General features: G+C 41.6%; 4 protein-coding genes and 1 pseudogene across 5 annotated transcripts; 1 reads left to right on the top strand and 4 right to left on the bottom strand.

Moving 5' to 3' along the window:
• Nucleotides 1-7,990: 7,990 nt before the first annotated feature.
• ERP29 (endoplasmic reticulum protein 29) lies at nt 7,991-15,888 on the bottom strand. Its single transcript, XM_075534394.1, has 3 exons — nt 15,637-15,888; nt 10,354-10,492; nt 7,991-8,817 (listed from the first exon to the last, which is right to left on the bottom strand). Exons 1-3 carry the CDS (start codon nt 15,781-15,783, stop codon nt 8,315-8,317), a joined length of 789 nt encoding a protein of 262 aa, XP_075390509.1. The 5' UTR covers nt 15,784-15,888; the 3' UTR covers nt 7,991-8,314.
• A 211-nt stretch (nt 15,889-16,099) lies between these two features.
• On the top strand, nt 16,100-106,768 carry TMEM116 (transmembrane protein 116). Of its 2 annotated transcripts, XM_075534377.1 has the most exons (12): nt 16,100-16,490; nt 19,079-19,261; nt 49,640-49,686; nt 50,745-50,808; nt 69,522-69,653; nt 88,510-88,614; nt 92,669-92,718; nt 94,174-94,257; nt 94,692-94,830; nt 96,994-97,138; nt 100,038-100,111; nt 101,166-106,768. In XM_075534377.1, the coding sequence occupies exons 3-12, from the start codon at nt 49,673-49,675 to the stop codon at nt 101,370-101,372; spliced, it is 1,014 nt and encodes a 337-aa protein (XP_075390492.1). In that variant the 5' UTR covers nt 16,100-16,490; nt 19,079-19,261; nt 49,640-49,672; the 3' UTR covers nt 101,373-106,768. The 2 variants fall into 2 exon arrangements, with proteins under 2 accessions (XP_075390492.1, XP_075390491.1); XM_075534376.1 differs by lacking the exon at nt 19,079-19,261.
• On the bottom strand, nt 59,560-60,739 carry LOC142428972 (starch-binding domain-containing protein 1 pseudogene; annotated as a pseudogene).
• On the bottom strand, nt 102,625-104,736 carry LOC142429623 (disintegrin and metalloproteinase domain-containing protein 1-like). The gene has a single exon (XM_075534658.1). It carries the CDS (start codon nt 104,734-104,736, stop codon nt 102,625-102,627), a length of 2,112 nt encoding a protein of 703 aa, XP_075390773.1.
• Nucleotides 106,769-118,741: 11,973 nt separating the features above from the next.
• Nucleotides 118,742-121,375, bottom strand: LOC142429624 (disintegrin and metalloproteinase domain-containing protein 1a-like). Its single transcript, XM_075534659.1, is given in 3 exon segments — nt 118,742-118,881; nt 118,884-118,965; nt 119,030-121,375. Coding segments are annotated over 3 exon segments (2,568 nt in total).
• Nucleotides 121,376-127,864: the final 6,489 nt, after the last annotated feature.

The following is a 127,864-nucleotide window of genomic DNA, read 5'->3' on the forward strand; positions in this document are numbered from 1 at the left end:
ATCTTCCATTTCCATTTTTCCATGAACTTTCTGAAGCCCCTTCATGTAGGTATATTCGTACATCTATGTATGTATATATACTTGAAAACAAAGACCTAGTACTTTAGTGTTTTTAAGTAAGCGGTCTGGGAAAGAAGGACCTTCCCATTGGCAAAAGAAATGTCAACCTATAGGTTAGAGGTTCAGTCTACTTTCCTTAAACTTGAGAAGAATACCAGGATGGCATTTACTGCGTTCACTTAGAGGTCGGTCGCCAAGACTTGTTTCAGAGGTTGTCTGAGCAGATACAAATTACGCTCGAAAATGTTACACAATTGTTTTCATGATTTTTATGTTTGAATCCTTCCTTCTGTTTTGTTATTCCCTTATCCCAATTTTAGTTACAGTGATTGTGTAGGAGCAAAGAAATGAATTTGGTGAGGAAACCCAAGCATCTGAGGGAGGGAGGACTGATCTTGAAGACTTAGGAGTCTTCTCCAAGCCCGGGGTCCAGTGAAATGCTGTTTTTCTTTTCACATCAGCTTAAGAGTGCTTGAAAATCTCTACGTAGAGCCATGGTGTTATGCGTTCTCATCTTGTCCGTACTGGAGTAGCAATTTGATATGGTGATTAGTAATTGTTTAATACCTCTAAGGCAATTTTCTCATTGTTCAAAATAAGACTTGTTGGACAGCCTAGTTCATCAAGTGATTTAAAAAGTTTTGTTGTTAACTGGTAGCCACAGCTGTCACATACCTCATTCCAAGGAGACAAACTGTCTGGAACAAGATGAATTGAAAATTCAAACGGATTTTGAATAGAATTCAATGGCGACATATCATTCTATTATACAACGGTGGCCTGTTTAGGTGGAGAGAGAGAGAGAGAGAGAGAGAGAGAGAGAGTTTGTGTGTGTGTGTGTGTGTGTGTGTGTGTGTGAGATTCTTAGACTATTAAAAAAAAAGTACTGTACATACAAGTCTTCTCTGAGACAAGTCTATCAGTTGGCCATGATCAACCGAGCATGTGTGTGCACCACTGGCTTTGGTCCCCAGTGGGCTGGCGAACCAGTCTCCGGCCTCGTGGCATCCGAGACGGACACATGATGCCACGTCCAGGTATGCTTCTTTGGTTACTTGCCGATTTCCCACTCAATGTAGCATTTCAGTTAGATCCAACTTCTTACACTTTGAGATGATTGTAAAACGAATGAAATTATGCAGAAATGGCCAATATCTTTTATTGATCTGTTCTTTTGGAAACTGTCATGCACTATAAATTGTGTACAGTTAAAAAAAAGTATATATATATATATATTCTTACTTGAGTAAAAAACACCCACTCCTAGCCATTGTATGTCATTGGTATTTGAAGATAATTCCCAAATAATCCATTGCTATTTGCTGCTGCTGGTTTGGTTTGGGGTTTTTTCGGGGGTGGGATTGGGGTGGGGTTTGTGTGTGGGTGAGTTTTTTGTTTCGTTTTGTTTTTGTATGATGAATTGATATTTAAAAAAATAGCAACGAGAAAAAACACAACTACTGTTTACAGATTGAAACATTACTGCTTTTTATACTACTGAGATCCTAAAGTTAAAGAGTCTCCAAAGCATATATTTGGTGTAGACCATCTAACTGATGTAGATAAAAGGCAGAGAAGTTCTCAGTGTTCTCCACATAACAGAAAATGTGTAAATGCCTAGCTATGTTGCCCATCAATTTTGTATATTTTCATAATTTTAAGTCTTCAAAATTGCATTATATTTTGCAATCACTGTGTTCAATCGGATTTGTCTTTCATTTTAACTTTTGACCTTGTTATTGAAACTCTTTAAGTATTTGGCGTGACTTATTAATATGGAAAGTAGAGTCTTCCTTTTTCAAAATTAAGTATAAACTGGATGGGTTAATTTATATAAACAGCTTTCACTTGAAGTTGGCATTTCTTCCTGGTTCATTTTTTGTTTAGATTTTTAGAAGCTACAGATTTCTAGTTTCCAAGGGGGTTTCAAAATTGCATGGAAAATGGGGAAAAATAATGGAATTTCCCCACAAATGTTTTAAAGCCACTCATCAATGGTAGTTCCCCCCATTTTGTAATGACCATACTATCCCCAGCAACTCTTTAGGATTTGTGGATTTACGTTTATCTCAAGGGCATTAGTTGGTTTTCATTTCAAAGTTGCCTCTTGCAGACAGCATTCGTTAATTCCTCGGGTAGGCATTGAGCATCCTGCAGATCTCTGCTGATAAACGGGGGAATGAACCTCAGCCGTGTGTGGTCTATGGGGGCAGATTATCAGGCCTTTCTGTACTAGGGCCACTGGGGTGCTTAGAGTTCCTGGGTAGGTTTGAACCGTGACCTTGTTAGTTGTGCCATTAACCATTGTGCCATCTGAGCTCCTTAAGAGTATCCTAGAAGGTCACTTTAAGCTAGGTAATAGGGTCACTCAGTGTTGAGATTTGACCTGCAGGATGTGAAGTTAGCTGTGGACAAAGGCAAGCAAGTACAAAGGCCCCAACAGAAGACTAGGGGTTGAGATAGGAGGTCTAGTGAGGATGGGACCCGTAGCCAAGGGGAAGGAATCGGATTGTACTCCACATTTCATGAGACGTTAATGGAGGATTTCAGGCAAGCTGATGAAGCAGAGGGTGGTTAAGCCCACAGGCTGAGATTCCAAACTTAGACTCCTTGGCAATACAGTGGAAAGAATAGCTGTTGGTCGTGTCTTCTAGTTGCTTTTCTCCTGTCCTATTAATTAGGCGGTTGCAGCATTTTCATCTGCCTGCCGTCAGGTGCTGCCACTGCCTTGATGCAGCTGTGTGCTCTGGAGTGATGAGTGGCGGATGTGTGTTCAAAGAGCACGCAACGTTTTAGTAAGCTCCAGCTTCCACTTAGGCCAGCCATGTGAGTTAGGACCCAGATCGTGTGCTGTCTTACTTCGGACAGGACAGTAGTTCTTGCCTATAGGATTACCTGAGTGTCGGCCCAGTTGGGTAAGAATTAGGATCCAAGCTCATGAGGCATTCATGGACCGAACAAAAACCCAGGTCCTTCTCACGTCAACCCATGACGTCTTGGTGGCCATATTCAGATTCCTAGATTCTATCGCGATTCCCTATCAGATAGTCAATCTTCCTGTGACTGGGCCAGTGCCAGCATTCTTTTTTATGGGACCATTGACCACGTGCGATTTATCAGTTCCACCACAGTTGTGGTGTTATGCTGGCTCGTGTTGTGCTGTGGTGCTAGAGCTGTGCCAGCAGACTCGCCCAGGGTGGGCAGGATACAGCAGAGCTCCCAGACTGCTGGCTAGGAGTAAGGTCCCAGCAATATGTTGCTGAGAGTTAGCCAGTGGATACTTAGTATCCAGTATGCTGGTGGAAGACCAGCCCCCAGATTGGATGATACTACACACCAGCTGGGACCCAGATTTAAAACAGGGCAGTGATCAGGAAGATGACACAGAGCCAGGCAACACTTCATTGGACACAGAGCCACCACCGGATGACAACTAACATGTGTACATCAAAATTTCTCTTGGCATCATTTGAGAAAACCTGCAAGTTCTTGGATCATGTCGGATCCAGAAATGCCTTTACAATGACATGTTCAGTTCTGGAAAGCCAGTCTGCAGTCTTTATGACAGTCTTAATAGCACATGAGCTACGATACTGGCTTTAGAAGTAGAAGGAAAAGGGATCTATCTGATCTAAGCGGTACAGGCTGAGTTGTATGTGGCGTATGCAGAGGAGGGTCCATCTTTAATGGGAAATAATAGATACAATGAGCCTCTGGCAAATGATGAGTTAGCCCTGTTTCTTCAGCTGAAGACCCTATTTAATGACACCCGTCTGGGCCCATTCAGTGACTTAAAATTATGGATGTACTGCCACTTTCTATGGTATCTCTCTTGATTGAGGGTCAAGAGTAGACCGTATTCAGAGACTGGCTGCGTTCAGTTTTAGAATCTGCTTCTGGATCACCATTCATCTTTCTTAATCTGATTTCTATAGAACAGGGACAGTTTGGAAAGAAAGCCAACCCTGTCTTTTTTTAAATTTTAATCATTTTATTGGGGGCTCTTACAGCTCTTACAACATTCCATACATCAGTTGGATCAAGCATATTTGTATATATGTTGCCATCATTATTTCCAAAACATTTAAAAAATCATTTTATTAGGGGCTCATACAACTCTTATCACCATACATACATACATCAATTGTGTAAAACACATTTGTACATTCATTGCCCTCATCATTCTCAAAACATTTGCTCTCTACTTAAGCCCCTGGCATCAGCTCATTTTTCCCTTCCCTCCCTACTCCCCCTCCCTCATGAACCCTTGATAATTTATAAATTATTATTTTGTCATATCTTGCCGGACATCTCCCTTCACCCACTTTTCTGTTGTCCATCTCCCAGGGAGGAGGTCACATGTAGATCCTTGTAATCGGTTCCCCCTTTCCAACCCTGGATTTCCTGTGTTTCCAGTTCCTATTTGTACCAGTGTTGGTCTAACCAGATTTGTAAGATAGAATTGGGATCATGATAGTGGGGGAGGAGGAAGCATTTAGGAACTAGAGGAATGTTGTATGTTTCATCATTGCTACATCGTACCCTGACAGGCTCATCTCCCTGTGACCTTTCTGTAAGGGGATGTTCAGTGGCCTACAAATGGGCTTTGGATCTCTCCTCAGCACTTCCCCTCTCATTCACTATGATGTGATTTTTTGTTCCGATGATGCCTGATAACCTGATAACCTGATCCCTCCAACACCTTGTGATCGCACAGGCTGGAGTGCTTCCATGTGGGCTTTGTTGCTTCTGAGCTAGATGGCTACTTGTTTACCTTCAAGCCTTTAAGACCCCAGATGCTCTATCTTTTGATTAATTTCATTAATTCCTCTTGGTTACATTACATTACCCTTGATCACGGCCTGCCAGGCCTCCTACACCCTCTTTCACCACCGATTTGGATCACTTGTTCCCTTGTCCCTGGGTTTGTTAACTCCACTACCTTTTTCCCCTCCTCTCTCTCTCACAAGTCCCCCTGGAACTGTCAGTCCCGTTGTTTTCTCGTCCAGATTGTTCATCCAGCCTGTTATTTAGACAGACCTACAGAGATAATAACATGCACAAAAACAAGACAGCAAAACTAAGCAACAATATACAACAAAACACAAGAAAGAAAAGCTTGTAGTTAGTTCAGGGACTGTTTATTGGCCTTTAGGAGTGTTTTCCAGTCCAGTCTGTTGGGGCACCACACCCTGGCCCCAAAGTCCACCTTCAGCATTCCCTGGAGACCTCACTGCTCCGTTCCCTTGCTGTTCTGTTGTACCCCCTTAGTGTTTTGCCTCAGTGTGGCGGGATCAGATCGGGCGCAATTCCCACACTGTGTCTCCAGTGTTGTCCCCTGTAGGGCTATGGGTCAGTGAGGGACGTCGTGTCTCATAGTGGGGCTGGCCATGTGGTCCTCTCTGGACTGGCTGCTCTAATTGGGAACATCGTCTTCAAGGTCTGGTAAGCCAGGATGTGCTCCACTCCTCCTCCTCCCTTTAATTTTTTCCTGTGTGCTCTGATAAGATTTGCCCCTCTCCCTGAGCTGCAGATTCAGTGCCATCCTTTGAAATAAATTCTTCTGGGGGAAGGGGCCGGCTCCTCAGACCTCTCCACTGCTGGTATTTTTATTCTTTTTAATTGGGAGCTCTTACAGCTTTTGACCCAATCCATACATATATCCATTGTGTCAAGCATATCCTTTTAAAAACATTTTCTACTTGAGCCCTTGGTATCAGCTCCTTGTTTTTCCCTCCCTCCTTCATGGACCCTTAATTTATAATTTTATTTTCATGTCTTACACTGAGCACTGTCTCCCTTCACCCACTTCTCTGTTGTCTGTCTCCCTGCAGGGGGCCATATATTGATCATTGTGATCGGATCCCCAACCCTCCTAGTTTTGCTACTTCTGGTATTGGTCCTGAGGTGTCCTGGATTCCCTGTGTTGTCAGTTCTTACCTGTACCACTGTACATGTTCTGGTCTAGCCAGATTTGTAAGGTAGAATTAGGATCATGATAGTGGGGCATAGGGGAGAAGCATTAAGGAACTAGAGGAAAGTTGTGTGCTTTATCGGTGCTACACTGAACCTTGACTGGCTGGTCTCTTCTGACAGGGGATGTCCAGTTGACTACTCATAGGCTCCACTCTACCCTCCCTGTCATTCACATGGATATGAACTGTTCCAAAACAGTTTCTGTTTGAGCCTTCCAACCCTGTCTTTAGATACGAAATGAGAAAAATAGAACAGCTCAAGCAAGTTTACCAAAGAGAAGCATCTAAAACGATCTTCCAAAAGTTCCACTTAAAGAGTTGAAAAGGGAAATACTGAAATTGTTGGACCAAGTATAATCAGTTTCATTGACAGAGGGAAAATACTGGTTCTGAGCAGGTGGGTGTTTGCAGGGAGCGTGCCTATCTCCCGCCTAGCTAGTCTGCACAGCTAGCCTAGAGAGGACAATTCCCCCACCCAAGTCGACACAGGTTTTCCTGCCTTTTTTGTTCCCAGTGATTCTAAATGTCAATCTGGCTGAAATTGAGTAAATGTAATACAGCGTTTTATTTACTCTTTGTGTGGGTATATGTGGACCCTTTTAAATTTTAATAAATCATCATATTGAGAGCTCTTCCAGGCATTCCTGTCCATAGGTCAAACACATTTGTACATGTTACCATCATTTTCAAAACCTTTTCTTTTTGCTTGAGCCCTTGGTATGGTTTTCCTTCCCTCCCACCCTCATATATTTTTCAAATTTTACACTGCCCACTGTCCCTTTGCCCACGCTTCTGTTGTTTGCCCCCCACCCCCACCCCCTAGGGTGGGTGCTGGGGCTATGTGAATCACTGTAGTTGTTTTCCCTTCTCCATCTTCCCCTATCCTCATGGTGTCACAACTCCCATGACTGTTCCTGAGAGGTGTATCTGCCCTGGATCCCGTGTGAGAGTGTACATGCTCTGGTGTAGGTGATTTTTAAGGCAGAATTGGGTCATGATAGTGGGGAGGAGGAAGCATTAAAGAACTGCAGGAATGTTGTGTGTTCCATCAGTGCTGTGCTGCACCCTGGCCGTCTTGTTCTTTCCTTGTGACCCTTCTGTGAGGGAATGTCCAGCTGTCTACAGATTGATTGGCTTTTTAAGAGCAGAAATTTGATGACGTTTCCAAAGAAACATGAAAGGTGGGTAATGTTATTGTGACGTTTCACAGGAAAGCCAAGTACTATGCAAAGTTGGTACTGATGGTAACAGAGTCACTGGTGGTGACAAAGAGACGTATATGAGAAACAGCCCTATTTTCAGCTGTCAAACTGACATCATTTGGCTGTGGAAATCCAACTTTTGAAAATTACCTCACCAGATGACCCTCAGGGAATATGGAAAAGTGACACATGGTTCATCCATGTGGCTTTTTAATTTTAAGGGCCAAAAAATTTACCCACAGTCCACCTACTGTGTTGGACCTCTAGTGGAAAATACTAAAGCCAAGTCCTAAACTGGGACGGCGTGAGACCACAAGTGTTGCACTCGGATGGCTAACCAGCCAACCAAGGCGCTGCTGTCCAGTGAATTCCAACTCACGAACCCTGCTGGGCAGCAGAACTGCCCCGTAGCGTTTAGCCTGCTCAAGTGGCATCCACTTCCGTTTAGATGGACAGACATTCAAGGGGGAAGCAGGCCACAATTTAAGGCAGGGGTCCTCAGACTCTTTAAACGGCGCCAGTTCACTGTCCCTCAGACTGCTGGAGGGCTGGACTATAGTTTACAAAAAACCATGAACAAATTCCATTGCACACTGCACAGATCCTATTTTGAAGTAAAAAAAACAGGGCGAAAACACCCGGCAGGCCAGATAGATGTCCTCAGCAGGCCGCATGTGGCCCACGGGCCGTAGTTTGAGGGTGCCTGACTTAAGGCATTATTTGAGAAAAGAAAACACAGTGGTTTCTGGTCCATTTAACCAAAAGTCTAAAGCTTTAATTGGATGAAAATTACACGGATTGGAGACCTGGGGGTGGGGTGGGGGTACACTTTATAGCACCAATCCCTTCTGGGGGTGGTGGTGAATTCACAAGTCAGCTGAGGTGGTAGTGCTCCAGTTACCCGCCAGGTTGGCTAGAGATGCCCGTGTGTGGCACATCCATGTCCAGGGACACCCAGGGCTCACCCAGCAGGTGAAGTGGCACTTCTCCCATTGGCTTTTTATGTCCCCCTCCAGGGTGCCCCAGCCAAGCAAGGAACTCTGCCCTCCCGCCCACCAAACCACCACGGGTGTCCTTTCACAGCTCCTCCTTCTCAGCCCCCTGCCTCTGGAAGGCAGCCAGGATGTTTAAGCTCTTCTGCAGTTCTTCTTTCTTCCCCTCACTCATCTTGTTCTTCTCAATCAGCTTGGTGATACGGGTTAGCTCCGTCGTGGGGAAGTCGTCCCCTTGATCTAAGACCTTGCCCATGATCTTCAGGTATTGCTCCGCCCACTTCTTCTTGGGCTCCTCCACATTCTCCAGGGTCTCCTGCCCCCGCTTCAGTAGGGCCTTGCGAGCCTCTGCACTAGAGGCCTTGATGAACTCCCCGGCCAGGGTATCATAGGCAGGCAGGCAACCAGGCATACCCAGGTAGACCCCCTGCCCCTTGAGCCAGCGCTGGATGGCTCCAACCTTCACCGACCCACTGTACACCACCGGGTTGTCAAAGTCCCCATCACGGAAGAGGTAGAAAAATGGATAGTTCTCTTTGTCCAGCTTGTATTTCTCACTCAGCTCCATGTTCAGCTTGTCACCGTAGTCTGTGAACGTAAACCAGAGATGAGGAAGGAGCTGGGCATTGGGGCGGGGGGACCTGGGGCAGAAAATTCCTACGGGGGTCTATCTGACCTGAAGGGAAGGAGCAAATCAGCTTGGCTGTGGAACCTTCAAAGCGAGGGCTGCCCACAGTTTGGGGCCTAAATCCCCTGCTGCTGCCACTTCCCCTGCCACAGTGGTTTACCTCACTGAGCTTCACTGTCCCACGGCAAACTGAGATTCTTCTGAATACTTACGTGCCAGATACTGTTCTAGGTGCTGCGGATCTATAGTTGTGCTAAGGACCAAGCTCCCAGCCCTCAAAGAGCTTGTGGTCTAAGGGTGAGAAAAGATGAACCTAAGGGGTTAGTGCCCTGATGAAAATGGAACAGGTTGTGTAGCAGTGATGGGATTAAGAAGGCCACTTGGTGGACATGGGCATCCTTGTGAGCTGAGGGGCCAGTCACACAAAGACCAGAAAAATGTCCTGGGCAGGAAGGACTTGCAAGTGCAGGAATCAGCTTGATGTACTGTGGGCTTAATGGCTCATCTGGCTGGAGATGACAGGGGAACAGGGTCTCTGTCTGGGAGGACTCAGTGAGGGAGCACAGGTCTCATGAGGCCTGGCACGGCTCAGCGCTTCAGCCATGGTGGCTGTTGATATTGGCAAGAGAGCAATCCCAAAGGATAAAGCTGTGAAGACTGGTTTCTTCCACCTTGTCAGGGAGAAATGGCCAAGATTATTAATTACTGGCCAGTACGTGGAATTCCAATCTTATTCTGCAATTTAGCAGCTCAGCCACCCTGAGCAAGCTACTCAAGTATCAGTTTCTTCATTAATTATTAAAAAAAAACATGTGGGTAATAGTACCATAGTTACTTCCCTCACAAGATAAAACAGATAATACAAACAAACAACAAACACTTAGCAGTGGCCTGCACACAGCAAGCATCTGACAAATGTTACAAATTATTACTATTTGCCTAAAACCTCCAAGGGCATTGACTCAACTTTTGGTCAAAATGGCCTGACCGCTCTGTCCTACGGAGGTAAGCACCCTGGGACCTGAAGCCTCCCAGCTTGGGGGGTGGGGGAAGCTCAGCTGGGTGCACACCCACCACACTCCACTTAAGTGGCGTTCCAACAGAGCTGCTCCTGCCTCATGGTGCGTGAGAAGGCATGAAAGCTGTGACATCTCTGGTGGGCCCCACGGGAAGACGTCAGGACTCCACCCACTACATAAAGGCCGGCAACTGAGTCGGAAAGTGGGCTGAGAGCTGCTCTGCGGTCAGTGGATCTGAACTAAGGCCCAAGCCCCAGTAACTGAAGAAACCGAAGGAAGCGCTCACTGTGAGGTCCTCCGAGAGGCATGTCAGTGCTCTGACCATGGTCCCCTCGAGGAGAGCTCAGAATTCTTGCTATCCATGTGTTTGGCTCAGGTCAGAGGGGCGGATGAGCTAAAGAGCAGCACAGGCTTCACACATTCCTACTGCCCTCCCACTACGACTCCCCCCCCCAGTCATGTTAGCCTTGTCCATACCTGAGATCCCCACCTCTGCCACCAAGAGGTCGTCGTTGGAAGCCGAGTTTTCAGCCAGACGCTTGAACTCATCTTGCTTCTCACCGTAGGGATACTGGGTGTCGAACTTCACCAAGACGAACTTGCTTTTGGGAATGACCTGAGAGCGCATAGAGCTGAGCAAGTGGGGGGTTTCAGGGACCTTTGGGGCTCATTCCCCTGCCCAAGGGATCCCTGCTTAGGAAACAGGAACCACGCCCATGAGGGAAGAGCAAGAGCAACTCACAGATGAATATTCATGTACTCGGCTACTGACTGAACAATTTTGTGAGTGCAGGCTGTGTGCTGGGAACCCCACACTAATCAGACACAACTGTGCCCAGGCTAGAGGCTGTAGTGGTACCTACCTAGGACGCCTACTGCAGCCACCCATGCAGTAAGACAGGGCAGACTCTCAGTACGCGTTGGTCCCTGTCATGCCCACCATCCCAGGAGACCTAACTTGGTAATCATTAACCCAGAAAGCTGCCAAGGGGATGTGGGTGGGGTGGGGGGAAGCCTACAAAGGAGCTGGCAACATGGAGAGAGCCAAGAGCATGGACTCAGGTTGCTGATACCAGGCTGGGGACAGCATCCTCACCTCTTCCTAGACTACGGTTCCCTGGGGCTAGATTTTTTTATTTGGGTCCTAAACTGTTAGATTAGGGGCACAGACTTACAATTTTTTCTTCCCTAATTGTAAAATTCACAAAACTTCACACTTTGAAGGGCACAGGTGTGGCGGCATTTAGTGCACTCAATGTTGTGAAACCACTGTCACTATGTAGTCCTGGAACATTTGCATTCTGCCCCTGGCCCCCATCAAGGCAGTGCCATGCCCGCTACGCTGCCACTCTCTCCTCTGCCCAGCCCCTGGACATCTACTTTATGTCTTCATGGATCTACTTATTCTGGAATTTCACATAAATGGAGTCATACAGCATGTGGCAATCTATGACCATGTTTTCAAGCTGCACCCATGTTGTAGCATGTATTCGTCAACAATTCCTTTTTATAGCTGAGTAAGAGTCCCTGTGTTGTGCAAATGCTTAATGCCTGCTAAGCACCCAAAAGGTTGTTGGCTCAAATCCACCCAGAAGATACTTCCAAGAAAAGAGCTCACCATCTACTTCTGAAAACCCAGCCTCTGCACACCCTGTGACACACAATTCTATTCTGACACACCCGGGGTCCGTCAGAATCAACCTGATGGCAGTTGGTAGTGGTACAGGGATATACCACATTTTGTTTTTCCACGCGTCAGCTGATGGACATCTGGGTTACTTCTACCTTTGACTACAGTGAATAGGAAGGTGCAAGTATTCTGGTACAAATATATGTTTGAAGATGTTTTCAATTTTAGGGGGTTGATACCTAAGTGGAATTGCTATGGCATGAGAACCCAGGGACTTCTTGATTGGACAGAGTCTACTCAATGCCTACATTTTATTTTTAAATCTACCTTATGTCAATAATGTTATCTCCCCCTCTTCCACAACTCTCTGTTGTAATCAGTACTTTATTTTACTGTGATCCCTGTTGATTTTTGGTTACAGGTAATCAAGCCTGCACAATTCCAGCAGGAAGCAAACTCGTGAACCTTGGGTCAATTCTGACTCTATGGCGACCCTAGAGGGCAGGGTAGAACTGTTCCCGTGGGTTTCCGAGACGGCAACTCTATGCAAGTGAAAAGCCTCATCTTTCTCCAGAGGCGCAGCTCTTGGTTTTGAACTGCTGACCTTGCAGTTAGCAGCCTAAGGTATCATAACCATTATGCCACCAGGGATCTGCAGGAAGCAAAGCAGCAACCTTTTCATTAGTCCTTGTTTGTGTTGACCTACACTTAATTCTAGGTTTGTAGAAATATCAACACTACCTAGGGACCCCAGCAGAGCCAAAGAGGAGCCATCGGACTAGATAATCTTTAAGTGGTCACTGACCCCATGAAGTCGGGGCTCTGGGGACCTAATGGCAGGAACAAAAATATAAATCAGTTCACATCCCTGAGGCCCAGTTGGCCTGATTTTAGTTCAACACACCACACCTGTTCCCACCTCTAGGCCTTCTCACTGGATGTCCCTGCAGGGGAGAGTGCACTTTTCCCGGGCCCTTCCACAGCTGCTGCTTTACATTGCTCAAACAGCCCTCCAACCACATCATCTAGTACGGCTCCATTCCCATCATGCTTTCTCACATGGCCTGCGGTCTTCCTTCATGATATGAACTCATTGCCGCAATTCCTATGTGCATATCTGTTGCCTGTCCCCTCCCCTCCACTGGAATGCACATTTATGAGAGAAGGACCTTCCCTGACCCGCTTTCTGCTGTGACTTTACTGCACAACAATGTCTGGCTTGTGGAAGGTTTTGGTGGCAGAGAGTACATATTCCTGAAAAGGGGGCGGGGCGGGTGTGAATCAAAAAGGAAAGAAAGAACACTGGATCCCTACCTTCAAGGGAGCCTAGATCCCCATCAGGCTAATATTAGTAATCTGACAGTGGTCTAATACTGAGATGGAACCGAGGCCGCCACCTTTTCTCTGTCACCATTCTTGATAATCCACATCAGGCCCAAATGGTTTGAGTGGCCACTCATTTGAATAATGTTTGTTTGTTTGCTCCTTGACACAGCCTGTATCTCTTTATCACTTTAGGAATCTTTCCTTCCCTCATCTTTCAGGAATCAGTCCCACCACTACCTGCAACTTGCTCCCTAAAAACAAACAAACCCTAAACCCCACTGCGCTCGAGTCCATCAAGACACACATAAACCCTATAGGATACAGAACAGCCCTACAGAGTTTCCAAGGCTGAAAATCTTTTTGGAACCAGACCATCATACCTTTTTCCCAAGGAGAAGCTGGTGGGTTGGAATCTCGGGCTTTCTGTTAGCAGTCAATCCCTCAACACCATGCTGCTAGGGTTCCTTATTTCATTACCAAGCCCCGCCCCCCCAATACACAAAAAACCTGAACTCCCTGCCATCTACGAATTCCAACTCACAGCGATCCCCATTTAGGACTTCCAAGGCTGTAAATGCTGGGGGCACACAGTCTCATCTTGCGGATGAATTCCTTATTTGTCCGGGAGAAAGTTACTGTGAGCCCGTTATTTGCCAGGGATTGTCCTACATGCTATCAACAAACACAGCAGTGAACAAAACAGACAGGACCCCTATCACAGGGCACTGCTCTTCTGATAACAGTGAAGGGGGAGAGGCAAAAGATACTGGAAATCACTAAAAACAAGAGTACAGAAAAGGCCTCTGGACAAGGTAACACTAAGAAACTCCTCTTTGGTTCAAAGGTCGCAGAAATTCACATGATTTTGAGAAAACATTTGTTCACTCAGCACATGTCTGGAGCACTTCCAATGAAACGGGCTGCTCAGATGACTGGTGAGACATAGTCAATGTACTTCTTTTTAAGGGTGGGAGGGCAGACACTAAAACAGATGAGGAGGGGGATCAGTAATAAGTGCGCTACTCGCTGCCATTGAGTCGAGTCCCACTCGCTGTGGCCCTACAGGACAGGGTAAAACTACCCCTGTGGATTTCTGAGACGAATCCTTTATGGGAGTAGGAAGTCCCATCTCTCTCCCCAGGAGTGGCTGATGGGTTTGAACTTCTGACCCTGCAGGTTAGCAGACCAACTCCTAACCACTATAGCAACTGGCTCTTAGAGCAGCTGTTCCCAATCTGGGAGTGGAAAGACCCTTTCACAGGGGTCGCCCGATGCGTAACAGTAGCAAAATGACAGTGAGGAAGTAGCAATGAAAATAATTTTATGGTTGGGAGGGGTAACCGCAACTTGAGGAACTGTATTAAAGGGTCCCGGCATTAGGAAGGTTGAGAACCACTGCTTTAGAGAAAGGGCAAGGAAGGGCTCTTAGGAGGTTAACATTTAATCTAAGTCTGCATGATGAGAAGTAACCAGCCTTGCCAAGAGTAGGGTAAAGAATGTTCTGGGCACAAGGAGCAACAGCTAGTGCAAAGGTCCTGAGGCAGAATGAGCTGGAACTATTAAAAGAGCAGAAAGACAGCTATATGGCTAGAGTAGAGGGGCCAAGGGAGAGAACTGGCAAGGAACAATAGCAAGGGGTCGGATCATGCAGGACTTAAGCTACTGTACATGGAGAATCGTCTAGAAAGCTCAAGACTGGTAGCAAAGAGTTGCAAGGGAGCAGGGTGACTGAGCTGGGGGGGCATAACACTGTTCACTTATGATGCAATGTTTCCCCGTTGAGGAACAGTGGTGTCAGGGTGTCACTTGGCCACAATAAAATCCTTAAAGCACAGGGTGCTGTGGGGCCGCCTGATACTCATACACTTTTAAACTCTTGAAATTCTGCATCAGCCGCAGGTGCCAAATCCACTGTAGGGCCTCCCTTTGAAAAGAGGTGGAGTTTAACAGGTGGGAGAGAGGTTAAGTGTTCGACTTCTTGGTTTCAGTTCCCCCATAAGGCATACAAAAGAAGAAATTAAAACCACGGGCTCTCTCAACACTTGGCTTGCCCATCTCTTGGGGGAAGTTAAAGCTATGATAAGGTGATGGCAAGGGCAGGGAGGATGGGTGGGTTGGAATTGGGGCAGCAGTGTTGCCAATTAGGCTTCAAAATTTCCTATTTCCATTTACCCAGGTCAGGCCTAAACATGGGGAGGGTGGTGGTGGTGCCTTGCCAGGTTCTCATTCATTTTTGCCCACAAACCCCAAAGCGGCGGCGGAACTGAAGCATGTTCTAAATGCTTGCACTTTTCCAAGGGGGCGCGGGATATTTGAACATGGTTTGCATATTGCAAAGCAGGCTGAGTCCACTCCAGGGGCAGGCAGGCGCCGAAAGGCTAGAGGCCATACGTCATACACTGAGTTTCCACCACGAGGCTTCCAGCTGGGATTTGAGGATTGGATCTGGCCAGGCACCGCCTATTCCCGCCCGACCGCCCCACCGTACTTGGAGGGAGCGAGCACCCGGTTCCCACCGCTACATCTTAGCAGCTTTTTGCAAAAAGAGAAATTAAGTATAAACGCTGCAAACACAAAGGGTCCGGGTGCCCCCTGTAGCGTGTTATGTATGTCCCATGACCATAGTACGCCCAGGGCCCGAGGTCCACCGTGAGCCTAAGAAGATGGGAAGCCGCGGGATGGTCAGCGCCGTACCGCCCGGCGCTCAGCTCACCTGCTTTTCCACCCTACTTCCCCTTCACCCCCATAGGTGGGAGCTTCCCGGGGCGCTGGCTGCACTTGGACCAGGTCCCCCGCCCCCTTACCTTGTAGAACGTGACAGTATCCAGGGGAAGGGCTCCCTTAGTATGCAGGCCGCTGCTGCCAAGCGGGGCGGAGAGAAGCAGAAGGCCCAGGAGAAGGGGAAGCAGCGAGGGGAGGGAAGCCGTGCGCGTGGGGCCGGCAGCAGCCATAACGACGGATCTCCGGGTTTTAAGCTACGACCTAAGCTTAGAAACCAAGTCGCGGCCCACGTGACAAGGAAGGCGTGCTCAGGCAGAGCCAGCGTTCAGAGGGAGGAGCCACGAGGGGAAGGGACTGGGGTAAAAAAATAAAACAACCCCCTGATGGGTAGCGCATGCGCACTCACCGAGGCTCCCGCCGGCCTCTAGGGGAAAGGGACCGCGCATGCGCCTACGATGAACGGAACCGGAAGAAGCTGGCGACTGCCGGGCTCGCGCACGCGCACTCCATGAGGCGCGCGCGCAGGGAGACGGGGGTGGGGGCAACCTTGCTCCCGTCATCCTCCGCGCGAACTGAGGCGCGAAGCCTGTGAGGCTGGAGCGGATGAAGCGTGCCGCCCTTTATTCGTGCCTTTGGCCCAGCAGGCAGTCGACCGGAAGCCACCGCCAGCCTCGGTTAGTCCGTCAGTCACGTCCAGCCACGACGCTTAGTCAGACCATGACCCTCAGTCAGTCAGAGTCCGTCAGCCATTGCACCGCTCCGCCGCTAGCTAACCCGAGTAGGCCCGCGGCACAGCGCGGGGCCAGGGCCGCGCCTGCTCTCTGCCTCCTGGGCCCTGCTAGGAGGTGGTGCCGCACATAAAAACAATTTCCCCGGCTTTATCGGAAGCTGCCGGAAACCTTGGGCGGAAAGGTTAAGCTTGACTGCTCCCCAGAAGGTGAGTGGTTCAAACTACCCAGAGGTGTGACGGGAGAAAGACCTGGCGATCTACTTCCGGGGCAGTTGTACAGTCACCTGGGCTCTCCGCCCGCTGAAAACACTTGCTGCGCGCATTCCCAGCCACCGCCAGACGCGGTTGCAGGAAGGCTTTTGTGTTGCTCTCACAGTTTTATGAACACCTCATCCACCCCGTCCTACAATTCAGTAAGTCATATCCAGAAGAGTTGTACAGTTAGCACCGCAGTCACTTCTAGAGTCTAGACCCTTTTCTTCTTCCTTGGACTCGCTGTTAGTCACGTAATTTTTTTTCCTTCCTTGGATTCATTGTTAGTCATATAATAATTTTTTCTAGTCGTGGCAGAAACACACACTACAAAACATTCTCCAAGCCACACCTTCTAATGTGTAATGCAGTGCCATTGAATTATGTTGTACAACCATTCCACCAACAATATAAACTCAGTGCCCCCCCCCCCAAAGCTACAGTTCTTTTTCCTTCACCCTGGTCAAGTTTGAGGTTTTTATTTTACTAGTTTTCTTGATATAGCATTCACATATCATATATTTCTTCTATGGTTAAATTGCTTTTAAGTAGTTGTATATACATCATCACAATCAGTTCCAGTTCTCCCTCCCCCCCTTCTGCAGTCATTGCTCCCCAAATCCCCTCACTCTCCTCACCGCAACTCCAAATCCCAATAAATCTTCATATCAGTTACTGTCTCTGTGATCCACTCCTGTGCTTCACAAACTGGGAAACCTAACAGAAACTTTTTTTTTAATGGCAAGGAAAAAAAATGGAAATAAAGGGTGAAAAAGAAAAGACTACCCTCAATGTTTTAAAATCTAGGGAAGAAATTTCTATAGTGAAACAAGCGAGAAATACTTGAGCAAATTAAGGTTGGGTCAAGAGGGAGGTCAACTGACCCAAGTTTATTATACCATAGTTTGATCCACCCAAATCAAGTTTACTATAATCGCTGTGTGATAATACAACTGTTGAGTTCCTTACCTGTGGCTAGAAGGAATCTTAATCTGACTATAGGTTTGGGCTCCCACTGTCCTCCATAGCCTTCTACAAATTGGGTGTTCACAATTTAAGCTCTGATACTTTTCCCTTCATCATGTTTAGGTTTTTTTCATATCATCTTTGTATCACACAGACCGGTGCGCTTCTGTGTGGATTTAGTTGATGCCTCACTTAGATGGCTGCTTGTTTGAATCAAGACTTTTAAGACACCGCCCCACATTATTCCCATTGATAACAGCACCATCTGCTTTTTTCACCATCCTTGCTGTCGCACCCTTATCTTCAGTGATCATTTCATGAAGACGAGTATTGAGCAGGACTCTTATGAGAACTAACTGTTCTTGTATTTGGGGCAATAGTTAAGTGGGAGCCCTGAATCCCATCTGCTTGTCCACAGGTTTTGAATGACTGGTTTACTTTAGCAGAAGTAGTATGACAAAAACAAGAATCCACAAGAGCAACAATAAAAACAAATGGACAAAAGGCAAAATTTTCTGGATCATAGGGGATTTCATTTCCCAGTTGCTTTAAGGATTACCATATTGTTTTCCTTAGTGGCTATATGTATTTACAAGTCCACCAGCAATGTATAGGAGTTCCAATTTCTCCATTATCCTCCACCATTTGTTGTTTTATTTTTTTTACTGACCATCTTTGCAGAGATGTGATTCACAGTGTAAATGGGAACTTGAGCATCTGCGATCCTCACCTCTCTCCACTTGTAGCTCTTCTGTTTTTGTTTTTTTTAAATCTGGGCTAGCATTGTAGGTGTAAAGTAGAATCTCATTGTGGGTTTAATTTGTATCTTCTTGATGGCTAGTGATTGTGAACATTTTTTTTTCATGAGTTTGTTGGCCATTTATACTTCATTTTTGGTGAGCGGTCTTGTCTGTTCATGTCTTTTTCCAACTTCTTTATTGGGTCATTTGTTATTTTCTTATTGAGCTGTTGTAGAGTTCTATGTACGAGGGGTACCAAAACAATGGACAAAAGCTCCACTGGGTAGAGTTTCATAGGATGCATTTTTCCCATTAGGCGAACATCAAGAACTCCTTCTGAGTTACCCAATGGTGTCACCTGGGAAGGTTCTCTCTGGTCACAGTGAATTTTTTCGTAAAAGCAATTTCGCTCAAACCTCACTTTTTTGTGGTTGCCGATTTCAGAGACTAGCATGTGGCTGTGAAATTTTGTCTCCTGCTTGGGAAAACTGTTGGAGAAACTGCTGTGATGTTGAACACAGCTTACGTGTCCAAGTGGTTTTCTCCTTTCAAAAAAGGTGAAATGTTGATTGATGATAAACCTCTTTCTGGATGTCCATCAACTTCCCTAACAGACGAAAATGCCAGCAAAATGTGTGCCCTTGTGCTCAAAGACCAATGACGGGCCATTGAAGAGATGGGGACGTTATCTGGACGATCGTGGAGCTCCAGTCAACAAATTTCCATGGAAGAGTTTGGAATGAGAAGGGCTGCTGCGAAATTTGTGCCTCGGGTTCTGATTTAACATGCTGTGTTTTGAAAAAACAGCTCCTAAGCAATCCAAACTTTCCCCCCAAGGTCGTTACTGGTGATGACACATGGCACTATTTTTAAGACCCTGAAACCAAATAATCAGGCAAGCCAGTGGAAGACATCAATATCACGTTGCCCAACAAATCTTCATCAAGTGAAATCAAAGATCACAACAATGCTCTTTTTTTAATGTGAGGAGGATAGTGCATTTGGCGTTCATTCCATGAGGTAAGACTGTTAATCAAGCTTTCTATTTAGAGTTTCTGAAACTGTTACATAACATTGTATGACAAATAAGGCCTGATTTGTGGCAGACAAGGGGATGGTTTTGCCACTATGACCATGCAGCCATCTCAGTGAACTGTATTTTTGTTGTTTTTTTGGGGGGGGGGGCAAAAACCCGCATACCTCTCCTAACCTCACACACATTACCTGACCTTGCTCCATACGATTTCTTTTTGTTTCCACAAATGAAGAGGGAACATGAAAGGATAGCAATTTGATAGCATAGAAGAGGTAAGGAAAAAAACAGGGAGCTACTGTCAGCCATCCAAACAGATGAGTTTGAAAAATGTTTCCAAGAATGGAATCACAGATTTGACAAATGTATTAAGTGTAATGGAGAGTACTTTGAAGGTGAGAAGGTTATTTTGAATTAAAATAAAGTTTAAATACATAGCTTTGGGGGGGAAATTCTGGGTTTTTTGAAGGGGGGACCCCTTTTATTTTGGTCTTCCATCTCTTCAACTTTGTTTCTCCTTTTATTGTACTGTGTAATTTTGCTATTGTAGTGTTTAACTTTTGTTTTTCTGCCTGTAAGGTAAGTAGTGAGGTTACTAGCGTTTCTACTTCACTTTTCCTCTTTCTATGAGTGCAGTTATCTTCTTTTAAATTCCTTTTCTGATAATTTCATAGTCTGTTCAATTTCAGGCACTTCATTTGGGTCTGGTTGGTCTTTGGCTGTTTCAGTTTCTTTTTTTTCCTGTGAACTAATATCTTCTGTTGTTTCTTGATTCCTTGGTGTAGCTTTTAGGGGCGTTAGGGAGGGATGCTTATGTGGGAGTAGTTAACTCCTTTAGGTGGTATAGTAGAGGTGTAGTGGGCAGTTTGTATTACGTATCCAGCGGAGAGTGTTAGAGGGTAGATAAAAAAGTAGAAAGGGAGTGTTAGAGAAGGGTGAAAGAAAGGAAAAGTAAGCAAAAAGGGTGGGATCAGTGGCTAGATCGATACCAGGCTGGTTTCTAGCACAAGTGACCTTGAATCTCCCCCACCCATGCAGAGCTGACCAGAGCTGGCTGAAACAACTAGCAGCAAGTGGCTTTGAATCTCCCACACACACCTGCGGAGCTGACCAGAGCTGGCTGTGTAACCTGTCAGCAGCTTTGCGAGTTTTTTTCTTTCTTTTACTCACGGCCCATTTTGTTCACGTCCCGCTTGGCTCAGTGCCCACTTTGTTCTCAACCCACCGCTCTGTACCCGGCACGAATACACCCAGAACCAGGAAGACACCTTACATTCCAGAAACCCAGACCTACCTGTATCTCCCAATCCCTGACTACTTTACCTTATATGGACTCAAGACAGCTCACTCACAAGTTTCCCAGCTATAAAAATACCACTCCTGTAGGCTGAAGTGTGACTCCCTCGGCCCGGACACTATAGACCGGGGGACTTTGCTCAGGCTGGGTTTTTCTCCCCAAGAAAACCTGTTTGCTCTAATTCAACTGATTTGGTCTCTGGCACCTCTTGACTACCTTACAATCAGGTAGTGTTATTTCGTAGGTTAAAAGAAAGGAAATTAGACCCTGTTTTGCAATGATGGAGGAATGAGTAATAATATGTGGTAGGAAAAAAATGGAAATAAATGTTAGAGTAATGTTAACTTTGGTTTTATAAGAATGAGAAAGAAAAGTTTTGATGAGAAGAGAAAATAAAAGGTTAAAAGCGCTGTAAAATAAAAGTTTAGATATTAAAGAAGGACAAGAGACTATTAAAAAATAAAAATGGAAAAAATCATACTAGAGTAAGAAGCCGGAGAGGTGTGAATGTAATGTTGATACTGTGCTAGCCTTGGGGAGGTAAGGCTGGGAAGGTATCAGACCAGAGCTCCCTGAATTTGGGCTGAGAGTCAAACCAATTTGTGTTTATATCAGTTCTAGGCTGGTCCCTTAGAGCTATGTCCCTGCAACTCCGATGCCCTAGGGAGCTCCTAGACAGGGAAAATTCGGTCTGTGCTCCATCAGCTAGTGCTGAGGGCTGATGACAAATCTTCCTGCCTGTCGGAAGGGATTTTTATTTTAAATCTGAGTAATTCTACCCAAGAAATCTTTGTTAAATGTCTACCCGTTGGTCAGGTGCCTTGCAGTAGGTTTCAACTTAGTGATAGTATGTACAAGGAAAACAATACCCAATCCTGGGCTATCCCCCAAATCGTTCCTGTAGTTGAGTCCATTCTGAGAGCCGCAGTGTCCATGCAGCTCATGAAAGGTCTTTCGTTTGTCAACTCTCTATCTTACCTCTATCTTTTGCCTCTGGAGATACAGAATTGAGAAATGAAAAGACCAAGCTCTGCCCTGAAGGAGTCATAATGTGAGGGAAGAGAAGACATGGGAGGAAAATAATAAACCAGTGCAGTGTAACTGGTATAAAATAAGCCTGTAGCAGGGCCTTGTGAAAACACACAGAGAAGCACAGTCTGGCTGAGGACTACCTGGGATAGTTATAGATAAGAGACAACTTTTACCTGGATCTTGAAGGAAGAGGAGGTGTTCATAAGAAAGAGCATTTCTAGCTGGGGAATGGGAGGGGAGGACATGCACATGCAGGTAGACAAACTGCTTGAGGGGGATCTTGGAAAGGTAATTTGGGAGAAGTGCTAAAGGCTCTCACCAAGCTGAAGAGTGTGGGTTTTTGGTGAAGCCTATGAGAACCACAGGACACTTTCACAAGGGGATTGAGGTCAGCTTTGTGTTTAAAAGTGTCACTAAGGAACGAGGGAATGCATTGGCAAGGAGTAAGATTGAATGCAGGGATCCCAACGAGGAGCCTATTGCTATAGTCTAGATGAGTAAGGCTAAGGTCCTGCAGCAGGAGTGAAGATGGAATTGAGAAACATTTGTAGGGCAGAATCCACCCCACAATACTTGAACAAGTCAATGTCATAGAGGTTAAATTAGGTAATTCATCATGAAGAATTTAGCACCCTAATTAGTATGTGTTCTATAAATTGCATGTGTGTATAAAATAGTGAGTTGTAAGAGATTTTGTTCTTGTTGTTAAGTGCTGTCGGACCCGACATTGCCCAGGCCTGTGCTGTCCTCACAGTTCTTCCTCTGTGTGAGCTCACTGTTGCAGCCCCTGTGGCAGTCCATCTTATTGAGGGCTTTCCTCTTTTTCGCTACCCCTCTACCAGACTCGATGTTCTTTTCCAGGGATACGCATCCAATCTTGGGACACCAGTTTGATTAGGTAGAGGTTTTAAGAGATAGGAAGACAAGTTCAATGCTTAATTGTGTGTATGTGTTGTGGGGGATAGATCCAAAAAAATCTTTCAATTTTTTTTTGCCCTGGGAAATTCTTAAGTTATATAGCCAAATGATAGGAGGTAGAGGACAGGAAATTTAACTCTGAGCTAGGGTGGGTAAGGTTTCATGTAGGAGATGGGAATGGAGTTAAGTCTTGGGAGAAAAAACATTTTTGGTGGAAAACAAATGAACAAGCAAAAATGGGAACAACAGTGTTGCTTTGGGGAATGTATGATTTGGCAGGAGGGAGTTCTCAAAACAGTTTTTCAGATTTCTACGCCCAAATGGGGAGGGTCTTGAAAGTCAAACTAAGAATATTATGTTCTGTAGTCAATAATGACCTAACAAGGGTTATGTCTCATTAGAGACTCGTAATGAGACTTTTAAACTGTTTTAAAATTACTCACTCTTGAGTGTATAGATGCATTGGATGTACCTAGTTAGTGTGATTAGTCAGGAGTCACATTCCAGTGTAGAAGGTTGTAAAGGAAGTGGATTGGTGACAGAGGGAAAGAAAATATTGGAGCTTTTTTCTATGAGTTTCAAAATGAGGAATTATCTTAATGCTTCCTTTGAATAATGGCATGTTCCCAGTGAGTTATGAAATAAACAACTTCTTAGCTTCAGAAGCCTGACAGCAGTCTACAAACTTAAGACAAGTATGTTCAAAAGGATCTCATAAGACCACACTGTGACATGATAAGTGGAATATCCGAAGACTCACTCTGGAGGGAGGAGAACACTTACATGAATGTCTACAAGGCTTAGTGTGACAGCTGGAGTGAGCAGGGGAAAGTGGCCTGGTCAGCTAACGCAGTTAACATGTAAACACTCCCATCTTTTTTCTAACCTCATCTAACTGGTGAGTCCCCCCCCCCCCGCCACACACACCCCACACTCACTGTTCACCTGGCTGTTTCTTGTATACACAAGGCATATTTTTGCTTCAGGGCCTTTGTACTAACTTCCTTCCTCCAGAACACTTTCAAAATACCCACCCAGCTAGTTCACTCACTCACTCTTAAATCTTGCTCTAAATGTCAATTTTCTGGTGATAATAGTTTTTGAAATTGTTCTTCCCTGATACTATGCTGCTTTTCCTCTCTTGTCCCTCTGTTATTTTTTCTTAAAAAGAACTTTTCAACATGTAACCCATTTGGCTTAATTTTGTTCCCCATGGGTTTGTGTCTATTGTGTTCACTGATAAATATCTTCAGCACCTTGAGTATTGTCCAGAATATGGTAAGTGTTCAATAAATGTTTGTTCATTGGATAAATGCATCAAGCTAATCAGGGTGGAACTATTCCATGACAGTTTTTTCAGATTCCTTTGGCCCTATCCACTTTCACATCTTAGATCACATATTATTATTTAGAGATAATTCTGTACCTTAGAACTACTTGATTTCCCCCGCAAGATGTTTATATTGTTATATTGATATCTTATATTAACACTTTAGGTTTTTATACAGAGAAGTCTTAGTGAACATCGAGAGCATGTTTTACCTGTTTAAAATTTGCTGTAAAGGGAAGATTTAACCCATAATTTTTATTTTCTTTGCTCTTCATACTTATCTAAGAATTCATTGTTGGCAAACATTTACAACATCTTTCATGTGCTGTACATTCTTTGGAGATAAGGGTGAATAAAATAGATATGCCTCCTTGCCATCCTTGCGGTTACAGCTTAAAGGGGGAGACCAATGTTAAATGATTACACAAAGAAATGTATCATTATGATCTGACACCATTTATAGAAAAGCTGTGGGTTTATGAAAGAATATGATGGGAGAATGTAATAATTGTATGTGGGCAGCACCTGACCTCTGATTTCACAAAGCAGGAAGAATCAAACTCAACATCAACTCAAGGCTGGTTCGTGTGATGTGGAGGCCACACATGCCTGCAGCCTCCTGTCCCACCCAAGGCACTCTTCACTTCTCTTCTGGGTTCAGTAATTCATTGCAATGGCCACACAGAACTCATAGACAATGTACTGGTTATGGGATTTATTAGAGAAGTAAACAGGTTACTATTTAGGAACTGTGATGTTTGGGATACAGTACTTTGGTCCGGAGTGCCTCTTCTCAGCCTTGACCACAGGCATGCCTCTCTATGGTCTTTGGTTTCTCAGCCACATGACCTATTGGCCTCTGTCTTTCTTGTGCAGTGTTACAAAGCTCTTTCAGTGTTCATGCCAAAAATGCATACCACTGTGCCATAAGCTTTATCCAAAAGTCCCTCAGCTTTCTCACTCTGGGCTGGACACCCGACTACCTTGTATCATGTTCTTAATGTTACTGCTACCACTTTGCTCGTGTTACAGTTCTGTTTCCTCTGTTGCTCTGGTGTCATTTGTCTCCTGGATGAAGGAGGTTCAGTCCACAGGGACCTAGGGTCCAAAGGATGCTCTCTACTCTCAAATCTGCTTTCGTGAAGGCAGTGAGAGCCATCATCCCTGTTTCTGAGATGGCTCATTTTTTTAATCCAGTGAGATTACAAACTGGTCAATCCCACATTTGCATTGTCTTGCCTAGTTATTTGGTAGAAGTTATGCACCAAACCAAAACCAAACTCACTGCCCTTTAGTTAATGCTGACTCATAGCAACCCTTTAGAACCAGGTAGAACTGTCCCTATGGGTTTCCAAGACCATAATTCTTTTTTTTTAATTGTCTTATTAGGGGCTCATACAACTCTTATCACAATCCATCCATACACCAATTGTGTAAAGCACATTTGTACATTCATTGCCCTCATCATTCTCAAAACACCCGCTCTCCACCTAAGTCCCTGGCATCAATCAGCTCCTCATAACCATGACTCTTTATAGGAGTAGCTAGTGCTGCTTTCTCCCATGGAGTGGCTGGTCAGTTCCAACTGCTGACCCGTGATTAGTAGCCCGATGTGTATCCACTACACCACCAGGCATCCTTATCTACCTTACCAATGGGGATTGATTTTGATTGAGGTACATGGAAAACCTCTACAAACAATATATGTATACTGAGGTAAGATTTGATAAAATTTAAAGGATAAATAGGACCTAGCTATCTACAAACTAAGACTCATGTGAAGAGACAGTCATTAAATAAATGCAAAATTACATATGGTGATAAGAATTATTAAACTGTTTTGGAAAAGAAAACAGCATGTGTAAGTTTTTGGGGTGAGAAAGCTTGAAATATTTGAGGAACTGAAAGAACAATCAGAGAAACTGCCCTTTAATAAAGTCAACTTAAAAGGAGGTTATAAGTATAGGGTATTTTATCACAGCATTGTGTGGATAAAAGAAAAACTATTCACCTTTATAAAAATTGTTAGATAAAGGAGCTTTTGTGAAATATTATACAGCTATAAAAATGAATTAGATATTTATATTAAGGCAAAAAGAGATCCTTGAAATAATAATTGTAGAAATCAACATGTACAGAAATATAGTATGACTGATTAAAAAACAACCTTCCACTACCATCACACCAACCCACATTTATGTTGTATTTATATTAATGATCTGAGAACATAAAGATGCAGAGAAAGATACCAGGCTTTTAACATTGGTTTGCTTGCATCTAGAAGAGTAGAGAGAAAGAAAATAAGAATAATACAAAAGGAAAAAAAATTGTGCCCTAACATTCAGGATAGGTATAGAATGTAAATTACTAGCTTAGAATTACTGAAAATATATTTAAAATTAATATAGCCATGGGCAGGGACTCAAAATATCATACTTATATACTCAAGTATAAGTTGACCTGAATATCAGTTGAGGTACCTAATTTTACCACAAAAACTGCATTACCAAGTGCTGAAAAACTCAGCTTATGTAAGTATACATGGTAGATAATTGAAATTTAGTTTTGCATGGGTGATGAAATTACAGTAAACTTTGTCAGGTTTCTATTATTTTGATATGCTTTTGCAATTAAAAAGCACACAAACTCCCCGATGTCAAATCAATTCTAACTCATAGCGATCCTATGCCAAGAAATACCAAACAATTGCCATGGAGTCAGTGCCGACTTACAGAAACCTTAGAGGACAAGGTAGAAATGCCCCTGTGGGTTCCTGAGACTGTAACTTTTTACTGGATAGAAAGCCCCATCTCTCTCTAGCAGAGCTGCTGGTGGTCTTGAACTGCTGACCTTACAGTTAGCAGCCCAACTCGTAACCACTACACCACCAGAGATACTATAGCAACTGTATGAGGCAGAGTAAAACCATTCCTTAGGGTTTCTGAGGCTGCAAATATTTATGGGAACAGAAAACTTCAACTTTCTGCTGTGGAGCAGCTGGCGGTTAGCAGCTGTGACGTTGTGGTTAGCCGACACTATGGCACCAGGGTCCATTGACAAAGAGTGACATGAAAAGTTTCTAGAGGTGAAAGGGTCAGATCATATCAACAAAATGCTTTTCCTTGACGTCCTCTGACTGAGAAGGCTCAGAGTTTCCCACAAGGCCTGCAGATTTTGAATCACCAGCAGTTTACAGGAAGGAGGAAGAAGTGCATGGTTTGTGAATGATTATTTCTGGGATGTCCTCATGAGAGATTGAAATTTGTGAACATCATTAGAGCTGATCCAGAGAAGACAGAGTATCCCAGTTGCCGGCAGTGTCCTAAGGACCAAAGAAAATGACCAACGCTCAGGAATCACTGACATTCAATGATGTGGCTGTAAAGTTCACCTGGGAGGAATGGCAGCTCCTGAACCCTGCTCAGAAGACCCTGTATCAGGGTGTGATGTTCGAGAACTATTGCAACCTGGTTTCCATTGTGATGGCATGGAGGAGAAGATCCCATTCCAGATTTTATCTAGTACCCAGTTGAAAAGCTCAGCAGATGAATGGAGCCTTTTCTTCAAAAATGACTTTATCTTCAGTCTGGCATGCTGCTCTGGCTGTAAGCTAGGAATGCATACAGGCTGAGGGCCAGGACCTTGTTCTAAACCTGGATCTCCTTTGGTCTGAGATTCCTCCCACTTGGTGCCTTAGTGTCTCCTGAAAGTCATGAGATAAAGAAAGTGAAAGTTATATTAAAAGTGATTGATTTTTATTTATATTTAAATTGTGAAATAAAAAATACTTTCTCTTGTCCCACTTTCAACTCATGTTGATTTGCTTTATTTTAATGTACTCATAAATAACAAAAACCAAGCCCATTCCGTTCAAGTCAGTTCCAACTCATCCCGCAAACCCAAACTCAGTGCCAGCGAGTCAATGGGTTTCTGAGGCCGCAAATATTAGGAACAGACAGCTTCATCCTTCTCCTGAGGCACATTTGGTGTGTTTGAGCTGCTGATCTTATGGTTAGTAACCCATTGCTTCTCCCGTAGCACCACCAGGGTTCCTGACATACTTTTTAAAGTCATCTGAAATATTTTTGCATCAAGGTAGGATATAATTAAATAAATAAAACTAACATAATGTAGCCAATCTCCTTTTGATCTGTTCTGCATACTGCCACCAAATTAATGCCACAAAATTATCACATAAAATGAAGATAGTAGTACATGCCTCATAGGGTTGTGAGTGGACTAAATTGATTATGCATAGAAAGTTTTTATAACAGTGCCTGCTGTACAGTTATAAGGTCTAGTTATATTATTGTACAGTTATAAGGACTAGTTTTATTATTTTTTAATTATTAGGGGCACCTACAACTCATCACAATCCATATATACTTCATTTGTGTAAAGCACATTTATACATTCATTGCCCTCATCATTCTCAAAACATTTGCTCTCCACTTAAGCCCCTGGCATCAGCTCCTCATTTTCCCCTCCCTCCCCACTCCCCCTCCCTCATGAACCCTTGATAACTTATAAATTATTATTTTGTCATATCTTACACTGTCTGACATCTCCCTTCACCCACTTTTCTGTTGTTTGTCCCCCAGGGAGGAGATTATATGTAGATCCTTGTAATTGGTTCCCCCTTTCCACCCACCCTTTCTCCACCCTCCTGGTATCGCCACTCTCACCACTGGTCCTGAAGGGATCATCCGTCCTGAATTCCCTGTGTTTCCAGTTCCTATCTGTACCAGTGTACATCCTCTGGTCTAGCCAGATTTGTAAGGTAGAATTGGGATCATTGGAGGAAGCATTTGAGAACTAAAGGAAAGTTGTATATTGCATCCTTGCTACACTGCACCCTGACTCGTCTCCTTCCCACGACCCTTCTGTAAGGGGATGTCAGTTGCCTACAGATGGACTTAGGGTCCCCCTCTGCACTCCCCCTCACTCAGTGATAAGATTTTTTGTTCTTTGATGCCTGACACCTGATCCCTTCTACACCTCATGATCACAGAGGCTGGTGTGCTTCTTCTATGTGGACTTTGTTGCTTCTCAGCTAGATGGCTGCTTGTTTACTATCAAGCCTTTAAGACCCCAGATGCTATATCTTTTGATAGCTGGGTACCATCAGTTTTCTTCACCACATTTGCTTATGCACCCACTTTGTCTTCAGCGATTATGTCAGGAAGGTGAGCATCATGGAATGCCAGTTTAAAAGTGTTCTTGCATTGAAGTAGTATTTGCATGGAGGCCCAATGTCCATCAGCTACCTTAATACTAACCTTATAAATATATGCACATAGATAATCTATTTCCCCATCATATATTTACATATGTACATTCTTGCACTTAGACCTCTAAAACTGCCCTTTACCTCCTAGTTCTTTCCTCTATTTCCTTTTACTTTCCTCGTGTCCCACTATCAGTTCAGCCTTCATTTGGGTTTCAGTAATTCCTCTCGGTTTCATTATCCTTGATCAAGCCCTACCAAGCCTCTTAATCCTTCTTGCCATTGATTTTGGATCACTTGTTCCCTTGTCCCTGGGTTAACACCACTTCCTCCCCCTCTCCCATGTCCCCCTAGAACTGTCAGTCCCATTGTTTTCTCTTCCACGTTGTTTATCCAGCCTTTGTATCCAGATAGACCTGCAGAGATAATAACGCACAAAAACAAGACAGAGCAAAACAAAGCAACAAAGGAAAACAAAACAACAACAAAACCCCAATGATTAAGAAAAGAAAGAAAAACCTGTAAATAGTTCAAGGTCTGTTTGTGGACCTTTAGGAGTGTTTTCCAGTTGAATCTGATGGAGTACCCTGCCCTGGCCTCAAAGTCTATTTTTGGTACTCCCTCAGGACTTGCTTGCTCTGCTCCCCTTGCTGTTCTGTTGAAGCCCTTAGTGTTTTGCCTCAGTGTGGTGGGGTCAGATTGGGTGCAGTTCCCACAATGTCTCCAGTGTTGTCCCCTGCAGGGCAATGGTTCAGTGAGGGATGTTGTGTCTCTTATTGGGGCCAGCCATATGGTTCTCTCTGTGCATTGCCTTCTCTGAGCAGAGATATTATCCTCAAGGCTTGGTGGGCCAGGATGTGTTCTACTTTCTCTTCCTCCCCCTTCATTTACTCCTGTGTGTTCTGATCAGACACATCCCTCTCCCTGAGCAGTAGCTTCAGTGCTGTCCCCTGCAGTAAATTCTTCTGAGGGAAGGCTATCCACCTAGTTGGGATTGGCGCCAGCCCCTCGTGATGTCATTTCTTTACTCAGAAAATTTTAGTAACATTTCTGTAGGATAAAATGTAAATGTAAATTCTTCTATAATGTAGCTGCAAATCAAAAAGTCTAAATGAAAATGTAATTAATAATATCATCTGCAGCTATTGAGCCCTTCAAATGGGGCTAATTCAAACGGAAATGTGTTGTAAGTGTAAAATACGCTGAATTCCAAAATATGAAATTAAAAATGTAAAATACTAGTGAAATATAAAAGACAAACTATACATCAATTTTTAAAATTCTTGTTAGGTTGTTACACCCTAGTGGTTTGTGTGTTGCTGAACGCTGTGTCACTGGTATTTTCACACACCAGCAGGTTTCAACAGAGCTTCCAGACCAGAATATACTACGAAGAGAGTAGGCTGTTCCCTTCAGAGAGATTAGCCACAGAAAACCCTATGGATTGCATCAAGACATTGTCAGTTACTGCAAACTAATGAACAGAGGCAGAACATTATCAGGGATAGTGCCAGAAAAGAGCCACTCAAGTCAGAAGGGACTCAAATTATGACTGAGGAAGAGTTTCCTTCTCAAAGTAGAGTCGACCATAATGGTGCAGATACAATAAAGCCTGTGAGAGTAAAGCCTTTGGGACCTTCATTTGCTGATGGGACACTACTCAAAAAGAGAAGAAATAATTGCAAACTATGGATTGTGATAAGAGTTGTATGCGCAAAAAAAAAGAGTTGTATGCGCCCCCAATAAGATGACTTAAAAGAAAAAATAAAAGGAAAATCTAATAATTTATTTAAAAAATAATTGCAAAAAACAGTTTTTTATGAAGAGATCATTTTATTAGGGGCTCTTGCAGCTCTTAACAATCCATACATCGATTGTATCAAGCATATATGTACATATGTTGCCATCATTATTTTCTAAACATTTACTTTCTATTGAGCCCTTGGACAAACATCAGTTAATATCTGGAACTTGGGGAATGTATAGAAGTATGAATCTAGCAAAATTAGGAGTTGTAAAAAAATGGAAACGAAAATGAAATACCGAAGGTGTTAACTGAGCTGAAATGAACTGGTATTGGGCATTTTGTATTAGAATATTATATGGTTTACACTGCCAGAAACGACACAATCAAGATGTCAAAAAGGGCATCCCAAGAGCTAGAAGTTTAATGCTGTCTGTGATAGGATAATATGTATCGATATACAAGGAAATCCAATCAGTGTAACTATTATTTAAATTTATGTGCCAACCACTAAAACTAGTGATGCAAAAACATAAGAATTCTGCTAATATCTTCAGTCTGAAATTTATGCAATCAAGATGAATGGATAATTATTGGTGATTGGAATGCAAAAGTTGGAAACAAAAATAAACAGTAGTTGGAAAATATTGTCTGGTGATAGAAACAAAGCTGGAAATCACATGATAGAATTTTGCAAAACCAACATTGCAAGTTTTTATTTTTCCTAGCAACATATAAGGCAACTATATACACAGGCTTCTCCAGATATAATACACAGAAATTAAATTGACTACATATGTGGGAAGAGAAGATAGAGAAGCTCAATATCAGCAGTTAAAACAAGGCCAGAAATAGTTTCTTGGCCTTTTGGCTAACATCAAGTGTAAAAAAAGGCCAGGGGCTGACAGTAGGACATCCATTAATTGCTCAAATTTAAGTTCAGGTTAAAGTGGAAGTTAATGAAGCTGAACCATAAGAGACAAAATACGACTGAGTATATCCCACCTAAATTGTGAGACCATCTCAACAACAGATTTGTTACACTGAACACTATTGACAGAAAACCTGATGAGCTATGGTATGACATCCAGAATATCAAACATGAAGAAAACATAAACTCATTAAAAAGACTATTTAAAAAGTCCAACTGGATGTCAGAAGAGACTTGCTCATAATCACCGAGAGACTATGGCAAATGGAATAAATGATAATGTCATTGAATTGAACAGAACATGTCAAAGGACATCTCAAGAAGACAAATGAAATGTGCAAAATTCTAGAGTTATAAAATCAAAAAGGGAGAACATGCCAAGCATATCTTAACCTGGAAGAACTAAAGAAAAAACTCAAGTCATGCAAGTAGTTGCAAGGATGGAAAAATTCCCCCCAATAAGATGATTAAAAAAAAAGAATGGAAAAATTCTGTGAGCAAATATTAAGTGATGCAAGATCAAAAGAAGACAGAAAGAATATAGTCACGTTACCAAAGAAAACTAGCCAATGTATGAGCAAAAGCCAATGGTACTGAAGGAAGAAGTCTAAGCTTCCCTGAAAGCATTAGCCCAAACAAGGATTTTTGATGGAAGATTCATGGAAATGTATCTACAAAGTGATTGACTATGCCAAAGCATCCAACTGTGTGCATAATAACAAACTATGGACAGCCTTAAGAAGAATGGGAATTCCAGAACACTTTAAGTGTGCTCTTGCAAAACCTGTACATAGATTAAGAAGCAGTTGTATGAATAGAATAAGAGAATACTGCATGGTTTAAAATCTGGAAAGACATGCATCAAGGTTGTATCCTCACCATATTTGTTCAATCTGTATGGTCAGGAAATAATCAGAGAAGCTGGATTTTATGAATACAGCATCAGGATTGCAGGAAGGCTAATAAACCACCTGTGACATGCAGGTGACACAACTTTGTGTGCTAACAGTGAGTACGATTTGAAATATTTGCTAATGAAGGCCAAGTATTGTAGACTTCAGTATAAGTTACAACTCATTCTAAAGAAGACCAAAATTCTTTCAATTGGACCAGTGGGTAACATCATGATAAACACAGAAAAGACTGAAGTTGTCAACAATTTTTTTCTTGCTTGAATCAACAATCAATGGTCATGGAAGCAGTAGTCAAGATCAAAGGACATATTGTATTAGGTAAATCTGCTGCACAAGATCTCTTTCAAATGTTGAAAAGCAAGGATGCTTCATTTAGGACTAAGGTGTGCCCGACTTAAACCATGGTATTTTCAATCACCTCATGTACATCTGAAAGTTGGACATTGAATAAGGAAGACCAAAGAAGGTTTGATATATTTGAATTATTGTGCTGGTGAGGAATATTGAAATTACCATGGACTTCCAAGAGAACAAACAAATCTGTTTTTGCGGAAGTGCAGCCAGAACGCTCCTTGAAGGTAAGAATGGTGAGACTTTGTCTTATTTACTTGGGACATGTTACAAGGGAAGACCAGTCCCTGGAAAAGCACATTAGTTGTAAAGAGGGGCAGTGAGAAAGGAAGGCCTTGGACAAAGCAGATTAACACAGTTGCTGCAACAATAGGCTCAAACATAAAAAAATAATTGTGAGGATGGTGCAGGACCCAGCAGTGCTTCAGTCTTGTTCATAGGGTCGCTATGAATCGGAACTGACTAGATGGTGCCTAACAACAATAACAATTTCTACATGTATAATTTGTGACATTGATTATATATTTGCCATCCTTTTAAAATTATTGTTTCAGAATCAACTAGATTCTGCCTGAACCAAAAACTTCTGCTTTCTGTTTCCCTCTTCCTCCCTCATCCTGTAACCCTAATAATTTCTTTTTCTACATATTGGCTGTATATTTTCAAAAAATTGACTCAAAGTAAGAAGAAATAGCTGCAAGCATCTATTAACAATTGGCATACGCAATGTACAGCTCCAGAGGTTACATGATGGAATTGTACTTACTCATTGTGAAAATCATTTTCAACAATTTAATCAATGACTATATATGTGTACCTCACCAGATGGAACATACAGGAAAACTGGAAGTAGTAAAAGATGAAATATAACCAAATAAATGAATAAAGATTTTTAAGTTAAAAAATAGAATGCATACAGATCAATACCTTTGAATTAGCTGAAATGGACTAGTGTTGGCCATTTTGAGTCAGATAAACATATGATCTATGCTGAGAATGACAAATTCAAAGTGAATGGAATAAAATTCACTGTCAAATAGCACATTTCAAGATCTGTCCTGAAGTACAACATTTAATATAATCATACACCTACAAGGAAGACCAGTTAAGACCACGATTATCCAAATTTCTGAACCACCAACTAATACCAAAGATAAGGAAATTGAATACTTTTATCAACTTCTTAAGCCTCCAATTGTTGAAACAAAGAAGCAGCAGCAGTTAGATAATATGACCTTGGTAACAGACATAGAGCTGGGAATCACATGATAGAATTTTGCCTGACCAACAACTTATGCTTGCAAATACCTTTTTTCCCCTCATTAATATAAATGATAGCTGTTGTGCTGGTAGTCTTCACCGTATGGATTGCACAGGAATTAAATTAACTACATCTGTTGAAAAGAGGCCTTAGAGAAGCTCAACATCACCAGTCAGAACAAAGCCTGAGGCCGGCTGAGCAATTGCATCAATTGCTCATATGCAAGTTTCTCCGTCATACACAAGACTACTTTTCTTGCTATGTCCCCCACAGTATCCTCTATTTTTCCATCTAGGCTCTATAATTCATCACAATGGCCAAACACAACTCCCAGACAATGCTCATGGTTATATGGTTTATTGTAGACATTAACAGGTTACAATTCACATGGAAATGCTCAGGATACAGTTGTGCAGTCAGTACATGCTACAAAGTTCTTTCAGAGCTGCTAATAAATGCCCAAAGGGTATGCTACTCCAGTTGTAAGCCTCAACCCAGAGGCACTCAGCTCCAGCTCCGTTGGTCAGTAAACCCAGTGCCCCTAATTAAGTATCCAGAGGCACACAAGTCCCCAAGCCTGTTGCCCAGAACTCTGCTTTACTTGCTCTGTGGACTCTGTCTCAGACTCTGGCTCCTGATCTTCTTCTGCCGCTACTCTTTTGTCACTCCTTTGATGGCAGAGCTATCTTCTGGATCCAGGAGAGTCACTGTGCAGTTATATCAGGGTCCAGAGGACACATTCCACTCCTGGCTCTTGCTGGTAGTGAACTACTCCCCTCCTGCTCCCCAGATGCCTAATATTATACCCAGCAGGATGGCAATTTAATGAATCCTGTTAGCATGCACTCACAACTGAAAGTTTTCAGTATCTTTCTCTACCTTCTCTTATTCAGATCCATCAGGGAAAGACAGTTTGGTGGGAGTTACAGAGACTGTGGCTAGAAATGTCACATTAAATAATCCACAAGTTCACATCAAATCTGAAGAAAATAAAAAGTTCACAAGAGTCAAAATATGATTTTGCATATATTGCATCTGAAGTTAGAGACCATCTGAATTTATATTTGTTGACAAGTTGTGGAATGACATAAAGGACAACACATATGAGGAAATCAAAAGGTTATTAAAAAGACAAGAAAGAGAAGACCAAAATGGATGTCAGGAGAGACTCAAACTTAACTCTTGAACATAGAGAGAAACTAAAGCTGATGGAAGAAATTATGGATTAAAATGGGTGAGCAGAAGGTTCTGAAGGGCAGTGCTCAAAGACCACATATTATAATGAAATGTTGAAAGACTTGAAGTGAGAAATCCCAAAGGGAAAAACACATTCAACATCTCAAGCTGACAAACCTGAAGAAAACATTCAAGCCTGGGGTTGAAGTATTGAAGGATTCTAATGGGCAAAATATTGAACAATGCAGTAAATGTCTAAAGAAAATGGAGTATCCTGAGACTTTGTGTCAAAAGAGGAGCCCTGGTGGCGTTGCACCAAAAATAATTGGTTAATATTCAACTATTTCAGGAGTTAGCATAGAATTAAGAACTGGCAGCATTGACGGAAGAAGTTCAAGCTTCACTGAAAAACAAGGCTTCACAAATTGACTGAATCCCAATTGGAGTGTTTCAACAAATTGATGCAGTCCTAGAGGTCCTTAGTCTTCTACGTCAAGAAGATTGGAAGGCAGCCAACCAATTGGAAGAGATCTGTATTTGTACCTATTTCAAAGGTGACTTAACAGAATGCAGAAATTGCCAAACAATATCATTAATATCACATACAAGCTTTCCCCCCCCTGATTCTCATTTCAAAATGATTGTAGCAGTACATGAACAGGGAGCTGACAGAAATTCTAGCCAGATGAAATTTTGATGACTGCCAGTTTTCCAAGACTCGTACTTTGTACAGCCCACATTCTGATTATTAATGAATGTTTGCAGCTCTTTCTTCTCATTTTGAATTGTGCTCCACCAGCTCCTGAAAGTTTTAAAAGCTTTGCTTCATTCACGTGACTATGGTTTGTTCCACTTTGAGGAGGCAGCTCTTCACCAGCCATATTCCGGGTGTCTGTCAAGCTGAGGAGTTCATATTTTGGCACCACATCAGTGTTCCACTGTTACTCATCATCTGGCTTGGTCTGGAAGCCCACAGCAACACAAAAGCCACCACAGTACAACAAGTAGGCAGCCTAACGGTGGTGGAGGCACTGTTTTAGGCACTGAGAGTATCATAATAAATTACCTGCTCTCAAGATGGTAACTGTCTGCTAGAGGAAAACAAACAATAAATACACAAATGAACAAGGTATTTTGGGGTTTAAGGAGTGTTACAATGTACATGAACAAGGTTAATTTGCTATAGACTGTAGAGTTACATGGGAATCAAGGAATTGGATTATTTTAAATACAGTGGATTTAGAAAGCTTTGCTGAGATTATATTTGAGCTGATACTCAAAGAAGCAGTTCTGTTCTGTCCTAGAGGGTCGCTGTAAGTTTAATTGACTTGATGGCAATGTTCTTGATTTTGTTTTTCACATTTTTCTATCAGTCTCTATTGCTTAATTGACAAACAGCCATGTTGTAGAGGCTCACATGGTGAATTACTAGTCCAGCCTCTGACTGACAGCTAGAAATTGATGTCCTCCACCAAACAGCCCTCAACCAATTGACTTTTACCAAAGACTACCTGAGATTGGAAGCAGATCCTTCTCCATTTAGGTTTCTTTCTTTCTTTTTTTTTTTTTTTTTTTTTTGGTGATCCAAATGGGTTTTTATTAAGGAGAGAAGGTGATAGAGAAGAGAAGAGAAAGAGAAGAGAGGAGAAGAGAAAAGAAAGAGGGGAGAGAGGGGGAAGGGGGAAAGAAAGGATTCTCCATTTAGGTTTCTAATGAAACCCCAGCCCGGGCTGATATTTTGATTATAGCCGTATGAGAGATTGAATCACAAAACACAATCAATGTCATTGGGATCAGGTGTCCGGCATCAAAGAACAAAAAATCATATCATTGTGAATGAGGGGGAGTGCAGAGTGGGGACCCAAAGCCCATCTGTAGGCAACTCGATATCCCTTTACAGAAGGGTCACAGGGAGGAGACAAACCAGTCAGGGTGCAGCGTAGCAACGATGAAACATACAACTTTAATGCTTCCTCCCCCCACTATCATGATCCCAATTTTATTTTACAAATCTGGCTAGACCAGATGATGTACACTGATACACATAAGAGTTGGAAACAGGGAGTCCAGGACAGATGAACCCTTTAAGACCAGTGGTGAGAGTGGCGATACTCGGAGGGTAGAAGGAAGGTGGGTTAGAAAGGGGGAACCAATTACAAGGATTTACATATAACCCCCTCCCTGGGGGGGCAGACAACAGAGAAGTGGGGTAAAGGGAGACGTTGGACAGTGTAAGACATGACAGAATAATAATAATTTATAAATTAAGGGTTCATAAGGCAGGGAGGGAAGGGAAAAATGAGGGGCTGATACCAAGGGCTCAAGTAAAAAGCAAATGTTTTGAGAATGATGATGGCAACAAATGTACGAATATGCTTGACACAATGGATGGATGTATGGATTGTGATAAAAGTTGTATGACCCCCCCCAATAAAATGATTTTAAAAAGAAGAAAGAAAACTTAGCCAAACAATATTTGGACTCCTAACCCAGAAAAACTGTGAGGAAAAAATTGTTTTAAGTCACTATGTTTGTGGTAATAGATAAATAATATACATACACATTTGATGAAGGGTTTTTTTTTAAATAATATACATACACATTTGATGAAGGGTTTTTTTTTAAACAAACAGTGTTCAGTCAGAATGTTGATTCACATCACTGGAAGTGATCCGTATTTTATTTTTAGATTATCGAATTTCTCACTAAATGATTGCCAAAAATCTTACATACACGTCATCTCATATGCTTCTATCCAAATAGAAAATAAGGTTTTCTGGCATGATTTTTAAAAATAATCTTAGGCTGATTTACATCCCTGGGTGGTGTAGACAGTTAAGGTCTAGACTAGTAACTGCAAGATACATGGTTTGAATTCCTCCCAAGAGCACTTCAGAAGAAAGTCCTGCCTGTCTGCTTCTGAACAACCACGTCCTTGAAAGCCCTACAGAGTGAAGTTCTACTCTACACATAAGTGGTCACCAGGGTTGGGATTAACTCGAAAGCAAATGTGTGTTAAGAAAATTCTGACTTAGTGTTTACTTTCCTTCTGACGCTAAATACACATCTTTTCTTTCTTTTTTTACATTTTATTAGGGGCTCATACAACTCTTTATCACAATCCATACATATATACATACAACAATTGTATAAAGCACATCCGTACATTCTTTGCCCTAATCATTTTCAAAGCATTTGCTCTCCACTTAAGCCCTTTGCATCAGGTCCTCTTTTTTTTCCCCTCTCTCGCTGCCACCCCCGCCCTCATGAGCCCTTGATAATTTATAGATTGTTATTTTGTCATATCTTTCCCTATCCGGAGTCTCCCTTCCCCCACTTCTCTGCCCTCCGTCTCCCAGGGAAGAGGTCACATGTGGATCCTTGTAATCAGTTCCACCTTTCCAACCCACTCACCCTCTACTCTCCCAGTATCGCCCCTCACACCCCTGGTCCTGAAGGTATCATCCACCCTGGATTCCCTGTGCCTCCAGCTCCCATATGCACCAGAATACACATCTTTTGAATGATTCAGTCTACCTCTTGCCTGGGAGCACTATGGATACCTATACTTATGATTAGCATGGTTTTCACATTCCACTGCCCTTTACGTAAAAAGTAACCAAGATTTTCATGATCACTTAACTTGTGCTTTCATCAATGATCAGCCAGCTCTCAGTGGTTTTTTCGACTTAAGCTGCAGGTTCTATCCAAGTCTTGGAGTGTGTTTTGTCCAAGCTTTGAGTGGTGGGTTCATTTAGAGCAGTCAGGTGCTCTCACAATCTCTTCAACTTCCTCCTATAATATTTGTTTACACTTTTTATTCTAAGCATTACTGTTTTCAGTAAGAAAGAAGCATGTTATCCATTAATCATTACCCCATGAATTCCAGTAGTGGAACATTTCCTTCTTCGTGCTTGGCCCAAACGTCTTTTTTAAAGTAACAGCTTTATGGAAATATGATTCACATATATGCAATTCCCCCTTTGCAACTTACAGTTCGGTGGTTTTAGTGCCAGTATGTGTCACCTAATGAGTCCCTTCTAACAATGTCAGCATGCACATATGCCTGTGATTTCATTGACTGTTCTGTGTTTAAAGGGAAAGAAGCTCTCCTTTTGTTTATTATTTCCTCTTAATGTTTTTAAGTACCTCAAACCCAGACTCTTTTGGCATGGGTCCACAGGTAGGACACAGGTGAGGCTGAGGATATGCCTCTGGGCATGGGCTCTTAGGCTCTGTCTGGTGAACAGGTGGCACCAGCAGTGAGCTGAGCTTGCTGCTTGGGCAGTTAGAACAGCAGTTGGGCAGAGCACACTCTACTTCCTAAAAGCTCATTTCCTCTTGTCTCACTCTAGCTGCCCTTGCCAGTTCCTCCAACATCCACCAGCGACTCTTTTTTTGCTCCCCAACCATTTTATTGGCACATAATTCGCCTATCGTACCACCCAGTAGTTCAATCACACAAGAAGAGTTGTACAATCACCACAATCAGTTTTAGCCCCACCAGTAACTCTTGGAGCAGCAGCAGCGATAGCAATGAAGACAACTGGAAGCAGGCTCCTATTAGGATTTATTTATTTTTAAATCATTTCATTGGGGGCTATTACATCTCTTCTCTCAATCCATCCATCCATCCATTCTGTCAAGCACATTTGTACATGTGTTGCCATCATCATTCTCAAAGCATTTTCTTTCTACTTGAGCCCTTGGTATCAGTTCCTCATTTCCCCCCCGCCCCCCCATTAGGATTTAATTCTTCATTTGCATAATGTCCAAATCACATAATGTCTTATTTCACAGAATGCATTATGAATAGTAAGCAATGCATACATGTATACTGAAAGAATTTTGCAACTATAACCACTGTCTAATTTTAGGGTTGTTTTATTTTGTCACCACACCAAGAAAACCTCAGCCCATCAGCAGTCATTCCACATTCTCCCTACACCTCTTCCAACACTAGAAAACCAGTAATCTGTTTTCTGTCTCTGTAGGTTTACTTACTTGGGACATTTCATTTGAATGGAGCCATAGTATATGTGGTATTTTGTGACTAGTTTCTTTCACTTAGCATAATATTTTTCAGGCTCATTCAATATGATTTCCTTTGTATTTCCAAATAATATTCCATCATATGGGTATAATATATTTTATCAACACATCAGTTAAGAGCATTTGTTTATACTTTTTTACTATTATTCATAATACGATGAATATAAGTTTTGTGTGGATGCACGCTTTCATTTTTCTTCAGTTGTCATGTTGGAGACTTCTACTGGTAAAATGTCGGATTAATAATGGGTGTTTGTAGCAGTTTATTCTCATTTTGAGTTGTACCTCATCAGCTCATGAAGGCCCAAGTAGCTTCGCTCCTTCCGTGCCATTAACGTTGACTCTACTTTGAGGAGGCAGGCCTTTCCCAGTCATATTTGCCTTCCCATCTGAGGTCATCGTCTGGCACTCTATCAGACAATGTTCCACTGCTATCCATAAGGTTTTCATTGGCCAAGCCCTAGATGTGGAACACCCATTTCTTTTTCCTCTTCTGTTCTTGGTTTACAAGCTCCACAGAAACCTGTGCACCATGAGTCTCCCCAGTGACATAGCTTGCAGCCGACAGCAACACGCAAGGCACCACAGTACAAGAAACAGACAGACAAGTGAGGGTAATAGAAGCAACTGAAAATGAAATTTTAGAAGTTCCTGAATCAGAATGTTCCTTTAGAATCAAGAATGGCTAGACTTTTTCTCATTTATTTGGGCCTGCTACCAGGCTTGATATCATGCTCGGTACAGGAGAGAGTCAGATGAAAAAGAAAAAGAACGTCAACAGGATGGATTGACACAATGGCGGCAATGTTGGGCCCAAACATAGCCAAAATTGTGTGCATTGTGCAGGACCACACAGCATTTCGTTCATTGTACATGAGGTTACTAAGAATTGGAAGTGACTCTACAAGAGTTTTCATGTTTTTTGTGCGTAAGAGGCATGGTTTACAAATATTTTCTCCCAGTCTGTAGACTGTCTTTTCACCTTTATAATATCCTTTCATATCCAAGTTTTAATTTAATTTTGGAGAAGTAAAAATGTTTTCTACCTTCAATGCCTCTATTTTGGGTGGCATAGTTAAGAAACTCTTCTTTAATGTCTCAAATATCTATACTATTCTGTTCAGCAGTCATTATGTATTCTTCAAAGAGCTCCCTTGATATTACATTAATTTTTAAATTTATTTTTCAATTCTTCCATTCACAAGCTTCCCATTAAAATATTATTGTGATTAGTAGTGAGAACCTGGGGTTCAGAATGACTGTGTTTGAATGTCATCAATGCCACTTGATTAGCTGATATCACGGGCTCAAGTAGAGAAATGTCTTGGAAATGTTGATGGCAACATATGTACGAGTGGGCTTAATACAATTGAATGATGGACTGTCATAAGATTTGTAAGAGTCCGCCAATGAGAGGATTAAAAAACCCAACAACAATAAACCACTTGATTGCTCTATAACCTTAGCGAAGTGACTTAATTATTTAAACTTTTATTTTTCTCACTTGTAAAATGTGAGTAATACTGATTCTTACCTCAAAGGCTGTATTGAGAGTTAAAGTGCTTAGCATAGAGCCTTATATATGAGAAAGGCCTTGATTGGGAACTATGACTACCAGAAACCTTCTTTTTGTTAAATATTGTTTATGTATTTTTTATTTAAAAAATCATTTTATTGGGAGCTCGTACAACTCATCACAATCCATGCATACATCATTGTGTCAAGCACATTTGTACATTTGTTGCCCTCATCATCCTCAAAACATTTGCTTTCTACTTGAGCCCTTAATATCAGCTCCTCATTTTTCCCCTCCCTCCCTGCACCCCTCCCTCATGAACCCTGGATAATTTATAAATTATTATTATGATGTCATGTCTTACACTGTCCAACAGCTCCCTTCATCCACTTTTCTGTTGTCCACCCCCCAGGGAGCAGATTATATGTAGATCCTTGTAATCTGTTCCCCCTTTCTACCCCACCCTCCCTCCACCCTCCCGGTATCACCACTCTCACCACTGGTCCTGAGGGGTTCATCTGTCTTAGATTCTCTGTGTTTCCAGCTCTTATCTGTACCAGTGTACATCCTCTGGTCTAGCCAGATAGAATTGGGTCTAAAGTAGAATTGGGATCATGATAGTGGGGGGAGGAAGCATTTAAGAACTAGAGGAAAGTTGTATGTTTTATCGTTGCTACACTGCAACCTGACTGGCTGGTCTCCTCCCCATGACCCTTCTGTAAGGGGATGTCCAGTTGCTTACAGATAGGCTTTGGGTCCGCATTCCATACTCCCCCCTCATTCACAATGATATGATTTTTTTGTTCTTTGATGCCTGGTACCTGATCCCTTTGACACCTCATGATCACAGAGGCTGGTGTGCTTCTTCCATGTGCTTCTTTGTTGCTTCTGAGCTAGATGGCTGCTTGTTTACCTTCAAGCCTTTAAGACCCCAGACACTATCTTTTGATAGTTGAGCACCATCAGCTTTCTTTACTACATTTGCTTATGTACCCTTTTGTCTTCAGCGATTATGTTGGGAAGGTAAGCATCACGCAATACCAGTTTAATAGAACAAAGTGTTCTTGCATTGAGGGATTAGTTGGATGGAAGCCCAATGTTCATCTGCTACCTTAATACTAAACCTATAAATATATGCACATAGATCTATTTCCCCATAATCATATATAAATATATTTACATATGTACATTCTTGTACTTAAGACCTCTATCAATTCCTTTTGCCTCCTAGTTCGTTTCTCTATTTCCTTTTACTTTCCTCTTGTCCCACTACCATGCTCAGCCTTCATTTGGGTTTCAGTAATTCCTCTCGGTTGCATTGCCCTTGATCAAGCCCTATACCCTCTTACCTCCTGCTTACCACTGATTTTGGATCACTTGTCGTTCCCTTGTCCCTGGGTTTGTTAACACCACTTCCTTTCCCTCATCTCTCCCATATCCCCCCGGAACTGTCAGTCCCTGTTTTCTCCTCCAAATTGTTAATCCACCCTATTTTATTTAGTTAGAACTGCAGAGATAATAATATGCACAAAAACAAGCAAAGCAAAACAAAGCAACAAAAGAAAACAAAACAACAATAGCAATAACAACAAAAAATAGAAAGCCTGCAATAGTTCAAGGTCTGTTTGTTGACCTTTAGTAGTGTTTCCCAGTCAAATCTGATGGGGTGTCACGCTCTGGCCCCCAAAGTCTATTTTTGGTACTCCCTCAGGACTTCTTTGTTCTGCTCCCCTTGCTGTTCTGTTGCATGCCCTTAGTGTTTTGCCTCGATTTGGTGGGGTCAGATCTGGTGCAATTCCCACACTGTGTCTCCAGAGTTGTCCCCTGTAGGGCTATGGGTCAGTGAGGGACGTTGTGACTCATAGTGGGGCTGGCCATATGGTCCTTTCTGTGCATTGGCTGCTCTGAGAGGGAATCTCGTCCTCAAGGCTTGGTGGGCCAGGATGTGCTCCACTCTCTCTTCCTCCCCGTTCATTTGCTTCCATGTTTTCTATCAGACATGTCTCTCCCTGAGCTGTAGCTTCAGTGTTGTCTTCTGAAGTAAATTCTACTCGGGGGAGGGGAGGCTGTCCACGTAGTTGGGATTGGGCCGGCCCCTCAGACCTCTCTACTGGTTCCCCGCTTCGTGTTGGTATGTTGCATTCACATCTGGGAGCACCGGGTTGAAGTCTGGTCCCTCTTTCCCTGTGGAGACAATACCATCCCATTGGGTGGGTTAGTGCCCTGTTCCCCTGCTACCCATTTATTTTCCCCCTCCTTTTTAGTTGGCTACCATGTGTATCCCTGGATTTGGTCTGGCCCCTGCCATACTACCTGGACCTTATCCCAGTAATGTTCCTATACAGTAGCTTTTTCCCTATCCCCCTTTTACATTTTTTTAAGCTTACCTCAGTGGACTCGTACTTGTCCTTTTGTGTTTGGCTTACTTCGCTTAGCATAATTTCCTCCAGTTCTTCCCATGCAGTGATGTGCTTCATGCATTCATCACTGCTTTTCAGGGATGTATAGTACTCCATTGTATGTATGTACCACAGTTTTTCAATCCATTCGTCTGTTGATGGAAATTTGGGTTGCTTTGAACTCCTTGCAATTGTAAACATTGGAGGACAGATGTCTGGTCGTGGTTTGTTTCTTTCCTCTTCTGGGTATGCCCAGCAGGGGATTGTTGAGTCGTATGGTAGCTCAATTTCTATATGTTTTAGATTTTGCCAAATCAATTTCCATAGTGGCTGTACATACCTACAGGCCCACCAGTAGTGAATGAGAGTTCCTATCTCACCACAGCCCCTCCAACACTGTTGCTTTCTGATTTTTTTAATTGGGCTATCTTTGAGTGTATTAGGTGATATCTCATTATTGTTTTAATTTGCATTTCTCTTCTGGCTAAAGATTGGGAGCATTTTCTCATGTTTATTGGCCATTCAGATTTCTTCTCTTGTGAAACTTCTGTTCAGGTCCTTTGCCCACCTCCTCAAGTGGGCAATTAATTTTTTTCTTTTTGGAAGCTAGCAGAGTATTGCAGAGTTAGCAATAAGGCCTTTGTCTGATGTGTCATTGCTAAAGATGTTTTCCCAGTCCGTGGACTCTCTTATTACTCTCTTGGTGAATTCTTTCAATGTACACAGGTATTTTTTTCTTCAGTATATCCCACTTGTCAATTTGTGACTCATCCGTATTTGTGTCCTTCCCTATTTCTGATAGCCTATGTATTCCCTGCGCCATAGTTCTCAGGTTGGTCCCAATTCCCTCATTGATGACCCTAATAGTGTGGGGTTTGGCCTTGAGGTATGTGATCCACCTTGAGTTTATTCATGTGCATGGAGTGAAATAAGGGTCTTGCTTCATTTTTCTGCAGGTAGATATCCATTTTTTCCTGCACTGCTTGTTAAAGAGAGCATCTACTTCCCATTTTATATTTTTGGGGCCCTTATCAAGATCAGTTGTATGTATGCTGATGATTTTATTTTTTGGGTTTTCGGTTCTTTTCCATTGGTCTGAGTATCTGTCATTATAACAATACCAAGCAGTTTTGACCACTCTGGCTGTATAATATGTGCTAAAGTCAGGTAAAGCAAGCCCTCACTGTGTCCTTCTTCTTGAGGAGTTCTATCCTAATTCTGGGCTTTTTCTCCTCTCCATATGAAGTTTGGTAATCAGTTTTTCCAATTCTTTGAAGAAGGATGATGGTAAGATGGTAGCCATTCTCCACTGTGGTAAGCCAAAAGCCCCCAGCTCAAAACCTAGTGGATCTGTGCCTACTTGTCTTTATGATGCTCCTCCTCTGACCCGGCAGTGTGGAATTTCCCTCTTAGTAACCCTCATGCGCTGATTTCTGCGGAGTCCCTCTGGTATGTGTTACTCAGTCACCGTCTCCTTGGAAGTCTGTATATATTTTTTCTTGTATAAAAATCTTTTAGTAGGTAGATGTCTCTCTTGACTTTATATCACTGCGCTGACTTGCTCATGGTAGAAGTTTAGATCTGTTAACTTGAATTCACCTATCTTATAGGAACCCATATAGGTACTGTTATAAAGTAATTCAAATTGACCTGCCATGTAGTAACTTACTGCACAAGATCTCTTTAGAGTATTGAAAAGCAAGGTAGGACTAGAGTTGCCTAATCCAAGCCAGGGTGTTTTCAGTTGGCTCATATGCATGTGAAAGTTGGACAGTCAATACAGACAATTGAAGAATTGATGCATTTGAATTGTGGTGTTGGAGAAGAATATTGACAGTACCATGGCCTGCTAAAAGGACAAACAAATCTGTCTTAGAAGAAGTAGGACCAAAGTGTTCCTTAGAGGCAAGGATGACAAGACTTTATCTGACATGCTTTGGACATGCTGTCAGGAGTGACCAATGCTGACACCATCATCATGATTGGTAAAGTAGAGGGGCAGCAAAAAAGAGAAAGGCCCTCTAGCAGATGGGCTGACAGGGTGGCTGCAAAAATGGGCTCAAGCATAGGTACAATTGGGAGGATGGTGAAAGACAGGACTGTGTTTCTTTCTGTTGCACACAGGGACGCTGTGGGTTGAAACCCACTCCATGGAACCTATCGACATAGTAACCCATAGGTAATATCATGATAAGCGGAGAAAAGATTGAAGGTGTCAATTATTTTGCCTTGCTTGAATCCATCAATTTTCATGGACACAGCAGTCAAAAGCTCAAACCATATATTGCATTGGGTAAATCTGCTGCACAAGACCTCTTTCAAGTGTTGAAAAGCAAGGATGTTACTTTGAGGACTAAGGTGTCCCTGACCCAAGCCATGGTATTTTCAATCATGTCATACACATGTGAAAGTTGGGCATGAAATAAGGAAGACTGAAGAAGAATTGATGCACTTGAAATTTAGTGCTAAGAAGACTGAAAGTACCATGACCTGACAAAAGAGCAGACATATCTGTCTTGGAAGAAATACAGCCAGGATGCTCCTTAGAGGCAAGGATGGTAAGACTTTGTCTCACATACTTTGATCATGTTGTCAGGAGAGACCGTCCCTGGAGAAGGACAGCGTACTTGGTAAAGTGAAGGAGCAGTGAAAAAGAGAAAGGCCCTGTGGGGGATGGATTGACACAGTGGCCACAAGTATTAGATCAAATATAAGAACGCTTGTGAGGATGGCGCAGGACTGGAAGGTGTGGGTCGGAACTAATTTGATGGCACTGAACAACAACAACAACATAGTGACCCATTACATTAATCAAGAGCTGATTATGTTTGAATTTGCCGAAGAACGAAGAAAATATAATGGAAAAGAAAACAAAGTAAATATCACATACTTTTATCATTTGGGTATGGGTTAGCTCTTGTAGAAAAGGATGAGGGAGAGACTGTGTTTCCCAAGGTATTTCAAAGGTGGTAAATGCAGAATATATAGGAGGCAGGCAATTAATTTAGAGAGAAAAATGGAAAATAAGCCCCTCAACTGTTAGTAGATGGCATAAGATGTTGTTGAAGAGATGTCACAAGGGAAAAGTTCTACAGAGTTGATTCTCCTGTCAAGAGCAGCAGACTGATTTGGCAAGACTCATCGCTAAACAATTTCAGGTTTGTTCTCGGCTGAGACAAGACTCCTTTGTTCAAAAGCATTCATTTATCACTCGATGAGACTGTCATCAATGCCCTCTGCCTTATTAAATATATGCCTACAAGTCTCAAAACAGCCTTTATGGTACAGATTGTTTTACCTAATAATTTGAGCAATGTGATTAAGACCTTCTTCCATTTAGCAATGTTTCATCTTCCATTCCAGACAACAATCTTAACCTGATGAGAGTAAATGAATCATGCACCTAAATTTTGCAGGGTATGCAAATTTATGTTGTTAGTATTTATAGAATAGATGGAGCGGATGGCTAGATAAAGATCATAATAGCTAATAAAAGATAGTCAATAAATGAACACTACCCTTCCTTACTCTTGTTTTTCCCCTCCCCGATTTTTTCCCACATTTTACCAGTTCTAAATCCTATCCAAATACCACTCCATAGAGTGCTGTTCCAGGCTGATTTTTTGAGCCATTTCCCTACTGTGTTACTCTGTTCAGGGTTGATATTTTAACACAAGTATGTTAAGTGAGTATTATAATTTAATAATATAATTATACTTCTGGTAGGAACTTTCAGAATATTTAAGAAGATGCTAATAAGTAGTGGGAGTAGCGATATCATGAGGGTAGGAGGATGGTGGAAGCAGGGGAGAAAGGAAGAAGCCATCACAAGGTTAGATACTCCACCCCAAGAGGAACAACAGATAACCAAAATGTGGGTGAAGGGAGTCCATGGCCAGTGTAAGACACGAACTAAGAACAATAACATATGATCGATTAAGGATTTACAAGGGCGGGAGGGAGGGGAATAAAGAGGAGCTGATATCAAGGGCTCAGGTAGAAAGAAAATGTTTTGTAAATGTTGATGACAACAGATATGCAAGTATACTTAATACAAGAGCCCCCCCCCAATAAAAGGGCTCTAAAATATGTTAATATTAAAAAGTCATGATAGACATTAATAACCTCTCCTCAGATTTTACTAGTATTATTAAAATAATTATCTGAGTGTATAGGTTGTCTCTTCCTTATTACTGTCTTCTATCTGTTCAAACTTTTAAGTAGACCTCTTTATGTTCCATTTCTCTCTTGCATCTCAATTTGTCCTTTTCACTATGATTCATTCTTTCTACTTTTCACCATTTCTGCCTCTTGCGCCTTCTTAAGATTCTTAATGCTTCTTAGAATGTTTCCTTATCACCTGCTCTTTCTAGTTGTGTGCTTTCTGTTTGGCTTTTTTCTCCTCTAGTCACCACCACCTTCCCTCACCCTTACGTTACAAGGCAGGATGGGGTGGGGAGGAGCCCAGCTGGGCTAGGGGTGGAGCCAGCTGTTTACTGCTCACGGCTCTGGGATTCAACTCTGGGACTCAACCTGGCAGGGAAGGAAGGGTCGGGCTGCTTAAAGAAGCTGGGACTAAGGTGCCTATGGCCCTCCCTTGGGAGGCTAGCATTCTAGAAGACAACTGGGACTTGGTGAGCCGATCAGAAGCTGTATCTCTCCTCTGTTTGTTTCTCGTTCCTTCTTTCCTGTTCTGTATTTTCCACTCTCAGTACCTTCCTCCAGACTATCAATCTTTCTTCTGGCCACTTCTCAGTAGTTTACTTCTCCCTCTCTTTCTCTCTGTGTTTTGTTTAGTTCTGTCTAGCTGCCAGTCAACTCTGTGTAGTATTTGTTTGCCTTATCTTTTACATTTTCTGATTCTTCCCCCTAAATCTGTCTATGCTGTTTCAAAATTCAATTTTTCCTACCTCTTCACTTTCTTCCTATTTTTCCTTAGTTTTCTCATCAAACTTTTATCTTTTTTGTGCAGTCATTTTCTATCTACTCTCTTACTATTTTTTATCTTTCTGTTTCCTAGAGACTTGAATCAAATGAGCAAAGGTGCCATGCTGCCTATTCAGGGGCTTATGCAGCCTTGACACTCATTTCCAGACTTACAACACCTGGTTACGCACCGGAGAATTTGTGCAGCTCAGATAGTTAATAAACAGTGAAATTGGGGTAAGGTTGAATGTTTAATATAAAAAGGCTAATTTTATTTTATCTTTTATTTAGGTTTTTTCAGTAACACAGTGGATACAATTTGTAATGGCTACTCTGAGGTATGTTTATTTAATCTGATAGAATATGACTGTCTAAACTAGTATAAGCAAAACTGGGGAATTTTGGAAGTCCCTACACGTTCCCCATCTGGGGATTTGTTTGTCCTCTTTCATTGGAGAGAAATACTATTTTCTTCCATGTTGGCATCTTGTGACTAATGTATATGGCAACATCAAAAGCAATAACAAAACAGAGTAACAGATTGAGGGATAATGTCTGAAAATCGAAAGGCAACCTGGTTAGCAAGGTTATTTCCAAAATAAACTGCGAAAATGAAATAGCCCTATTGTTTTGTTTTTAACATTATATTTTGAGATAATTGTAGATCATTGCATTGTTAGAACTAATACAAAGAGATCCCTGTATTCTTTACCCAATATCCCCTTATGGTAACATCTTTCAAAACTAGAGTACATTATCAGAACCAGGATATTGATCTTGATAAAGTCAAAATACACAATTTATCCATCTCTGCAAGAATCCCTCTAGTTGCCTTTATAATTACTCCCTTCCCTCCTTCTCCTTCCATCCATGACTCCTGACAACTATGAATTCTTGTTCCATTTCTACAATTTTGTCAGTGTTTTTCTAAAAGTTTTATAGTTTTACATGATACATTTTGAGTTTATTTTAGCATAAGCTAGGGGACAACTAAGAGTTCTTTCCCCCATTTCCCCCCCTTATGAATGTCCAATTACCTCAGGGCCACTTGTTGAAAAGTCGGTCTTAATTTCATTGTTTTTACATCTTTGTCAAAACCCCGACTATTTCTGGGTTTTGTATTAAGTTCCATTGATCAATGTGTCTGCCCTTCTACCAATACCACACAGTATTAATTACGATAGCGATGTAGTAAGTCTTGAAACCAGGTACTGGTTATTCTCACCTTATTCTTCATGTCCAAAATATATTTTATCTATCTCCGTTTCTTTGCCTTCCATTTACATTTTAGAATATATATACTGACTAAAGTTTTCATTGGCAGTACATTAAGATGATACATTCATTTAGAGAGAATGGATGTCCTGTTTTAATAATAGTTTCCTATCTCTGTCAGTGTTATAGGTTCAAGTTCACTGATTACCTATGCTGTATTCCAGAATATACAGAAATCTCCAGAGGTGAGCAGTGTCTTTTTGGGTTGTATTTGAAATTTAAGTCACTTAGCCTTTGAAATAAGTAATAAATTATGGAATAATTCTATTAATAATCATTAAGTTTATTCTAAGCAAACCTCCTCACTTTTCCCCTCTCTCCTGTCCTTGGTAACCACTAATGACTTTTGGTTCCTAAATAACTGCTAGTTTCATATAAGCAATAACATATACTATGTGTCCTTTTGTATCTGACTTAATTCATTCAGCATCATGCCTTCTAAGGTAATTGTGTTGTGATATGTATCAGGACTTCATTCATCTTTATGGCTGAATAATATTTCATTGTATGTTGCACCTTGTTTCCCCTGAAAATAAGACCTACTTACAGTTTTGTCTCTTGCTGAAATATAAGGCACCCCCCGAAAATAAGGACCCCCGAAGCTACCATAACTCTGGACTCTGAACTATAGTGGCAGGCGCCACATAGCTCACTGTTGGCCGCAGTGCAGCCAGAGCAGGCAGGAAGTACAAGGTCTCTTTTAATAAAACAATAAACAAACAATAAATGTGTACCATATTCTTCATAGAAAAATAAGACATCCTTGAAAATAAGACCTAGCGCATCTTTGGGAGCAAAAAATAATATAAGACATTGTCTTATTTTCGGAGAAACAGAGGGTACTATATTTTATTTAACTATTTATGAATTGATGGACATTTTGATTGTTTCCACATTTTGGCTCTGGTGAAAAGTGCTGCAATGCACGTGTGTATATGTCTCTATTCGCATCACTGCTTTCAGGTCTTTGGAGTATTTAGGTAATTATTTTAATGATAACATTGACATCTGAGAACCTAATGACTAAATATGGATTTCTTCGGTGTGTCTTAATTAAAGAAACAGTGTTTGTGGGGAGCAGAGAACGGAAAGGGCATATACGGATGATTCCTTTATTCTCATGTATGAAGAAGCCTAGAGAGCTGGGTTTCTGGGGTAGAGGGAGGCCTTTACCCTTGTGACTTGGAGGTAATTCTTATCACATTCTCATAATTGATATCATTCCCTACTTTATCCTCCCTTAATAGTGCTACCTTTAGGTTACCTATTAGAAGCACATGGCTAATTGCTATGTAACCAGCAGGGCAGCTTTAACTATAGAGTCAGACCTGTGTTATTGCTCTCTAGGCTCTGAAGACAGCCACTTCCCCTTACCTGCCCCAGGTACTGGTGTTAGGTTACTCCTCCAATATTCTCCAGGACCTTTAGGGTTGTTGCATATGTGGTTACCTGCAATTAAGGGAGTTTGCATGCCCTCCAAGTGTATATAAGCCTTGGTTGGAGATATATTCTCCCTCTGCTCGATCTGGCTCCTGAAGTCATAGTGGTCTCAGAGGTGAGCACTTGTATGCTGTATCTTGTCTGATGTCTCCTTAACTTTACCCCTCAGTTACACAACCACTCCTTGGACCTGTTAGTTGCGGGGTCTGATACCCCACAATTTGGCACCCAAACAGGGACCAAGGGAAGGTTTCCCCAGAGGAGAATTTCCCCATGTAGTGGCAACCCCATCAGAAGATAGAATGAATCAGGGAAATTAATTTGAAGTGGTAATCAGGCTGGGGGATTAGCAGATAAGTAGTAGTAGTAATAATAATATAAATATTTTAAAGAGGACAGTGGGTCAAGACGGAAGTAAACCTAAAATGTATGCTATTACTCTCACCCACTTACTAAAAAAAAACCAATGAAACAGTAACAAAAAGATGCAAGGTTTTTACAAGTAGTAAAAAATGTGTACTCCGGGGGAACTGATAAAAGGATCTACATATAACCCCCTTCCTGGGGAGTGGTCAACAGAAAAGTGGATGAGGGGAGACATCGGTCTGAGTAAGACATGGAAAAATAATGATTTATAAATTATCAGGGGAAAGATGAGCTGATATGAGAGGCTCAAGTTGAAAGCAAATGTTTTAAGAATGATTAGGGCAACAAATGTACAATGTGCTTGACACAATGGATGTATGTATGCATTGTGATAAGAATTGGATGAGGCCCCAATACAATGATTAAAAAAAATAAGTAAAATAAAAATGTGAAACAAAACAAAAAACGTATAATCCATAGTTCCCAGAGGAAGGAACTTTAGATCTAGGAACTTGGGAGGAATTAGGTACGAACTTACAGAAAGCACACAGAGAAGGGCAGAGTATCTCTCCTGGAGACCTAGTCTCTGTGGGCTCAAGTTAAGATGGTTTTAGAACCTCTGCAGACAGAGCAGGAGAGGAACATCAATGTAAAAAATAAAAAACCTGAAATAAACTACCCAATCCCCTTTCTACCTTCCCCCAATGCAGATATTAGGTTTCCACACCTGTGAGCTCAGGGACCTTAACGTAGCTACCACCACCTTGTGATGCATGTAACTACTGAATATGCATGTCTTAAGACTACCTATAAATGTCCCACTCATCCCAGTTCCTCATGGTCAATCAAGAGAAGCTGAGGTGAACATGCTACCATAAATGTGTCTGACTCCTTTATTTTTTCTCTTTCATAGCTTTATCTCCTATGACTTTCTTATAATCTTTATGTATTATCGCTGTAAATTTGCGCCTTCTGGCCCTTCGGTTGTTGGAGGCTTTTTTCCTCTGACATATGTCTGAAACATTTTAATTGACATTCCGTCAGTTTCTGGAGACTTGTTTATTACCAAAGCCTTTAGTGCCCCTCAGCGTAGACTTCTTCCTTCAGTACCACCACTTCTTGATCCTGGGCTATTTCCTGAAATGATTGAACATTGACTAATTCTTTTTATATAGTGGCTGTATATTCTTTCCATCTTATTTTGATATGTTTTTCATCATTCAATATTTTGCCCACAGAATCCTCTAATATTTCAACTTGAGACTTGAATTTTTCTTAAGTTCGTTCAGCTTAAGAAATGCTGAGCAGGGTCTTCCCTTTTTGGTTTTCTAATGTCAGGTCTTTGCACATGGCATTATGACACTGTCATCTTGACTGCTCTGTGAAACTGTCTACTCAGTTCTTCCACTTAATCATTTCATATGTTTATTTTAGTGACTCTCCATTCAATACCAATTTTCGGAGTCCCTTCTGACATCCATTGTAGTCTTTTCTTTCTTCCCTGTCTTTTTTTAAAGAATCATTTTATTGGGGGCTCGTACAACTCGTATCACACTCCATACATATATCCATTGTGTCAAGCACATTTGTACATTTGTTGCCATCATTATTCTCAGAATATTTTCTTTCTATTTGAGCCCTTGGTATCAACTCCTCATTTTACCCCCTCCCTCATGAACCCTTGATGATTGATATATTATTATTAATTTGTCACGTCTTACACTGTCCAATGTCTCCCTTCACCAACTTTTTTTGGTATATGTAGATCCTTGTAATCAGTTTCCCCTTTTTACCCCACCTTTGCTTCACCCTCCTGGCATCACCATTTTCACCACTGGTTCAGAGGAGTTCATATGTACTGGATTCCGTGTTTCCAGTTCCTATGTGTACCAGTGTACATCCTCAGGTCTAGCCAGATATGTAAGGTAGAATTGGGATCATGATAGTGGTGGGGAGGAAGCATTTAAGAACTATAGGAAAGTTGTATGTTTCATCATTGCTACACTGCATCCTGACTGGCTCGTCTCATCCCCTTGACCCTTCTGTAATGGGATGTCCAGTTGCCTACAGATGGGCTTTGGGTCCGCATTCCATACTCCCCCTCATTCACAATGATATGATTTTTTTGTTCTTTGATGCCTGGTACCTGATCCCTTTGACACCTCATGATCACAGAGGCTGGTGTGCTTCTTCCATGTGGGCTTTGTTGCTTCTCAGCTAGATGGTCACTTGTTTACCTTCAAGCCTTTAAGACCCCAGACACTATATCTTTTGATAGCTAGGCGCCATCAACTTTGTTCACCACATTTGCTTATGCACCCATTTGTCTTCAGCGGTTGTGTTGGGAAGGTGAGCATCACGGAATGCCAGTTTAATAGAACAAAGTGTTCTTGCATTGAGGGAGTATTTGCATGGAGGGCCAATGTCCATATGCTACCTTAATACTAAACCTATAAATATATGCACATAGATCTATTTCTCCATCATCATCTATAAATATATTTACATATGTACATGCCTGGATTTAGACTTCTAAAAATGCCCTTTGCCTCCTAGTTCTTTCCTCTGTATCCTTTTATTTTCCTCTTGTCCCACTACCATGCTCAGCCTTCATTTGGGTTTCAGTAATTCCTCTTCGTTACATTGTCTTGATCAAGCCCTACCAGACCTCTTACACACTCCTTGCCACTGATATTGGATCACTTGTTCTTCCCTTGTTCCTGAGTTTGTTAACATACTTCCTTTCCCCCATGTCTCCCTCTCCCATGTTTCCCCAAAATATCAGTCCCATTGTATTCTCCTCCAGATTGTTTATCCAGTCTATCTTATCTAGATAGACCTGCAGAGATAATAATATGCACAAAAACAAGACAGCAAAACAAGGCAACAAAGGAAAACAAAACAACAAAAATAGCAACAGTGACAAAAAACAATGACAAAAAAAAAGAAAAACATGTAATAGTTAAGGTTTGTTTGTTGATCTTTAGGAGTGTTTTCCAGTTGAGTCTGATGGGGTGCCAAACCCTGGCCCCCAAAGTCTATTTATGGTACTTCCTGGGGACTTCCTTGCTCTGCTCCCCTTGCTGTTCTGTTGCACGCCCATTAGTGTTTTGCCTCGGTGCAGTGAGGTCAGATCAGGCTCAATTCTCACACCGGGTCTCCAGGGTTGTCCCCTGAAGGGCTATGGGTCAGTGAGAGATGCCATGTCTCATAGTGGGGCTGGCTATAAGATCCTCCTTGTGCATTGGCTGCTCTGAGCAGGGATATTGTCCTCAGGGCTTGGTTGGCCAGGAAGTGCTCCACTCTCTCTTCCTCTCCCTTCATTTGCTCCCATGTGCTCTGATCAGACATGTCTCTCTCCCTGAGCTGTAGCTTTTGTGCTGTCCTCTGAAACAAATTCTTCTGGGGGTGAGGAGGCTGTGCAAATAGTTGGGATTGGGGCTGGCCCCTCAGACCTCTCTACTCGTTCTCTGCTTCATGCCAGTATGTTGCATTCACATCTTGGAGCACCGAGTTGAAGTCTGGTCCCTCTTTCGCTGTTGAGACATAAATAATACCCTCCTCTTGCGTGGGTTACTGCCCTGTTCCCCTGCTATCCATTTCTTTCTTTTTTTTCTTCTTTCTTTTACCCCTTCCTTTTTAGTTGCTTACCATATGAATCCCTGGATTTGATCAGGCCCCTGCCATACTACCTAGACCTCAACCCAGGAATGTTTGTATACAGTAGATTTTTCCCTACGCCCCCTTCGTATTTTTTCTTAAGCTTACCTCAGTGGACTCATGTTGTATTTGTCCTTTTGTACTTGGTTTACTTCGCTTAGCATAATTTCCTCCAGTTCTTCTCATGAGGTGATGTGCTTCATGAGTTCATCACGGCTTTTTAGAGATGTGTAGTATTCCATTATATGTATGTACCACAGTTTTTTAATCCATTCGTCTGTTGATGGAAATTTGTGTTGTTTCCAACTCTTTGCAATTGTCAACTGTGCCATGATGAACACTGGAGCACAGATGTCTGGCCATGGTTTGTTTCTTGCCTCTTCTGGGTATATACCCAGTAGGGGAATTGCTGGGTTGCATGGTAGCTCAAATCCCATCTGTTTTAGATATTGCCAAATCAATTTCCATAATGCCTGTACATACCTACAGGCCCACCAGCAGTGAATGAGAGTTCCTATCTCACCACAGCCCCTCCAACTCTTGTTACTTTCTGATTTTTTTAATTGATCTTTCTTTGAGGATGTTAGGTGGTATCTCATTGTTTTAATTTGCATTTCTCTCATGCCTAATGATAGGGAACATTTTCTCATATGTTTATTGGCCTTTCGGATTTCTTCCCTTGCGAAACTTCTGTTCAGGTCCTTGGCTCACCTCCTCAGTGGGCAGCTAATATTTTTTCTTTTTTGGAAGCTAGCAGAGTATTGTAGATTTTAGTAATAAGGCCTTTGTCTGATGTGTCATTGCTAAAGATGTTTTCCCAGTCCCTGGGCTCTGTTATGACTCTCTTGGTAAATTCTTTCGATGTACACAGGTATTTTTTCTTCAGTATATCCCACTTGTCAATTTGTGACTCATCTGTATTTGTGTCCCCTATTTCTGATAGCCTATGTATTCCCTGCGCCATAGTTCTCAGGTTGGTCCCAATTCCCTCATCAATGGCCCTAATAGTTTGGGGGTTTACCTTCAGGTCGCTGATCCACCTTGATTTTTTTCTTGTGCATGATGAGGATCTTGCTTCATTTTTCTGCAGGTAGATATCCATTTTTTTTCCAGCACCACTTGTTGAAGAAGGCATCTGCTTCCCATTTGATTTTTTTGGGGGCCCTTACCAAAGATCAGTTGTCTGTATGCTGATGATTTTTTTCTGGGTTTTCAGCTCTTTTCCAGTGGTCTGAGTATCTGTCATTATACCAATACCATGTGGTTTTGACACTATAGCTGTAGAGTATGTGCTAAAGTCAAGTAAAGCAAGCTCTCCCGCTGTGTTCTTCTTCTTGGGCTTCCCTCTCCAAATGAAGTTGGTAACCAGTTTTTCCATTTCTTCGAAGAAAGATAAGAGTGATTGGATCGGGATTGCATTAAAGTTTTATATTGGCTTGGGCAGAAATGACATCTTTACTATTTTGAGTTTTCCAATCCACGAGCATGGGATATTCTTCCATTTGTTGAGGTCATTCTTGGTTTCTTGTAATAGTGTTCTGTAGTTTTCCTCATATAAACCTTTTGTTCTTTTAGTCAGGTATATCCCTAGATATTTCCATTTGTGCTTGGCTATTGTGAAGGGTACCACCTTTTTGATCACTTCTGTGGTGTTATCTGATGTATATAGCAGTCTGATAAACTTCTGTTTGTTGATCTTGTATGCTGCCACTCTGCCATACTCCCCTATTGCTTCCAGTACTCCCCTTGTGGAGCTTTTGGGATTTTACATATATAAAATAGTATTATCTGAAAATAACGATATTTTCACCTCTTCTTTCCATAGGCGATTACCTTTGATGTCTCTTATTTGCCTTTTGCTGTTATTTAAAATCTCCAGAACAATGTTAAGTAAGAGTGGGTTCAGGGGCATCCTTGTCTGGTGGGATTGTGTTAGTCTTTTCAGTGGGATTGTGTTAGTCTTTTCTCCATTGACTAGCACATTGGCTGTTGGTTTTTCATGTATAATTGTAATATCTTGAGGAATTTTCCTTCCATTCCTATCTTCTTGAGTGCCTTAAACAGGAATTGGTGTTGGATGTTGTCCAATGCTTTTTCTGCATCCAGTGATATTATCATGTGGTTCTTAAAGTTTTTCATGTCAATGTGGCGAATGATACTAATGGTCTTTAGTATGTTGAACCATCCCTGCATACATGGTATGAATCCCACTTGGCCATAGTCAATTATTTTGTTTGATATATTTTTGTATTCTATTGGCCAGTATTTTTTAAAGGATTTTTTGCATTGATATTCATTAAGGATATTGGTCTGTAGTTCTCAATTCTTGTGGGATCCTTACCCGGTTTCAGTCTCAGGGTTATACTAACTTCATAGAAGAAGTTTGGGAGTTTGCCATCTTTTTCTATGTTCTGGAAGAGTTTGTGAAGTATTGGTGTCAGTTCTTTCCTGAATGCTTGGTAGAATTCTCCTGTGAAACTGTCTGGCTCAGGGGATTTTTTTTTGTTGGTAATCCCTTGATAACTTTGTCTATTTCTTCTATTGCTGTGGGTCTTGACATCCATCAGGGACAGTCTTAGGGAGGGATTGTTTTTCCAAGAATTTTCCCATGTCTTCGAAGTTGTTGAATTCATTGGAGTACAGTCCTTTGTAGTCCTATAATTATCCTTTTTATTTCATTAGGGTTCTTTGTAATGTCTCCTCTTTCATCCTTGCTATTGAAATTTGTTCCCTCCTTCTTTTAGTTAGGTTTGCTAGCAATCTGTCGAGTCTGTTTATCCTTTCAAAAAACCAACTTTTAGCAGCATTAATTTTTTCCATAATTTTCTTATTTTCCCTCTCCTGAATCTCAACCCTGACTTTTATTATTTATTTTCTATTGTTATTAGTAGGGTTGTCTTGTTGACTCTGCTCTAGTTGTTGTAAATTTTGTGCCAGCATTTCAATCATCAGGCTCTTTTCATGTGTGCATGTATTGCTATGAAACTTCCTTTGATAACTGTGTTTGCTCTGTCCCATAAGTTTTGGTGTGTCATGTTCTCATTTTTGTTGGTTTCTAGAAATTTCTTTATTTCATCTCTGATTTGGGATCGTATGCACTCCTTTTGCAATAGAGAGTTATTCAACTTCCACTTGTTTGCTCTTGTTTTCTTCATCTTCTGTTTGTTGATTGCCAGCCTCATGGCACAGTGGTCAGAGAGAGGTCTGTATGACACCAATGTGCTTAAGTTTATGTAGATTCGCCTTATGCCCTAGCACGTGATCTATCTTCAAATATGTGCCATGTGCTCATGAAGAGAATGTGAATTAATTTGTATTCGGATGAAAAGTTCTGTAAATATCTATCAGGTCAAATTGTGTGATTGTAGTTTTTAGACCTCTTGCCTCCTTGTTGAGTTTCTTTCCCTGCAAGCTATCTTTCTCAGAGAGCTGTGTATAGAAGTTACCCACTATAATTGTCGAGGCTGTGATTTCTTTTTTAATCTTTTTTTTTCTGGGCCACACCTCCTTTATTTTCAGTGACTGGGGTGCTCTGCAGCCTTAGTCTCTCTCCCAGCCAGCAACAGCTTCTCTGGTACCATGCAGCTAGGATCAGTGAAGCCCCCACCACTCCTGAAAGACTTTATCCTCATGGCCAGTCTCTAGCAATCTATTGCTGCATTCTTCCCAGAGGGTAACCTCCCCCTTCTCGACCACCACAATCTTCCACTGCACCACTGTGTCGGCCGGCAGGGCAATGGGACGAGACCAGAACCCATCCTTGCTCCCCTGGAGAGGGATGTAGGTGCTCCAGCCCCCAAGCCGCTCGTGGTCTCCGGTCACTGCAATGAACTGCTCCCCAGGGCCTGTGACATAGTGGACCTGGAACCTGACACTAACTTGTTGAGCCTCAGGAAACAACGCCACTGTTTTCACTTCCTGACCTTTCGCTTCTCCCAGAGCACTTTGGCCACAGTCCACTCCCTGACTTGCGCTTAACACCAGAGCCTCAAGGCCGCTGTTCAAGCCAGCATCTCCCCAGGATGAATGCCTGGACACCATCTCCCAGTCCTCCTGCTGCTCAGCCAGCTCTGAGCTGCCCGAGTGGGCAGGGCTCACTTCTTTGGGTCTGTCCCTCTGGAGGTTGCTCGGAGGCGCACTCTCCGCAAAGCATGGGGCCTCCTTGGAAGGTGTCTCCTGTCCTTTTTGTAATCCCCAGCCTCATACAGGACGATCAAGGTCTCCGTGTCTTGGAACTTCTGAGCAAGTGCTGGAACCTCCCAAGGCAGCTAGAGAAGCTGTGTCAGGAGACTGTCCGGAAGAAACCTGCCCTCTCAAACTGCCACAGGGACCGTCTCCGTCTGCTCCTGGAGGGCTGTGCAGCATCCACGCCGCTTCCTGCGGGGGATGCAGCTTACCCAGGCCCGTGGTCTCTGAAAGCAAACAGCCATTGTTTCCTTGAAGATGCGCTGGTTTGGGGACCTGCTCCCGCGGGGCAGGTTGCAGGCTCGGTCTCGCGCCGCCACCCAGCTCGCCCCCGGGAGGGCCGTCCCGCAGCAGCCACGTGAGGAGTGCCCCGGCCAGGCTGCCTCCGACGAGCAGGGCGGACCAGACGGCACCCATGGCAGAGAGGCCGCAGCTGCGGGAGACACCGGCGACGGAGCCAGCCGGGGCTCCTCTCAGGCGGACTCGGTTCTTTTTTAATCTTTTGGAGTGTTTGGTTGATATGTTCAGCGGGTCGCCTGTTTGGGGAATAAATCTTTAAAGTGCTTAGTGGTTCTTTGTCTACCCTTCCCTTGAGCATTATATTGTGTCCCTCCTTATCTCTTTTTATAGTTTTCAATTTGAGGTCAATTTTATCCGAGATTAAGATTGTAACCCCTGCTTTTTTTGAATTGCTCTTTCCTTGGTTTGCCTTTCTTGAGCCTTTGATTCTCAGCCTTTTTTTTGTCTGCGGTTTTGAGGTGTGTCTCCTGTAGGCAGCAGATTGCTGCGTTGTGTTTTCTAAGCCATTCTGCTAGCCTCAGTCTTTTAATGCCTGAGTTTAGGCCATTGATATTCAGGGTTATTATCTCCATCTGTGGACTCTATGATGTCATCTTATAACTTTTGTGTTGGGTGTTTTCCTATCTCCCTTTCTTATCAGTGTGTTGTGGATGTGTGTGTGTGTGTGTGTGTGTGTGTGTGTGTGTGTGTGTGTAATTCTTGACTTCTTTCCACCCTTAAGCCAATGCTATCTTGGGGACTGTTTTCTCTTTGTTGCCCTCTGGGTGAGGTTGTTCTATGTAGCAGTCTCTTATTTATGCTTGATGAGTGCTGTTCTTCTTCCTATACTGGATCAGCAAGGATTATTTTGTAGGGCTGGGTTTCTTCTAACATATTCTTTGAGTTTTTCCTTGTCTGGGAAGACACTTCTCCATCTGTCACGATAGATAATTTGGCTGGGTAAGAGTATTCTTGGGTTTGCATTATTTTCCTTCAATTTTTGGAATATGTTACTCCACTCTCCCCTCTTTTTCATAGTGTCCGCTGATAGGTCTGAGCATATTCTTATTTTGGAATCTTAATATGTGACTGCTTGTTTTCCCCTAGGTACTCTCATGATGTCTTCCTTTTCCTCAAAGTTGGATGGTTTAACTATTATGTGCCTTGGTGACTTCTTCTTGGGATTCAGTCTAGCTAGTGTTCTTTCAGCCACCTGAAAGGTTGCCTGGTTTTCATTCAATAAGCTGGGGAAGTTTTTCTCCAAGAATTCTCAATGTTGTAGATGACCTCTTTGTTGTGTCCTCCTCCAGTAATCCAATTATTCTGATGTTGTTCCTCTTCATAGCATCAGACATAGCTCTTAGGTTTTCTTCAGCTTCTCTGACTATTTTATTAGATTTTTGTTCGTGTTTGTTAAAGTCTGCTTGGCTGTCCTCTAGGTCACTAGCTCAGTTCTCTGCCTTCTCCAGTTGATTGGTGAAGTCCGTGAGTCTGTTCCTGGTTTTTGTAATCTCCTTCCTAAGCTCTTTATTTCCCTTTGGTGTATGGACTTTATCTCCTCTATCATTTCATCCTTTTTCTGTATTGTTTCCCTCGTATCCTATATGAATCCAAGCAGCATTGTCTCCTTCTTCTATGCACATCATTAAGTTCAGGATAACTTCTGCCATTACTTTTGTTTCTCCTGTTGTTGTTTTTTCCCATTGAGGTCGTTGAGAATGATTGCTGTTTATGTTATGTTGTTTTAGAGGAGCCAGGTGCCATTTTCCAGGGAGTCGAAGAGTCCAGGGCTCTCTTAGGAATGCTTCTTCGTACTGCCTGCAGCTAATTTCACTATGGAATTAGCCTACCACTTTATCCTCTTGTGGCTTCACTCTTTCCCTGGTCAACCAGTATTCTGTTATTTGAAAGGCAAATTGGATGGTCCTCTCAGGGGATGCTGGTTGGATTATTGCGGACCCTCTAGGATGGTGCTGTACTGGGTTATCTCACAAAAAGCCGCGATGGTGTGACCCATCGTAGCTTGGTGTGCTACAGAGGGCATGCAGGGGTGCCCGCTACAATGGGAGTGCCACAGAAGGCTGGTGGGTTGCCCGCTTTGGTGTAGAGCACCAAAAATGGTGGGTGGAATTGTGCTGGTCAGGTAGATTGCTGCAGAGTTTTGGCAGAGGTTCCCACAGCACCATAGAACATTGGTGAGTGTTGGCCAAGCTGCCTTAGACAGTGTGAGGCACTATGGCAGGTGTGAGGAAGTTCCCTCAGTCATGTGGGATCACAAAGAATGGATAGGAGCTCCCCCAGCCACCAGGCAAGATTTCCCTGGAAGAAGGTGGGTGGGATTTCCCCAGCTCAGTGTTAAGCACTGCAGAAGGCGTGTAGGCAGAATTTTCCCAGGAAGAGGTTGGGTGGGATATCCCCTGGTAGAGGGTGGGCTGGCTTTCCCCAGCCTTGGGTTATGCTGCAGAGGTTTGAATGCTCCCATCTGGGTGGAGGGCAGGTGTAAATGCCCTAGGCTAAGGGTAGTGGTCTGAAGGTCATCAGTGGCATGTGAGAGAAAAGGGAAGAGAAAAAAAGAAAAATCGGGGAAAAAAACAGCCCATTGAGACTCGGAGGATAGAGAGAAGTGAGGAAAACAAACGTAACAATATAGCTGAGCCCAGATCCCTGACCCTGGGACAGAAGGGTTTTAATCCCTGCCGCGAGCCAGCGGCAAGTTGTGGCTGTATTGAGATCAAGCCTCTGCACACACTCCAAATGGTCCCAGCTCCAGCCAAGACAGTGGCGGGGATAAGGTCAAACCCTAGCCGGGCTCCACTGTGGTAAGCCAACGATCCCCAGCCCTTAAAACCTAGTGGATCTGTGCCTACTTAGCTTTATGATGCTCCTCTGCAACCCAGCAGTGTGGAATTTCCCTCTTAGTAACTCTCCTGTGCTGATTTCTGTGGAGTCCCTCTGATATGTGTTACTCAGGCGCCATCTTCCCGGAAGTCCTTCCGTCTTTTTTAATGATCTTTCTTTCTTTCTTATATATAATGTCTGTAGTCGTTAGATGATTTTATGTCAACTTGAATTTGCTGGAAAATGTAGGTATAGAATTCACCCTATCAATCAGGTCACAGCCTGATGATGCCTTCTTGAGGATGTGGCCTTCTTAAAAGCTAGGGAACCTACGTACCTCCCTCTGTCTCTGCCTACTCACCTTCCTTATTGCTGAGACTGTCGCTGACCCTGAGAACTGTCAACATCCTGCCATGTTTCCAGTGACCTTGGATCCACATGAGTCTGTACCCACCGTCACCATTCTGCATCATCAGCATGAAGCTATGTGAGTCTAAAGAGGGACTTATGAACTAGCATTGGACCTAAGGCCTGAATTTGGGCTGGGCTGAAATGCCTTCTTTTGATGGAAGATTACTTGTTGATATAAAGGTTTTTCTTATACATATGTGAGTGTCACTGGATTTATTTCTCTAGACAACCTAGCCTAACACAATGTCCTTTATGTTATCCCACAACTCATCTGATCTTTGGTCTCCCTGTATGGACTTTTTCAAAGCAATGAGATGTACATCCTAAGAAAAAGATAATTTTTAGAGGCAAAAAGTGAATGTGTAAGTGAAATTAGAAAGTACATATCTCGGTACTGCACTACCGTTGCCTGCCAAAGTAATCTTAGGCCAAACATCTGTGATTTAGATTTCCTAATGTTTGTTCCTTTGCTGGAACTTGAATTCAGTTGTAATTAAGTTAACAAAGCGTGAATTAACAGTGAAGAGAATTAAGCTCATCTTGAAGTTAAGGGTTCTCAAGTTGCCAATCTTAACCTTTTAAGCTGGATAATTATTTGTTGTAGGAGACTGTCCTGTATTGTAGGGTATGTAGCAGCATATCTACACCTACTAGTTGCTAGTGGCAACAGTACCCTTGACCCCCAGTTGTGATTATTGAATACATCTTCATTTTGGTCAAATGTTCCCAGGGCAAAATTGCTACTGTTTTAGAATTATTACTCTAAGGTGCCCTTCTAGCCTGGCCATGAGTTGGGGCTCTTTAAAGGTGGAGGTTTCCTTATAGTTTTCTGGCTTTAATTCTCACACCTTCCATATAACCACTCCTAAAGGACCTTAGAATAACTTAGCTAAATACTTATCACATTTTCAGTTTTCTTGGCCTAGGAAAAGAATTCCTCTGCTGTTTTCCTTAGTTCATTCATAAAAATAAAAAAACATTTTTAACAAGAAAAATACATGGAATATATCATTTGAGAAAGGTAGTCTATTAAATTAAAAATAATCATAATAAGTTGGAAAAAATCTATGAGAAATTTTTTAGGTGAGTAACTGATGAGACAGTAACTCAGAGAGGCAACCTGAGAGAAAAAGAAAGTGGCCTAAGCCAATCATTGCTATGGAAGACAGATAAACTTGATTTCACTTAAGCAGAACTATCATGCAGCAGGACTTTAGAGGCAGTGTTTTTGGTTTTTCAACTCACCAGGAAATAGACCTGCGCCCAGAACCTTCCTAGGGAGAGCCTTTCCCACATTGTTTATCTTTTTTCCCTATCCTTACCTTGCTCTTCATTTAAGTTAAAGACAAGTACAAATATCAAATATATACATAAATTGTGTGTGTGGGGGCGGTCTATAAACTCAAAACTCACTGCCATTGAGTCAACGCTGACTCATAGTGACCCCTGTGGGTTTGAGAGACTAACTTTTTACACGAGTGGAAAGCCCAGTCTTTCTCCCATGGAACTGCTGGTGGTTTGGAACTGTTGACCATGCGAATCGCAGCTCAATTCATAACCACTGCACCACCAAGGTTCATATATATATATGTGTATGTATATATATACATATACGTATATATGTATATGTATGTGTATATGTATATGTATCTCTCTTTTTCTTCCCTCAGTCTTCCTGACTACCAAGCATTGAAATTATTATATTTTTCTTAAGGTATTCTCTGCAACATATTATCTCATTGTAGATAGTAGGAGTGAAATCCTTCTTGATTTCCATAATAGGTTCTTAGCTAGTTTTTGATAAATTGATTGACTTTTTCTCCTGCTGTTGGGAGTCACGGTTTTCCACAGAGTGAAAGCAAAAAGACCTTTTTTCTGCTGAAGTCTGTAGGTGTCTTTGAGTGAACAATAGCTCCTGTACATAAAGCTTATTTTTGAATCGGTGTCCAGAATAATGTTCTAGCTTGGCTCCTTTCTCCTCTAAAATTTATTTTGTATTCATTTTTAACTTTTTATGCATTAACAGTTATAAACTCGTAGCAAGTCAGTAGAGTCTGTGAATGTGCTATCTGACTGGGATTTTACCAAGATATTATTAATAATAATAATATCTCATGTTATTGAATATTTTATATCTTTCCATGTACTTAATATGCATTATTTCAGTTATTTATGTGTCTGCTTACCAAGACTAGCCTCACCATCCATTTTCCTCTTTAAATGTTGTAAGTTACATGGCTCTTCCAGATTTCAGTCTTTGTAAATCCCACTGAATAACTGAATGGGAGCATGCAAATAGTTGTGTATGGTCCTTGAATGTGGGGACTGGTCAGTTTTGCCATTCTGCTGGGTGTATGGTGAGCTGTCTCAGAAGCAGGAACAGAGGATCTCATGAGTATAAAGAGAGAAGAACCAGCAGTGAAGTGCATCCTGTGTTCCTTGAGATTCCTATTGAACTTCTTCCATCCAGGAGACAGAGCCTGTGACACAAGATGTACTTCCTTTCTATCCCCAAGACTATATTTCCCTTCAACTGCTCCTTCCTCTTTGTTTCTAATCCTTTAATTCCATTCACCAATAATTATCAATGCATCTTGATTGTATGTTTGATTAATTTCAGACCAAAAATGTTGGTAGAATTCTTCAATTTATGCATCACTAGCTTTAGTGATTGGTAAAAAATTTGAATAATAGTTGTATTGGTTGGATTTCCTTGTAGGAAGATAGATATAATCTGATCACAGAAAGCATTGTACTTCACAATAGATCTTGACTTGTCCTTTTTGATGATGAATGCATCTCCATTCCTTTTGAATCTGTAATTCCCAGCATAATAAACCACATGGTTTTCTGATTGAAAATGGCTAATACCAGTTCATTTCAGCTCACTAATGCCTAGAATGTTGATGATTTTTATGTGTCCCATTTAATTTTTTACAACTTCCAATTTTCCTAGATTCATAATTTATACATTTTAAGTTCCAATTTTTAATTGGTGTTTGCAGTTGTTTCTTCTCATTTTGAGTAAGACCCCATCAACAAGTGAAGTTCCTGAAGGTTTTTCTCCATCCATGTCATTTTGGTCAGCTATACTTTGAGAAGGCAGCTCTTCCTCAATCATATTTTGATTGCCTTCCGACCTGAGGGCTCATTTTCTGGCACTAACTCTGAACATTTTTTGCTTCCCTTCCTTAGTTTTTCAGTAACTGACAATATTTCAATACTCAGGGCTTTCAGTAGTTAATCCCTCTGAAGCAGATAGTCTATTCCTTTTTGTAGTCTGTTCTTATTCTGGAAGTTCTGCTTCCAGCATCACAGCAACACACAAGGCACCAGAGTATGTAAAAAAAAAATGACAATAAAAGAAAACTCTAGAGACAAGAAATTGAAGATTTCTGTGTCCCCAATACATTTCCTGTACCCTTTCCGATTACCGTTCTCCTTCTCATCTCTAAGTGACCACCAGTTTTTTGTGATAACAATTTTTTACTATTTCTGAGGGGTTTTTCTGTACATGCTTATATTTATACCTCTGTATAAAGTTTTTACCCCCTGGTTCTTTCTTCTATTTCCTTTTACTTTCCTCCTGATCCACTACAATGTTCATGTTTGACATTTCACAGTATGAATATGACAGTTTATTTATTCATGCTGCTATAAATATACTTGTACATGTCTCCTGTTGCTCACATGTACACATTTCTTCATGATATTTACTTAATGTTACAACTGCTGTATCATAGGATGTGCATGTTTTCTAGATAAAGCCAAATTATTTTCTAATGATTGGTTTCATTGTTTCAGATCCCTATTAATACTTGGTATTGTCAAACTTTGAAAATTTGGGGGATAGATATGTAATTCTTTATTATCATAGCTTTGATTTGCTTTTCCTTGAATACGAATGAGATCAGGCACATTTTCATGTGTTCATTGGTCATTTGGATTCCCTCTTTTGTTAAATACTTGTTCAAATAATTTGCTTTATTATTTAAATTTTTTTTTGCTTTGTATGAGTTTTGCTTCCCCTCTCTCCCACTCCTTTTTTTAAAGTATAGTTTGGATACTTGCCCTTTGTCAATAATATACGTTGTAAATATCTTCCCTTATTATGTTACTTATTTTTTTTTCACTCTCTGTGTGGTAGTTTGTTATTGTTATGGTGTCTTTGAAGTATATTTTTCATTTTCATGTGGTCAGTTTTAAAAAAATTATTTCGCTGTGAGCCTTTTGTGTTTTGTGGAAGAAACGTACCCTTCCCCAAATTTCTCTTATATTATCCCATAAATTTTGCCTTTCACCTTTAGGTCTTTAATCAACCCGAGTCTTATTTTTGAGTGTAGTGTGAAGTCTCAACCAGGAATCCAGCTTGATTAGTTTTTCACATGGATACCCAGTTGTTCCACCACCATAATTTTTAAAACCTATCCCTTCTTTATACCAAGGACTCCCTGGGTGATGCAAACAGTTAAACAGCAGCTGAGAGATGATCTGTTTGAATCCACATAGAAGCAGACACCTCAGAAGAAGGCTCTGGCACTCTAATTGTAAACAGTCACCAAAACTCCATGCCATCAAGTCGGTGCTGACTCATAGCCACCTTATAGGACAGCATAGAACTGTCCCAGTGGGTTCTCATAACGCCTGATGGGAGCAGAAAGCCTCATCTTTCTCCATGGAGCTGCTGGTGGTGTCAAACTGCTGACCTTTCTGTTAACCCAATGTGTACCCATGGAGTGGAGCTCTACTTGGAAGCACATGGTGTCACCATTAGTTAGAATCAATAGCAGCTGGTTGGTTTAGCATACATTAAAGGGATATATATATAAAGTTTGCTTTGAGCTGTTTATTTTGTTCCATTGTTCTGTTTGGTCTTTCAGTCTATTTTAACTCTGTCTATACCACAGTATCTATTTACTTTTATTTTATATTAATTTTGGATGTGTGGTGAGGCAAGTTCTCTTTTTTACAGAGTGGTTTGGGTATTTTGACATTTTTCATTTCTGTGCATTTTAGAGTCACTTTGTGTATAAGAAAATCATATTGAGATTTAACTTAGATTGTGTTTAACATGTAGATTAATTTGGGGAGAACTAACATTTCTATAAATTGGGTTTTACAATCGATCATGGTAATCTTTTCTCACATTACATCTTCTTTCAGGACTCTGAATAAATTTTCTAATATGTTCAGATAGGTCAGAGTGGGCAGATCAGAAGGAGAAGGATACTAGAAAGTAAAAGAGAAAAACTGCACAAAGGTGCTCAGCAATTGGAAAGAAAGACACACCATTCATACTGAAGTTCTCCCCGCTCAGACTTCATCAAAATGAAATTGTAAATGCATTGTAATTTTTCATTAAGTCCTCAAGCACATCCCTAGACATTCAATGGATGATCACCTTTCCTATCATTAGAAGATGTTGTCCGTACAGCTAGGTAGAACGTTCTCAGTTGTTTTTCCTCTCATCTACAAATTTTCTCTTCATCTCTCCATGTTTTCCTTGATTTCCTCTGAGGCAGAAATTACAAAGCTAACCCATCTATGAGTGCTCTGTGACTATAGACTCCTTACCTTACATTTCCCACATTCAACCAATGGCAGAGGGCTGGAAAAAATGATGCCCAGTTTTATGGTAGGAAGATAAGGCATAAAGGTATGATTGTTATATTTTTCTGGATGGATTACTCATGAAATGAGACTTCTGTTGCTTTGGCAGATGAAGCCGCTCTTCTACCTGAGTGTCTCTGACCTGCTCCTGGGAATATGCTGGCTCATTGAGGCACTTGTCTATGGAACTTCAGCCGCCAATAAGGACGTTGTCTGCTATAACCTGCAAGCAGTTGGACAGGTAAGTGCTACTGGACTGTCCCAGCAAACACTTTGCAAGGCAGGCACACTCACATCTCACTAGGTGATAAAAATCCATCCTGCGAAGTTCATCCTTTGTTATTATATTTTAAAACAATAGCTTTTATTGCTGTTTTTTTCTACTAAAAACACTACTCATTTATTATAGACCATTTGGAAAAGTCAGAGAACAAAAAAAATAATTAAAAATTCTCAGATATAATCTTAATATTCCTGAGTGACAAAAATGAAGCTGTTTCCTCCCCAAAAGATTCCTTGCTTGGACGATAAAACATACAACTTTCCTCTAGTTCTAAAATGCTTCCTCCCCCCGACTACCATGATCCCAATTCTACCTTACAAACCCAAATAGACCAGAGGATGTACTCTGGTACAGATAGGAACTGGAAACACAGGGAATCCAGGACAGATGAACCCCTCAGGACCATTGGTGAGAGTGGTAATACTTGGAGGGTGAAGGGAGGGTAGGGTGGAAAGAGGGAACCGATTACAAGGATCTACATATAACCACCTCCCTGGGGGATGGACAACAGAAAGGTGGGTGAAGGGAGACATCAGACAGTGTAAGATATGACAAAATAACAATAATTTATAAATTATCAAGGGTTCATGGTGGGGAACAGGGAGGGAGGGGCAAAATGAGGTGCTGATACCAAGGGCTCAAGTAGAAAGCAAATGTTTTGAGAATGATGAGGGCAACAAATGTACAAATGTGCGTGACACAATGTGATAAGAGTTGTACGAGCCCCTAACAAAATGATTACAAAAAACAGGAAAGATTCCTTGCTTGGAAACCCTATGGGACATTTTTAAACTGTCCTAAAGGGTCACAATGATGGAAGTTTGATATCCCCTTCCAATCTTTTTATCTGAGTATACTTTTAAAAAATCAGATAATATAATATTTTCTATAATTTTTATTACTCAAGATATTGTGATTATATTTCTATGTAATTATATATTCTCCTGAACATCATTTGAAATTATTACCTTTTTATAATAGGAATATGATTAATATTGATTTTTTAAAATACTGTAGATGATCATATATGAATTATATATCTTTCTTGGATTTTATCGATAGATTAATCCACACAATATTGTTAGAATAGGATGTCTCTTTTACATTTCCGGGACCTGCTATATGAATAAATAAGAATTAAATGACATCTGTACTCATTGAAAGGAGCCTTAGTGACATAGTGAATTAAGTTGTAATATTGACCCAAACCCACCCCCTACTCTCTAGGAAAAAGATAAGGCTGAGTGAGCTCCCACAAAGACTCACCAGTCTCAAAAAATGTATGTAGAGTAGCTATGAGTTGGAATCGACAGTGGATAGTGGTGAATTTGATTTGGTATTTATTGCTAGATAATTCTTTGGAGTTTGGGGCATATTTATTTCAACTTAATAGAAAAATAGTAATATATAATATATATAATCCCTGTGCTCATATTACTACCCGTCTCATGGATTTAAAATGTCTTAGAGATATACTTTGCTCAATAGTGCGAATAGCTTCATGCATTAAATAGAGTTCAGGCAGTATTGTTTTTTCTATAAGGAAATAAAAACACAGGAAAGATAGTCTTTTTATTAATTGTGATGAATACATTTATCAAATCATTCCATAGTTCATTCACATCTATCAGAACTGTACATTTGCTACCACAATCAGTTTCCAAACACTCCTTTTCTATATGGACCTCTTGACATCATCACGCTTTAATCCCACCACCTGCTTTGTGTCCACCCCCCAAAAAAAAAAACAAACCCTTGCTGACTATATAGGTTCATCAGTCCTGGTTTTCATACTCCCCAAAATGAAAGCACATATACTACAACTTCAAGAGGATAACCCACAATTACATAACACTCCTGAGATACCCCCTGATACGTACAATTAAAAACCCAACAAGACCATACAACCCAAAACACATAAGATTTTGAAATCCAGATCAGGTCTAGCATGCATCCAAGGGGAAATCTGACAAGTTTTAACTGTTCAAGTCAGGCTTCTGCCTTTGACCTTCCACACACAACTCACTAATGCACTCCGTTTAGTGACGACTTTTTGCCTGTCCCTCAATTGTGAATAGAGGGATAGGCAAAAAGTGGTCATTAAACGGAGTGCATTAGTGAGTTCCACCCATGTATAGTTCCACCCATGAATCTTGGGTTCCCACTGTCTTCCATGGCCTTTCTGCAAACCAGATTCTCAGAATTTAGGCTCTGATACTAATCCCTCCTTCACTTTGCATTATTAGATTTACAATCCTGCGGGGACTGATGACATTGTTCTTCCATGTGTCTTAGTTGACATCTCACTTAGATGGCTGCTTCCTTGGAGATAATACGCCATTTTATTTAATAGCTGGCACGATCTTACTTCTTCACGCATTTTGGTATAGCATCTGTATCTCTACAGAGCAGGGCCATAATGTAAGCACTAATTGTTCTTAAGTTGGAGCTAGGATTTAGTGCGAGCCCCAAAGCCATTCCTGGTCCTTGCTTGTTTGTTTGACCTTTCGATTTATTCTTACTTGGGAATTAACCCAAAAGCCATGTCGTTACATCACTCAGTCTCGTCAAGTAGAATTGTACCATTGCTTTAGGAAAGATAATCTTTGAAATAAAAAATCTGCATTAGAATCCTTTATCATTAACTCATTAAGCAAGCACTTAAATCTTTCTGAACTTCAGTTTCCTAATCTGTAAATTAAAACCAAAACACACTGGTATTGAGTGGATCCCTACTCATGGTGACCCTATAGATGAGTAGAACTGCCCTGTGGGTTTCCCAGACTGTACGGTTTTCTGGGAGTAGAATGCGTCATCTTTCTCCCTCAGAGGGGCTGGTCGTAGCCCACTGTGACACCAAGGCTCCTAATCAGCATCAAAGCATATTATTCACTTTGTGCTTGGCATGGATATGATTAACATTACTGTGTTAGTCCAGGTTGACTAGAGAAACAAGTCCAGAAACAGTCATGTGTGTAAGAGAGAGGTTAATATCAAGGAGAAATTGTATATTGAGAAAACACCCCAACCCAGTCCAGATGTCTGATATGAGCCTATATGTCCCATACTAGCCCATAATTTCCTCTCTAGACTCACGCAGCATATCGATGATGCTGAATGCAGGAAGATCACAGGACTGTGGGTAGAAGGTTGGGCATACAATGCCAGTGGAAGCATCTCAGCACTGGTTCCTTCCGCTCTGAGTATGGCTCTTCAACAGGAAGGTGAAGCAGAGAAGAGTGTGTGTGGCCTGCCTCTTCTGATGGCAGAATCAAGAGACAAAGTTCCCAGAATCCTCATGAGAAGGCCATGCCCACAAGAAGGAATTGATTAGGCTGTGTGTGACCTGATTCACAGGCTACACTCCACCCCTACAACCTATTTATCCAGTTAACAATTACTTTATTAATTTTTTACAAATCTGTTTAGATATAATATAGTAAACTGTATATATTTAAGCTGTACAATTTAATCAGTTTTTGACAAATGTGTACCCCCATGAAATTATCACCACAGTCAAGGTTTAAACATTTCTATTTCCATTACCACTAAAAGCTTTCTTCTGCCACTTTAATCTGTTTTCTGTCACTATCGATTGGTTTATAATTTCTACAATCTTATTATGAATCATCATTATTTATCTCTTTCCAAACAAATTAGGATTTCACTCAGCAAAATTCATTAAAAAACTTTTTCTTATGAATTGGGTGAAGGTTTAAAAATCATTAATTTTAAATTCAATAATTCATATGCATGTTGTTTCATTTAATTCATTGAAATCACTTCAATGCATCATCATTATCTCTGTTTCCTCCCTGAGTTTCCTGTTTCCATTCTTCCTTCTAAGTTAACCCTTATGAGCTTTATCTTTGGGCAAATACTGCCCTTTGGGTCTTCAATGGCAGATTCTTCTTTTTTTTTATTTTACAGTTTTAACAGATTTATTTACATTTTACAGCTTAACAGATTGATTTTCATTTATGTGAATCTCATAGCAAATGGTGGATTATTCTAAGATGAGCGTACCTCACTGACTGTTACTGTTCCCCTTACACCTGTCTCTTTGTGGGAGAAAGATGAGGCTATAAAGAGCTCCAGTCTGGGGAACTCACAGGGGCAGTTCTAGCCTGTCCTATAGGATCGCTGTGCGTTGGAAGCAGCTAGATGGCAGTGAGTGTAGTTTCATATTGTTGGGTTGAAAAGTTAGTCGTGGGAATGAGGGTCAATTCAGTTCCAGACCTAAAACTGACTAAGGGTCAGAGTCTTGGGAATTCCACCAATCTATATCTGACCACTAAACTTGGTCATCTTTACAATTTTGAGTTTTTTTCCCACATTTGTCTCCCATTTTATCTAGGACATTTGATAGTAGTGGCCAGGCATCATCTGGTTCTTCAGGTCTCAGGATTGTGGAGGCTGGTGTTTGTGTGGCTCATTAGTTTTTGATGGTCATTAGCTGGCACCTTCCATGGCTGTTCATGAGCAAATCCAGTTGCTACCCACCAAAGTAGGATGTAGAATATTGTCTTTGTGGACAGTGTTATTTCTGCTGACCTTGGTGTCCACCAAGACAATGGTCCTGAGCCCCTAAGCTAAGCAATTCATTCCTTCAAGGGTTTGTTTATATCAAAGAATTTTCATAAGTTTTATCCATGTACTCTACTCCATTTAAAGATACATTTGCAGCAACAGTAAATACCTAAGTTCATATATCCTTTGTTGAACCTACCCCACCCTCTCCTGCATTCAATCAGCCTATCTCTCTCTCCAAGCTCTCAGTTCAAAACTCACTCCATTGAGTTAATTCCAACACAGAACAACCCTTCAGGAGATAGTGAAACCTGTTCTGTAGGTTTCCAAGGCTATAAATCTTCACAGAAGCAGAAACCCTTATCTTTCTTCATTGACTGGTGTGTTTGAACCACTGGGTTTATGGTTAGCAGCCCAACAGGTAACCTATTATGCCACCAGAGTTCCATCTCATCTACTTGTAAATCACAGCTATTGCATGGTTGTGTGTACAACAGGGTTTACCTCTGTTGCCTCTAACTCTAACTGTTGCTTTCCTCCTAGTGTCTTCAGCTGCCTCCAGCCTTTTTTTTTTTTTGGCTAGGATTCCTCTTACTATATTGCCTTCCTCTTCATTCAAGTTAGCACTTGAGTTAGTTAAAGTTTATTGTGCCAACCTGGCCAATAAACACATGTGGGGTTAATTGAAGCAGAGAGATTAATGGGTCAGTGAGCCTCACCTTTCTAGTTCTTGGGTCTCTTGCTTTGTGATGGTCGGGCCAGGGTGCAGCTACCTTAGCCAGTTCTCTGCTTCAGCTGGCAAGGCTCACTTCCTACAAGACATCCCCAAGGAGAGCCGTATGGACCTACCCCGATGCAGCCCTGGGTGCTGGAGCAGCCACGTGGAGACTCCTGCCAGCACTGAAATGCTTACATATTCACTGATTGGACTTTCCTCCTGCAGTCAGCATCATTGCATGTGTTTTGTGAGTTGGAGGAAGACTTGGTGGATTGGTGTTGGACATATGGGTTAATGTTGGACTTGTGGGCTTGGGCAGCCCTGGGTGGGGATGTTTTCTTGATGTGCACTTACCATTTACATAAAACTCTCTCTTATACATGAGTTTCTGTGGATTTGTTTCTCTAATGTACCCAGACTAACACACATTTGTCTAATCTCTGGCTAGTGATTTCTCCTCTAACCCATGGGAACCATTAGAGAATGTTTCTGTTAGTGTCAAAACTATTTTTCTTTACTGTTTTACAATAGTGGTCTCACACAGTATTTTTCCTGTATAATTGGCTAATTTCAGCATAATCCCCTCCAGGTTCACCCACATTACAAGATTTTATACAGATCCATTGTTATTCTTTAATATTGCATAGTAGTATTCCACAGTATATCCTTAAAATCTGTTGTATTAGAAATTAGCATAACCATATCTGCTCTTTTTATTTAATAATTTTATTGGGGGTTGTACAACTCTTATCACAATCCATACATATATATATTGTGTCACACACATTTGTACATTTGTTGCCCTTATCATTCTCAAAACATTTGCTTTCTACTTGAGCCCTTGGTATCAGCTCCTCATTTTTCCCCTCCCTCATGAACCCTTGATAATTTCGTCTCTGTTCTTTTTATTCCCATTCACTTGATTATTTGTTTCTATCCTTTGATTTTCAGTCTATTTTTACATGAAAAGTATCCATTTTCTTTTAGGTTACTCTGTAATTTATTAATTTATCTTCACAAAAAGCAATTTGTTCTATCTTAAAATCTACTTTCTTTCCCCTCTTTGTGGAAGTTCTGTAACTACACTATTCCCACGACTATTAATTGTCTTCATTGTTGTTTCTGTTTGTTTCGTTCCTCTTCCTATTGACTCTGTGTGCAGCCAAAGGAAACTGCTCAGTCCTGTGCCAGACCCACATTGTTAGAGAGCCCATCGTTGAAACCATACTATCATCCCATCTTGTTGAAGGTCTCCCTCTTTTTCACTGACCCTCTACTTTACCAAGCACGATGTCCTTCTCCAGGGGCTGGTCTCTCCTGATCACATGTCTAAAGTACATGAGATGAAGTCTCACCATCGTTGCTTCTAATGAGCATTCTGGATGTACTTCTTCCAAGAAAGACTTGTTTGTTCTTCTGGCAGCCCATTTTTTTCCCCCAATATTCATCAGTAATCGAAATATATCAATTTTCTATGGTCCTCCTACTTCATTTCAAAATGCTATTTCTGATTCCCTAGTTTCAGCTTCAAAAGCATTGCTATGACTCAGAGTAGACTCGATGGCAATAAGTTTAAATCTTCATAGAGATTTTTAATACATTGAATAAGATGTCCGTGTGTTTAAAAAAAAATTGCTTGGCTGTATTTCAGTGGCAACTAACAATCACAACATTAAAAATACTATATGAATATTTTAGCTGCATTTTATTTTGTTTTTGTTTTATTTATTTTGAGCAAGGGAATCAAGATCAGGAAACTAAGTGCCCACCACCTGCCAGTTTGTTGTAATATTGTGGCTTACATATTGCTATGGTGCTGACTGACACAAGGGCTTCAACAATGGGTGTAAGCATAGGAGCAATTGTGAGGATGCCGTAGGAATGAGCAGTGTTCCATTTTGTTAGGCAGAGGGTTGCTATGTGTTGGAATCGACTCGGTGGCACCTAACAACAACACTGATGCCTAAAGCTATGCCACCCACATTTAAAATGCTCTCAGGGTCCACCATGGTGGACAGGTTGGTTGGTTTGTTTTCATGAAATGGAGCTTTCAGACTAACATTAGGAAGCAACTTTTCTTAATCTCACTAGAAACGCAAACTCACTGCCATTGAGCTGATGCCGACTCATCGTAACCACCCGTGGGTTTCTGAGACTGTAACTGTCTACAAGAATAGAAAACTCGCTCTTTCTCCCTCAGAGCAGCTGGTGGATTCAAACTGCCAACCATGAGGATTGCAACCCAACTTGTAACAACTCTGCACCACAGGGCTCCTGCACACCAACAAGGCTCCTACTCTGTTAATCTTTTACAAAATAGTTTATGCACGCCCTATAGATCACATCAGAATATTGTTTGATTTAGTGCTGGAAGATGACCTACCCCCCTAGATGGAAGATACTCAAAAGATACAGTAGCTGCAAATGGACTTGAGCAATCACGGTTATGAGGCTGGTGCGGGACCAGGCAACGTTTCATTCTGTTATGTGTGAGTTGGAGTCAACTAACAATAACAAACCAGGCACTGTACCGAGTGGTTACTTCTTTCCAGTCCTGAGAGCAGGTCCAGTTTATGCCCAATTTAGAAAGATATTAGAATCTTGTTGTGATCGTTTCCTATACAGAGGAATTTTTGAGGTAGAAGATTCTGTTTGACAAGGTCTGAGTTAGCTATGTTGATCTGTGTAGACATCAGAGCCTCGTTCTCCCAGCGTTGGTTTGGAAAGGGTCAGTATGTACTAGATGTGTTGGCTAAATAGAGGTAACCCAGATCTGATCAGGGAATTGGCATAGGAAAGCGGCAACACTGCTATGCGATTTCACTGAACTGGAACAGAAAAGATCAATCATTTACCATAAGCTCATAGGTTCAGGAGAGGCAGTACACAGACAAATATCTTCCAACTCTGTAAGCCATAAGAGAAATTGTGGGAAGGGCCCTAGACCACAAGTTAGGAAATCTAGTTCAGTCCCAAACAACAGCTGCATTTTTTTCCCAACAGTTTTATTGGCACATAATTTACATATCATAGAATTGAATAGGTCAATCATTCAACAACTGCATAATAAAGTCTCCAAAGAAACCACCATAATTCTAGTACTGTAGCTGAATTTCTCTTTAGACAAATTAGAATGAGAATGTTTAATAGACTTTTAGGGCCTAGCCTTCATCCTCCTTGACTTTATTAAGAATTATTTAAGAATGCTTCCTATTTTCTACCATTTTCCAAAAACTCCCTGCCATGTAGTCAATTCTGACTCATAGCTAGGAATTAGATATTCTATTAGATTATTATTCCATTAAAAAAGCAAACCCAAATTTGACTCTTTCCCCCTTCTGGCTATGTTGCTGGAACATCCTGACATTTATTTTAATCCTTTTTAAGAGACCTGGAGACTAAGAAACGCATGCCTTCCTTACAATGGAACGCCTTCAATTTTTCTGTATTAAATAAATTTGTATCTGCACTTTATAAAATGAAAACAATAAAGAGGGACATACAACTAAAAAGTAAGCATTTTCATCTTCTTCATGCCCCTTACTTCTAAAATCCAATCTGCTTAGATGAAATGTCTCCACTTTTCAAGATTCTCTTCTGTCCAGTTAAGAAAAACATGGGCCATTCCCTGTTTGCACAAGCAGATGAAGAGGTCCTAGACTCTAAGAGACATAGCAAAGACATGAGAACCAGTCAACCGATCTGAACTAACATTCACATTGTTCTGAACCCAAACTTCCAGTTTCATTCCTTGAGCAGGAGAGACCCTTTTGAAAATGTCTTTGTTCTTCTTAGAAACTGTTCCAGAGCTCTTTGGAACATGGTTAGCAGATATTATGTATTTCTAGTTAAGCTGCTTGAGAGAAAATATGCTTGCTTAAGCAGTAGCAAGAACTCGTTTCATTTGGGTGGAAACCTCAAGGATCGTTACTAAATCATCAGAGCCACTGTAGTGTGTTCCATGAATCTTATCTGTATGAAATGAGTTAGCCGATTTTGTCTGAAGACCAGGTGATAACACTGGATAAGAGATTCAGTTGTTCCTAGACTGTAGGATTTTGCAAATGAGAAAAACGGAAACCCATGAGAGTTGTGCTAGTGTTGCCAACTTTATATTTTGCTAAACTAAAAATATTTCAAAGCAATTACCATCTAACTTCATAAAAGCATTAAATCTAATAAAAACACTTGGCAGTGTGTTAGAATTAAGGCTGATCCTTTAAACTGCTGAATTTAGCCAGACAGAAACTCATTGCATTGCTTGTATGATTCTATTTATTTTAGACCAATGAGTATTTTGTTAGGGATCAGCTCTCATCCCTGAATTGTGTTTGAAAATTATTATACTAAATGGCCTTTCAAAGGCCTTTCCTCATGGTGGATGCTGAAGCTTTAGGACACATGCATGTTGGTCTGTTTCAAGCTTTTCCTCTTATGGGGAGGTGAGGGTATAAATGGGTACCATCCTTCATCACCACTTTCATTGTTTATATTGTATTGTTGTAATGCATTGTATTGTTGTATTACATTGCAATACAAATGCATTATGTCCGTGTACAATTGAGCTCCTCCCTCATACAAATCTTCTGCCTAATAAAAATCTTCTCAGGTAGTGAACAAGCAGCCATCTAGCTCAGAAGCAAAAAAGCCCACATGGAAGAAGCACACCAGCCAGTGCGATCACGAGGTGCCCAAGGGACCAGGTATAAGGCATCATGCAAAAAAAAAAAGAATATATGTACGTGTATATATATATGTGTTTTTATATATGTATATATATATACCATATTGAATGAAGGGGGAAGTGCAGAGTGGAGACCCAAGGCCCAAGTGTTGGCCACTGGAGATCCCCTCATAGAGGGGTTTAGGAGAGGAGATGGGTCAGTCAGGGTGCGAGGTAGTACCGATGAAGAACACAGCTTTCCCCAAGATCCTGGTTGCTTCCTCCCCCCAACTACCATGATCCGAATTCTACCTTGCAGGGCTGGATAGGGCAGAGGTTGTACACTGGTACATATGAGGGCTAGAGGCACAGGGAATCCAGGGTGGATGATACCTTCAGGACCAAGGGTGTGAGGGGCGATGCTGGGAGAGTGGAGGGTGAGTGGGTTGGAAAGGGGGAACTGATTACAAGGATCCACATGTGACTTCCTCCCTGGGAGAGGGACAGCAGAGAAGTGGGGGAAGGGAGACTCCGGATAGGGCAAGATATGACAAAATAACAATGTATAAATTACCAAGGGCACATGAGGAAGGGGGGAGTGGGGAGGGAGGGGGGAAAAAAGAGGACCTGATGCAAAGGGTTTAAGTGGAGAGCAAATGCTTTGAGAATGATTGGGGCAGGGAATGGATGGATGTGCTTTATACAATTGATGTATGTATATGTATGGATTGTGATAAGAGTTGTATGAGCCCCTAATAAAACATTTTTAAAAAATCTCAGGTAAAGTCCAGATTGTTTCTGGGTGAATTAGTGCTTTCTTCTGTTCCAGTTTAGTGAAGTGCCATCAGGGTGTGCTAGTTGTACTGAGTCAATCCTCCTAATTCACTGCTCTGTATTTCCTATAAAACCTTTTTTACTGTCAACGAAACAAAAATAAGCTGGAGAAAAAAACAGAAATAATTTCTGTCTTTGGTAAATAGAGGTATGGGATTTCCCCAGTTCTGACTTTTTGTGTATGTGTGTGTGGGTTACATGTTACGTTGCTAATGCCAGGTCAGTTTGACCCCACCCGCCAGTCTGAAGAAGAAAGAGGAGGTTGCTGCTCTCTTAAGTTTTACCGTCTCAGACACTATGTAGCATCGCACGAGTCGGAGTCAACTCAGTGGTAGTGGTTTGGGTACTTGGTTTTTGGCTTCTAGTGTTTATTTTTTACACAATTGAAGTTTGTCTAGCTGTCATCTGCCTTCACTCTCACCCACCCCCCCTTTTAACAAACAGAAGTTTGTTAGTCTAGACACTGGATCGCAGGTTAGTAATCTAGAAGTCTACAGTCACAGTGTCGCCTCTAGAGGAAGGCTTTCTTTCTCTGTTGCCTCTAGGCAGAGATGGCCTTGCAACATCGCTGGCCCACATTACTTGGGGATCTCCATTTTGTTGGCACCACTCTCACCCCGGTTCTAGGAGTTTTCCGGTGTAGGGACCCTAGGTCCAAAGGACATACTCCACGCCCAGCTCTTCTTTCTTGATGGTAGTGTTACTGAATGCAGTGGATTCACCGCTTGTCCTCTGGTTAAGAATAACTTCGAGCCATGTGGTTGGCATAGTTTATTACTCATGAAGAAACAGAGAGATCTTTCTAAAATAAATACTGCCTTTTTGAACAGAGCGCAAAAGGAGATACTTAAGCAGGAATGGAAAGAAAGGATATTATACATATTGAGAATATTTCTGGGAGACGTTTCCACATTATTCAGAAGAGGTGGGATTTAGTTTTGGACAGAGTAACTAATGAACACTTTTGAACTGTGAGTACCAAAAATCACATAGTTCCAGTGAATTTTGGTTTCTTGACACAAGTCTTAAAATTCCAGGGTTAAGCTGATGCTAGGGGCTTAAGTGGAGAGCAAATGTTTTGAGAAAGATGAGGTCAATGAATGTACAAATGTGCTTTACACAATTGATGTATGTATGGATTGTGATAAGAGTTGCATGAGTCCCTAATAAAATGATTTTTTTTAATTCCAGGGTTAGTCAGAGGGTAGAGTTAAGTCTCCTGCAAATGGGAATATTAGGTATGGGATGGGAATGGCAAGAAGTGAGAGTGTTATTCCTTAGGTCCACTGATTAGTGATGTGTTTATTATAGCTCATAGTTCAGACCAAGGTGCCCTTAAGTCTGGGTGGAAAATTCCTTAACCTAGCTGGGCTCAGCAGTAGGACCCTCTGATCTCTGCTCCCACCTCTCTCCTTTTATGTCTTGTGAGATAAACAGTGTTGCAGGCCACACAGTAGAGAAACTCCCTTTACAGCCTATCAGGGCTGTGATGGGAGGAAGCATGTTTCATCTCGCTCTCAATTCTTCTATCAAATCACAGCACATCACAGGGAGACATCGCAAAGCTCCAAACCACTGAGAACCGTGGCCCAGGCAAGTTGACACTTATTTTGGGAGATACAATTCAATCCATAAAATTCCATCTTTTGCCCCCACCCCCTACCACCGCCCCAAATTCATGTCTTTGCTCCCTCATATCATCCCCAAAGCTTTTCAAGTTCAGATTCCAACCTGGGACAGAATCCTTCTTTGTGATCTTGAATACAAGTTATCTGTTTCCAAAGTACAGCAGTGGTGGGCATCATCAAGTAGCACTTCTATTACCAATGTGAGCAATTGGACGAGAGAAAGGATAACGGGCACCAAGCAAGCAATAACCTAGAAAACTCATTTACATTAGCTCTTCTGTTATCTGAGGCCATCTAGGCAATGGGCCTGCCCTTCAGATTCTGGGTGCTGGCCATGTTTGCTGGATTCTTGGTGGAGGTCCCTGACAATGTGCTTCAGCTCTGTCTTCCCAGTCACGGAAACTGCAACTCTAGCCAGCATCGTTTCATAGTGCAAAAAGCCAATTTTGCTTCTCAGAAGACTGTGCTACTCAGATATTTTAAGGATTCAAAATTGAATGGCAAATGACATGAGGTTTGCGTTTTGGAGTTAAAGCTTGGCAGCGATACTAGATGTGTGGTCTCAAGCATGTTAACTTTTCTAAGTATTAGTTTTCTCATCTGTAAAGTAGGAATAATAATAGGATTCTCAGGGTTGTTGTGAAGATTAAATTATCAAAGTGCTTGCCTTCAGTTAGCATACACTATTTTTGTGCTGATTATTAGATCATTGTTTTTGGAGGATTTCTCTCTACATTGTCAATAACGTGATTCAACTGCGGACTTTTTATTTCCTCCACATACTTACTGATTCATTTTTACCTATACCGTGTGTTCTGTTGCCAAGTGGCATCAAGTTGGTTCCTACTCATAGTGGCTTTATTTACAACAGAACAAAACAATGCCCAGTCCTGCGTTCATTGTTGCAGCCAGTATGTCAATCCATCTCATTGAAGGTCTTCAATTTCACTGCCCTTCTACTTTACCAACCATGATGTCTTTTTCCAGGGTCTACCCTCTCCTAACATTTCCAAAGTACGTATGATGAAGTCTTGCCATCTTTGCTTCTTCTTTTTTTTGCTCCTGGCCCACCCTCTCGCCCTCCCCGACATCTTTGCTTCTAAGGAGCATTCTGACTGTACTTCTTCCAAGATAGAATTGTTTGTTCTTCTGGAAATCCATAAGACTTTCAATATTCTTTAGAAGCACCGTAATCCAAATACATTCATTCTTACTTGGTTTTCTGTATCCACTATCCAACGCCCGCCATGCATATGAGAAAATTGCAAACACTGTGGCTTAGATTACCTTCATTCTCAAAGTGACCCCATGGCTCTTCAACACTGTACCAAGGGGCTTGTGCTGCCGAGTTGCATAACATTCTCCAATGCCATCGATGTCATGAGGCATGTCATAGTTCTGTCATTATTTGTTAGTGATGCAACGTATCAACTGTGTGTAGTACCAAAATTTACTTATCCATTCCACCACTGGACATTAGTTTTTTTTCCCATCTTCTTAGTAATGTAAGCAGTACTGTAATGAACATGGAGTTGCATACATTTTAAGTGTTTTTTCCCCCTCGAAATTTTTTATTGAAGTGAAATTAGCATTAAATTACCATATATACTCCTGTATAAACTTGAGTTTTTCAGCACATTTTTTATGCCATTTTTGTGGTAAAATTAGGTACCTCGGCTGATATTTAGTTTGGCTTCTACTTGAGTCTGTACCTTTTAAAGGGGAACTGAAAATTTCAGTGGCATGTAGTGCCTTCACAACGTCTTATAACTGTTACCCTTGTCTGGTTCCAAAACATTTTCTTCATTCCTTTTAAGCAGTTCCTGTGCCCACATTCTGTTCCTGATCCCATCTTCATTCTATATAATGGGTCTACCTACTTTGGATATTTCATATAAATGGAGTCATACAATATATGACCCGTTGTATCTGTCTCTCTTTTTTTAAAGAACATACTGCCATGTAAAAATCAGTATTTCAGCCCTTTCATGATCAAATGACAATCCATTGTATGTGTACGTATATCAAAATTTGTTCACCTTTCTTCATTTCTGATTTTAGTTCTTTTGGATATACACCAAGGAGTGTAATTGCTGAGTTATATGGTGATTGTGTACTTAACTTTTTGAAGAAATGCCAAGCCTTACTCATTTTTGATTGGTTAACTCCTTTGTGTCACACACTCACTGCCATTGAGTCTCTTGTGATTCACAAGGACCCTGTAGGACAGGTCCTGTCAGCTCCAGCTCACTGGCTAGAGGTTTGTGTGTAGATCAAAATGTCTGTCCAGTATCATCTATTTTCTGCCTGAAGACTTCTTTTAATATTTCCTTTTGTGAAGATACCATGTGTCAGTGTAGGCTCGTAGGTTGTTGTGATACTGAATAGGTTTCAGCAGAGCTTCCAGATTAAAGTTAGACTACAAAGACAGGTTTGGCTATTTACTTTTGAAAAGCAGGTGGTGAGAATACTCTGGACAGCAATCTGATGGCTCAGGACCAGGCAGTGTTTTGTTCTGTGGTGGAAAGGGCAGCCACCAGTTGAGGAATGATATTCAGCAGCAACTAACTGCAACAGTAACGGCGTGTTTTAATGTATTCTCTCAGCCCTTGTCTGGAAATGTCTTTATGTTGCCTTTAAAAAAAACCCCAACAGTGTTTTTGCGGTGTAGGGAAATCTAGGTTTGCAATTTCTGTTGCTGTTCAGCACTGTAATGATGTTACTTCTTTGTCCTCTGCATTGCATTATTTCAGGTAAGAAGCCTCCTGTTGTTAGTTTCCCGCTTGCAGCAACCCAATGGACCACAGTGCAGAACTCTGGCTGGTCCTGGGCCATCCTCACCTTTGTTCCTATGCTTGAGCCCATCAGTGCAGCCACTGTGTCAGTCCCTCTGTCAAAGGTCTTCCTCTTTTGTGCTGCGCTGCTACATTGTCAAGCATGTCATACAGGGCCATTCTAGTCAGAATTGATTCATTAGCAGTAAGAAGTCTACTATCATTCTTGTATTTGTACCCATATACATAATGGTGCCTTTTACTGTGTCTGCTTTTGGAATTATTTATAAAGGATTTTCAGTAATTTGATTATGAGGTGTCTTTGTGTATTTTCTTCATATTTATTGCATTTGGGTTAAACTTCTTGTATATACGAGGACTTATAGTTTTCATCAAATCTGAAAAATGTTGGCCTTTATATATATATATATATATATATACATATATATATACACACACACACATATATATATACATATATATATTTCCCTCTGTACTTATCCTGGAACTTCAATTATATTTGCTTGATATTGTCTCTGATTTGCTCATAATTTTCTGACACTTTTTCTATATAGCCTTCATTTTAGGTAGTTTCAATTGCTATGCCTTTAATTTCATTCATCTTTTTCTCTGTAATATTTAATCCGTATTAGCTTTTTATTATTGTAAAACAAATCTACCATATTTGCCAATTCAATGTTTTTCAGGCATCCAATTGAGTGGTATCAGTTACATCAATCATCTGTGTAGCCACCACCCACAATGGTTGCCCACTTTCCCAGCATGATAAACATTCTCTCCACAAAAATGACCCCTTTCCTTCTCTCCCTCTCTTTGTGTTTCATGTAAGATCATACAATCTTTGTCCTTTTGTGATTGATCTGCTGTCATGTTCATTTCATACTTTCCATCTTCATCTCTGCAAGTTGAACGTAGTTGAAGCTTTTCTTCTCTAGACATTAAAAAAATAAAAGTCTTTTGTTTCTCTCCTCATCTTGCTCTTGCTTTCCTTGACATTTGGAACATATCGAGTATACCAAGGCGAGTAAAAAAAATATTACTGCAAACTCATAGAAACCTTTATTAAATAAAAATAAAAATTAAAACTATTGTTTCTTTTCCCCTCAACAGTTTTATTAGCATATAATTCACATATCATTAAAATTTAGAAGTTTAATCATATCAAGGAGAATTATACAGTCATCACCATAATCAGTTTTAGTACATTTTCTTCATTCTTGTATTCGCCATTATAAATAAAACTGTTTCTAGCATGTCTGCCACCTAGGTCTACACTGAAGGCAGTATTTCCATCTCTCACGCTTCCCTAAGGGTCTGTAGTCTTGGGGGTTCCACAAGTACTGCCCCACTCTAGCCAGGACTTTGGAATGTGAACTGCTTTTCAGAACTCTTTGTGGTGGTATCTGAGCCCCGTCCCGTCCTTCTGATCTCAGGGTGGTGGACACTGACGATTGCATGGCCATGGTGTCCGTACCTATGATTTACATCACTGTTCTTTCCTCCAGATAGCAAGAGACCAATAGTCGCAACTTAGATGGTTGACCGCGCATGAGCTTTTAAGACCCTAGTTGCTACCACTCACCAAAGTAAGATGTAGAACATTATCTTTGTGAACCGTTATGCCAATTGACCTTGGTGTCTCTGAGATCTAGTGATTCATTCCCTCAAGGTGTTTGGTTATATCTAAAGAGGTTTTTTTTTTATAACTTTGTCCCTTATATGCTCCACCTCATTTCATGGATTACCGAATCAATACCCCTCATATGATTCTACTTTATGCCCTAGGTTTTAGCAAGTGTTTTCACTCTGGCTAATGGGAACAGAAACAATTCCTGGCCTTGTGTGTGCTTTGGAAATCCTTTCACCTTGTCCTTTCTGTTGGTTCTTTTCTCTTTGTGGTGTTCTCCCCAGCACACATAGATCAGTGGTTAATGAAAGACTGGAGGGGGCCTCTTCTAGAGCACTCACTTTCTGCAGCGACCTTTTCTCTGATACTCTGCTTCACAGATTTGAGTTGCATCAAACCGACTCTCTGCCCTCGAGTCAGTTGTGATTCATAGCAACTCTATGTCAAGTTTCAGAGGCTGTAAATCTTTACAGAAACAGATAAACTCATCATTCTCTCTTAGAGCAGCTAGTGGATTTGAACCTCCCACCTTGCTGTTAGCAGTCCTGTGCTTACCTAAGAAGACTATCTTGACTTCTTCAGGCTCAGTATTGTCTCCTCAACTCACCAGAACAGTTGATCTTTGTTTGGATTCTACTTCACTGAAATTATTTTCTCCAACTTGTGAGCTGGAGCACTTGATGGGGTCACATAATGGCCCTATTGGATAACTGTTGGGCTTCTAACCACAAGGACACCAGTTCAAACCCACCAGCTACCCAGTGGGAGAAAAAAGAGGCTATATGCTCCCATAAGGATTTACAGTCTCTGAAACTAAATATAAGGCCACTGTGAGTTAGAATTTTCTTGAGGCAATGGGAGAGATATTACATGTGTTATCCGGTGTTTGAAAACCATTTATTTTCATGCATTTTATCCCATTTTTAGTTGCTTAAGGCTGAAAGTCTGGGAACTATTGGCTAAGCTTGGATTGCCCCAAAAGTTGACAGTTCAAACCCACCAGCCAATCATTAGGAGAAAGATAGGGCTTTCTGTTCCTGTTAATAATTACAGCCTTGGAAATCCTATACAAAGTTGCTATGAATTGGAATTGACTGGCAGTGGGTAGATTTTGGAAGTATAAAGGGTAGATTTTGTTCCTGTTATTTCATCAAGGATGGAAGCAGGAATGCCTTACTGTAGGTTTGGGCCTGCTAGTTCTTTGCTATCTTGTTATCCTTTGATGCTTTATAATTATTATTAATTATTCTTTTACCAAACCCACTGGCATAAATTCGATTCAGACTCATAGAGATCCAATATACTTCAAATCTCAACAAGAGCGGACAGCCTCTGCTCTCATCTTTTTCCCAAAGAGAGGCTGATTGGTTGGAACTTCTGACCTTGCAGTTAACGGTCCAGTGTCCACCCAACAGTACCACTAGAGATCCTCATTGATGCTTTTAAGGATATAAATAAGTATTTTATATACCTTATTTAATTTTTGTTTGTTTTTTTGGTCAATTATCACCATAAATCACTTCACCAATATTTATTGGCAATATTCTCCACCGGGTACCATTTTTACCATATGCTAGGTACCAGAGGTGTTTAGGGGTTTTTTTTGTTTGTTTTCATGAAGTTTGTTTCAAATAACTTGGACTATCATTACTAGAAATGGAAATCCTTATTCAATTAAAATCTAATTAAAAGTTCCTTTAAAATCTTCATTAAAGTGTAACAGTTAGATTAGAGTAGGTAGATAATACTGTGGTTTTTCAGAATAGTCACAAGAAAGCTGCTAGTGGATTTGAACCTCTTACCTTGAAGTTCACAGTCCTGCTCTCAACCACCAGAAACACCAGGGCTCCTTGGCTTCTCTAACCTGTGGGTGCTTGTTCCCTAGTGTGACACAGTATGTATACTAGTGTATACAGTATATTACTAACAATCCAGTAAGTAGGATTTTAATAGACAGAAATCATGGAATATGTTGAATATGTCAGTTAGTTATGATAAATTGTCTTGATTTTCCCCTAGATCTTCTACATTTCCTCATTTCTCTACACTGTCAATTACATCTGGTACCTGTACACAGAGCTGAGGGTGAAACACAACCAGAGTGGACAGAGCTCATCTCCACTGGTGAGTTTACAGCCAAGCTGCTAGTTAAGAATGGTATGCTAAACCAAGCCAGTAACCCCTGATTAACAATGTAAGCACTCAGCACTGGTGAGGTGAAGTGGGAGAAGCTCCCAAAGTTTCATCTTGTTGACATTACTTTCTCTTCTCTTTTGCTACCACCAAAAAACTAAGAACAGAATTGATTATAGGAAACATTAAAAGTACTATCATTTGTACTTGATTCCATTGTTCAGTGAGGAAAATTCTTTTGGCTCCCAGCTAGAGTAAAGAAAAGGGACAGGAGAAGAATCAGGGAATTGGGCTCTGGATGCTAACATTGCTGTTTGGACTGCAGGTATTGGAAAGGGAGAATGGGTGTTCTGTTTTCCTGTATTTTTTTCAGTAACTGTACATGACAAATACTGGTTTACAAAAGGACGGAGGAATTATTGTGTGGCAATCAGAAAAGAAGACAGATCTAGAGAGCCATTGTCTCTCTGTCTTAGGTTCACAAAGGCAATTTCCGACACAAACCAGCATTGGGGTTATAAAAGACAGGAGGAGATCATGAATTGAGGACACCTAGATTTTTAGTGGTGTGTAATATTTTCTTATGACATAATTTACTGATTTGAAATGAAGAGTTCAATGATTTAAAAAGTAAATTTATTGAATTTTGTGCCTGTTAACATAAATCAGTTTTAGAATATTTTCTTCAGCCCAGTGTATTTCCTTCATGCCCATATACTGTCAATCTCCTTCTCACTCTGCACCAAACAAGCACGACTGGAGTTTACATTCTACCATTGCCTTTTTTTTTCTTTTGATGTTTCATATAAATGGAATCATACATAGTATCTGGTATTTCTCCATAATTTTCTGAAATCATCCATTATACCATGTATCAGTATGTAATCCGTTTCTTTTTATTCCTGAATATATAATAGATAGCATCCCATTGCATACTAAATATGGATTATTTCTTTTAGTATTATACTAAGCGATCATGGCAGACAACATTTTTGTGATAGTAGTTTTTAATTTCTCTAAATATCTTTACAATTTTAATCTGATTATAGATCTCATTAAGTATTCCAGTGTTCTTATTTCTGAAGTATTAATTAAATGGAGGGGGAATTTTTGGTTTAGGGTACTGCGATAGTTTATTGTGCCAGCCTGGCCGATAAACACAAACAAGTAGGATTAATTGAAGGGCGGAGAGATAAATGGCTCGGTGAGCCTCGCCTTGCTAGTTCTGTGCCCCAATTTAGAGGGTACACTACCTGTGGGGCGCCTGTGTCGCTGTAAGTTAAGGTCCCTTTAAGCCCACATGATTGGAACATTCATCTCTGGAGCTGGGGACTGACAGTTGGTGACAGTTGGTGACCTGCCTTGCTGTTTGCTGCCTGGGTATATATAGCCCAGCTCTCTCTACAGAAAGGGAACTGGCGGCTCTCAAGCCTTAAAGGACTGCTAGTGTCTCACTGCTTTATAATTTACAATTAACTGTTAATTTCTTGTATTATCTATCTATCTATATATAATTTAACGGTTCATTTCTTATGTTATATATCTATCTTTATAAATATATATATATAAAATTACTAGCAATCTGGTTTTTTCTCTCTAGAGAACCCTGTCTAACACATTTTGGTAACAGGAGTGGGGTACCATGGAGTAAATGGGTCTAGAAAGCCTCCCAACCTATCTTTCCCTAGAGCCTATGGGTCACTTATATTACAAATGAAAATGACACGCTTATCAGACATATGATGAAGTTTAATAAGTATTTGTTAAATGATCAAATAATACTATAAATAAAAAAGAAAAGAAGCTATTTTCTTTTATTAACCCATTGCCATCATTGTTTTTCTACTAATAGCAGTCATATTAGACAAAGTAGAAGTTCTGTAAAGGCTTTAAAGTGTTACAGAAGCATCTGTCTTTTGCTGAGTGCCTACTGGGTTTGAACCACTGACCTTTTACTTAGCATTGAGTTAGTTAACCACTGTGCCACTAGGCTCCCTAAATGGGGCCATAACTCAAAAACTTGAGTTGCCGTCAAGTAATGAGACCCCCTTATTATAGATCAGTTGTCTGTATGCTGATGATTTTATTTCTGGGTTTTCAGCTCTTTTTGATTTGTCTGAATATCTGTCGTTACACCAGTACCACATTGTTTTGACCACTGTGGCTGTTTAATATGTGTAAAGTCAGGTAGAACAAGCCCTCACCCACTTTGTCCTTCTTCTTGGGAAGTTCTATGCTAATTCTAGGCTTCTTCCCTCTCCATATGAAGTTGGTAATCAGTTTTTCAAATTCTTTGAAGAAGGATGATGGTGTTTGTATAGGGATATCATTAAACTTATTTAGTGCCTTGGGCAGAACTGACATCTTTATTATATTGAGTCTTCCAATCCACGAGCATGGGATATTCTTCCATTTGTTGAGGTCACTCTTGGTTTCTTGTAATAGTGTTCTGTAGTATTTCTTATACAAATCTTTTGTTTTCAGTTAGGTATATCTCTAGATATTTCAATTTGTGCTTGGCTATTATAGAGGGTACTACCTTTTTAATCTCCTCTTCTGTGATCTTGTCTGATGTATAGAACAGTCTGATAGACTTATCTCTGTTGTTCTTGTATCTTGCCATGCTGCCATAGGACATGGATCTTTATGCATCCCATTTCATTTTAAGGACTCCAAGTTTTCCTCAATCCACACTTCAGACACTCCACGATCCTATAATTAATAGATGTTTGCAGCTGTTCCTTCTCATTTTTGAGTCATGCCCCAGAAGCAAATAAAGGTCCCCACAGCTGTCCTTCGTTCATGTCATTATTGTGGACTCCACTTGGAGAAAGTAGCTCTTTCTCAGTCATAGTTTGAGTTCCTTCCAACCTGAGAGGCTTGTGTTCTTGAACGATATCTGACAATATTCCACTACTATTAAGCAAGCTGCTTATTATGGCTTCTTTGACAATCAGGTAAGAAAAAAAATAAACAGGATAGCCACGTAATAGAGGATAAAATAAAAAACAAAAAGAGAAGAGTGGAAAGGTCACTAAAGACTAATTTTCTCTAAGTCCACACTGGATATTGTACTTGAGTTTGCTATTAATTTCTCATTGTGTATTGATTACTAGCAATGTCATTCCCTGATACATGACTAGCAACTTTATAAAGTTAAAAAAAGTGCTTGTCTTTGCTTCTATGATCTCCTTTATGTATTTTGGTTAAATCTTTCACCATAATCTCCTACAGGATAGAGATGATTTTTCCTCAAAGTTGTTTTAACAATGGTTATGTAATGTAATAGGGATTTTTTTTGAAATGTTATTTCTCCTACAGTCTAACAGATCTTATATTCAAAAAGTATTTGGCTGAGACCTACTATATTAATCGTGACATATTATACTTTCTGAAACCCTGGTGACATAGTGGGTTATGTATGGGACTACTAACTGCAAGGTCAGCAGTTTGAAACCACCAGCCTCTCTATGGGAGAAAGATGAGGCTTCCTACTACCACAAACACTTACAGTGTTAAAAACTCACAGGGGCAGATCTACTCTGCCCTACCAGGGTCACTATGAGTCAGCACTGACTTGATGGAAATGAGTTTGAGTTTTTTGAGTATCATATCTTCTGCTGGTTATCATAAAATAGGCACAGATTTTCATTCCAACCACAAGGTCTGAGAAAAACCATGCCTCTCCATATCCAAAAGAGAAGAAGACTGAATCCTAGATGGAGAGTTACTGTGTGATTTTTGTATTTGCCTTTTTCTTAAGATAATCTCTTCTGATACCCAAATCTTAAATTAAACAACTCCCTCCAGGCTCTCCTGTGACCTTTTTTCTGGTTGCACTTTTATTTAGAGTATTTTATATACAGATAAAATTCCGTTAACGCCAACCCTAAGGAACTATATCTCATTGAATTTTATAGCAAATATTTGTTGAAAGAAGCTAGTCTAGTCTTAGAAATCCTTTTGTTCTATAAAAAGATGAGTGATGCCGTGGTATGTTCTTGTCAATGTCCTAAAGCATTATTCCCATTTATACTTTTCCTAGGCAATAGATTATACTTCTCAAATTAGTCAGATGGCCATCATTATGTCAAGGTAAGTTTTGAGTTTTTTTCCTTCCTAGCAAGTTGTAGACACTCATTATTCTGGTGTTCAATGAGGAACAAAGAAGAGGCAATGCCTGTTATCTCCACTGCATCATTACTCCTAAGTCTTAGGAGATGTAAACCATCCTTCATAGGTGGTTATTGGTTTCATTTCCCCAGCTGGAACAGGAATGAGGTTTGATGTTACAAACGTGCACTTTAGTCCCCTTCTGCCCTCACCTCTATGTGACCTTGAATAAAATCCCTTTGTCTTTAGAGCTCTGGTTCCTTTTCCAAATAGTGAGAGTTAGATATAATAGAGGGCCTTATTTATAACACTGTTTGAATCCCTTACCATTATGATGCTCAAACAGGGACTGAATCATACCAGGATTAGTGGTCACATCAGATCAGAGTTGGCTTTAGAATGTATAACTTTCACTCCTGTATTTTTTCATCTTACAGAGAGATGCCTATATTATCTAGATTGAAAACTGGCTCTTTAAAAGTGGGGAGTCTTGGTGGTGCTATGGGTTTCCTGATGTGCTGCTAACTGCAAGGTCAGCAGTTCAAACCCACCAATTGCTTTCATAAAGATTTATAGCCTCAGAAACCCTAGGAAGCCATTCCACTGTTTCTTATAGAATAGTTATGGGTTAGAGTCAATGCAGTGCAATGGGTTTGGTTTGCTTTGGAAAAACTCCCAGGAAGGGGCTGATGATAAGGCTACCAGGGAAAATGAAACAGACTAAGCCCAAACTTCTTGATAGATTTTACTTCCACTTTGACCCTCTTAGATTTTGATCTGCCTGAATAACTAACTCCCAGACACTCCATGAAACTCTGTTTAAGGCTCATTGATCTAGATATAATCTGTGAGAACCCACAATAAAATTATTTTAAAACTGAAAATAAGCTATAGCTGCAAAAAATGTAGATATAAAATTCATTCTCTTTTCATTTCTCCAAGAATTGGAAATTGCAATCTTTCTCTTGATGAAATTAAATGTATGTATATTTGCAGAGATTGTGGGAGTGATGGAGCTGGGAGAAAAACGGGAAAATAGGAGAGCAAATGCTTTGAGAATGATTGGGGCAGGGAATGTATGGATGTGCTTTATACAATTGATGTATGTATATGTATGGATTGTGATAAGAGTTGTATGAGTCCCTAATAAAATGTAAAAAAAGAAAAGAGGAGAAAAAAATGATTAGGGCAAAGACTGTACAGATGTGCTTTATACAATTGATGTATGTATATGTATAAACTGTGATAAGAATTGTATGAGCCCCAATAAATTGTTAAAAAAAAGAAAAATATATATATCTTTATAAGTAACCTACTTGCTATCTATAAATTTACAAGATTTTCTAAAAAAAAAAACAAACGGGAAAATATTCTGCAGAGAGGAAAGGCTTGAAAAGGTCTGGACATTAGGGTGATTGGTTTGTTTTTCTTTCCCAGCCTGGTACCTCTGTTACTGATGATACCTGTATTTTGCCTGGGCAACACTAGTGAGTGTTTCCACAACTTTAGCCAGAACCATAGGTAAGAAAAAACAAATCCAATATTCCCCTGGTAGACGATGTGTGTTCTTGTCTAAAGGGTTGGAAAAAGACTTTCTGCATGCATTCTGGCCGAGATGTTTTTACTGTCATGATGCACTGGTGTAAGATAGTGCCAAAGCTGAAACACCTACTGTAGATACTCGTGTATAAGCTGACTTTTCCAACACATTTTAATGCACTTTTTTGTGGTAAAATTAGGTGCCTCGGCTGATACTCGAGTCGGCTTATACTCGAGTGTCTACGGTAGGTAGGAATATAATGCAAAGTGATTAGAGGATGACGTGACTTTAGAAGGAACAAGATTTTATGGGCAAAGGTAAGCAAAGTGGTAAGCAAACATGCATACTCCCCAAGTAGATATCTCCTCAGTCTTACATCTGTAGCCGCAATCCTGCCCATTCTTTCTCTTCCCAGGTGTGTTCTGATGCTTTCACCACCATCGACCATGGCTGAGCTCATGCCTTCTGCCAGCACATCTGTGTGTAGCATACTTTATATTTATGGGATCACCATTTTCCTGGCCAGTTTTCTCCTCAGCTTTCTCACCATCGTGGTATGACATTACCCTGCCCATCTTGGTAACAGGGAGGGGAGGGGGGGGGTTGTCCCAGGGCTTGGGATACTTGGAAGGATACTTAGTTCTTGGGATACTTAGTTCTTGGGTCCTAGGACCAAGAAATTTGCCAGGAAATCTTAACAACTTAATTAATACCTTAGTCTTTTGGACCTCCCAAATTCAAAGTAAGGTAGGAAAATAGGCTGTACTCATTATATGAGATGTGTATTCATTATGTAATTAATACATGTGGCTGTGGATCACTGTGAAATGCCAGACCAAGAAAATTTGTATATGTCTGTTATATACAGTGACAGCATTGGAGTATAGGATACGTGCTTTGATTTAAGTTTCAACTAATGATAAAGAGGAGCTTTCTTCAGTTCCTCACTTGACCACAAGTTTGCACTGATGGCCCATCCATCTAGGGTGCTAAGTGGCCCATGCAGTTATCAAACATTCATTTGGATCACCAGGATGATGTACAATGAAAATGACCAGGGGCACTGCCTAATATAAAAAATTAAGCAAATAAATATTTTATTATATCTACATTTTTCATTTCCTTCTCTCCGCATGTGCTAGTTTAAGGATTGCAAACTATCTGCCTATACAAACCAAATTCAGCCCACAAATCTGATTTCTTTTGCTAGCACAGCATTTCTTTTAAAAGTTCATTAATTTTTTTACATTAAATGTTTTTATTTAGTTCATATACTCTCTAGTTCTTCACAGTCTTATGCACGTACTATTATTATTTTATACTAAATTCAATTCACATTGTCACCTAAGTGTGCAATACCTTCCCTTCTATCCTACCACTTGAATCGTCAACAGATTTACCATGAACCAAATACAGTAAATCAGCCAAAGAACTATGAAAATGGGTTAAAATCCTTGTAAACCAAATATACGGGTGGAGAATTTTCTTTGACACATCAAAAATAAGACATGGCACTACCCCAGCACAAATCAGAGCGTACAATAGCTAATTTATTTATATGGCAATGGATTTGATGGCTCCTGTTTGGAGCAGATTAACAGGAGAAATGATATCCCCAAACCTGGCACCAAGATATTCCTGTTTACTTCAGAAGAGTCCACATTTCAACGGGCATTCAGAAATAAAAATCTATCTAAATTATTTTTAAAATCAGTAATTTGAACATATGGTGTTGGCTATGTAAATTCCTTTAAAAATCCATAGAGGCTGAGCTGATTATACTAGACATAAACATTCCGAAATGAGATCAAGCTTCCTTTTGATTCTTATGTCTCTGTGGGGAAAGGGAACTTCCATGGCTAAGCTTGATTAGATATGTAGCTAGTTATTCAGTTAGAGTGAATCTAAATTATTAGGGGAAATATTTCAGATTTGGGTAGATTTGTTACAGACTATCACACACGCATGCATACACACACAGAGAAACATCTGAACGGATTCATACATTTAGTTTGTGAGACTTTATTCAGGTGGACTGTGCAGGGAAGGGAAAACAATCCATTGGCCACTTAAGGGCAAAGAGCAAGAAGAGATTTTTATAACCTTATTTTTTTTGTTTGTTTGTTTTTATTATTTTATTGGGGGAACCTTATTTGTTTTGGTCAGAGCTGAGAATTTCAATTCAGTCATGGTGCTAAAGTTTGTTTTTTTTAATGGTGTTAAGCATAAAATACTTTTTAACACTAACACAGTGTCTTAAAAGAGGGTCTGGTTAGACCTTAGTTTGTACTTCCTTTGTGTAGAAGGTTTGGGTTTGGTTTGTTTTTGTACTTGGCCCCAGTGTCTTGTCATGGATTTGAGAAGGAAGCCTGAGGGTTGATGGAAGGTTCAAGTATTGGACACAGTGAACCAGAAGTTGGTTAATATCTGTCCATTTTCCTGGCCAACTGAAAATTATCTCTTCACATAATTTTCCCTCGGAAAAAAGCCTTATCTTAAGAGAGTGAAGACAGAAGAATGGTTCTTTGCGGCTGTGAGCTTATCTGAGAATAAATGCCCAACACCAAACCTACTGCCAGGGAGTCCAGCCTGATTCGTAACGACCCTTACATAGGGTTTCTGAGACTGTAACTCTTTATGGGAGATGAGGAAATAGAGCTCAGATATTTGATCAAATCCGAGGCAAACCTCTCTTTGCTGCCCCCATGTCTATCTAGGTTTTACTCATTCAAGCACAGACACTGTATAAGAGGTTCATGAAATCTACTGGCTTTCTGGGGAGTGAACAGTGGGCAGTGATTCACATTGTGGAACAGCGAGTGCGCTTCTACCCAGTGGCTTTCTTTTGCTGCTGGGGTCCAGGTGCGTATCTTAATGGGAAGAGCTGGGCAGAGAAAAGGGCAACTATAGAGCTTCACCAGGCAAAGTGACTTTTCCAAGAATGATGACTGCAAATGTTTGTTAAATTTGTAACCTTTACATTGACCTTGCCCAAGTTTTCCATTTTCTTCTTGCATTTTTTATTCGCTAGAGTAAGACAGCTTGATATATGAGAGACATGAGACACAACTTGATATATGAGAGAAAAAAAATCCTGAAAAAATTCAGAGAACTTAATGCCTACTACATTAGATTATAGTGAGGATCAGATCGTATGTTTATGAAGGAACTTGGTAAACTCCAAAATTTGGAGAAGTATACATTATTATCTTCCCACAGTATGTCTTGCCATCATGACCAGAGTAATAATCTGCAAAATTTAATCAAAATAAGGAAAAATGTTAATCCTTAATACACAGTAGTTATATACTGATTACTTTCATTGCTGGTGTTCATGGAATGAAAAGATAGATAATAGATCACAAGAACATCAGTCTCCGTGACCCTGAGACCAGAGGAATTAGAGGATCCTAGCTACCACTACTATTTTCAAAGGGGTCACATTCGAAGATGCTGGAGTGAGAGATAACTGTGTAACAAAACTCAAAACCAATAAAAACAGACTTGCTGGTCAAATAAAGATTGCTAGAACCCCCCAAGACTATAGCCCTTAGTCACCCCTTAATTTTCAGCCAAAAAAATAGGTCTGTATTGACTTAATTTTCCGTTAAGAAACAGACAGGTCTGTGTTGTTGTTAGGTGCCATCAAGTCAATTCCAACCCACAGCCCAACCGAACGAAACACCGCCCAGTCCTGCGCCCTCCTCACAACTGTCCCTGTGCCTGAGTCCATTGTGGCACCACTGCGTCAGCCCATCTCCTGGAGGGCCTGCCTCTTTTTTGCTGCACCTCTACTTTACCAAGCATGAGGTCCTTCTGTAAGGTCTCCTGACATATCCAAAGTATGTAAGACGGGTCCATAAAAGGGGAAAAAAATCAAGTCTCACGTTGAAATGTTGACAGATGCTATAGGCAAAATAGTGATTAATACTTGAAGCATCAAAATAAGAGAGAACGAATACATAGTCAATGTACCAAAAAGAATTAGTCGACATTCAATGGTTTCAAGAGGTAGCATATAATCAAGAACTTAGGATACTGAAGGAAGAAATCCAGGCTACACTGAAGGCATTTGCAAAAAAAACAACAACAAGGCTCCAAGAATAGATAGGATACCAATTGAAAGACCAGTTTCAACAAGAATGAGGAAGTACTAACTAGTCCATGCCAAGAAATTTGGAAGACCGCCACCTACCAACCGACTAGATCCATATTTGTACCCATTCCGAAGAAAAGTGGCCCAACAAAATGTGGAAATTACTAGACAAAATAATTCATATTGCATGCAAATAAAATTTTGTTGAAGATCATTCAACAACGGTTACAGCAGTATACTGATAAGGAGCTGAGAGAAAGTCATTCTAGATTTCAGAAGATGATGTGGAGCAAAGGATATCATGATTGGTGTCAGATGGTTCTTGGCAGAAAGCAGAGAATACCAGAAAGATGTTTCCTTGCTTTTTATTGGCTGTGCCAAGGAATTTGACTGTGTGGACCATAACAAGCTATAGATAGGTGTGAGAATAGGAATTCCAGAAGACTTGATTGTGCTCATGCCGAACCTACCTGTACAAGAGGCAGTTGTGCAAACAGAACAAGGGAATACTGCATGGCTCAAAATAAAGTGTTTGAAGGGTCCTCTCCTCTTGTCATACTTATTCAACCTGTATGCTGAGCAAATCATTGAAGAAGAACTTGGCATCGGGATGGGAGGAAGGCTTATTAACCTGCAATATGCAGATGATACAACCTTACTTGCTGAAAGTGAGGAGGACTTGAAGCATTCCGTTTTTAATGTGGATTACAAGTCAATGTAAAGAACACCGAAATCCTCACAACTGAATCAGTAGGTAACAGTATGATAAATGGAGAAAATCTTAAAGTCATCAAGGATTTCATCTTGCTTGGATCCACAGTCAGTGCTCATGGAAATAGCAGTCAATCCATCAAATGACACATTGCCTTGGGTAAATCTGTTGCACAAGACTTCTTCAAAGCATCGAAGAGCAAGGATGTCACTTTGAGAGCTGAGATGTGCCTGACACAAACCATGGCGTTTTCAATTGTCTCATATGCATGGAAATGTTGGGCATTGATTAAAGACTACCAAAGCAGAACCAATGCATGTGAATTATGGCACTAGTGAAGAATATTCGACATGTGATCAGGAGAGAGGGGTCTCTGGAAAAGGACATCACGCTTGGTAAAGAAGAATGGCAAGGAAAAACAGGAAGACCCTTGATGGGATCACACATGGCAGCAGCTGTGAGGATCGTGCAGTTCAGGGCAGGGCTTCACTCTGTTCTGCGTGGTCACAGTCAGCTGGAGCTGATTCAATTGCACCTAACAAAAGAGACAGGAAAAAATACAACCAGTCTGGTATACACTGTTAGAATAAGCTACCATTTAAGAACAAAAGGACAGCCTTTACCCAAAGACAAACTTCAGAGGGGCTAGAAAAGGAGGTGGGATGGACACAGGCAATGCAAGCAGTGAGCTAAGTGATTATCAGTGCATTGTGGGGACCTAAGCCAAATGGCATGAAACAAAATGTGTATGAATTGTTAAATGGAAACCCAAAATGCTCTATCAACCATCACTCGCTGATCAGTAAAAAAGATAATAGAATGCTTCCACAAACTTTTGGGAAAACCCTCCTCCCTCTATTTCCCTGTTATCCATGGTAGTACTTAGGCATGCGTACTGAGGAAGTATGTTGGGGCCACCAGGGCTGACAAGATTCATGCTTCTGTGTTCACAGCTGTCATCCTAATGATCATAAAGGTGACCAAACCTCAGGACACCAAGCTTCACATGGCTTTTTATGTTCTCCAGGTAACACCTTTGACATCAAACATCTCTGTTGTTATACCTCTTTATGCTACTCTCTTGTCTTTTTTTATTCAGCATGTACAATTCTTTTTCTCAAGGTATTTATTTCTGCATTGCAAAGGAGGAAATGTGTTATTTATACAGTTCTGGGAAAATGTGAAATGAAGATAGATAGGTGATTTTGTCAGAGTGCTTCGTGGATTCCAGGGCTTATGTATCTGGTCATTCATGTGTTTTTAAGCAAAAACAACAACAACCACCCAAGGACCTACTACGGCTTATTCATATGAAATACCAATAGCGACAAAATTCTCATCCAGAGTGAAATAAATGAGATGCTAGCTACAAAATGGGGGAAATGGAATGATTTTCTCTTTTCCTCTTTTATAAGAGCTATGGCTTTTTGGACTGACTATGCTGATAGGACCGTAATCTCAAACTTAACCTAGGTTGTTGGGTGGCAAGGATGGGACCACAGGGCCACTTTATGGTCCTTATCCATGCACACCTACTCCTCACTTTTGACTGTCATGTTATCTCACGTTTATGGCTGTAGTGAAAAATGTACTATCTTTTAATTATTTTTCACGTGAGCAGCATATGTCTGGCATTCATGAATGCCAGGGTGCAAGCAGAAAATGATCCTAGCTGTGATGGTGAAGGTTATATGTTAACTTGGTTGGTCCAGAGTTCTCAGGGGTTGGACAGTTATGTAATGATGTAATTTGGCAGTTATATAATGATATGGTCATGTTCCGTTTGTGACCTGAAGTGGTCATCCTCTATATTCATGTAATGACCTGGTCTTTGGAACCCAACCATGTTGATAAGAGAAGAGTAGGTGTACTAATAAATATGCCCAACTCTCAATTACACATAACAAGGTGGAAAGTGAGTTGTGGAAGAGCTAGACATGTGTTTTTTTTAAAAACCTGCCGCTTTATCTGGATGTTTGGGAGAGAGGAACTATGCTTTGCAAATAAGGGGGGATAAGGACTGTCCCTCAGGTCACTGAAAACCTGAGGAATAGGCTCCATCGCCCCTTCATCTCCTCCAGGCTCTAACAGCAGCATCCCAGGGTCTGCTCAACTGTGGAGTCTATGGCTGGACACAACACAAGTTCTACCAACTAAAGCAAGAGGCTCGGCGTGATGCAGACACCCAGACACCATTATTAAGCTCACAGAAGAGATTCTATAGCAGAGGGCTAGAACCATTGGATTCTACCCTTACTTGTGCTACCAGCACATCCACTATGCTTTAAAACTTTAATACTGGACATCGAAGACCCAGAGCTATTCCACACAAATCGATTGGAGAGAGTATTGGAAAAAGACATCTTAAGTCTTTTATAATCAGACCCTAAACGACGGGAGTAGTAGGGAATGTAGTGCTGTGGTGAGTAGCTGTTCTGGGTGAATTGAGTAGGAGCTTATATAAATGGGCTTCAAAAAGTTCCTGGGAAAATTCCATTATCTTTTAATTCCATTTTTTCACAGACTTTTGGAAGTCCCCCACATATGTTTGGTGGTCTGAGATTTTACCAATAGGGATCATCAGCATTAGAAAATTAAGGCTTACCTTTTGAAAAATGTCAGAAACCATAGGATTCAATAGCTCTCAACTGCAATTTATAAGCAAGAGTCAAAAATTGGCTTCATGTTGCCTGGCTATGGTTAATTTCCAGGTTGAACATTAAAAAATGGGTCCAGTTTTGTAGGTCTTAGATCAGTTTCACATGATTCAGCCAGTAGTAAGTGCTACATATATGGCTTTAGAATGAATGACTAATAGTTAGAATTTGAACCTTTGGGGAGAGAGGATTCCTAGACTATGGAGCCTTATTCAAAAGTGGGAATGTCTCTAATCAGTTTATTTTTCTGGAATCACCTAATAAATTATTGTTGTCTTTCCAGTTAAGTTTATAAACAACACTAACCTGAAGCCAGGGCAAACTCATATGATGATACCCAAATGAAGGGAAAACCAAATGGACGAGGTGACTAGAATGATAACCTGCACAGCTGAAGCTGCTTCTTATCTGATGACTTCCCTTGGTCTTACCAAAGCAGAATCCCTAAGGTTAGAGAAAATTGACAAGTGTATAACGGGGGAGGAGGGAAGGGTAAACAGGGTGATTTAGGAAGGAAATTTCAGAGATCTTTCCATAGTAACACTTTATATAAGTGCTGGGGAGCTAAAAGACAAAACTATTTCGGTTTTAGGTCAGAGACCTCAGACCTAGCATCAAGATGAACATGCCCCTTGCTTTATCAAGATCACGTCTTGAGGCCTTAAATTGACCCACAGTTCTGGTTTCCCTACAGTAAAGAACAACTATTATTAAAAACTAATAAGCATTCAACATATATAAAAACAGATGAGGACCAAAAAAACATTTGTCTCTGTAGTCTCTGTGGGGCACCAGATCTAAAGAGTTCAATTCTTAAAAGGTTCCTTCAGTTTCATTTCATAATTGGCTTTATTATCAGAAAGAAGATTATATTTAAATGTTGTCACATTTGTTCGTCTTGCTGCTCTGATGAATTTTTTGCATTGACACGGATCTTAGATCTTCTATACAAATAGACAAGCAAAAAGATAGCAGAAACGAGGACTAATAAAAAGATGGGACAGAGCCAGATTAGGATTTTCAGCACATTGCTGTACTGAGAGCCAGAGGAAATTCGTGGGGCTGGGCCACTGTTCAGACTGCCCCCATAACCCTCAAGTTCACACACTGGAGGAGCATACCCATAGGCACAGTGGCAGTTTTTAAAGTTGTTGCACACACCCCTTCCATGACACCTTTCCAGGTTGCAGTCATAGTGGAGTGCAGCGATGTCTAAGCAGGTTCGATTAATGCAGACCTTCTGTGGGCCACATGGGGTGCCGTCCTTCACCTCCCCTTCATCAGCCCCACTGATGGCTTCAAAATGCTCTGTGCCCCAACACCACGTGTCTTTCAGGGGAAACTGGATAAGTGTGTGACGTTTTCCAATATGTGGTAGCCTTTGGATGTTTTCACATAGCAGTCTCCCACATTTTACATCTCTGGCCCTGCACTTGCGGAAGACTTTAAATACCCCTTTAGACTCACTGCCACAGTTCCCAAACCTGTCCCCCTGCGTGTTCATGTAATGATAGCAGTTTTCCTGGGCCACCCTAGAGCCCTGCCCAAAGATTTTAACACACTCATTTTCCAGGCTTCTGCACTGGCCCAGGTAACAGTAACCTTGCTCTTGGCAAGGAGTACCATCTTGCTTGTAGGTATCTGTGTGGCACCACTGGGAGGTGCCATTGCAGTACTCTGGGAGATCACATTCATTCACACTGGGACGACAGAGCGTGGTTGCTTTTAGAAATTTGCAGCTTTTGCAGCAGGATCCAAATGCACAATCGGAGCCCCTTTTTAGGTGGCATGAAGGCAGACAACAGCGATCCTTTTGACAGTCCAGGGCACTTCCACAATCACATTCTTCTCCGTCATCTACTATCTTATTCCCACAATATGACTTTCCACTAGAGCTCTGGAGCTGAGGTTTATTAAACAGACAGTCCCCTCGGTGCCTCTGCAACAGCTGGTAGAAGTAGTGGAAGCTGCAGTTGCTGAAGCCTGTGTCCATAGTTATAAATTCATGCATAGTACAGAGGTGCTGCTGGCTCTTGCACTTGCAGGTCGCATGGTCGTGCTTCATTCCCAGGTTGTGGCCAAGCTCATGAGCCATGAGAGCTGCCAAATAGGGTATATCTTCATCAGAGAAAGATTCAACACTGGTTGCATATTTATCAGTGCAGATGCCACTGAGAAATGCATGGCCTTGATACTTTGCGGTATTTTGGCCGGTAATCATGTGAGCGACGTCATGCTTCACCCTCCTTAAAAGATGCCAATCTCTCCATTGGTTAAAATTCTGAAGTGTTTCCTGCAGATTCAGGGAGATTTGCACTAGGTTTTCCTCTGTCCAGATCTCCAATCCAGTAAGTACTACTTTCACATTTAGCTCCCTCATGTACCTGTTGACCAGCGCATGGACATCCATTACTGTCTGCGTGGTCTTGGTCACATTATTGTTCCACATTTGAAACCGCTTCTTGTCGACCACGATAAACATTTCTATATACTTGGGTTGTGACCACATAGGGACTGAGGAGGGCTCTAAACTGCTTTGAAGTTTGTTCGTTAAGAGCTCTTCTCGTTCATCCGCACGGACTGAACAGGACATGCCTGAATGTAGAGACATACTGTAGACCATATGTTCAAATTTGTTTGAGGCATACATGGGCTTGATGCCAAAGACAGTGCCATGTAAGTTCAGGATTCCCTGTAGTCCTGAGCAAGTGCTGACAGTCACAAGAGAATCACTGTCTCCCTCTAAGTGCCCATCATAGAAGCAATCATCCTGGATAAAAGGCATGTCCAAGCCTAGTTTCCCATTTTGATGTGTATAGACAGGGAAATTCTTGACAAACAATCCTCTCTTTTGCTTCAAGTTAATAACATGCCATTTCCCTCTTATCCGAAGGACATAAGATACCTTCTCTGCTCTTTCTTCCAGTCCTCTGAACATCATCAGGTTCTTAGGGATTATTATTTCATGATAAAGAGACTCCTGCTCACAATGCATCCCTTGCAGAAGAGACCCTGTCAGCAACATGACAACATGCATCCAGATAGATGAGGGGCACATTTTTAAATACCCCACCTGGCGATTCTTAAATGAGAAATCATTCCTAATCTTTCCCACAATCACTTGGTTTCATAAGAGAAATGGCCGAAGGGAGACAAAGTACTTAACTTGAGATCTCATTCTCATGACCCAAGTGAGATGGCTAGTGGTCCAGGACTTCTGTCTCTCGGTAGTTTGTCCTCGAACCCAACTCTTTGACAGTGACACAGTAGTTTGGGCAAAGCTCAAAGCTGTACCACCTGCTCCCATCCCTAGGGTTACATAACGACACCTGCCTTTGGATTATGTCACTTCCTACTTCTGTTGTGCCTTCTTCCTTCCGAAGTGGTTTTATTCCGTGACCTTTGTCAGACAACAGTTTCCGTGCCCCTGAGCTGGGCTGCTGCTGTCTTCACAGAGGAGTACACCAACGAGAGGAAGCTTCAGAGGCCTAGCCTGCTCTGTGATCCTGAATCAGGCAAAACAAAGAAAAGCTTATCCTTCTTCCCTTGGTCCCACTCCCTGTTGGAACACCCTTCCCCCACCCATCCTGGCATCCGTTATTCTTGTGAGTCGTTGAAACGAAAAGTTCCAGAGTAGGGGGTTGAATATCTCGTGTCAGGTCCAGGGCCCTGCTGCCCAACTCTATCTACTCCATACCACCCCACTCATTTCAGACCCCCAAACTTTTGTGCCTCAGACCCCAAACCTTTTATATCATTGACCTAACCAACCACTTTGTTGTCCTAAGAATCTCCTCTGGATGACCATTCCCCTCATATAAAGTGACCAATTCTGAGTCGTAATATAAAATTTCCTCTAAGGTGACCAGACGTCCCGCTTTTTAACAATTTTCCCCATGTCCCGTGGCATTTTTTAAAAGTCCCACTTTTTGGAAAGAATGCACAACAAGCTAGGGTATACGGTTTTTGGCTGCCATGTGGCTATTTTGCCAGGATATGAGTTTTAATGCTGGTGTCCCATTTTTCCAGTGTTAAAATCTGGTCATCTTAAATCTAAGACAGAAACACATCCCTATCTTATGTAGTGAATTATATTTATTTTTGAATGAGAGCTGTGGGCAGCAGTTAGGAGACCCCAAATATGAAAGACCAGAGATTAGTTTCCAAAGGAACAGCATATCCTAGAAATATTAGTGAGCCTTTTGTGGAATATACGAGATTTCATGATAGAAATTGTCAAGACCAATGACCCCCCCAAAAGATGGAATTAAAAAAATAATTTTATTGAGGGCTCTTAATGCTGTTATAACACTCCCTATATCACTTGTATCAATTATATTTGTGCAGATGTTGCCATCATTATTTTCTAAGCATTTTCTTTCTACTTGAGCCCTTGGTATCAGCTCCTCTTTTTTCCCTCCCTCCTCCATCCTCCTACCCTCATTAACCCTTGACAAATTATCAATAATTGTTATTTTCATATCTTCACCCGCTATCTCCCTTCACCCACTGCCCCCTCAGGGGGGAGGAAGGGTTATATATTGATCATTGTGATCAGTTACTTCTTTCTCCCCTTTCTCCCCCGACCTTTCCCCTATCCTCATGGTAGCACTACTCCCATTACTGTTCCTGAGGGGTTTAATCTCTCCTGGATTCCATGTGTCAAGAGCTCTTATCTGTACCAATGTACATGCTCCAGTCTTGCCAGCTTTAAGGTAGAACTTGGTCATGATAGTGGGGGTGAGGTGGAGAAGCAGTAAAGAACGAGTGGAATCTTTTGTGTGTGTGTGTGTGTGTGTGTGTGTGTGTTTCATCAGTGCTATACTGCACCCTGCCTGACTCATTCCTTCCTTGTGACCCTTCTGTGAGGTGATGTCCAGTTGTCTACAGATGGGCTTTGGGTCTCCACTCCTTGTTCGTATCAATATGATTATTTGTTTAGATCTTTTCATTTTTTTCCCCCAAAGCTATGTGTTTAATTTTTTTTTTACAAAGCAACCTTTATCACCTTCAAAATACTCTCCCTTACACTTACTACAGTTGTCAAATCTGTGATTCCATTCTTGGAAACATTTTTCAAACTCATCTGTTTGTATGGCTGATAGCACCTCCCTCATTGTTTCTCCACCTCTTCTATATCAAGGGTTCATGAGGGAGAGGGGAGTGGGGACGGAGGGGAAAAAATGAGGAGCTGATGCCAGGGGCTTAAGTGGAGAGCAAATGATGAGGTCAATGAATGTACAAATGTGCTTTACACAATTGATATATGTATGGATTGTGATAAGAGTTGTTTGAGCCCCTAATAAAATGATTTTTTTAAGCTCTAAAATTGATTGTGGCAATTAATGATTATACAACTCTTCTTGATGTGCTCAAACTATTGAATTGTATGATATGCAGATTATATATTAATAAAATGATATAAAGAAGGAAAAAAGAAAAATGCCAAGCCTCAAGTTGAAATTTTGAAGGATCCCAAGGACAAAATCTTGAGTGATGCCCAAAGCATCAAAAGATGATGGACGGAGCAGGGAGGGAGCGATCCTGCAAGGCCTTGTGGAGAGGGACCAGAGATGAAAGTGTCTACAAGTGCTGAGGAGAGCTTCACAAGTGAGGTATCACCCACCATCGATCCTGGGGTTTCTACATCTGCCCCAGCAGGGTCTGTGAGTGCCTACCCTATGTGTGTTGGACAGGGTTCTCTAGAGAGACAAACCAGATTGCTAGTAAATATATATAAATATATTTATAAAGATAGATATATAATACAAGAAATGAACCGTTAAATTATATACAGATAGATAATACAAGAAATTAACAGTTAAATTATAAAGCAGTGAGACACTAGCAGTCTTTTAAGTCTTGAGAGCCGCCAGTTGCCAGTCCCCTTCTGTAGAGAGAGCTGGGCTATATATACCCAGGCAGCAAACAGCAAGACAAGTCCCCAACTGTCATCAACTGTCAGTCCCCAGCTCCAGAGATAAACATTCCAATCGTGTGGATTTGAAGGGACCTCACCTTACAGTGACACAGTCCACGGGCTAGGCATCCTACAGGTAGTGTACCCCTTTAAACTGAGGCACAGAACAAGCAAGCCATTTATCCCTCTGCCCTTCAGTTAATCCTACTTGTGTTTATCGGCCAGGCTGGCACAATAAACTATAGCACTATGTTTCTCAACATTTTAAAGATTTGCCCAAAGTGATGTATCATTTGATCTCCTGCTGGCCATTTCCATGAGCATTGATTGCGGAGCCATGCAAGACAAAATCCTTGACAAATTCAATCTTTGCTATTCTTATGATGTTACCTATGGCCCAGGCGTGAGGATTTTTATTTTCTTTACATTAAGTTGTAATTCACATTGAAGGCCACAATCCTTAATTTTCATCAGCAAATGTTTTAAGTCCTCATTTTTCATTAAGCAAGGTTGTGTCATCGGCATATCTCAAGTTATGCATAAGCCCAATTAGCCTCCCTACAAACCTGATGCCAAGTTCTTCATGCAGAGCAGCTCCTCCGATTATTTGCTCAGCATACAGATTTGAATAAGTACAGTGAGAGGATATAACCCTGACACACACCGTTCTTGATTTTAAACTATGCAGTATTCTTTGTTGTGTTTACCTAAGTGTCTATTGATCCTTGTACAAGTTCCCTATGAACACAATAAAGTGTTCTGGATTCCCATTCTTCTCAAGGCTACCCATTGTTTGTTATGATCCATGACCTCTACATCATTGCATGTCCTGCCTTCCCACTAAAGACCTATAAAGGAGTCACACTGAGGGGTGGCCAGAAGTGCAGGGCAGCTACTTCCCCTTCTCGCTTCCTACCAGGGTCCAGCACCTGTCAGGTCCACACTCACCTGCTGTAGTTATCAAACCCAGGACAAGATGGAGGACCCATTGGTAGCTTAGTAAGAGTTGTTTAATTCTGTGTGTGTTTTCCACAGGTTCATGTAGGGAAGGTGAGCATCACAGAATCCCACGTTATTAGAACAAAGGGTTTTTGCATTGAGGGAGGGCTTGAGTAGAGGCCCAATGTCCATCTGCTACCTTAATACTTAACCTACATAGACCTATATCCCTATTGTTATGTACTTAAATATGTACATGCCTGTGTTTATACCTCTATAAATGTCTCTTGCCTCCTAGTTCTTTCCTCTATTTCCTTTTACTTTCATCCTGTCCCACTATCATGTTTGACCATCATTTGACTCTCTGTACTTCCTCTTGGCTACATTGCACTTGATCAAACCCCACCAGACATTCTATGTCCTCCTGGCCATCGATTTTAGACCTCTTGTTGTTCCCTTGTCCCTGGGTTTGTTGATTCCCCACTCCTTTTCCTCCACCTCCTCCTTCCCCCTGTCCCCCCAGAACCATCAGTCCTATTGTTTTCTCCTCAGAATTGTTTATCCGGCCTATCTTATATAGATGGACATGAAAAAAAGAGAGAAAAACATAACCTGTGACTAGTTCCAGGTCTGTCTGCTGACCCTTATTAATGTTTGCTGCTGGGGTCTGATGCAATGCCAAGCCCTGCCCCCCGAGTCCGAAGTCTATTTTCATAATTCCACGGGGACTTTGTTGCTTTGCTCCCCTTGTTGCTCTGTTGTACTCCATTCATATTACGCCAGGGTGTGGGGGTCAGGGGGTCAGACTGGGCACAATTCCTGCACTGTGTCTTCAGTGCTGCGCCCCCCTAGCTCTATGGGTTAGTATGGGGATGTCGTGTCTTGTGGTGGGGCTGACCCTATGGTCCTCTCTGTACATTGGCTGCTCTGAGCGGGAATGTAATCCTTGAAACTTGGTGGGCCAGGATGTCTCTCGTGTCTCTCTCTCTCTCTCTCTCTCTCTCTCTCTCTCTCTCTCTCTCTCTCTCTCTCTCTTTTTCTCAGCATCTCTTTTTAAAAAAAATTTTTATTCCATACCCCCCCTCAGCATCTCTTAAGCTGAAAGAACTAAAGAAAAATGTCGTCTCAAGTTGTAATATCAAAAGGTTTTATGGGGTAAATTCACTGATGTAGGAAGCATCAAAAGAAGATAGAAGCACTACACAGAGTCACTGTACCCAAAATAACTGGTCCACATTGATCCATTTTGAGAATTAGCATATGACAAACAACTGAAAGAAGAAAACCCAGTTTCACTGAAGGTATCAGCAAAAAAGCACATTTCCAGGAACTGAAATAATACCACTTGAAATGTTTAGCAAGCTGAGGAAGCACTAGAACCACTCATTCACATATGCCAAGAAATTTAGACAAGAGCTACTCGATTAAATGACTGGAAGGGATCCATATTTGTACCCATTAAGAAGAAGGGTGATCCAAAAGAATTCATAGGTTATTGAACGTTATCATTAAATACATGTGAGTAAACTTTTGCCAAAGATTACTCCATAATGGTTGCAGCAGTACATCAACAGAATTTTAGTTGGATTCAGAAGACGTGGGATAAGGTATTTCACTATTGATACCAGATTTATCTTGCCTGAAAACAGAAAACACCAGAAAGATGTTTACTTGTGTTTTATTGACTACGCAAAGTTATTCGATTGTGTGGATCACAGCGAACTATGTATGGACGGCCTTGAGAAGAATGGGAATTCCAGAACATTTCATTGTGTTCATAGAGGAAGTCGTTCAAAATCAAGAAAGGTGTGTGTCAGGGGTGTATTCTTTCATCATATTTATTCAATCTGTCTGCTGAGCAAATAACAGAGAAGCTGCACTATATGAATAAGAAAATAGTATCAGGAATGGAGGAAACCTATTGAAAACCTGCAGTTTTCAGCTGACACAACCTTGTTTCCTCAGTGAGGAGGACTTGCTGATGAAGATCAAGGATTGCAGCCTTTGGTGTGGATTACAGTTCAATGTAAAGATGACCCAAATCCCCACTATTGGACCATCATGATCAATGGGGAAAGGCTTGAAGCAGTCAAGCATTCTACCTTGCTTGGATCCACAATCAATGCTCTTGGAAGCAGCAGTCCAGAGATCAAAGGACACATTGCGTTGGGCAAATCTGCTGCACGAGACCTCTACGAAGTGTTGAAAAGCAAGGTGTTACTTTGAGGACTACGGTGCACCTGACCCAAGCCATGATAATTTTGATTACTCATATGCATATGAAAGTTGAGTATTGACTAAGGAAGACTGTAGAAGAATGAATATATTTGAATTATGGTGCTGGCAAAGAATAATAAAAGTATATGGACTGCCAAAAAAACAAAGAGGATCTGTCTTAGGTGAAATATAGCCAGAATGTTCCTTAGAAGCAAGGATGACAAGACTTCATTTCACAAACTAGTCTCTGGGAAAAGGCATCATGTTTCATAAAGTAGAGGAGCAGCAAAAAAAGAGGAAGACCCATGACAAGATGCATGGACACATGGCTGCAAACATTAGAACAATCATGAGGCTGGTGCAGAACCAGCCAGTTTACATTCTGTGGTACAAGGGTCCCCAGGAGTCAGAACTGATTTGATGGCACCTGACCACAACAATGGCCACAAAGGGCCAAGAGGTATCCTGTTTCAAGATTCCATCCAAACCAGTCTCACTTCCACCATTGATTCCAACTCAGAGTGACCCTGGAGGACAGAGTGGACTGCCCCTGTTGGTTTCTGAGTCTGTTACTCTTTATTGGACAGAAAGTTCCAACTTTCTCCCTCAGAGAGGGTGGTGGTTTTGAACTGCTGACCTTGCAGATAGCAGCCCAACGTGTAATCACCAACTCACTTGTTAAACAGTCACTAAGCACATACTATGTCCTGATCCACAGAACTGTGTAAATGCAAACCTGCCACCCCTTTATGTCAGGACATAACTGCAGAGAAGTCACTGTGTCAACTGTGACTGTACAATATGGTAAGTTCACATTAGAGATCAACATCCAATTATAGTCACTGAGGAAAACCCATGTATTGAGCAATTGCATACGCACGGGGGTAGTGGGAATGTTGATTCAGTCAGACCTGGAGAGGCACCCAGATTCCACCTCTTCCTACCTCTGAACCCCTTTCACCCGTTTGGCTTCCAATTGCTCATGTACTAGATGGAGGATGGAGACAGTGAAGCTGCTGGGTGCTAATGGTTAGCACCGTGCGGGGCACAGAAGGAGTAGTGTGTCTACTACACTTGCTTTGTACTCTCTTTTCAGAGAAAGGCAAATTCCGCTACCTATAATGGAAAAAGTTCCTTCTGATTTTAAGTCAATAAGTTAATAATGATAACTTATACAAACTATGGATAGTTAAAAAGAAAACATTGATTCTAATATATGTACCCAGAAATGTGTTAGTTGGTACCTCTGTAGAGTTCTAAAATAACTATTAGCAGAGACTTGTAATTTGAAAACTTTTACAAAGAAATCAGAGAGGTGCTTGAAAGACTAACTGCTTACTAGCAGATGACATGAAATAACAGGTTCTGAAACTCATCTGCGGAGCATTTGTTTAAAGGAAAGTCTATGAATGCTACACTGAGGGTGGGGTGAGAGAAATTATATCTATATAAAGAAAAATTATGGCTCTAGGAAGGGCCTGGAAACACTAGTGGAGTAGTGATGAGAGGATTGATGATATAGCATATTAAATACCTGCCAAATTTGGCAAGGTGTTTGACTCTGAGGTTGGTCCCTTAATCCAGGGAAAATCAGGTTCTTTTGACTTATAAGATCTACTTCCTCCCACAGCATCCTGGAACAAAATCAGACTCACTAGCCACAGGGAACCTGAAGATATGCCTCATCTGAAGTAGGCTTTTTAAAATAAAAAATTCCTTCTCGTTTCACAAATGCATATTTATAGGACAAGTTAAAGCAACTGGTTACATTAAACACATACACATAAAACTGCCCTAAAATAATAGGTAGTTGTTGCTTGAGGTGAAAAATTTTAAATATATATATATATATATATATATATATATATATATATATATATATATGGATTAATCATTTTATTTGGGGCTCTTAAGCTCTTATAACAATCTATACATCAATTGTATCAAGCACATTTGTACATGGGTGCTATCATCATTTTCTTTTTCTTTTTAATTTTATGAGGGACTCATACAACTCTTATTACAATCCATACATACATCAATTGTGTAAAGCACAATTGTATATTCGTTGCCCTCATCATTCTCAAAATATTTGCTCTCCACCCAAGCCCCTGGCATCAGGTCCTCATTTTTTCCCCTCCCTCCCAACTCCCCACTCCCTCATGAACCCTTGATAATTTATAAATTATTATTTTGGCATATCTTGCTCTGTCCCACGTCTCCCTCCCCCCACTTTTTTGTTGTATGTCCCCTAGGAAGGAGGTCACATGTAGATCCTTGAAATAGGTTCCCCCTTTCCAACCCACCTTCCCTATGCCCCTTCCAGTATCGCCACTAACACCACTGATCCTGAGGGGATCATCTGCCCTGGCTTCCCTGTGTTTCCAGTTCCCATCTGTATCAGTGTACATCCTCTAGTCTAGTCAGGCTTACAAGGTAGGATTCGGATCATGACAGGGGGAGGGGTTACGGGGAGGGGGAGAAGAAGCATTTAGGAACTAGAGGAAAGTTGTATTTTTCATTGTTGCTACATCGCACCCTGACTGTCTCATGTCCTCCCCAAGACCCTTCTGTAAGGGGATGTCCATTGGCCTATAAATGGGCTTTGGGTCTCCACTCCGCACTCCCCCGCTCATTCACTGTGGTAAGATTTTTTCTTCTGATGATGCCTGATACCTGATCCCTTGACACCTTGTGATCGCACAGGCTGGTGTGCTTCTTCCATGTGGGCTTTGTTGCTTCTCAGCTAGATGGCCGCTTATTTACCTTCAAGCCTTTAAGACCCTAGATACTATCTCTTTTGATAGCTGGGCACCATCAGCTTTCTTCACATTTAGTTGTTCACCCACTTTGTCTTCAGCTGTTATGTCGGGAAGGTGAGCATCATAGAATGCCAATGTAATAGAAAAAAGTATTCTTTCATTGAGGGAGTACTTGAGTGGAGATCCAATGCCCGTCTGCTACCTTAATACTAACCTTATAAATATATGCAAATAGATCTATTCCCCATCTGCGTGTATAAATATACTTGCATATGTGCATGTCTTTATCTAGACCTCTATAAATGCCCTCTGCCTCCCAGCTCTTTCCTCTATTTCCTTTGACTTTCCTCCTGTCCCACTATCATGCTTAGTCCTCACCAGGGTTTCAGCAATTCCTCTTAATTACACTACCCTTGATCATATCCAGCCAGGCCTCCCACACTCTCCTCACCACCGATTTGGATCCCTTGTTCCCTTGTCCCTGGGTTTATAAACACCACTACCTTTCCCCACACCTCCCCATCTCCCATGTCCCCACGGAACTATCGGTCCCATTGTTTTCTCCTCCAATTGTTCATCCAGCATATCTTATTTAGACAGATCTGCGGAGATAATAACATGCACAAAAACAAGACAGCGCACAACCAAGCAACAATATACAACAAACCAATGACAAAAACAAAACACAAGAAAGAAAAGCTTGTAGTTAGTTCAAGGATTGTTTGTTGACCTTTAGGAGTGTTTTCCAGTCCAGTCTGTTGGGGCACCACACAGACAGGCCCCAAAGTACACCTTCAGCATTCCCTGGGGACTTCGCCGCTCCATTCCCTTGTTGTTCTGTTGCACCCCCATAATGTTTTGCCTCGGTGTGGCGGGATCCGATCAGGTGCAATTCCCTCACTGTGCCTCCGGTGTTGTCTCCTGTAGGGCTATGGATCAGTGAGGGACGTCATGTCTCATAGTGGGACCGGCCATGTGGTCCTCTCTGTTGACTGGCTTTTCTAATTGGGAACATCAACCTCCTGGCCTGGTGGGCCATGATGTGCTCCACTCTCTCGTCCTCCCCCTTCTTCTGCTCCCGTGTGCTCCAATCAGATATGTCCCTCTTCCGGATCTGTAGATTCAGTGCCGTCCTTTGAAATAAATTCTTCTGTGGGGAGGGGCAGATGTTCCCTTAGTAGTTGGGGTTGGGGCCGGTCCCCCAGACCTCTCCACTGGTTCCCTATTCCACGCCAGCATGTTGCATTCACATCTTGGAGCATCGGGTTGAAGTCTGGTCCCTCTTTCCCTGTGGAAACACAAACAATACCCTCCCCTAGGGTGGGTTAGTGCTCTGTGCCCCCGCTAACCTTTTCTTTTTTATTATTATTTTTTTCCTTTCCCCACCTCCTTTTTAGTTGTCTACCATGTGTATCCCTGTATTTGGTCTGGTCCCTGCCATATTACCTGGTCCTCACCCCAAGAATATTTGTATACCGTAGCTTGTTCCCTATGCCCCATTTGCATACCTCAGCAGCCTTTCAAGTCTTTCTATATTTAAGTCAATGCTATCTTGAAGTCTGTTTTCTCTTTTTTGCCCTCTGGGTGAGGTTGTTCTATGTGGTAGTCTCTTATTTATGCTTGGTGAGTGTTGTTCTTCTGCCCATACTGGGTCGGCAAGGATCTTTTGTAGGGCTGGACTTCTTCTAACGTATTCTTTGAGTTTTTCCTTGTCTGGGAAGACTCTTACTTCTCCCTCTATCTTGGTCAATAATTTGGCTGGGTAGAGTATTCTTGGGTTTGCATTGTTTTCCTTCAATTTTTGTTACTCTACTCTCTTCTTTTCTTCATAGTTTCTGCTGATAGGTCTGAGCATATTCTTATTTCGGAACCTTTATATGCGATTACTTGTTTTTCCCTAGATGCTCTCATGATTTTCTCCTTTGCCTCAAAGTTGGATAATTTAACTATTAAGTGCCTTGGTGACTTCTTCTTGGGATTCAGTCTTGCTAGGGTTCTTTCAGTCTCCTAAATGGTTGCCTGGTTTTCATTCACTAAGCTGGGGAAGCTTTCCTCCAAGAATTTTCTCAATATTTTTGCAGATGACTTCTTTGTTGTGTCTTCCTCCAGTAAGCCAATAATTCTAATGTTCCACTTCATAGCATCAGACATAGCTCTTAAGTTTTCTTCAGCTTCTCTGATGATCTTATTAGATTTTTGTTTGTGTTTGTTAAAATCTGCTTGGTTGTCCTCCAAGTCACTGATGCGTTTCTTTGATTCCTTCAGTCACTTCTCAATGTCTGTGAGTGTGCTACTGGTTTTTGTTATCTCCTCCCTAAGCTCCTGTATTTCTCTTTGATTTATTACTTTTACCTCTTCTATCATTTCATCCTTTTTCTGTATTTCCCTCATATCCTCTATGACTCCAAGTAGCATTCTGAAAATTTATTTCTGTGGAAGCTCAATGTCTGCTTCCTCTATGCATGTCATTATGTTCAGGACATCTTCTGCCATTGCCTTTTGTTTCTTCTGTTTTTTCATTGAGGTCGTTGGGGCTGATGGCTGTTTGCCTTGCATTGTTTTAGATGAGCCAGGTGCCATTTTTTCAGGGAGTCGAAGAGCACTGACTCTTCTCTGGGAGACTTGTAGGAGTGCTTCTTCGAACTGCCTATAGCTTATTTCACTATGGAATTAACCTATCACTTTATCCTCCTGTGGCTTCCCTCTCAGGGGAGTGACCCAGAAGGGTTGCCTGTTTTGGTGTTGTGGAGGTTGGGCAGAGGTTCCTGCCACAGCGTTGAGGAGTGTTGGCTCAGCTGCCTTATGCCCCCAGGCACACAGGCAGGAATTCCCCAGTAAGAAGTTGAGCAGAGTATCACCTGGTGGGGGTCAGCAGGGCTTTTCCCAGCCTCGCTAGCTACACAGGGTGGAGCTCACCTAGCTGGGTGTGGCGCAGGCGCAAATGCCCTAGATCAGGGGAGTGGTCTGGAGGTTAGCAGTAGAATGTGAGAAAAAAGAGACCAAGAAACAGACAAAGAGGAGAAATAAAGGTTAAAAAGCAACCCCGCTGAGCCTGTGGGGAGCAGGAGAGGGGGGATATAGTGAAGAGATGGAAACAAAGCAATAATGTAGCTGAGTCATGATCCCCACCAGTGGAGCTGCAAGGGTTTAGTCCCTGCTCCCAGGAGGCAGCGGCAAGCTGTGGCTGTGTTGAGAAAAGGCCCTTGCTCAGCCCTGCAAGACCGAGGGGGGTACAGAGAGGAGACACAAGGGTCTAGTCCCTGCCCCCAGGTGGGTGGTGGCAAACTGTACCTGTGTTGAGACCAAGCAGCCCTGCAGGCTCCAAATGGTCCTTGATCCAGCAGATGGGGCCAAGGTCAATCCCCAGCCAGCTGCCACTGAGGTAAGTCAAAAGCCCCCATCCCCTCAAAATCCCTGGGTCTGTGCCTATTTATGATGCTCTTCCTGCATTCCAGCAGGGTTGAATTTCCCTCTAAGCAACTCTCCTGGGCCGAATTCTGCGGAGTCCCTCTGGTATATGTTAGTCCGTCACCATCTTGCCGGAAATCTGTGAGGTGAAATTTTTACTGATAGAAATTAATGCATGTACAGATACACTATGTAAATTTTAATGAAAGATGACATGCCCTGGAAAATGTCTTCTGCTGAATAAGAAGCTGACCCTTTTGAGACAAGGACATTGCTGTGAATGATGTGTTTAAAGAATTCTAATGAAATTACATCATAAAAAATGTTTAAGGGGAAATAGATCTATGTGCATATATTTATAGGTTTAGTATTAAGGTAGCAGATGGACATTGGGCCTCCACTCAAGTACTCCCTCAACGCAAGAACACTTTGTTCTATTAAACTGACATTTCATCATGCTCACCTTCTCCACACGATTGCTGAAGACAAAACAGGTGCATAAGCAAATGTGATGAAGAAAGCTGATGTTGCCCCGCTATCAAAAGATATAGTGTTTGGGGTCTTAAAGACTTGAAGATAAACAAGTGGCTATCTAGTTGAGAACCAACAAAGCTCAAATGGAAGAAGTACACCAGCCTGTGTGATCACGAGGTGTCGAAAGGATCAGGTATCAGGCATAAAAGAATAAAAAAATCATATAATTGTTAATGAGGGGGAATGCGGAGTGGAGGCCCAAAATCCATCTGTAGGCAACTGGACATCCCCTTACAGAAGGGTTACAGGGAGGAGATGAGCCAGTCAGGGTGCAGTGTAGCAACGATGAAACATACAACTTTCCCCTAGTTTTTTTTTTTAAGTGAGTTAGTGAGAGAATGAGTGAGAGAGTAAGAGAGTGAGTAAAAGTTGAGTGAGTGAAAAAGTGAGATAGTGAGTGAATGAGAGTGAGTTAGTGAGTGAGTGAGTTAGTGAGTCAGTGAGAGAGTGAGTCTCCCCTAGTTTTTTAATGCATCCTCCAACCCCCAATATCATGATCCCAATTCTACCTTATAAATCTGGCGAGACCAGAGGATGTACACTGGTATAGATAAGAACTGGAAACACAGGGAATCCACGACAGATAATCTTCTCAGGTCCAATAATGAGCATAGAGATACCAGGAGGGGAAGGGGAAGGTTGGGGATAAAGAGGGAACCGATCACAAGGATCTACATATAACCCCCTCCCTGGGGGACGGACAATAGAAAAGTTGCTGAAGGGAGACATCGGAAAGTGTAAGACATGACAAAATAATAATTTATAAGTTATTAAGGTTTCATGATGGAGGTGGGGCAGGGAGGGAGGGGAAAACATGAGGAGCAGATACCAAGGGCTCAAATAGAAAGAAAATGTTTTAAGAATGATGGGGGCAACACATGTACAAATGTGCTTGACACACTGGATGGATGGATGGATGGATTGTAATAAGAGTTGTACGATCCCCCAGTAAAATGATTTTTTTAATTCTTAGGTCAAAATTAGTAAAACATTAACACATCAATCTAATTTATTCACTTTAGTAAGTAGGCTCTTAATTACTAAAATGAAAAAAGTAGTAGGGGCAATTGTTTTTTCCCAACGTCGTCATTTCTCTAGTCTTTTCAGCCCCCGTTAGAGTCACTGGAGCCCCCAGTTCCCAAAGAGCTTTAGTTTCACTGAGCCTCTCTTGTTTCCACTCAAGGCTTGAGATGTTTGTGATGATTGATGTCATTCTCCCACTACTCATCTTCGTCCTCCTCTTCATCTTCCTCCTCTTCATCACCTCCCTCCTCTTCCTCGTCACCACCTTCCTCTTCTGGAGCTGCTGTTTCTGGAGCCATTTCTGCTGGGGCCACGGCTTCAGCCTCTGCTGGGGCTGCTGCTGGGGCGGCTGCTGGGGCCGCTGCTGGGGTGGCTGCTGGGGCCGCTGCTGGGGCTGCTGCTGGGGCCGCTGCTGGGGCGGCTGCTGGGGCCGCTGCTGGGGCTGCTGCTGGGGCCGCTGCTGGGGCTGCTGCTGGAGGCCCAGCTGGCGGTTTTTCTTTGGTGTCTTTTGTAGCCTGAAACTTCCTCATACAAAAGCAGACGCAACAAATAATTATACATAGTAATAATAAGGAAGCAAGTACAGGAAATAATACGATGAGCACATCCAGGATTGGTTTTTCTCTCAAGTGAATGGTTTGCTCACTTCCACTTTCTGGGAGGCCTTTGTCCTTGCCAGGGGGTCCACTATCTTGACTACCCCCAGGGCCTGGCCCACTGCAGTCCGGAGGGGCAAAGCCATCCTCGCAGTGGCAGTGCTTTAAATCGTTGCACACCCCTTTCCCATTACACTTGGTAGCCGGATCACAGTCAGACATGATCTGACTGAGCAGCACAGTGTGATTGGTGCAGGTGTTATTCACACACACTTTGTTTGGGGCACAGTAAGTACCGGTTTGCACATCTCCATCATCAGGGATGTCAGCATCACTGTAGGCATCCATGCCAAAGCACCACAGGTCTTGAACACTGAACTGGATCACTGTATGTTGAGGTTTGACCATAAGCACCTCAACATCTGTACATGCAATTTTCCCGCATAAGATATTCTCATCGGAGCACTGAGTATACTGTACATTAGATGAAGTGGGACGACCACAGTTTCCAAACCGATTCCCTTTGTGGTTAATTGATTGGTAACAGTCTATAGGGGCAGACTTTGCTTGGAACCCAAAAATCTGTATGCATTGATTATCAAGAGTCTTACATTTGCCCCCAAAACAGTAGTTCTCTCGATTACAAGATGAGCCATCTAGCTTATATCTGTCTACGGGGCATGCGTCAGTGTTGCCGTGACAATACTCCGGGAGATCACACTCTCCCGAAACGCGGCGGCACGGCACACCCTTCAGCTTGAATTTGCAGGAACTGCAGCAAGGTCCTTGACTGCACTGTGCACCAGGCTTGAGCTTGCATTTTGGGTCACAACACGGGTTACTGTCACAGTTAGGGCCACAGTCACACTCCTCGGAGGCCTCCCTCACACCGTTTCCGCAGACGGCACTCCTACGTGTGCGGGCTCTGCGCCCCGGCTTGTTCAAGAGACACATCCCTTTGTGCTTGTGGAGAAACCGGTAGAAGGAGTTGGAGCTACAGTCACTGAAGCCGCTGTCTTTTGTGATGTTTTCGTGCATGAGGCAGAAGTACCTCCCTTTGCAAGTGCAGGCAGGGTGGTCGTGCTCAATACCCAGGTTGTGCCCCAGCTCGTGGACCATCAGAGCCGCAAACAGGAAGGCATCCTCGTGGTGGAAGGATGCCACAGCTGCTGCAAAACCACGGGAACAGGCACCACTGAGATAGGCCTGTCCCATGATCTGCCCAGGATGGTGCCCAACGATCATGTGGGCAACATCATGCTTCACACGACCCAAGAGCTTCTGCTGTCTCCAGCTGTTGAAATTCCTGAGGGTAACTTCCAAGTCCACCGGGACCTCTATTAAGTCCCCCTCGCTCCAGATCTCCATCCCAGCCAGCACCACCTGTGTGTTCAGGGCCCTAGTGAAGCTGTTGGCCAGAGCGACAATGTCCATCACTCCCAGGACTGTCTGACTGACGTTACTGCCCCACATCTGGAACCGCTGGTGGTTGACCACCACAAACATCTCCACATACTTGGTGTGGGACCACAGGAAGGACGGCGCCTGGAGCTTAGGCGGCTTCCTGCTGCCTTGCTGCCTGCTGGTGGACACCCCCAGGCCCTCAGCAGAGGTGACACGACAGGACACTGGAGCGTGGGGTGCCATGGCGTGCAGCACATGTTCAAAACGTTGTGACGACTCCAGGGGCTCAATGCCATAGGAGCGCGCCCCCTTCATCAGGACCCCCTTGAGGCCGGAACGGGTGTTGACAGACACGAAAGAGCCCGGGGCTCCTTCTATGTAGCCTTCGTAGTGGCAGTCGTGTGAGACCAAAGGGGTCTCTTGGCCCAAGATCCCATTATGGTAGCTGAAGACTGGGAAGTTGCTCACAAAATAGTCTTTCTTCACCTTCAGATGAATCACCTGTTTCAGGCCCTGCATGTACAGCATATAGGATGCCTCCGCCACGGAGTCTTTCCTGCCCTCAAATGCCATCCTCTGGGGAATAACTATTTCACGAGAAGAGTCATATTCTGACTCCTGGTCACAGTCCATGCTGGGCAGAAAAATCACCAACAGCAGCGCCATCCACAACCTGACGCATGCGTGTCCCAGCCCTAGGCCCAGTCTGCTGTCCCACTTCTGATGAACCCAGGACTGAAACTTGATCCCACCTTCTTCCAAGGCTGCTCTGATCTTCTGTAGAGGAGGCAGATTGGAGGCCAAGTCTCTCACTGAGGCAGCCATTGACATGGTCCCGATGAATCAATCGATGATGCAGGGCCTCTGGACATCAGCAACTTTGACGCTCAGATGCAGAGTAGCCCTAGGTGTGTCTGACTGCCTAGAGGGTCGCAACTGCCTACCTCTGAGAGCGACAGCCTCTTGCAGTGTGTCTTCTTAGTCTTAGCTCTCAGTCCTTAAGAAAGTGTCTTTCCTAGGTGCCTTATTTCCACAGCATTCCTTGGTTAAGCTCCCTTTGACATCATGAAGGGATGGTACACCTAGGAAGACCAATCTCCCTCCATGCCATCCTCAAGCTGGCCTCCTGGAATACCCCTCCCCCACCCCCGAGCCCACACTTCCAGTTGTCCGTTGCTCACCTAATTCCGAGTGTTCCAGATCAGAGGACTTGGAAATCTCTTAGGGAGAACCAGCTTCATTGCCCATTTCCCATCCTTTAAAACTCTTGGTTTTGTAGCCCATGCACCCACCTTAACCTAGGGCCATTTGTGATCTCCAAGGAAGGGGCTGTATTAGTATTCTTTAACACCTTCAAACAAATCTTTTGAGTTCTGTTTATACACCATCCAAAAATATAAATGAGAAGTGCCTCATGGCTCCACCTGGCATGGCTTGGTTTCACCACTCGCATACTGTCCTAGTGATAGACCTGACATTTTGATACTCTAAAGCAGTGGTTCACAACCTGTGGGTGGGACCTCTTTGGGGGTCGAATGACCCTTTCACAAGGGTTGCCCGATTCATAAGAGCAGCAAAATGACAGTGATGAAGTAGCAACGAAAATAATTTTATGAAAAAAAATACTAATTTTATGGTTGGGGAGGGTCACCACCACATGAGGAACTGTATGAAAGGACCGCAGGACTAGGAGGGATGAGAACCGCTGCTCTAAAGTTTTGTTTGGAAAAGACTTGTTTTTGTATGTCATTAAGTTGATTCTCATTCATGTTGTTGTTGGGTACTGTTGATGCCTTCTGATTCACAACAGCCCCACGTGCTTTCAATCACTGCCATACCTGAGTCCTTTGTTGCACTACTATAGTCATTCATGTCATCGGCATCTTCCGCCTCTTTGCTGACCATCTGACTCATCACTACCTCACCGGACAGAGTGGAACTGCCCTACGGAGTTTCCTAGGCTGTACTCTTTGCAGGGGAGTCTTGAAGCCATCGTCATTACATGCTGATAACAGAAAAGTCAGCAGTTCGAAACCACAATCTGCTCTGTGGTGGGAGAAAGAGAAGACTTTCTACTCCTCTGAAGAGCTACAGTGTTGGCAACCCTCAGGGGCAGTTCTACCCCATCCTATAGAGTTGATATGAGTAGGAATCAATTTGATAACAGTGAGGGAGTTGTTGTTGAGTTTAAAATTAGTTTGCAAGGAAAGCTTGTCCGATCTGTGTTCCCACGACGAGGCTGGTGGGTTCAAACCGGCTCCCTGTCATTTACCAGCTGAGTGCTTAACACCTGAGCCACCAAGGCTTTGGATCCAAAAGTCTGCCTTGTGTTGGAATGTAGTGTCCATGCTGTTAGTGACCACTTCTGTTTGTTCATCTGTATATCTCCATCCGTGCAGCAGGGTTTGGTCTTGAATACCTAACAGTTAGTTATGGACTGACTACATGACCCAGGTATGAGGGCTGCATTATTCTCTCATCTCTTGCATGCATTTGTGTGTAATCACTTCAAACACCTAAAAATGGTTTTAGAAAACCCTCAAACATGCTGACTTATCGTACATTTATGATCCCCAAGTTTACTTCTTACATTTCACTGGCCATTTCCCTCTCCTACTGTGTTGATAACTTGTATTTCATCCAGAAAAATAGAAGCAATGAAACAAGAATGTCCACATGATGAATCCACCTACCGCGGTATTTCCCTTCTATTACAATTAACGAATTGTCTGTGGTATACATAAGATAGTCCTTTCACTTCAGTGTGCATTTCCCCTCACTTTCTCTATCAAATACTTCATTCCTATGGTTGTCCCAGCTCAATAGTTGGGTATGTATCTCTTTATTGGATCAACCCTAATGCTGTGATATCGCTCAGTTTTATAAAAACGCCCTTTCGTTCCCCATTGCTGTCCGGTCCTCATTCAGTTTCTCACCTTTGGTCTACAATAAAATTATTTTGAAAGCATATGCTTCTTTCCATTTCCACTACCTACTGTTGTTCTGGTTGTTGTCAGGTGCCCCTGAGTCAGTTCGACAAGGTCTCGCCATCCTCACCGCTGAGGAGCATTCTGGCTGTACTTCTTTCAAGACAGATTGGCTTTGCCCTTTTAGCAGTTCATGGTACTTTCTCCAGCACCACAATTCACATACACTGATTCTTCCTGGGTCTTCCTTTTTCAGTGTCCAACTTTCATCTGCGTATGAGACCATTGAAAATACCATGTTTGGAGGCAGGTGCACCTTAGTTTTCAAAGTAACATCCTTGCTTTTCAATACTCTAAAAAGGTCTTGTGCAGCAAATTTTAATGCAATGCATCTTTTGGTTTCTTGGCTCCTGTTTCCATGAGCATTGATTGTGGATCCAAGCAAAATTAAATCCTTGACAGTTTCAACCTTTTCTCCATTTATCATGATGTTATCTAATAGTACAGATGCAAGGATTTTGGACTTCTTTACGTTAAAGTGTGATCCATACTGAAGGCTGCAAACCTTGATCTTCATCAGCACGTGTTTTGAGTCCTCCTCACTTGCAGCAAGCAAAGTTGTGGCATCTGCATATTGCAGATTGTTAATAAGCCTGCCTCCAATCCTGATACCATTTTCTTCTTCATATGGTGCAACTTCTCGGATTATTTGCTCAGCAGACTAATTGAACAAGTATAGTGGAAGGATACAATTCCTGATACACACCATTCCTGATTTTCAACCATGCCGTATTCCCTTGTTCTATCCGTACAGCTGCCTTATGATCCATGTACAAGTTCTGCATGAGCACAATGAAGTGTTCTGGAGTTCCCATTCTCTCAAGGGTATGCATATTTTTTATGGTCTGCAAAGTTGAGTGCCTTGGCATAGTCAATAAAGCACATGTAAACATCTTTCTGGTAGTCTCTGCTTTGAACCAAGACCCATCTAACCTCAGCAATGATATCCTGTGTTTGACATCCTCTTCTGAATCCCACCTGAACTTTTGGCAATTCCCTGTCAATGTACTGCAGCAACTGTTGTTGGATGATCTTCAGTAATGTTTTACTTGTATGAGGTAGCAAAGATATTGTTCAACAGTTTGAGCTTTCTTTTGAGTCACCTTTCTTTGGAATGGACACAAATGTGAATCTCTTCCAGTGAGATAGCCAAGTAGCTCTCTTCCAGATTTCCTGGGCTAGATGAGTGAGTGCTTCCAGTGCTTCATCAGCTTGCTGAAACGTTTCAGTTGGTATTCCATAATTCCTTGTTTTTGGCTAATGCATTCAGTGCTGCTTGAATTGCTTCCTTCAGTAACATTGTTTTTTGCTCACATGCTACCTCCTTAAATGGTGGAATGGTGACGAGTTCTTTTTGGTACCTCGAATCTGTCTATTCTTTCCATCTTCTCTTGATGCTACCTGCATCGTCCAATATTTTCCCCATAGACTCTTTCAGTGTTGCACCTCAAGGCTTGAATTTTTTTCTTGGGTTCTTTCATATTAAGATATGCTGAGAGTGTTGTTCCCTTTTGTTTTTCTATTTCTAAGTCTTCACCATTTTATTATATTTGAATTTGTATTCGTGAACTGCCCTTTGAAATTTTCTTTTCAGCTCTTTGACATCATTATTTTTCCAATTGCTTTAACTACTCTTTGATTAAGAGCAAGTTTCAGAGTCACACTATCCACTTTGTCCTGTTCTGCCCGTTTTTATGACTGTCCTACAGTCAGCCCAGGCCTTCCACTGAGCTGATAATGAGCTTCTCAGTCATCTTTTCCCACAGATGTCGTCAGTTTGATTTCTCTGTATTCCATCTGGAGAAGTTCCAGATGTATAGTCACCTTTCATGTTATTGAAAACAAAAAAAAGGTATTTGCTATGAGCAAGTCATTGGTTTTGCAAAATTTTATCTTGTGATCTCCAGCTTCATTTCTATGAACAAGTCCATATTTCCCAACTACTGTTCCTTCCTCTTTGTTCCCAACTTTTGCAGTCCCATCTCTAATAATTATCGATGCATCCTGATTGCATGTTGGATCAATTTCTGACTGAAGTCATTAGTAGAAATCCATTTCTTCGTCACTAGCTTTTGTCGTTGGTGCATAAATGTGAAGAATAGCTGCATCAATTAGATTTACTTAAAAGTGGGTAGATACAATCCTATCGCAGACAGCGTTGTACTTCACGGTGGAGTTTGCAAAACCCCTTTGGGCAACGAATGCCACGCCTTTCCTCTTGATGGTGTGATTTTCAGCATAGTAGAATCACATGACTTGGGATTTTAAATGGCCAATACTAGTTCATTTCAGCTAACTACTGACATTGATTTTTGTGTGTTCTGTTGTTTTTTAGTCATTTTATTGGGGGCTCATACAATTCGTATAACAATCCATGCATCCATCCATCGTGTCAAGCACATTGGTACATTTTTTGCCATCATTGTTTCAAAACATTTGCTTCCTGCTTGAGCCCTCATTTCTCTCCTCCCCCCTTCCCCTGTTCTGTTCATTTTTGATGCACTCATTTTCCTAGATTCATACCTCGCCTTCAAAGTTCCAGTCGGCTGCATATCTTTTCAGCTGTTTCTCCTTACCTTGACTTGTGCCAAATTAGCAAATTAAGATCCCAAAGGCTCCCCCTCACAGGCTGCGGTCGACTCCACGAAGGGAAATCAGTCCCTCCTCGGTCACAGTTTGAGTGCCCTGCGACCCAAGGGTCCCCATATGCTGACACTATCTCAGACGAGGCTCCGCCTCCATTCATTAGCCTTTAGTAGCTGACAACGTTTCAGAACTATGCATATGGTTTTCAGCGGCTCCTTCTAGCAGAGTCCTTCTGCTCTGTTCTTAGTCTGGAAGCTCCTCTGAAGCCCGTTCACTTTGCGTGACCCTGCTGGCCTGTGAAATACCAGTGACATAGCTTCCGGCATCGCAGCAGCACTGACAGACAAGTGGTGGTCCACCACCTGTAGATTATGTGTAACATTTTAATTAGAAAAATGAAGAAAACATGAGTTTATGTATTGGTAAATTAGAAACACTGTGAAACCTCAGCCTGGATTTGGTAACCAACACCTTTGGTTGATTCTGCAGAAGTCACTCTACTGAATGACAAACCCATACACCTCCCCAAAGTATATAATCCCATCTTACCTGCATATATATATGTAGACATATATATACACACACATACATACCTATAAATGCAAGTTTCTGTATGACTCATTTTACTCCATGCTTCATTTACATTTCCTTCATGCTATTGTGTTAAGTCATGCTTCCTTCCTTTTCATTGTTCTGCAGTAGTATTCCTCTGTGTGTACCCTTCACAGTGTACCCTCCACTCCTTTAGCTGGTAAGGACATGGGTTCTTTGTGGGAATTAATGAAGAAGGGATGTGAGCATTGTTGTCCAGGTTTCTCTGTGTAAATATGCATGACTTTCTAAAGTACGTGCCTAGAATAAAGCTGAAGGTATATTGTACAAGAGGTCATTTTTAACAATAAAGTAACCATTTCTTAAAATGGTATGGCTCTTACATTCCCAAAGAAAAGTAGAGATTGCCCACTGATACACATCCTCAGTAATCCTTGAAGGTGTCAGTCTGTTAAATGTAAACTATTTTGTCTAGCGATAACTCCTTTTGGTTATAATCTGCATTTCTCTGAACACTAATGTGGTTTGACACTTACATAAATGTTTCTTGACTCATCCTTAATATTATTATTAGATTAATAATTAAAAACCCTACCCATTCATCCAGACTTCTCTAATTCAGTTTACAGATGAATAACTATTAATAACTACTGCTAAATAGAATAATCAATGCCCTCAATGGGCATATCAGCAACATGTAAAAGTTTATGAGCATGATTGACTTGCATTTTAAAAGAACTACTCTGCTTATCTTCTAGTGGAAAATATACTGTCAGTAGAGCAAGGTGGAAGCAGAGAGATTAGGTAAGATTTCTACAGTTATCGAGGGAGGCAGTGGGTGGTGATGGGCTGAATTGGAGAGTCCAGAAAATGACAAGAGGTTATATTCTGAGTAGACTTTGAAGACAGAACCGAGAGTATTTGCTGATGGGCCGAATTTGAGGTATAAACTCTCCTAGAAACACTTCTTTAGAACTCAGAAGATCACCCTCCTTGGTGCTCCTGCTTCTTCCGTTCCCTTTCCTGCCTCCTCATCTTATCCACATCACCAGGTAGGAGACCTCGAGCACAGTCCTCCCTTGGTCCATACATCTGCCCTCTTCTCTGGCTATTCTTGTTTCTTGGTTGCTTACTGCCTAGCTGCTGTAAGACAGTTCTATGGCTTGAAATCTCATCTATACACTTACAATTCTCA

Source organism: Tenrec ecaudatus, chromosome 16 (genome assembly GCF_050624435.1).
Source record: "Tenrec ecaudatus isolate mTenEca1 chromosome 16, mTenEca1.hap1, whole genome shotgun sequence".
Taxonomy (NCBI): Eukaryota; Metazoa; Chordata; class Mammalia; order Afrosoricida; family Tenrecidae; genus Tenrec; species Tenrec ecaudatus.

What these genes read in the sequence shown, in the direction of transcription:
- ERP29 (XM_075534394.1), bottom strand. Translation starts at nt 15,783, where the DNA reads ATGGCTGCTGCCGGCCCCACGCGCACGGCTTCCCTCCCCTCGCTGCTT. An exon ending in ATACTGTCACGTTCTACAAG is followed by an intron (nt 10,493 to 15,636) that starts GTAAGGGGGCGG and finishes ATGCGCTCTCAG; the next exon opens with GTCATTCCCAAAAGCAAGTT. An exon ending in GGCAGAGGTGGGGATCTCAG is followed by an intron (nt 8,818 to 10,353) that starts GTATGGACAAGG and finishes TTACGTTCACAG; the next exon opens with ACTACGGTGACAAGCTGAAC.
- LOC142429623 (XM_075534658.1), bottom strand. Translation starts at nt 104,736, where the DNA reads ATGCATTGTGAGCAGGAGTCTCTTTATCATGAAATAATAATCCCTAAG.
- TMEM116 (XM_075534377.1), top strand. An exon ending in ACCTGCAAGCAGTTGGACAG is followed by an intron (nt 69,654 to 88,509) that starts GTAAGTGCTACT and finishes ATTTTCCCCTAG; the next exon opens with ATCTTCTACATTTCCTCATT. An exon ending in GACAGAGCTCATCTCCACTG is followed by an intron (nt 88,615 to 92,668) that starts GTGAGTTTACAG and finishes TACTTTTCCTAG; the next exon opens with GCAATAGATTATACTTCTCA.